Source organism: Denticeps clupeoides, chromosome 20 (assembly GCF_900700375.1).
Source record: "Denticeps clupeoides chromosome 20, fDenClu1.1, whole genome shotgun sequence".
NCBI lineage: Eukaryota > Metazoa > Chordata > Actinopteri > Clupeiformes > Denticipitidae > Denticeps > Denticeps clupeoides.
Window position 1 is genome coordinate 15563876 of NC_041726.1, and position 118057 is coordinate 15681932.

At 40.8% G+C, this 118057-nt stretch overlaps 2 protein-coding genes and 1 pseudogene across 4 annotated transcripts; 1 reads left to right on the forward strand and 2 right to left on the reverse strand.

Annotated features, from left to right (window-relative positions):
- Positions 1 to 32085: 32085 nt before the first annotated feature.
- fam135b (family with sequence similarity 135 member B) lies at positions 32086 to 75072 on the reverse strand. Its single transcript, XM_028964615.1, has 20 exons — positions 74938 to 75072; positions 68859 to 68950; positions 65385 to 65464; positions 61459 to 61598; positions 57408 to 57478; positions 56327 to 56500; positions 55330 to 55456; positions 50127 to 50280; positions 49667 to 49716; positions 47121 to 47276; positions 43871 to 43944; positions 43482 to 43636; positions 41545 to 43360; positions 41195 to 41361; positions 40947 to 41038; positions 40621 to 40718; positions 39096 to 39247; positions 37902 to 38012; positions 36628 to 36741; positions 32086 to 35061 (listed from the first exon to the last, which is right to left on the reverse strand). The coding sequence occupies exons 2-20, from the start codon at positions 68933 to 68935 to the stop codon at positions 34856 to 34858; spliced, it is 4014 nt and encodes a 1337-aa protein (XP_028820448.1). The 5' UTR covers positions 68936 to 68950; positions 74938 to 75072; the 3' UTR covers positions 32086 to 34855.
- LOC114770861 (uncharacterized) lies at positions 36096 to 36214 on the reverse strand (annotated as a pseudogene).
- Positions 75073 to 80029: 4957 nt separating the features above from the next.
- col9a1c (collagen, type IX, alpha 1c) lies at positions 80030 to 107424 on the forward strand. 3 transcript variants are annotated; one of them, XM_028963925.1, is made up of 38 exons: positions 80030 to 80220; positions 83372 to 83454; positions 85404 to 85475; positions 86058 to 86187; positions 88050 to 88446; positions 88582 to 88662; positions 90437 to 90454; positions 91125 to 91217; positions 91615 to 91650; positions 93201 to 93272; positions 93581 to 93625; positions 93846 to 93881; positions 94073 to 94096; positions 94182 to 94235; positions 94315 to 94386; positions 95449 to 95490; positions 95849 to 95908; positions 96269 to 96322; positions 96406 to 96459; positions 96576 to 96629; positions 97512 to 97565; positions 97716 to 97769; positions 97880 to 97933; positions 98554 to 98607; positions 98700 to 98753; positions 99212 to 99256; positions 100779 to 100832; positions 100932 to 100985; positions 101546 to 101599; positions 101743 to 101814; positions 101902 to 101937; positions 102340 to 102384; positions 102665 to 102697; positions 104657 to 104803; positions 105044 to 105098; positions 105213 to 105407; positions 106444 to 106521; positions 106655 to 107424. In XM_028963925.1, exons 1-38 carry the CDS (start codon positions 80192 to 80194, stop codon positions 106855 to 106857), a joined length of 2847 nt encoding a protein of 948 aa, XP_028819758.1. In that variant the 5' UTR covers positions 80030 to 80191; the 3' UTR covers positions 106858 to 107424. The 3 variants fall into 3 exon arrangements, with proteins under 3 accessions (XP_028819758.1, XP_028819760.1, XP_028819761.1); XM_028963927.1 differs by having other exon boundaries at positions 95852 to 95908; XM_028963928.1 differs by lacking the exon at positions 95449 to 95490.
- Positions 107425 to 118057: the final 10633 nt, after the last annotated feature.

Consider the following 118057-nt stretch of genomic DNA (forward strand, 5'->3'; position numbering starts at 1 on the left):
ACTGTCCCCACACACTGCTCCCTGGGTGCCAGTGATGGTTAAATACAGAGGACACATTTCGTTGTGTGCACCTGTGTTTGAGTGTTCTGCTTTGAACCTGGGACTTCTATGGGGTCAGTGGTGGCCTAGTGGTTAAGGAAGCGGCCCAGTAATCAGAAGTTCAAATACCGATCCTCCAAGGTGCCACTGAGGTGCCACTGAGCAAAGCACCGTCCCCATAGGCTGATCCCTGATTGCCTGAGTACCTTGTTAACAGACTACTGCCCAAAATGAGAATTACACTTGCAAGACACCGGGCTCTTTCTGGTACCGAACAAATTATGAACAAATTCTCAGTAGCCAATCATTGCATAACGGTTAAAACGTACATATATCATGACACTCATCTCACCAAGGCTGTCCAATGTAGACACCGAAGCCATTGTTGCACTCAATATGCACAGGATTCTTCCATAATAATCAACCATAAATCCCAACCACCCAAGTTTAATCTGTTTCTCTCTGAGTTGCTCTAGATGGCTCAGGCAATGAGCTCCTGACAAGATGACCCAGCATGAAAGCCACCACAGCCACCAACTCCGTTATGACTACAGCTTCAGGGGTCTTCAAATGGACCAGTAAGCGGGTAAGGAAACGGACCCATAATCTGAAGGTTGTCGGTTTGAATCCCGAGCCGCCAAGGTGCCACTGAAGCTCGTTACACCAGTGAGGATCGCTTTCCTAGGGAGGGAACATAAGAAGGACCCCACAACCTGTGTGTACGAGAGACGTAACACCACTGGTATTAACCAGGGTGTCACACAGACCCTAATACTCAGGGGAGGGGGTGAGTGTCGTGGGGGGTGGAGCCATCGCGGATGTAACAGATTGCAAGGACTAATAAACTTTTAGTACAATCCTTTATAATACAATAAGCAGATTCCTAATGGTCACAAAGTCAATTTATAGGTCAAATGACCCACAAAAATGATAAGAGGAACAGATGCTGCTCACTGAGTGCATTTAACCCTCCAGAGTAAGAGAACCAGTAAAAAGTGAAAGGAAGCAACTGCAGATTAGAGCACTACATGAAAAAATGCGCAACTGCAAAAAAAAAAAATTTATAAACACTCACTGGAGGTGCTATAAATTATTGCAAATACAATGAACATTGCACACACCAAAATCATAATCTGAACAGTTGGTATAGCCTGGGAACATTTACAGCAGGAACCAGACACCACATCAGACTCCAGCATAGACTAAGACATCATTGGCCCATTTATTCCAGATTATAAATGGGCTGTGTGTTCTTGTCAAACCTACCGGAATTCCCACAGTATTTAGAATAAATTGTTTATTCGACTGGAACCACTCCCTCAATTCCAAAATGATCTTGGCCAAACCGAAATATGCTCGCCCTCGCTCTCAATGCACAAATCAAATGGAACCTGTGCAATGCACATCTTGATCATTTCGTTCTCCCCAAGTCCCTAACTTTGTCCCAGACTCCCCAAAGGCATGTCTGGTATATTTGCCATATTCAGACTTGACACGGTGAACAAATTTTAAAAGCCTGTTGTTTGCTTGAGGCACATGTTGATGGGAGTTTAGAATATCTGGATAGTCTGGAATGAGTGAATGAATGAAGAAAGGAAGGACAGAAGGAATGAAGGATGAAAAACAGCCCTAAACATGAAGGGTCTCAGGATGCTTTAACCTTCCTTAAGAAGAAAAGTATCATTCACAAATTACTGCGTCCCGCCTGTGGAACCAGCTACCACATGACATTAAATTTGCCCCCACATTTATCCCTATTTGCTGCGTCTACCATCAATGTATTTTATGGTATTCTTCTTATTTATATATCTGTGTGCCCTTTTAAAGTGTGTAAGTGAAGTGAAGTGATTGTCACTTGTGATACACAGCAGCACAGCACATGCTGCACACAGTGAAATTTGTCCTCTGCATTTAACCATCACCCTGAGTCAGCAGTGGGCAGCCATGACAGGCGCCCGGGGAGCAGAGTGTGGGGACGGTGCTTTGCTCAGTGGCACCTCAGTGGCACCTTGGCGGTTCGGGTTTCGAACCGGCAACCTTCTGATTACGGGGCCGCTTCCTTAACCACTAGGCCACCACTTCCCCTAATTTTATGCCTGTACAGCACTTTGGTGCAGTGTAACTGCTGTTAAAGTGCTTTAGAACTAAAGTTGACTTGACTTTACTGTTGGCACGAGACAGGATTGATGGTAGCGCTCATTGTGCTCGTTCAACTCTCACACTTGTGTTATATTCATGGCAAAGAAGGGCATTTGCAATTCATCACTCTTAATGACATTCTAGAGATTTGTGAAAACCAGTATTTGTGTAATTCTCAGAACTTTTGGCCATGACTGTAGATGTACCTGTCAACTTGACCTAAACAAAGAGCTGTTTTTAAAAAATCTGTGACTCCTTTCTGATCTTCTCTTCTAAGACACGTTTCTAATGCCAAAGGAGCATAATAAATTTTTGTATGCACATCTCATTAATCTTGTTATACTCCTGGCCTCCTCCTCCTCCATGTCTTTAAATATGCTTTAAAAAATGCAGTCATTCAGTGCATTTGGCACATAAAGCATATAGGCTCATCATTAAGAAGCCGTGTAAGTCTTTTTAAAGGTAATGAAATGTGATTTCATGCTTGAATGCACGGTTTCAGAGGGTCTAAAAGTGGTAGCAGCATCCCATCCTGCATCTTCCCCACCCCATTACCACTTGAGAAGCGACTGTCCTTGGTTTGGCCTCTTCAGCTATTGCTGACTGGGAGGGTATGATTTTTAACTAATGGAGCAGTTCAAACATGAACAGTTTGCTGGAAGAAGCCGTGTTGCTCTTGGGTCCCTGTGGTTTTGCGTGGGTTCTACTGGTTACTTCTTATATCATCAAAGCACAGCATTTAAACACCCACAGTGCAGTTAAAGTTGCCCAACATATGCAAAATGTTTAACCCTAGGTCATGGAAGCAGAAAAGGCCAATTTGTCCTTGCTAGTTTTCGAAGGGATGCAGGAAACTGGAGAACCTACACAATTTATGATTGAGGCAAATTGCAAATAAAGGAGTTAAGTCTGACAGCTGTCCAAACAAGAATCTGACTAAAATGTATCTAGAGAGAGAAAATTCGGTGTATTTCAACTAGGCATGCAGAGGAGGCAGCTTTAAGGGCCTGAGCCGCTGCCCCTAAGGTTTATGTTATTATTTCATCTTGGAAAGCAAAAATAGTCACAGTTTCAGACTTCCAACGCTCACATAATATCTCAACTATCCAACCAATCTTACCAACTGAACCGCAGTGGTGGGGGCATAGCGGTTAATGAAGCGGCCCTGTAAGCTGAAGGTTGCTGGTTCAAATCCCGATCCGCCAAGGTGCCACTGAGGGGTCATGGCTGCCCAATGCTCACCAAAGGTGATGGTTAAAAACAGAGGACACATTTCGTTGTGTCACCGTGTTCTGTGCGTCAGTGTATCACAATGATAATCTCTTTACTTTCACACATTTAACCTCTTTCCACTCCCCGTATCCCCTGACTCCTTCTTTTCATCCCTCCATCGTCCCATTGAAGCCTGTTTATTTTACAATAGTCAAACTTTCAGTCTTCAATCCAAGTCAAATGACATGGCCCAAACTGACATGACATGTCTTTTGTGAAACAAATTTCTTGTGATGCATCGTGTCTTGTCCTATTAGCATTGTCCTATTAGCATCCTAACATGCTAATTTTTTAGCATGCCCAAATCTCACCAAATTTTACACGACTCATCATGACCACGGCCCGTTAGCATTTTTTGGATGTTATCATGCTACCACTAGCACGATAATATGCAAATTTGTCAACACCAAATTTCATGTGACACATTGTTAACCCGCCCCATTAGCATTGCACAATGATTCCACTCATCTCCTTTATCCTTCTTTCTCTCATCTCTTTCCTGTTTTACTGCTTTCCATGCCAAAATGTTCACAGACTTTCGAAACTTCCCTAGATTGTAGTACCATTTTTTGAAGGGTGTACTTGCAGTATTTTGTAGTTTTGAAATTATCAGACTAACAATGTTATCTCTTAAATCCATTGCCATAATGTTCAGAAAATACTCAGTTATTCATATCCAGTGTTACAGCATCCAATATGGATTCATTATAACTTTCCCTTTATCAATTTAATGATTAATTTAACATTGACTTCACTGTTGTTGTATAGTATATATATGTATAGTTCCATTGAGTTACTGTGGTGCAGTGGTGGCCTAGAAGTTAATGTACTGGCCCCGTAATCAGAAGGTTACCGGTTCGAATCCGCTGAGGTGCCACTGAGCAAAGCACCATCCCCACACACTGCTCTCCGGTCTCACAATGTATCACAATCATCTCACTTTCACTAAATCTGTATAATTTGCTATAAATAACATTGGCATATAGAGATTGCCAATCTTTTTCCATGAGTGTCTCCAAAGGTCTCTGCACAACTATACAACTCCAGCACTACATCCTCAAACAGGGATAATTGATGGTAGCCATGGCTCAAACAGCTCAGTCTACCAGCCAATTTTTTACCTAAGCATGTCTTTGCCCAGTCTGGATGTGCATTAATCCCTGGCTGGTACTGGGGAATGTCATGGCTAGAGTAAAAAAAATAGCAAGAGAGGCAGCAGGGGAAACTGCTGCAGATCTTTAGGGACCCATCCAAAAAAAGTGCTATGTCAAAAACATAAAGATGTAGTGAAGTTCCTTGCAGTTAATGGACTTCCTCTTGTTGCTGCACTGAAGAAAGGCACATGGTGATGATTTTAAAAAATGTTCTATGGAATGATTATCTGTAAATGCAAAATGTTAAAGCATTCAAAATAAACCCCTTGACACACTAGCTCATTTACATAAATACAAATATAATAATGTAGATCATAAAGGGATAAAAAATATGGAATATATATATATATATATATATATATATATATATATATATATATATATATATATATATATATATATATGTATGTATGTATGCATGTATGTATGTATGTATGTGTATATATATATATATATATATATATATGTATGTATGTATGTATGTATGTATGTGTGTGTGTGTGTGTGTGTGTGTGTGTGTGTGTGTGTGTGTGTGTGTGTGTGTATATATATATATATATATATATATATATATATATTTTTTTTTTTTTTTTTTTTTTTTTTAATGATGGAGAGGTCTTTTTCCTTTCTGTTGCCCTGTGCCATGCTGGTGAAGTAGTCAGTCCATCCTCTGAGAGAGATGTCTCATTGAAGGCATTAAGATTAATGGGGTTAAAGAGGAGCAAACTGTGGAGAGGTGCTGCTCAGACTCAAGTTGGGTTTTGATCAGCAATGACTGGCACCATGGGACAGGGTTTATAATGAAGACCTGAACCCATGTTGCTTTCTCATTGAGGAAGAACCTCAAACAGGAACAGATCCCCAGGGATACAACAGATTGGGAGAGGATGAGATCCCCAGACTAACAAACCTTCTGATTATGACCATTGCTAATGATCAAAGAACAACAAACAGAATGTGTCAGGGGCACAAAATGCAAGAACCTGCATTGCTTGAGGATCCATCTTCTTTGGTAATGCTCAGATCACATCAAAAGGCACGAGGCAGATTTCCCAGCAGCAAACAACTGGCATTTGATGGCTGACTTGGTGAGACAGTTTTGGTCCCCATAGTAACTGAGACCAGATGTTGTCCCAGTCGTCTCAGTCCACTGGGAAAACTGGTTGTAGGGAACACCTGGCCATCATAGGCTTCGACAAAAGTCAGGCCATCAAACAAAAAAACAATTGAGATCAGATTCTCCAAACAAAATCTTGATTGCTTGAGTCATCTGCCTCTTTTCTAGAAGATGAAGCCTTTCTAATGAAATCTATGTTGTACAAGTAAAGTTGATGTATCTATAGAAAGTCATTTTTCCATCCGCCCATTACATTAGCATTGGATCATTATATTGTTAATGCTGTGGGAAAGCATGTTATGTACAAGAATAATCTAGAAGCTGTATTAATCTTGTAAGACCCTTGTAAGACAAAACAGTACTTCTTAAGTGCATCAACCATATTTGCATAAAAGAAGCAGTTGTCTTCATCCAGTGTGCCTGTCACCACTGTGCTTTATATATTGCCAGGTAAAGCGTGACCTTGCCAATCACTGAATATATGGAGAAGTATGTTTCTCCACAAATAAATTTAATACATGGATACAAGGCTCACTGGGAGCATTTAGGACTTCAAAATGTGTATAATGGTAAGTAAATGTGTGCCCTTGAGTATTGCTAAATGCAGAGGCTCAATGGCTCATCTGTGTGGCATCATTGTGAGATGTTCAATATAGTATGCATGACTTAACCTTAATGAGTTTTTTTTTTTTTCCACTGGGAGGCCTGGGCTAGCTAATAAGAAGCCAGCTCGCATGGAACATGGTCTCCCCCACGGGTGGAAAAAAAACACTTGTTTGAGGGAAACCAGCAATGTCAGTGTAAAAATAAGTAAATAAAAAGTTATGATGGGCATATTCATAAACAAAGCATAACATAATGTTTTTTAAATGAATGCTTGAAATTGAAATCATGTCAGATTTGAAATGGATAATGTTGTTTAGAGTTAAAAATAAATAATATTAACTATGGAGTGGTCTGTGCCTTTATGTGGAGGGGTATATGAGGGGGGTTGAATGTAAATATCTGAAATTGGCTAAATTAGCATTTTACCGTAGTCCATCTCTTCCTCATTTTCAGTTTGCTAATTCCAGAGGATGCCTCCTGCAGTGCATGAGACACATGCTGGAGTTATCTGGAAATGAATTATGCTCTCCAACTATGCAGCTACACTTTTACATTTACATTTTACAGCATTTATCAGACGCCTTATCCAGAGCGACTTACAATCAGTAGTTACAGGGACAGTCCCCCCTGGAGCAATTTACGGTTAGGTGTCTTGCTCAGGGACACAATGGTAGTAAGTGGGATTTGGCTATGAGAACAGGATGTGGTCAGCACTGCAATCTTCAGAAATTACTCCTGAATGTTTTTTTTTCTGCCCATTTCGCAATTGTCTCTGGTCTGGCTGCACAGGTAATGAAAATTTCATGAAGCTCTTTGCCAAACAATGGAGGTTGTAAAAGCACTGGAGCAGGATGATCCAGCTTGAGATCCATCTGAGCTTTCTTCACCACATCCACATATTATTCCACATAATCTAACTAAAATGACTTTTCAGTTAAAGCAAAGAGTCATATAGAGTTCAGAGTTCAGCTTAAATGTTTTGCTTCCTTTTAAGGAATAAGTACGGCCCCAAACATTTTAAATGGCTAAAGACAATTTAATTACTTTTTTTTTTAGAGGTGCTGCTTTTCATTAATGCATAATGAATGGATTTTATAAATACAGGACAAATTATTTCAATCATATAAAATTTATTTTTCTTTTGCCCCATATTTCTGAAGCAATCTTTGTCATCATATGTAGTGCTTGACATCATTATATTTGATAATAAACAAAACTTTGTACAAATGTACATTTTCTACAAATGCATGCATTAATAATGTAATGGGTGTCATGACTGAGCTGCAAATCTTGTGATCTTATTGCACAAATCAAAAGAATACATTGAAATATTCTGGTTTTCTTTTTTTATTATTTCTTCAGGGTTTTGAGAAGCTATTAAGGCATTTTCATAAGGACATTTGAATCACTGGCCAGAGATTCATAAATGCGGTTTGCATGGTTCTGTTTACACAGAAAAGTGGACGGCTGTTGAATTAATTTGTTCCTCCAGCTGTGTGCATTAATTGAAACTCAAAGGTTATAAGGAATTATTATGATTATTCAACTTACCCGGCATTGTTCTTTCCTGTTTAATATGGGCTCCCGGCCACACTGAGACATGCAGGTGACTGTGGAAGGGCAAAGACGCTGACTCACATCTCCCACAAGATACTTGAGAGGTTGGGGTGGGTGAATTCATGGGTGAGATGTTCTGCCACAGCTGGACTTTTCGGGGTGCTCCGGTTTACCATGCTCTCTGCGTAGATGTCTAATTGCCCTGTTGCTATTAAAGACAGAGCTCAGTAGAAGTGACAGAAGCGAGCTAGGGATTTTGCTCCGTCCCCAGCTCAGCTATTTAACAGGCCACATGCTATGACCTTGGGGCAATCCCTGCTCTGTGCAATTACCCATGCTGAGAGTGCCAGTGTATGTAAAAGAATCACATTATTACTAATGACACTGACCTTGTCTAGCCAGTACTTCTTAGGAAGACAGTTTTTTCAGGGTTCCCCTAATGCCTGGTGTATTTTATTGTTATTATTTTTTAATGATTGAATCCCTCAGAGCCACTGTCCAATTGATGGTTTTAAACTTCTTTGTTAGCGTGGTATTAGACTAATGGGTGACACACTCGAAACAGAAGAGTACAAAGACCCAGATCCAAATCCCCATTGTGTACCCGAGCAAGACATTGTCTCCATAGGGACTATCCCCTTAACTTCTGGTTGAAAGTCGGAAGGGGGAAAAAGGGGGATAAATGCAATAAATTAAAAATGAAAAATTCTAGAACATTTAGGTTAATCATAAATTGGTGTTTGGGATAGCCATTGATGCTTTCACTACTGTAAGAGTCCTTGTGTCTTAGCGAGCTTTTAAAGACTTTTTAGCAATCTAGAAAAAAATAAAAGAAGAGCACTTTTGAAAAGGTTTTTGGCCTATCTTTTGACTCTGCCACCATACATCCTGCCGCATTTACAAAGCAATTTATTCCAGTTCCACTCCAACTCACTTTTTTACATGTCCCATGGTGTTTCCTGATTGTCATTTATGTTATTTTTGAGATCCCAGACCTGCAGTTAAATCAGCCGGATGACAGAATTTGACATTGTTGCAGTTTCTGGCAGCAGAAGTGCAAGGCAGGATGCATAGAAACACAATTTTCACCCAGACAAACACCAGATTGTTGTAATAGACAGGCCTGGTAATGTCAGTCATGGTGTTTACTGTCAGAGATGAATCTCAGAAAGCTGTGGTGCTATTATGAGCATCTTCTAATCTGCTCTCTGCAGCAATACACCACAATTATGACACTAGTCGAACAGAAAATGCATTAGGCAAAACGTTTTAAACAGTTTGAATGTAAAATTCCAATGGGGTAAGGTTTTTTTAACAGTTGTCTAAAATATCTCAAAACCGTAGGGGCTGGGGGAAGAACGCAAAATGGCTGTAAACTGTAGATAACTGACCTTTTCAAAATGGTCCAGATAATACAAGAGAACCTGAACTTTTCTCAGCAAGGACCTTTGCGAGGAGAGAATCTCAAACGAATTTCTCTGCAGCTTTTAACTCTGACAAGTCATCTTCTCAAGTTCACTATAAAAAGTTGTTCAGTCAAAAGCCTTAGTAAGGTTTTTTTTATTTTCTTCCAGCACATGAATGGATGAAGGTTTGACCATGCCATTGAGTCACCTGTTATTGACTAATTTCACAAGAGTTTCAAAAATTGTATTCCATTCCATGCAAATAATACAAGAACAGAAATATTCTATAGCTTGCATCATTTTTTGGTTCAAGTAACCTTTAACAGGGAAAAGAAATGTATCTCTACAAAAAATGTAAACTCCACGAAAGGTTGAGAATGTAGTGTGCATGAGTGATCAAAGTAAGAAAAGATTCAATTGGGGCATACCAGTCACAAATTTACCTACAAAGGTGTACATGTAGCTCATAACTTTTGGTGTAACAGACCTCTTTTGAAAAATATATAGTGAACTCCACAAGATAAGACATTTCTGCATTATGGTTTTCATTTGAATTATACAAGCACCATTTTAAAATTGTAGTCAAGCACAGACCAGGAAATCTCTATATATCATCAGCACATATTAATACTAAACATACTACGTACTACAGTAATACTGTGCTATTTACACTCTTGTCATTGACTCCATAATGTCTGAGTCTTGAGTTATTTGCCGGTTCAAGTTGTAACTGTATTCACATTTAAAGATTTGAAAGATGTCTCACGGTCATGAGGCTTCATCGATTTCCCCTCCAGTGAATGGATGGCTTTGTTTAGCCATAAAAAAGCGAACAATTTTCTCAACATACAGTACCTGTTTAACAGTCCCAAATCTATATTTCATTAAAATGATGACACGCAGGCCCCTCAGCTCTCACCTAACTCTTGTTCTTATTGATCCAAGTGCTCTAACACTTGTAGAGGATAATAAATTGGCACAAGGTGGGTGGCACTTTGTTTTAAAAAACGTCATCTTTTATTACAGACGTAATGAACCTACAGGCTCTTGCGGCGTCACAGGGGACAAAAAGGTGACCCCTCCATGAATCTCTTTGTGCTCCACATATGAGGTTCCCGGATTTCATTTTCAGCCACGTGGCCTGATGACAAATACAGGGACACATAAAACGTAGCTTGGAGCATTCCCATGCTCACAGCAAAATTGGCCGAGAAGCAGAAGAATCCATCTCACTTAGGCAGTTCATATTCTCCTCTATTTTTCACCGGCTGAGCGTATAACAAATAAAACGATCGATTGTGCACCTCGGAAAATAACACCCTCTTTGTGGTTGGATTAAACAGGTGTTTTGGACGTTTTTAAAATCAGCACTATTTCATTTTCTAAAGCATAGTACACAGTGTGGAACATCATGGGCACACAAATTGAGCACTGATGCAATTTATATGTACACGTTTCTTTTTCAGACCCCTTACTCTTCCACTGCTTCTTTTTTCCTCACACCCTAAAAAGACTACATGGAGTCGATAACCTGAAATGGGTAATGTGTGTCCCCTTCTTAACAATTAGTTGGATCTGACCACCGGACTGTGCCATGACATGCAACCAGTTAAGTACCATAAAGCTCTATTCTGTGACGTCTTCTTTTCTTCCTTCATGACACAAATGCTGGTCTTCACAAAGTTTGCTGCTTCAGTGTTTTAAGATCTTTTTTTGCTGTTTCTGTGGTGTATTGAAGTATTTACAAGCATTTTATAAATCTTTTACTGACAGTTACATCACGTTTATGCTAAGAGACAATATATGTAGTGTTGGCCTTTTTTTCAAGATCACTGAAATTCACCCTGGCATGCTGTCAATCCAATCCTGACTGATGGCGACCCATTCCTTCATACTCAGTGCTTGGAGTTTGTCAGAATTTGTGGGTTTTTGTTTGTCCACCCGCCCTTTGAGGATTGACCACAAGTTCTCAATTGGATTAAGATCCGGGGACTTTCCTGGCCGTGGAGCCAAAACTGCAGTGTTTTGTTCCTCCGAGCCACTTAGTTCTCACTTTGGCCTTGTGGCACAGTGCTCCATCATGCTGGAAAAGGCATCGTTCTTCACCAAACTGTTCTTGAATAGTTGGGAGAAGTTACTGTTGAAGGATGTTTTAATACCATTCTTTATTCATGGCTGTGTTCTTAGGGAAAATTGTGATTGTGCCGACTCCCTTGGATCAGTGTTGTTTTCGTCAACGATGACGATGACGAAATCATTTCGTTGACGTCACTTTTTTTGATGACGATAACGAGACGGTGAAGAGATAAACACTGCTCTTTGATGACTAAAACATGACGAGACTTGTGTGAGTTTTCGTTGACGAGACGAGAATGGACGAAAATGTTAGTGGGTGGTCTGTCAGACGTTTAAAATGCATGACATTTCTGCTTATTGTGCGTGTCAATTAAGGGTGTACTCACACTAGGCGGTTTGAACCGTGTCCGAGTGCGTTTGACCACCAAAGCGCGGCTTGTTTGGCTAGTGTGAGTGCTCCGAGCCGTGCCCGGGCGCGGTTCGTTTAGCCGGCCCTGGCCCGGTTGGAAGAGGTGCGGTTCAGTTGGACTCGGGCGCGGTTCGTATGAAGTGTGAGAGCTAACCGTGCTGAAGCACGGAACAGTACGCGTGATGTCACGTTTTTGCGACGTTCCAAAACAAACATGGCGGGGAAAGGGTCGCTTTGGTCTACTGCAGAGGTGCAATGTTTATTGGAAATTTGGGCAGATGAGAGCATACAACAACAGCTGGACAAAACGCATAAAACTCCGATATATTTCGCAAAATCCGGGATTATCTTCTTCATACGAGCAGCACGACTGCAAGAAAACTTTCGTGCCACAAAAGCGACAGACCTGTTTAGCAACAGACTGTGAGAGGGCTGTGAACCACCGCGGACCAAACGACTCAGTAGTAGCCACAAAGTGACCAGAGCGATGGACTCCATAGCGATCAGCGAGAGCGCCGCTTTCTGTTTATGCTGAAACCCCGCCCACCATAATGACGTAAGCGTGCTCCGGCACGAATGCTGAAAGCATATGTGAGTTCAGGCCAGAGTGGGGAGGGGGGGGGACAATCGTACTCGGGCCCGGTTCATGCCAAGAGTACACCCAAAAAGTATCTGATCACCTGGCATGCAGCGCACAACGTGCTCAACACGTCACACTGTTGTCACTCATCACAGACAATGGACCACAATGGCGGCAGTTTCAACACAGGGGCTTGGTGGTCGCAAACGTAGAGACGACATATGGGTGTATTTTAAATATAACCCAGCAGATAATAAAACAGAGTGTATTGTGAAGGAAGACGGTGACAAAAATACGACCAACCTTAAGCGGCACCTGAAGGCTCACCACAAGGATATTTTTTCGAAGGTAAGTTACTAGTTCTGTTAACATATCGTATAGCCTACGTAACGTTACAATGTTACTCGACAATCGGCTCGTGATAAATTTCATAGTAAGCTTATAAATTAGTACGTTTTCCACATACTCCTGCCGCAAATGGGCTGCTAACTTCAGGCTAAAGTTAGCTTTTGTTACGCTAACGTCAGTTCATTGTGTGTGTGTGTGTGTGTGTGTGTGTGTGTGTTACTTTAGCCATGTTTACATTCAGTGACGGTGTGGTCATCTCTTTGTGTGTCTATGTTCTGTCAGCGTGTAACTTGATATGTTAAACAGGTCGAGTTATTGTTATACGTAGAGTCTGCTAGCTTCAGTCTAAAAGCTACAAGTGACGCTCTACAGGCCTAACCATGACCTGTGCGCTCACAGTCAAGTTACACACACACACACACACACACACACAAAGTACAGATACAATATAATTTGGCTGCTGCTCGGAATGAAAGATCAGAAAGTTTTAGTACAGGGCCAGTTAATAAACTATGTATTTTTGTTTTGCTTGTTTGAGACTTAAGAGAGAGAGTGAGAGTTAAGACCATTCTATTTTCTTAACATGGTAGTATTTTGAGTATTTTTCATAGTATTTTAAGTATTTTTATGGTATACCTACATTTGATTGTTTTGTATTCACCTGTAAACCTTTACAGGACATGTACGTTGTATACAGAGATAGAGTAATTGTATCCCTTCTTTGTTTTTTCCTCAACCAGAGACCAGAACTCCTAAAGAGAAACCTGGTGGTCCAAAGAACAACAGGGCACAGTCATCTATCCCAGCAGCCTTCGCCGCAGCATCCAAATATAAGTCAGACTCCCTGGAACAACGTGCCAAAGAACAGGCGATCGCTCTTTGGAATCTTTAATTATTTTATTACATTGTTTGCACAAGTTAAAGATAGATGTATGATGTCTGTTTTTACAAATAATATGCATCTTAATTGCACTGGCAGACAAGGCCAAGTTGAGCATATGTGTTCCGCATCCATCACTCATATTTTGGGTATGTGTATATTCATTGTACTTTAGCCAATTCTGAGAAATAAAGCCACAATTGTTGAAGTAGAATGTTTTTGTTTTTGGCTTTTTTGGAGTAATGAACATTGATTCCACTGTTACCACTTTATCTGTGTGTAATGCACAATCATTAGATCAGAAAGTATTTGCAGTTGGGTGGAAACCTTATACCTCTAAAACCATTCCTTTATTATTGTAATTATTGGTGAAAATAGCTGATCTGCAAGCTCACAATGTGTTGAACTTATAGATCTGCTTCTATTTTCACAACTTATGTGTGACACTGCCCAGCAGAAATCCCCAATACTTATTAACCTTGAGCTAAATTAATTTGTTAAAAGACTATACTTTTTTCCTTTTTTTTTGACTAAAACTAGACTAAAACCTTTTTGAGTTTTTGTCGACTAAAACTGGACTAAAACTATCACATATAGAAGTGACTAAAATTTGACTAAAACTAATAAACATTTTAGTCCAAAAGACTAAGACTAAGACTAAATCTAGGATGGTTGTCAAAAACAACACTGCCTTGGATGCGAAAGGAAGTTTTTGATGATCCGATAAATGGTTGATTTCATTGCAATCGTAGCAGCAGCCTTTTTATGCAACGAATTGATGAATGCATGTGTTTTCTTACATGTGATGAATGCATTTCATCGGGGGAGTGGTAGCCTAGCGGTTAAGGAAGCGGCCCCGTAATCAGAAGGTTGCCGGTTCGAATCCTGATCTGCCAAGGTGCCACTGAGCAAAGCACCGTCCCCACACACTGCTCCCCAGGCACCTGTCATGGCTGCCCACTGCTCCCTCAGGGTGATGGGTTAAACGCAGAGGACACATTTCACTGTGTGCACCGTATGCTGTGCTGCTGTGTATCACGTGACAATCACTTCACTCCCTTCACTTCATTTGTTTTCCATGGTTAACAGAGGTTAACAATGATTTCATGCATCACCCTCCTTTTAAAGCATCCAGTCTGCTATTCTTACTCATTGCTCTTCTTTTCATCCTCCATTGGGGTTCTCAACACTTACATAACTGTCCCTTTACATTACTTTACTTTACTTTACTTTACTTGGCAGATGCTTTTATCCAAAGCGACTTAAAAGAGGACACCAGCAATTTCTCATTTGGTTTCTGAGTTACAAAACAAAGAGCCCCTAAAACTAAGAAGTTGTCAAGAATAGAACATGCTAGGGAATTGTTAAGTGCTAGACAATTATTTATTTATTTATTTTGTGAGTGTGTGTGAGTGTGTTAGACTCGTTTGAATTACATTTTAAACAAGAGGGTTTTCAACTGCTTCTTAAAGGTGGTAGTAGTCTCGGCTAGTCGAATGGAGCAGGGCAAGTTGTTCCACCAGCCAGGGACAAAAAAGAATAGTTTCGATGTTGCGTCCCGGTGGATAACTGTCCGGTAGCAGTTGCCTTTTGTTGGGCTCGCTAACCCATAAGTACCATAAGTAAATGTCATGATATTGATGCAATAATAAAAGACATGAACATCAAGCACAGATGTTTGTGATTGCTACCAACTCTACATTATCCTTCATTCAGGAAATGATGCAAATAAGCAAGAGGTAGGCAAGAGAATCCATGTTCAGAAGACCCATTCATGTCCTTCAATATTACATTCATATTCAGGGCAGTTTACGTTCAAAAGAACTCACTGAAGATCTGTTAGTAATGACGTTTGAGAAGCTTTTTTTGTGTGGAATACATTATTGTGTCATGCGGCCCCCAGCCAATTTGAGTTTCAGACCCTTGTGCTAGACAGTACACAATGAAACGAAACATTTACATTTTACATTTACGCCATTTGGCAGACGCCCTTATCCAGAGCGACTTACAACGTGCTTAAGTTACCATTGACTAAGAGATCAATTCCGGGTCACTAGGACCCCAACTATAAATATAATCTTTTTATTCACTCTGTTGTAGATTCTGTACACAAGTTCAACAATAAGAAAGTTAAAAGTTCATCTAAATATTCTTTGAAGAGGAAGGTCTTGAGCTGTCGTTTGAAGGTGCTCAGTGACTGATCTGTTCTGACCTCGAGGGGAAGTTCATTCCACCACCGAGGGGCCAAGACAGAGAAGAGTCTAGATGAATGTTTTCCTTGTACCTTCAGAGACAGAGGGACCAGGCGAGCAGTACTGGAGGCTTGGAGTATACGAGGTGCAGTGCGAGGTGTAATAAGTGCTGTGAGGTAGGATGGTGCTACTCCATGTTTGGCTTTGTAGGCCAGCATCAGTAACGTAGCAGAGGGGTGGTGTGGGAGAATTTGGGAAGGTTGAAGATCAGTCGTGCTGCTGCATTTTGTATTAGTTGTAGAGGTCGGATGGTACATAGTGGTAGACCAGCTAGAAGGGAGTTAAAATAGTCCAGTCTTGAGATTACTAAGGACTGACCAGTAGTTTGGTAGCCTGGGTTGACAGATAAGGGTGGATTCGTCTGATATTGTAGAGAAACAATGTTTGTGTTGAACCAGGTGCCACATGTAACAATTAAACAAATAGAAAAGTCCCTGAGTGGTCAGTTGTCTGATGGTCTGTAGAAGGTAGAAAATCCTGGGGTGATGGTTGACCACCGGCACCTACTATCACACCACTTTAGATTTCAAGACAGTATCTGCAATATCAGGCCCATCTTTTCCAAACATGATGCTGAATGCAATTGGCAGTTGTAAATACCTTACCCTTATGCCCCTCTTCTCCATCTCCGCACAATGCAAAAACATATTTATTACAAGGATTTGAGAAATGTTGCATATTATGGACATATGAATGGATGGCATTGATTAGTCATTAAAAAGGCATAATTTCAATAATAATTTGAGTTCATTTACCTGGTTTCTCATATTGAAAATTATTTTTTTTTGTTTTTGTTTCTGTTTGCTTTCATTTAACAGATTTTAACACCAAGTCTTTAAAGTTTAACAGAAAAAGTTCATGGTCAGTGTTTGTGAAAGTTTTAATCATTAATCTGACCTTTACCTCATATACACACCCACATATGTGCACATTGTTTGGAGCGGCATGCTTTATTATCCAGCCAATTAATACTGAGTTTGAGGGATCTCAGTGAAGAAAGGGAAAGCCTCACTCGTTTCATCTGTGTGAACCTGGTGTGTTTATGATAAATACCAATCTGTCTGCCCACTTGAGGGTAAACACATTTGGCATTTACAGTTGACCTTATCCTTTCCCTTATGTGAGGGCCGGGATCTGACATTGTGGGATAAGGGACCCCATTTTCCTTACTTCATCTGCAATGGCCCAACTAACGAGGGAGCCTTGTTGGTACACTGTCACATTTTATTAACACATTTAATTGAGGCGCTCTTAGCAGAAGGCAAAGAAAGAAGAACATAATAAGCTGCAGTATTCAATTTATATTTACATTTATGACATTTATCAGACACCATTATCCAGAGCGACTTACAATCAGTAGTTACAGGGACAGTCCCCCCCGGAGCAATTTAAGGTTAAGTGTCTTGCTCAGGGACACAATGGTAGTACGTGGGATTTGAACCTGGGTCTTCTGAGTGACCCACTAGGCTTCTTCAACTCTGGTAGTAAACAGCAGTGAAAAAACTTTTGGAAAAATTCCTAATCCCATATTTATTAACTATTGTATTTCCACACACTGGGGGCAGTGGTGGCCTAGCGGTTAAGGAAGCGGCCCCGTAATCAGAAGGTTGCTGGTTCAAATTCCGATCCACCAAGGTGCCACTGAGCAAAGTCCCCACACACTACTCCCCGAGCACCTGTCGTTGCTGCCCACTGCTGACTAAGGGTGATGGTTAAATACAGAGGACACATTTCATTGTATCACCGTGTGTTGTGCTCTGTATCACAATCACTTGTGATACAGAGTGTGATATTTTAAAGGCATTATTTGCCATGCTATGCTTGGCAATGAAGAATTGGTGCCATTGTAAAGGGACATCTTTACTGTCTGACATTGGCAGCCAACATTAGCTGCATTTGTTTCAGTAATCAGACTTGTAGAGCAGCCCCTGGCGTGTTGATTGAATCTGGTCTTCAGCCTGCTTCTGAATATGAAAACACGGCTGTCGCCCCATCCGTTCAGATTGCACCGCCATTCGGATATAACGACAGAAATGATTTCCTTTCTGATTAGCACTAGAAAATGACAGGCATTTTCATGGCCTCAGTATGGATTTAAGATGGTGTTCCTGAGGAGCTGGCTATGATCCATGTCATCCCCTGACTTCTCATCAAGTTTTTTCCCCCTCCAGCCCCCCAACCCAACCCCGCCATGAAAAAAAAAATAGAATATCTGCCAAATATCTGAAAGCAGACTCCATTCCGTTGAGTTCCATTAGATTCCACCAGCTTAACACTGGCCTCTGCATTGATTACAGATGAATGACTGGGCCCAGATTAAGCAGGTGCTACATGACAGCCTGGCCAGAATAAATGCATTTTGATTATGAGCAAACACTGCGCTCCCTCCTCTCCATCTGCCTGGTGTGGTGGAAATGAGGGCTTATTTTATTCTTTTTTTTTTCAGTGTGTGTGTGTGTGTGTGTGTAGGAGGGTCGGTGTGTCAACGTTGGCCAGAATTTGGGGGTAGGTAGGGTGGGGTTGTTTGTTGGAGGGATACTGCGCTGCCTGGCACTCATATGCTGTTGATTACCCCACTAATGGATAGCCAGCCGTCGAGGTGAAGTAATTTCATACCAATCACTACTCATTACCTAATGCATGATGATGACACAAGGCTTTCACAGGCCTTGGAATAAAAAAATATATATTTAGGCATATTATTTACCTCTTAAAAGATAACCAGGCACAAGAGCACAATTAAGTGAGCTTTAGGTTAAAGGCATAGAGGTTTATCATCAGTATTATTAATATTATTATTTTTTTTAAAGCAGATAAATTATTCACAAAGCCATAATTGTTTATTTAACAGCATTGTAGGCCATCTTAAAAGACTTTTGATTGCTATTCAGTGAGCAAGCAATCTCCTCAGTGTGTGAAATGAATTGAAATTAAGTTGTACCATTCTGTTTGTTGGCCATGCAAAGGGAAACAATGATAGGCTGAGAGTTGATGTGCAGCAGAAATCAGGGAAATCATCAGATAGATGAACAAATGCAAAAAAATGAATACTGATTAATGATCAAATAATAAGTGTCTCAAATATTGCCCATTATCTGTTGTCATGCCAGAATAAATGCAAAAGGCACAAAATGTAGAACACAAAGTAAATGGCCATACAGAAAGTCCCAGTCAGGAGGTTGGTTCCCCAGCCACTTCCATTGTCTCTTCCATGGTCTCAGGTCGTGAACCCACCAAGATTCAAGATTCAAGATTAGGTTACTGTCAGTACCAGAGTATACACAGTATACCGTGTATTGAAATAATGTTTCACACAGACCCCCCCATAGTGCAATCATAAAAGAAAAAAATATGTATGTATAAACACACTTAACTATACTAAATCAAACAGAAGCTTAAATACTGTACAGATTATCTCTATAGGAGGAAAGTAAAACTTAAGACATAACTGGACAACATCATGTAGGATGCTTGTAGTGCCTTCTCCAGGCTCCTGGATGTTGACCCCACTGTACTCTCCTCCATGATCACCCCTTTGTCCCTCATATATCAGGAGTTGGGGATGGAACCCTAAGCTTTTTTAGCACCCCCCAAAAATTACCAGGCTTGGACAGGGGGACCCAGTGGTACATTCGGACAGTTTTTGTCATTGTGATTCCCATCACGCACAGCACACGGTGACACAACAAAATGTGTCCTCTGCATTTAACCATCACCCTTAATGAGCATTGGGCAGCCTTTTAAGGTTCTTGTGAAGCAGAGTGTGGGGACACTACCTTGTTCAAGGAGACCTTGGAAGGTCAGAGCTGGCCCATCCATGCCCAGTAAAACCATCCCAAAATTATAATATTTATCTCATAATCTGTTCTTTTTTCATTTCAAAATCAAAAATTGAAAACGTTCAACTCTGCAGGCAAAATTTGCTGTGTTAAAATAGCAAGAGATCATTGTAGCATTCGCGTTCATCTCATTGCACAGGTGATCGCCATCAGCATATTTTCCTGTATTTTTCTAAAATGTCATAGCACTCCCCACATCACTATGCATCAGATACATCAGATCTTCAGAATGACAGTGATGCATGTCAATATCTCTATTCATTATAGTACAATAACACACATTTCAAGAACAGTAGAGTTTCCATCACTGTGTTCCTAAAATGGACAGGAACACAATTACAGAAATGGTTTTAGTAAATGGTTTTAGAGCTATTCTGGTAGCTTTTTGATGCTTTTGGTCTGTGAGGTCATTCTATAAAGAAAGGTATTCTTAAAGTGCGTATATTTTTCTATTTGTGCATTGGCATTTTTCTCTTTTTATTTTTGAAATGATAAAGATCAGAACTTCAGACTGAGGAATCATCTGCATCAAGGGTACACTCTGTTTGTCAGGCTTCAGGACCGAAATAGACAATCCAGCAGTCGTTACTAATTGAAATTCATCGAAACCCTGTGTCCATCTCACCGCCTCCACCGACTCCCAGAATGCCACAGTTGCTAAAAGCTGGTACCTGCAGCTCACTCAACTGGTGGTCCACCCCCGAACGGGAGGAGATCACAGTGGCGTAACACACAGACCGCTCGCCCCCCTCCATCTCTTACCGTTCTGATCTTTAACCGGCTATAGCTGCCTTTCTCCATGTGCGCTTTCTTACAACAGATATTCTTCACTGACTCCTCCTCCCACTTTGTGGGAGAGCCGAGCTGGGACTGTGGGAGTCCTGGCTAATGGCACTGCACTATGCCGCCTTGTCTGGGGCTGTAGTGAGATTCACTGGTTGAGCCGGGGGTGTTGAGAAGATGAAAGGAGGAAAGGGAGGAACACGAGGGGAGAAAAAGGTTTAAATGTTTTGAGGGTGGGAGTCAATGCATCTGCTAACATGGATTCAAAAGACCAGCATATGGTGAGCAAAGTCTTCAACATATGGCAAATTGTGCGTTTGGAACATTTCCATTTAACTTCTGCTCTGCTCTGGGAGCATTTATTCTTTCCAGTGTTTTGTAATGTGGAGACAATTAATAACATGACAAGAAAACTAGATTTTAAAGTTAAAATTCATTAGATTGTTAAAGTTTAGCCTTCTTATAAAATGATATAAACTCAAGAATAAAGATGCGCGCCGTCTTCACCAGTTTCCATTGGAGGATCTACTGAGCAGCAGTGTCTATTCTAGGTTCTTCTATCAGCTCTCCTCAGTAGTGGAGTTGTAAAAGCAATTATCAGACATGTTTTGTGCTGACGACAGTGCACAGGGTGGGATACCTACTTTGTACCATTTTCATTGTTGTTTAATCAAAAATATAATTCATATATTCTACGATCCTAAAGCAACATGCATGGTGTGGATGTTACGCGTCAGATACTCTGATTTACTCCCAAAGTAGTCAGGTTTTGAGGGCATGTTCAGAATGCGCACTTGAACACGAACGCTAAACGACATTTTACCCCTAAGCGGCGTTGCCTTACAGGAAACTTACGTATCATTACTATTACTACTACTTAATGGCCATTTGCTATACAGGTAAATTCATGGGGTCTTGTTCTTTTCATATCAAGACACATAAATATCATCGGTCAGGTGCACCTAGCACAACAGGTGGCACTTATCACAGTCTGGCTTCCCTATTTCTCCCATATGCTTCCCATTTCATGTGTATTTAGTGTACCCTTTATATAGGCCTTGCCTTCCCTCATTCTTTTGTCTCTCGTCTGCATTGTGTTTTGTCCCTACAGCTTGCTCCTCGTGCTCTTTTTTTGGGTTCTCCTTATTAAATATAAACATGTCGTGCACTTGTGACTCCGGTGTTCTTCTTCTTGGCGTGACATTAATACAGACTAAATTTAAGAATTTTTTTTTTTCTTTCTTTCTTTGTAGCGCCCTCTGGATGGATAGCACTCTTAGCATTTGCCCATATTGCCTATGCCACGGGCCGACCCTGTTGTCACCTGCTCTGCCACTAACTGGGGTATACATTTTTTTTTTTTATTTGCACGTGCATTACTCGCATCTGCCCTCTTGCTCGTGATATTTTACTCAATAGACCTATGCATTCATTGATAAAATAGCACAAGGGATGGAACGGAGGGATGTTCGCTTTATTTCAGGGGGATCTCATCCCCCCTTAACTCGAGTACTGGCTCTCCTCACTGAGAGCAATATTTCAATATCTCAATAAAAATGTACTAAATCCGAATGATGCAGACAACTGACAATCATGGTGGGAGAACAACATTTTAGGTTTTAGCCTGATGGCACTGATGACCGTGACTTATTTTTTCCCAGTACATCAGCAACAAAATATGAGGCGAAAACGTCCCTTCTCATAAAAACCTGTACAGAACCATGCTGAATGAGTGTCACATGACGTGCAGGTCTGTAGAAAAACAGATGAAATTGAATGACTGGCAAAAAACATAACAAACACGGTAGAGTGGTCACTCACTTCAGTACACAAGACACCATAAACTGCCCAATGACCTGGTAGGGACAGGACACCTCAGACGCCTGAGAGACTTCAGACTGCCCTCCAAGGTGCTCAGGAACTTCTACTCCTGCACCATAGAGAGCATCCTGGCGGGAAACATCTCAACCTGGTTCGGGAACAGCACCATGCAGGACAAGTGAGCCCTACAGAGGGTGGTTCGATCAGCCGAATGCATCATCCATACCAAGCTCCCTGACCCAAGCTCCCAGCAAACGGAGCTGGACCAGGCCCAGGAAGATAGTGAAGGACCTCAGCCACCCCAACAATGGACTCTTCTCTCTGCTGCGATCAGGGAAGCGCTTTCGCTCCCTGAAGTCCAACACAGAGAGAATGAGGAGGAGCTTCTTCCCGCAAGCTATTTGAGCTCTCAACAACAACACTACATAGAACTCCAATACATTCCAGAACTTTCACTTTCAACCACTTTGGACTCTTTGCACAAACTCACTTTGCACAAAATCACTTTGCACAATACCTCTGCTCTTTTTTCTCTTTGCACAAAATCTCTGCTCTGCTTTTTTTTTATACATTGACTCATTTGCACACCTTCACCCTACCTGTTACACATATTTTATGTTAAAGAAATAAAAGTGTAATGTTTGGTTATGCTTGCAATATTTGCATATTGGTTTTCATTGTATACTTGCAACATTCGCAATACTGTGGTCTGTAGCAGTTGCTAAAAGCATTTTACTGCATATCATACAGTGTATGACAATGAATGTGACAAATAAAATTTGAATTTGAATTTGCCATACAAAGGATCCATTTATGCTAAACATAAGAGGTGAACACGATCAGGTAATTAGGAACATGCACACTGAATGTGAAACTCCAGCCTGAAACATGGAGCCAGACCACCTAAAAAAGTCCGATTCGTGACAGCACCCTCCTTCTCAAGGCCCGTCTCCGGCATACATCAAACCTTTACAGGAGCTGCTAGTAGACAGTACTACAGAGTAGTCCTCCTCTGGTCAGGAAGAGCCAGAGCTCAGGTACAGAGAGATTAAACCCAACCGCCCACTTTACTTTAAATGATTTTAACACCCACTTATCTTGTACTAATTTATACATTTATTTGGAAACGTGTCTGCATTAATACCATAAAATCACGCGTAGGGCTGTAAATTGAATTCACACCTCATATGGTTTAAAGGCATGCTACGTGGTTTAAAGGAAATATACAGAATAATTGGATGCTTCATGGGCTGTTCCCTTGTGTGGGCATAAATCTATATCCAGACGGTCAAGCCTGCCAAGGGCTGCTGTTGCTAGTTCTGTTAACCTTTAAAGGGGGATTTTGCTTGTAAAAACATGCAGTTCGAGGCTATGCTGTGTGCGTTCTTCTTGGAGTATTCAGCCTTGTTCAGGGAATTATGGGCGATTGTTTAGTTTTTTCGCCCTGAAGATAAACTGGAAGAAAAGCTAGATGTTGAATTTAAAACATGCCATGGTGTCTTTTTTTCTGGCCTGGTCTGTTACACGTTCTTGGTTCTTATTCATAAAAGGATGAACCCTTGTGGTTTCTAACAAAAAATCACCACAATTCTGTTCTGGCAAATCCAAAACGATCATTTTGTGTAGCGTTTTTAATCATTTTAATCTGTCTCACAACATGTTCTGCACATTATTATCGGCTGAAGCCATCCTGTGCATTGTCTACATCAAGCGCAGCAATGGAAGAAAATGAACACTGACCACTGCAGAGCAGCACAGGACGCCAACTTTGATCTAAGCCCAAAATATTTCAAATGTTGTGCGGCCTCTGCAAATCATGCCTTCCCTTTGATTTCCGTCCAAAGCCCCGGTCGAGTAGCTTAGCGCTTTATTTATTAATCATCTGTGCTCCCGCTGCAAGGAATCCACCACGGAGTTTCCGGCCATCGAGGTCTTTTCCTCAATTAAAGGCGAATGCCTGTGTCTTTCCCCGCCAGAACCTGAACCGATCCGCCGCTCCGCCACGCCTTTTCATCACGCCACGACACTTACGCTTTGTTCCCCGTCTCTCTCATGTCTTCATTACCTCACCACGCAAGGACCTTACCGGCCAACTCCTTCATTATTACATGTCTGCTTGTCCGCTTGTTTGAATACCCCCTGCGAGACAACGTAGCGGTGGATTTCACGCCGTACTTGCAGATGTGACAGGTGGGAACTTTCTTGCTTCTAACTTTTCTCTTTTCCGAAACGTGGCACATTTCATTCCCTTTTGTTTGCAAAAAATGATGTCTTGTATCAAGTGAAACATGGAAAGATGGAGGCCGTCCCAGGGTGCTGCTGTTCACAGCGAGATGGGAAGCCGGTGGTTGGTGATTCGCTTTTCTGGGTTTAGTTTCAAACTTCTTCACGTTGCTAATTGCACCGGGCGCAAGTCGGGATACAGGCGTAATTTAAACATCTTTTATACATCATTGATTTACTTTCCTTTTTTTTTTAACCCACTGGAGAGCTGTTATATCTCTTCTGCTTAATGGCTTTGAAGAACAACCCACTGAGATATTAATTTCCAAAAGTTGACTAAGTTTGGTAATAAGGAGATGAAATAGCCATTTAAAATGATCAAAATTCCCTAGATATTGCACTTAATTAAAAGGTTCATTAATTGGGTTCAAATGACGTCACTGAACATCCAAAGTTGAAGATGAATGTAAATCTACATGGAATCCATGTCCATTTGGTGTGTGGAGAATGTGGAGCCCACGTCGGTCCTGGGGCTTTCCTGAAATGCCTGTGGGGACACAGAGCCTGGGCCTGGGCGCAGTTGTCTGCGGTGACATGCTCCAGTGCGTTTACACCAGCCTGTGGTCCCAGCTGCTGGAAGCGAAACATCAGAGGACGCGAGTGAATCCAGGCGGCAACTGCGGGGAGGAAGTGCACACGTCAGATGCTACAGCTTACTCGGCTCGCGTCAGCAGATGTAATGTTTGCATGTTTCCCCGAGCCCTAAAGTGCTTGACTGAATAATCCTTTTGTGTTGTTTGTGACAATTTTTTTTTGTTGTTGTTTTTTTTGTTTGTCTCTGCCCCCGTTGTTTCTTTGAACGTCATGTCCTCGCTTGCCTGTACGAGCGCGAGGGCCCGTGCCGTTTCTGAGGAACGAGATGGATGTTTGCTGGAGGATGAGGTTGAAAAACACACCATGTGCACTTGTCAGTGAGTGGCTAATCCCCGCAGATCCAGGATCAAGGTTAATCTGCTGTAAAATGAGGAACCATTCTGCCAAATGTCTTTGCCCATGGAGAAAGCGAGCGAGAGTATGAGAACGAGAGAGTTTCGTTAGCCTTTGGTGTCTGCGGGATGGAAATGCACATTTCTCACTGGTTCCAGACTTGATGTATTTTTAATGACGGGACATTGGTTTCAGTGTGGATCAGCAATCGTTACACCGGATTACTGCTCCTTCGCATGCTCCGGTTTACCAGGATTAGCAGAGATTATGCGACTTCATATTTAAAATCACTCAAGCAGATTGTCAAATTCAGATACTCCTCTTCTGTATGAAGGGAGTCAGAGTGCGGAAGTAAGAGCCATTACTGTGAGGACGGGAGTCAAAAAGACAGCAAGCACATCGTCACTATAATGAATACACCTACAGAGTTTGGCATGTTTACATTTTTTTGTTAAATTTGATTTTTCTGGATTTGTAAAGCCAGTGTAAAACATAAAAAAAAATCTATTAAGTGAAAATGATCAGTCCACCCCTCTTGCTATTGAGAATAAATCACAATCATCAAGTACGCTGGCTGAAACTATAATTTACAGCTGCTGAATGAAGCTGCAATCTGAACCCATAGGAAATCCTGGTAGCGAATAGATGATATATATGCTGTTAATACACTGATGAAAATGATCCATATCTTCTACATGGAGGTAAATTACATTAACTAGCTGCCGGTTGTCCCGTCTGTGTCCAAAGACCTCTGAGAAAGATTGGAAAAGCTTAATTACATTAAGTTTTAATTTGAAACGTATTTTTTTTGTGTTATGAACACTGGCATCGGGATCTGTACTGGGTTTAAATGGTGTCTCAGTGCATTACATGGAGTCCATTACAACGTCCAGTGACGTTGATGTGTTACTGTGGCAAGGGACAACATGTAGCTTTTACTGGCAAGTGACATGGTGCAGAACACAGACAGTCTAGTTCCAACACCTGAACTCTCGGGGACTATTTACACTAGACGGCCACTGACACCACTCTCACACCTCCCGCTAAACTGTTTTGTACCGCATGCAACATTGTGGTGGAACACAAACAAAAATTGTCAATTAAAAAGCATTTTTCTACCGCCAACGCATGTTACTGACAATCATGACCAGCCAGAGGAAATGACCCTGATCGAGTCTCACTTAGTTTCACTGCAACGTTCCCCAGAAAAAAAGCACAGCAACTTTTGTCGCACTTTTTTACTAAAGGGACCACAAATTCAGGCATTTTAGATCTCAACAACCACAAAATTTTATCGCAGAAATCCTGGAGGGTCTTGCCAGTTCGAGATCCAGTACAGACATTCCAAAGATGTTTTCTGAATGAACAAAACAAGCTGTGGAATAGATCTGTTCACCAGATCTTTGACACACATGGGCAAGATGCTTTGCCTTCGGGAGTTCCAAGCATTAGCTAAGATCGGCCATCTCACTGAAGCAGAAGTTAGCTCCAGATGGAGTCGGCAGAACTTAGCACCAGACATATTTCTTTGACTGGCAGGAAACTTCAGTCTCATTGTGGATGTCAACACTGGGTTGTTGCCGTCATTGGCAACACAGTGGTAGCAAATGGTGAAGGGAGTTGTGCTGCTGTAATGCAAAAAAATAAAAAAATAAACTCAACACAAGAGTAAAAAAGTCCAAACATGTCGAAAGGACGTGACCTTTCCCATTACACACGGACTTATCAGCAAGCATTCAGATTGGTGTGTCCATGTAAACAGATCAATGTGGATGATCAGGTCAGCTCTGAATGAGCCTGACCATTGTTTGAATTTTTGGATTTAAAGTGACTGAATTCAGGCTCTTGAGACACTTAAGGACAATGAACTGCTCAATCTTAATCATGGATGTAGCCGCTGGACCCCCAACCAAGACTCACCCAGGGCGGGGCACTGCCCTCTGCAGACACATGAATGCATATCACAGTATCTGTTATAATGTGGATCCTCTGAAGGTTTTCCTTGGATCTTTTGCCTCTCAAGAAAGTCTCACTTTCTTAATTCACACATACTTGTAATGTTTATGTTATTTACTCTAATGGCCTGAATATTCAGTGACCTTGAATATAAGAAAACCATGTTTTTTCCAAAACAAATTATACACACACACACACACACACACGCACACACACACACACACACACACATAGAATTCTGGGATGTCCTGAACTAAACAATAATGGATAGAGTGAGTGAGTTAAATAAAATTTGGGGGAAAATTAATTAATTAATGAAAAATGAAAATGTTTCTTTTTACAATTTATGATATTTTATTATTCATTTTGGTTTATTCTATTTACAGTGAGCCAATATTTGTCATACTAGTCACATTTGTATAAAGATAAGACCAAAAAATTCCATATATGATCAATTTAAGTGATTTTTTCAATTCTACAAAGATGTACTTTCTTGATCGTTTATGAGAAAAGCCTTGATCCTTTATGTTTCAGACACAATTTTGAAAGGAAAATAATTATACTTTTTTCTTACTTTCTGTTTGTCTTTTGTAATATCTAGTATTATTTTGAGGAATTCCTGTGTGTGTTAATTCAGTGATTTGGTGTGAATGACTCAAAGAAATGTGATTAACTGATGAGTTTTTCTATCTCTCTCTCCTTCTGACCTTCTCAGTCAATATCTCTGTCATAAACACCATGTCCTTCAGACCACCTGAAGCATGAGGACTGAGGCAGAAGCATTGACCTCTGCGTTCACTCCTGTGAGAGACCCGGTGATTATGGAAGTAGCCAGATCCACTGCTGACCGGTGGGTGTTGGAGGGCTGATGGAGGAGGAAGGGGAGCAGTTAACCTTGGGAATTCTGTAGAGGTCTGATTTGCCAGAAAAGCTCAGCAGTGTCTGTTAAGGTTTCGGGCAGCATTTAGCATCCCGTTAACACCCCCTTCCCAAGTCATTTATCGAATTTGAAGGAGAACACAGTTTTTTAAGGGCTATTAAGAACTTACATACTTACATACGTTCCACAATCTGCTGCCATCATTTCACAGCCTAAACCCCTCTATCCAGTCAGGGCTCATTCATTCTCTGTTTCTCTACACTCTCCACTTTCTGCAGGAGAAAGATCTGCTGGAGGGCAAGAGGTGTCCAAGCTAAAAAGCAGAGACATGACCGCCACCTGCTGGCCGAAGAACATTTTTGAATAAGAGGCTGTAATACGAACTGTAATTTTTCCATATAATAATAATCAGTAAGGTCTTTTGTCGCTTTTCACTGTAATCAACATAAACATTGCCATTAAATAACCTGTAATATAGCCATATATTTACATTTGTAAATCTACTGAAATATTGGGACCATTAAATCAATAAAGTTTTGCAGTATTTTAGTGAAAGTGAAATTGACACACGGTGACACAACGAAATGTGTCCTCTGCAGCCCGGGGAGCAGTGTGTGGGGACGTTGCTTTGCTCAGTGGCACCTCATTGGCAACTTGGCGGATCGGGATTCGAACCAGGGCCGCTTCCTTAACTCTTAGGCCCCCACCGCACCTCAATTTTAGAAATTAGTATAGATTATACCACAGAAAACCATATATGTACTTTATAGCATAAATGTACATAAATGTCTTTGCAGGTTTCACATGCATTTAACTCCTATTTTAAAGATGTCAAGGTGGTGACAGGTGACGGGAATATCCTATCACACACCGGTCACCTCCAGAATCCTTAGCATCCTTTCAACATGCAAGAAGTGGGGGGTCGACAATGTGAAACAAGATGAGAAGATATGTAAATTATTACATAAATAGGTTCAGCATACCATCAAGATGTTGGCACCTCCTTAACTGAAAAAAAATCTGCAAAAAAAAAAAATTGCAGATTACTATTTAGTGCAGGGAAATGCTTAAAAAAAACGCGTGTTGCAAATGTTGCAAGCAATGTTAGTAAAGAAATCCAAAATGCATTGAAGTGACCTCACCCACAGTTAACTGCAAATAATAGCAAGAATCACTGCGGGGACTGGTCGGAAAGCGAGCTTTTGCTGCCATATCCGTGGGGAACCTGGCTGTATAGAGCGCAGTATTCAGTTCTTGTGGACGAAGGGCATGTAGGCGTCTGTGATTTATTTATTTATTTACTCTTCTTTATTGAGCAGAAAAAATAAAGACATCCAGCACAGCCCGATATGAAGCAGGGGACAGGGGACAGGGGATGATTGTGGACCAAGTATGTTTTATAATAGCTTTCTGCCACAAATTGTAGCCCCTAGCCTCACAGTAAAATATGCAAATTTGTTAAAAACGGATACATTGGTGGTAAGCTACTTTGTTGGATTCATACACGCTGTTTGTTCCTCCTCATCTAAGGATAGATGATGCTGCAGTTGATAACAGAAAGCCATCTGGTGACAAATGCTGGATATAAAATTGGAGCTGTTTTCTGATGAAGGTGTGTGTGTGTGTGTGTGTGTTTGTATGAGTGTTATTTAATTTGCTTTAGGTGTCTGGATAAGTCATAAGCATACACACAGGGACATGTGTAATCATATTAAACCTACTTATTTTGCTGGGATCGTACCCAAGCCGTAGCATAGGGCTACTGTGCCTGAAAGATGTTTGCTTGAATTGCTCATATAGGCATCTTCCATAATGCATCGCCACCGAATGGCGTCCCTTTAAAAGCCCCCAAAGGAATGAGGCCGTTTTAACACATGCATGATTTATAAAGGGAAATATATTTTCTCTTGTTGCTTTAATTTGCTAGATTACTCTTGCCTGTTGTCTGGAAAGCCAGCCCGGGGCGCATATGGGTGCGAGGTATGCTGCATGTCATAGAACAGCACAGAACACCAACATATCCTGCTGCATCGGAAAAGAAAAGATGTCTCTCGTTTAATTATTATTGGAAGGCTGAATTTGCATATTAACTAGCAAGGGTGTGGGAAAGGGCCGCCGTGCAGCAAAGGCCTAAAGAAGAAGACAGTGTCTACTAAAAAAAGGCACATAGTACAGGATATTTCGATTCACAGGCATCGTAGCGTAATCGGACTGAAACAGATTCTAGAATCAACAAAATCATACTTTATGGTTTCCTGGGGCCATGTTGAAATGTGAGTGTTAAGAAGCCACATTAATATATCAGCATTGAAATATATTATTACATTTACGCCCGTATCCAGATCGACTTAAAATCAATAGTCACATAGACAGTCCCCCTGGGGACACTCAGGGTTAAGTGTCTTGCTCAGGGACACAATGGTAGTAAGTGGGGTTTGAACCTAGGACTTTAAAAAGTAAACAGGGTGTGTTGAGCCATTAAAGGACCTCTGTTCAAATAACACGGTCATTTTAAATGAGACGAGCTGCAACTTTTCTCAGGATTAATTAGAATCAAAAATGTTTGCATCCATCTACCAGTATTCTGTATTTAATATTATAAATATTATAATTTTTTTATATTATAAAAAAAGACCATAAAGGCAGGCATATCTGTGCAGGAGCCTGTTTAAAATGTATGGCTACCCTAGTGTAAAAACATACCACAGCTACTTCCACACTACACGTGGTGGTAGTAGCCTAGTGGGTTAGACACTCGCCTCTGAACCAGAAGACCCAGGTTCAAATCCCACTTACTACCATTGTGTCCCTGAGCAAGACACTTAACCCTAAATTGCTCCGGGGGGGGGACTGTCCCTGTAACTACTGATTGTAAGTTGCTCTGGATAAGGGCGTCTGATAAATGCTGTAAATGTAAATGTACACGTTGCTACCTACACAATGCTACACATTATGGCTAATTAATAATTGCTGTTCTTATAATTGAACTTAATTGAACTTAATCAAGCCGGCAGACCCACCCTGCTGGCGACAAGTCTTACTGTCACCTTTGTTTCACCTCAACAGTGTCTTGCAAGATGCGGTAATGATTCTGAGAGGCTGAAGCCATGGGTGATTACTCCCAGGGGCTTGAGTCTTATTGACGGTCCTAGCTTCTCAGTTTTTTATCCAAAACAAAAGCAAAGCAAGGGCTCCTCTGCTGTGATAGATTTCGTGACTGCTAATGGTCGAAAGAGAAATGACACGGACAACAATGACAGTAGGAATTCCTCAGAAGGAAGCGGCAGATTTCGTTGAACAAGGGGTAAACCGATTTGCCGGGTGCAATGCGGCTCTTCTCTCATTTGGACAGTAAGTGAACGAGACTCGAGGACACCCGCAAAGGCACAGCGATGCGACAGGGGTTCCCTCAGAGACGACGAGCTAACTGCAACTGGGCAAAGCTCCATCACAAATCAATGACATTTGGGCCATCCAGTCTCTTGATTGAATTGAGCCCTGGGAGTCGTTTTAGAGGGGTGGTAAGTGGGTGCTGTTGGATTTAGCAGGGAAAGGGAGGCACTTCAGGTGAAATCTTCAGGTGCTTTACACGCAGGCGGTCCTGGAATTAGCAGTGGGAATCTGGATATCAGCCCTGCTGGATTCTACCTGCCTGTACATAACTCCACATGTGTGATTCCTTCAGTGAGACACATTGAATGAGAAGGTGTGTCCAAACTTTAGGCCTGTACTGTATATATCTTGGGAGAAAAAGACCAAAGAAAAATTTATTGGATTTATTGGAATAGTTGATTCTAACATATGGCCATATATGCATATACTGCATGTATACTTTATGGAACACAGGCTACTACAGGGGACACATACAGAAAGAAAACATAGAAAAATATAGTATTGGCACAGATGGAATTCTCCAAGACCATAAATTAAATAGTTAAACCAATAAATAAATAAATAGATAAATATAAGGTTACAAAGTCACAGTGACTTATTTTTTTACATTTACATGACTTTCTGTAGGCATCAGGCAGCAAAACAATACTTAATGACAGACATATGATGTCAAATCAAGATAAAATCTCACTCCATCAAGAGTGCCTGTCAGTTAAGATAAGAATATGCCTGAGGAGACATTTCAACATGAAAAATTGAACAAACAAGGGAAAAAAAAACTACTCTATAACTGCTACAAACAGCTCAGCACCTATAAAAAATCTAAAGAAAAAGTTAACAAAGGACAGAAAAAACATAACTTTATGGAGATATACAGTTTGCATCTGAGCATGTTCATATGCTTCAGGACACGTTAAATCAGTATGAGTACGAGGGCAAATTAAAGCAACTCCTCTTTTTGTACACCTTGAAACCGGAGAAACGAAAAATAAAAAACTTTACTGCTCTCTGAGGTAAAGACACACTTTGATCTCAGAGTCTGAAGGCTGGATGCACTATGAAACCTCGCAGCCTGTGTGCCGGATTGCCCTTGGCGAGTCTGCCCACGGCTCGGCAAAAGGATGCCTCGTCACGGCAGATCTTTGGCCCACCCCCAGCAAAGCAAACACTCCCCAAGGAGACACGGGGTCTCGAACAGTGAGGGAGGGAGAGCGAGAGCGAGAGAGAAAGGGCTTGATGTATGTAGGGGTCACAGAGAAGATGTTGAGATTGCTTACACAGCTCTGACATCCCAAAAGAGGGCTGTTTAATTACAGTCAATCACAGTGACACGCTGCTAACGACAGGGTGTCACAGCAAACAACAAACAGCAAGGGGGGGAGGGCCCGAAAAAGGACACTTGCACGTGTTACTCCTTTCCTATTTCAAGGACAACGAGAGGCGGCCATAACTTTGTAAGTCCTAAAATGATGACTGAGATTGTTAGGTCAAATTCAAAAATTGATGTTATAGCAGAAAACCAGATTTATAAATGAAAAAAAAAAAACACTTTTTGTATCATTGATTCTCCAAGCACCCTCAAAAATGTGACGTGACAACAGACAAGCTGGTGGCAATGGCTGGTGTAATATAAAAACCTGTAAACCGTGTTAGTTCAGTAAGCTGACAAGATGGGGTGACCCAGGCAGGTAGAAAATAGATATTTGTGGACATCATTGCAAGACATGACACCATGAAATGGTGAATTCATTTGATGAAATAAACTAAAGTGTGACAACCATTCAATTTCTGCTGGGTTTCTCAACAACAAAAAAAAGGCATAATTTCAGTGCTGAGATCTGCATGCATTCAAAGACCAGCAATTGAGATAGTTTGAAGATCCACATATTGGAAATCCAATATTGAAAACGCATATACAGAGTAATTTACAGATATACTTTTCAGCAGAAGATATGTACTGATTAATCAGTCATGATTGTGGTATGGTAGCTCTTGTCTAATTAGATGTAACTGATAAAACAGGCACAATTTTTGACACCAAGCCCCCATATTTAGCACATAGTGCTATGCTTAGTGCCAGTTTGAAAATAGTGGCCTGTTTCTATTAGCAATCAATAATGAAAAATCAATCCCACACTAATGACTTCAAAATGAATTTCTGAAATCAGAGCTCAAATGAATATAAATTCAACATTTACCATGATTCTCAAATAATCAAAATAACACTACATTAAGCCTTTTTCACAATTAAGGCAAAACAATGGTCAGTGTTTGAAACTAACCTAGTTGAAAAACTATTCATTCATGTACACACTGTAACATATGCAATCTGGGATTCTATAAGATGGATCACAGGGCAACAGAATGTACTTCAGTCCAAGCTAACAGTGTAACCTGCCGTTACCTGTGGTCTCAAAGTTGCTCGATTGCATTATGTACATAACACGTTCAATACATGAGTCAATAAAAATAAAATATTCATGTTTCTTCTCAGAGAGAGAAGTACTTTTCTTATACAGTAAAATATTCCCACAAATCCATGTGGGCTTTTGTTAATGTTACTATATATATTATATATACGTATACATAAAAAAAAATGTGTAATCTTGAATACAGCTTAGGTCAAACTTCACAATTAAAAGCTCAAATCTGAATTCTGCAACCATCCGAAGCAAATCAACAGTAGATCGGCGATCACCAACAACTGTGTGGACATGCCAAAAGAATCTTTGTAGCATGCTAAATATCTGGTCCAAAGAAGCAAGAACCTTACAGAGCGTACCGCCCATGTGTGTCAATACATACTGTATCTTGACCTATAGACTTTCGCAGAATATTTCACTGTGGAAACGGATAATTTTGTTGGTCATACAGTTTTATGTTATTGTGGAGACTCAAAAGACCAGACATATGTATACACCCAGGTAACCCGGGGTAAAAAAAAAAACACTGATATGATTCACATTAATATCTACCAGACTTCAATCATGAATAATGATTGAAGGCCCTTTACACAAGTTACATATCTAGAATTTAAAATATATTCTGTATACACATTTGATTCACTGGACACTGGGTATATATTCCCAAAAGCAAGCCCTTCACTTCCGTCACAGTAGCCTGAAGTGTAGGAGGGGTCTACTTAAAATAGTTGAGTCCTGTGACCAGGAAAAACTTCTCAAGGAAAAGCTCAGAGTCAAGCACAGCGATGTGAGCAGCACGGCCGATGAGTGTGTTTGCGGTATTTGGCAGGGCGTGGAAAACATTGTGACGAATCAGGCGGCAGTCCTTTGCCCCAACCAGTGGCTGTAGAATGTTGTTGATCATCTCTGTGTAGACCGGACCTGTGTATAAGGAGAAACAAACACGTACAAAAAAAAAAAAAAAATGCATCAATTATTAATTCAAATCTTTTTTTGCTTGCAAACAGATTCCAAGGCTAGTGGGTGACAGGTCAGATCCCGTCAGATACTGATGCGCGATCAGTGAAACAGTCTTAACATCTTCATCCCTGCCAAAGTGGCTCTTACAGTAGTTGCCCCCATGGTGCAGCGCTGCCCTAACAGCGCTGTTCCTAATTGAGTTTGAAGGTCTGTGGTGTGGAGAGAAATGTGAGTCGCCTCAAAGTAAACTTCCATCGAGATCATGCTGCGATGCAAGAGTCGGGGCAGATTCAGTCCATCAGCCTTCTTGCCAGTTGTCACAGTTGTCACAAACTGTTTTTTTTTTTTTTTGTTAATCTTAAACTTTATATCAGATGTACGCAGTTTTTCACTCATATGCACTAGCCCAACAGCTATTTAGTTAAGTGAGAGTGAAAGTGAAGTGATTGTCATTGTGATACATTGTGCAGCACAGCACATGGTGACACAACGAAATGTGTCCTCTGCTTTTAACCATCACCCTGAGTGAGCAGTGGGCAACCATGACAGGCGCCCGGGGAGCAGTGTGTGGGGACGGTGCTTTGCTCAGTGGCACCTCAGTGGTACCTTGGCGGATCGGGATTCGAACCGGCAACCTTCTGATTACGGGGCTGCTTCCTTAACCGCTAGGCCACCACTGCCATATCATGTCATAATGTGTCATTAATATGTCTTATGTTGTAATATATATCTTATATTGTCATATTTGTCGTAAATATGTAAAATGTTACATGAAAGTGAAGTGATCGTCATTGTGATACACTACAGAACAGCACATGGTGACACAACAAAATGTGTCCTCTGCTTTTAGCCATCACTCTTGGTGAGCAGTGGACAGCCATGACAGGCACCCGGTGAGCAGTGTGTGGGGACAGTACTTTGCTCAGTGGCACCTTGGCAACCTTCTGATTACGGGGCTGCTTCCTTAACCGCTATTCCAACACTGCCCTAGTTAAAGCTTACAGCACCTGATATTCCCAGACAGTCTCCCATCCAAGTACTAACCAGGCCCAACCCTCCTTAGCTTCCGAGATCAGACAAGATTGGGCGTTCCTCGGCTGGTACGGCTATAAGCATTTTTGCGATCCCGGACATGTACACACAAACTGAGCACGGCGCCCTACAATGAACCAGATCAAGCAGCCACACAAATGGCTCATATTTACACAAATTACTCTATTACTGATAATCATTTTTACTGGAACAAGTTGCCTTTTTCTACGTTTTCCATTTAACATTCTCCAGTTTCATCTGTTCAACAGTTATAAAAAGATGCACCGCAATCGCACAAAAAGTCAACATTATTTAGCAGGAAGTGACATGCACTACAGGACGTACTTTCCTTTCTTTTGCGCAACATGAGAAGATCTCTAACTGATATTAGTTATACCATTGTGGTGGCGGAGGATCTGAATTTATTTACACTATTTTAAGTGGTTGAAAAAAAACGAAACGTTTTTGCCATGAATGTGGATGAGCAGTGCTGACCGGTGGCACGGTCCCTGAGCGCAGTCCTGCACATCTCGATACGGGCTGAGTGGAACGGGACGTAGCGGTCTTGTGGGGAGGCAACCAACACCACGTTCTTAAAGAACTGGAGGCCTGCATTAGAAAAACACAAAGGTACCATGATGTTTGTATGGGTAGGAGAGATGTTACAATTAGAAATACTTCCGTGTTTCATTTGCCTCAAAAGTTGGAACTCCAATACAAGTCAAAACAACCATTTTTTAAATAGTAAAACCAGTTCTTGTAATGTAATATTAAGAACAGGGGTCTTTCAACAGTTAGTTCACTCAAACACACCTGTGTTGTCTTTATTTTCATGACCATTTTACGTTGGTAGATTCTCACTTTGAAGGCATCAAAACTATGAATGAACACATGTGGAGTTCTGTACTTAACAAAAAAAGGTGAAATAACTGAAAACATGTTTTATATTCTAGTTTCTTTGCTCTGATTACGGCTTTGCACACTCTTGGCATTCTCTCGATGAGCTTCAAGAGGTCATCACCTGAAATGGTTTTCCGACAGTCTTGAAGGAGTTCCCAGAGGTGTTTAGCACTTGTTGGTCCAGCTCACCCCAAACCATCTGGATTGGGTTCAGGTCCGGTGACTGTGGAGACCAGGTCTCCACTTTTTGTTGCGTACATAACTCCACATGTGTTCATTTATAGTTTTGATGCCTTCAGTGAGAATCTACCAACGTAAATGGTCATGAAAATAAAGAAAACACATTGAATGAGAAGGTGTGTCCAACCTTTTTGCCTGTAATGTATATATCATTAGCCTTATTTCAATGACTGATATACTAAGAACAAATAAGACATTAGTGGCAATAAAAGTATTACTACAGGTTCACATTCAGATCAGCATTCTTGAATTTCAAGGTCAGATTGGTAATGCTTGTCCAGGAAACCTTCAAGTTGAGATTGGTGACCATTATATTGTGCATGAGTATTTTTGGGATTGGTAGTGAATATGTTTATTGGTGTGTATTATGAATCTCTTGAGTCTGAGAGTGTCGAAAATTGACAGGTTTTTGGATAATTTTGTGAAAAGGGGAGAAAACATCTTCAGCAGTTTCTCTGGTTTATCTTCCCTGAGCTTTGTTGTACTGACACAGCCAGCCAGTTGAGTCACAAAGCAAAAGCAGACGGTACAAACTCGCCTTTAACGCCTGATCTGATGGCCTCACTCGGAGCTATTGTGACTTTAATGGTGGCACAGATTACTGGCTGCTTTTTATCCCTTTTACACACCTGGTTTCTGGCTGAGCGTGTAGAGAAAGGTTTTGCGTGGATCTGTGTGATCTCGGAAGGTGAGCTGGAGTAATGAACCAGACTTCTTGAGCTTCTGCATGAGCCAGAGGCCTGAAAAAGATGATATACACGCACTGTCTCAGTTGAGCGTTACATGGTAAGTAAATCAAAAAAGTTTAACATCCACTTTATGGTAGGTACTATATTACCATTAAGCATTTACTGCATAACTAGAGGTCTGTTATGTTGATTCTTGAGGCTCTGCTGGGGGGTAGATTTACATGTATGGCATTTACAAGTTGACCTTTTGCAGAGCAACTTATAATCAGTAGTTAGAGGGACAGTCCCCCTCTGAACTGACCAAATTGCTGTACATTAAAATGAAAAATATAAAAATCTAAATGAAATTACCAGCAACAGGGCAGACATGGACAAACGTTAATTAAAAATAAAGAATAAAAAGAAAGCAGAATGAAATAAAATAAGAGAAAACACGCAATTTGAATGAAAGAAGGGGTCGAATAAAACAGTAAAATGTAAAACAACATAAAAAAAGAGTTAAGAAAGTACTGCATAAGAAGCCACATAAAACTCTGCAGAAGAACACCGTACAAGAATCACGTCACACCGGGTTAAAAGCCAGGGTGTAAAAGTGAGTTTTTAAACGAGATTTAAACGCAGTGATTAGACACTGATTGGCAGGCCATTCCATAGACGTGGGGCGGCCACTGCAAAGGCCCTGTCACCTCTGTGCTTGTAATGTGACAATAGTCTCTGGTCTGAAGACCTGAGAGAACGGGGTGGAGGGTAAGAATGGAGTAGGTCTGACAAATAGGTTGGAGCTGAGCCGTTCAGTGATTTAAAACCAAATAAAATAATTTCAAAACCGACAGGGAGCCAGTGTAGTGAGGCTGAGATCAGGACCATTTCAGCTCGCCTTTTTTGTACCAGTGAGAAAACATGCAGTTACATTTGGTTTTAATTGAAGGCAAGCTAGAGATGTCTGACTGATCCCAAAAAGCACTGAATTACAGAAGTCAATTTGGAAAGGACTATAATAAATGAAAATTGAGTGGTTTCAGATATAGAATTCGTTGCAAGATCACCATACTTAAGGTAACTTCTTTGACCCACTTTTGAAATGAGTTATTAGTTATTACTACGGTGAGTGCAGGTCTGAATGCTAGGACATACCTGTGCTGACCAACGTGCTGTTATTGTACAGGGTTCCCAGATGAGGTCCCGACAGTGAGAGGAAAGTGTGGAGCTTGCACAGGTAACATCTGAACCGTGGTCGAGTCAGGACTGAACGAATGATCACATTCCCCAAGGAGTGGCCAATAAAACTGGAAAATTTTGACATTAATCAATTTTGGTGAAATTATATACAGCCTGTGGTTCAGCAATTTCATTTTCATTCTACAATCAAATCAAATACAATCAAAAAGCAATCAAATACAGACTGACTATTTACAACCTTTACATAAACCGAGTGTCACCTCTTGTGGCAATTTTACTGGTTTATGTTTTATCATGGTCACATCACTTTTGCAATATTTCCTGTCACATTTTACAGTGAGAAAAGAAATAGAACTTGATTACCATGGTGATAGTGTTTAATTTAAAGACCAAACACTGACTTGAAAAAAATATAGATGAATCCTCAACAGGGTCTATTACAACAACTGATGTTGTAATGTTTTGTGCTCATTCTGTGTACATGTGTGTGCCTAAAGCAGAGTGGTGGTGCATGTAATGCACTAATTAATGACACACTGCAGATTAAGTGATGCACAGAAGTCAGTGTAGGTTCACCGACTTTTCTTATTCACTTGCGGAAATCATTTTTCATTACGTGATTCTGAGAACTCAGCAGTTCTGCACCGACAGGCAGAACAAGTACGTTGAACTCTTGGCCTAGATAACATTGCCCTCTTGTGGCTGTGGACCATATACAGAAGCAATTGTCCATTGAGCTATGAGGGCAACACTTGCAGCAGAGACATTGAGATGCTAAACAGTCTGTGTGATTCATTTACTCTTATTATGAAGAAACCGTATCGCAGGCAAAGCACAACACATAATGCATTAGCAATTCTGCTGACATGTCAGGACTATTCCTTACACAGAATTGTACTGAATGTGCAGAAATGTTGCAACAATGTAATGAAGAGCAGTCCATTTCACTATGGAAATCACAGGTATTTCCTGAAATCCTTGATAAGAATATACCAGTTATATCTGTTCGCGGGCTGGCCTAAGCAAAGTAGAGCGAAAACATTCATGCCATCCATGGGGTGTGTATAGAATCAAGGTCAAATATGGAAAATGTAATTCGAAAATGTAATTTGTTTTAACTTTAAAATGTAAAAGACGTGTAAATATTTCATTTAACTAAATACATTTGATTACTTTTGTAAATTAATGGAGTCCAGCATATAAGTAAGTTGACTAAAGACAATAAAGTGGGAATTCAGGTTCATTTATGTACTGTCTCCCACATGCTTTCCATAATTTTCCCATGATCCTTTGCCTTGCCCCTACATTACAGAAGCTGCATATTGTGTATAACAGGGTGCTTTTGTGACTTTTATTTACTTAAAATAAAGGTGGATGTGCACCTTTCCTTAACTTTCACATTAAAGGGAATATTAAGCAATGCATTTGAGTGGATTTGGTGAATCATGAAAGAAGCTAAGGATACTGTAATTATCTTTACCTGATCCTGCCAATTGTGAGGTTGTACAGCTGGATGTGCTGAATGATCTCATCCAGCAGCCTGTCTGTCATTGTGTCAAAATCAGCAAATGTGTCCACCTGTGCATATAAAGTAAAAAAGAAGTGAAGAGAACAAAAAACTAAATTCATTTTGCTTATGTGTGAACAGGATATTTTATCAATCTTGCTGGCTAGGGGAAACTAGTAGTATAATTAGCACCAGTTTACCAATGTACAGTACCAAACCAGCTGGTTGTTGGGTAACTGGGACATTTTGGTCCCAATATGATGGACTGTCACAAGAGTAACTGTTTTAAGGTCACATACCTGATTGCGTTCTGACATCAAAAAGTCTAATCTTGATCCTGGCAGTCCTAACTCTATGAAGGTCTTGACCAACCTGAGGTCTGCACTGTTACCTAGGAGATAACCCAGAATACAGAAGAACATGACATTTAAAGAAAAGTCCAGAAAATGTGGTCTCATAACTGTTGTGAAGTTTACAATTTACAAGTGTTAATATGAGTTGAGTTGCAGTGGATGGTGGAAGTGGATGTAACCATAATAAATTTTACCATCAAGACCATGGACACAGACAACAAGATGAATCCCGTCCTCAAACTCCTCATCGTCCTCTTCTGGAGAGAAGTAGGGCAGGTCGGAGGCCAGTTGAGGGATGTTGCTATACAGAGTAGCCTGGAAATTCAGCTCCTTCAGTACTTCATCTTTGGCCTTATAGAAACTTGTAGAAAGTGCAGTATATTATGATAAAACAATCAAAGAAATAGATAAAGTGTTTTAACACTGACCTATACATTATTGTCCTTATTAGACATGGATTTTTTTATTCAACCCTTCTGATCATGACATACAATGACAGTAATATGAGTTTTAGTGTTAAGAGTAAACTGAGAACCCCACTAACTTGAGCATCCTCTCATTGGTCTTCTCCTCAACCCCAAGGGTGGAAGGAGAGATGGAGATGATTCCAAAAGAACCCAGAGGTTGACGGGTGATGGGGGACGTGGCCTGCCGTGCAGAAATCCCACTGATGGAAGATGATTCTCGGAGGACCGAGGAGAATGGAAGGCAGGTGGGGGCACAGGAGACGGACATGTTCACAACCTCTACTACTTTTTTGTTCATGAAGGACAGACCAGAGCTGGGGGTTTTTGCAGGCTTTGCCCCATGACTCTCTTCAGATTGCTGCTCTTGATCATTGGCTGCCAACCTTATGAGGTTTTTGCAGCCAATTTTTTCACTGGTTGTGAGCCCTATGATATCATTATAAGCTGATGTTTGGCTGGGGTTTTTCTGTTGATCGATATGCTCTTCCAAACATGCCACTTGGGATCTTGGTGAAGCGTTTAACTCCAGAATCACTTTGTTCTCACAGGCTTCAGTCTCACATTTGCAAAGCCGGCCACCATTTTGGGAGCCCTCAGCTTGCATTTCAGAGCACTGCTCTGACAGAAACTGCTGAAACATCTGCACTTCTGGCACACTGCTGAACACTGATCGATCATGAAGTTCCATCTGTTGATGTGATTGCTCAAGATTTTCATCAGAACCAGCCTCCCACAATGAGCAGAGTTGTGTTTTTTTGTACCGAATAGAATCTTCGGCTGTGTCAGTGTTCCACCCTGTACTGTCTTCTTCATCAAATCGAATGATCTCCTTTTTTTCCTCGTGCAGTACAATCTCAACTTCTGGAGGTTTTGGAAGGTTCTGGAGGTTCTGGTCCTCCTCTGTGCTGTCAGGACTGCTGATGTGCGGTGCCGATGCTGATTTGGTGAGTGTGCTAAGGAGGCGTCTCTCGTCCTCCTCATAGGGCAGCGAGCTAATGGAGGTGAGTGAGGCCTGAGTGCCACTGGGCAGGCTGCCATGACTCTCAGTTTGCAGGCCTTCCAGGGAGCCACGGTGGGTTGTCCGATGCTGTCCAACCTCCACCTGTTGGAGCAGAAGAACCTCTCCAACCCGACTTCCTCTAGCCTCTGAGGGCCAAGCCATAGAGCTAGGCTCACTCTCAATGCCAGAATCGGAAATCACTGAGGAGGAGCGTTTCATGAACTTGGAGCTGCTCAGCTGGAATCTATCCTCACCCCTCTGTTTATCAGGATGAAATGGAGGAGTGATTGGCTGGGCTGGAGTAGGTGCTTGAGTGATGAACGTGCCTGGTTGGTTGGGCAGTGTTTCCATCTCACTGCTTTGGTTTCCATATTCCTCAGAGTGTATCTCAGATGACCTTCCATCATTTCTGGCCAGATTGGAGGTTTCATTCACGTTCTTCCTCATTTTCTGCTGAATGTGTGAGCGGTCTTCACTGCCTGGAGTGGTAGCCTGTGAATGATCTGGCTGAACAATCCAATCGGATTCTCCTCTGTAAGGGAGTAGTTCACTGAACCCAACATTGATGTAGCTCAGCCCTGTCTGCTTCTCCGTTTCTGTCTCACCCGATGAGTCCTCTGTCTGTGACAATGACGCTGTGGTTTCTTCGCAAAAATCTTTATCCAGGCCACAACTTAAATTACATTCATCAGTGTCCCTCTGCTGTCCAACCAGGGACATGTATGTGGGCAAGGCTACATGGCCATCACCCTCTAGCTGCTCCAGGGGCGTGCTGGAAAGGCAGCTATTCTGTTGGACGTGACTTTCTTCTACAATGGCATCAGTGGCGACAGCATCCGTGGTTGTAAGAGACTCGTTGGAGGCAGGTGGTGTTGGCACTTGTGATTTCCACTCTGAAGAAGAAATGTGGAAAGAAATAGTCTGGCATCAGCTACATGTCTAGAATAACTAGACTCCTGAATGTGCATTCAAACTGTAGAAATACAGTAAGAAGACATTAACAAGGTCACGCACCCACTTGAGGTGAGTCCACGTATCTGTCCTCAAAGATGATAGGCAGGCTGTTCCAGTCTCCATCGATGTCAAGACATTCCACGGGCAACGGGGGCATCCTGGTCAGGTATTCAGAGTTTCGTACCTCACCTGCTATTTGTCCATGTCTGTTTATCCTGCAGCCAATGTCAGAGGGTTCTTTTAGCCAAGCATTGTTAATGCAGTGAGCAAGACATTTTAGCTGACTGAGATCATGATTAAACTATTTTTGTTGCCCCAGAATTCTACACACAACACCCCATAATAACAAGAATAAAAAGTTAACTTTTATTAAAAATAAAAAAAAATATCAACTGAGAGTTCAGATTCATTATGTCTACCAAGTAGAGAAAGTTACTGGCAGTACTCACAGCTCTTCTTGGAAGGTCAGAGACACCTCCTTTGGATGTTCAGTGAAGAAGTATGCCTCAGAAAAGCGCCTCACCTGTGTATGAGACAAGAACAGATACAAGTGTGGCTCCCAGTTACCACAATCTTATAGGAGCAATGCGTAAAACACAGCCTCTAATAGTACTAGAATAAACTGGACTCACAAGTCAAATAAATATCAAATATCAAAATCTAGCTGCACTTACCTGAAACAAGACAATTTCTCACTATTTCCTTATTTAATAGACAAATAACAGAACATTTTTCACTTTATTCAGTAATGAAAAATTAGAGAAGAACAAGTCGAGCCTTAAGATGTATTGGAGATGTGTTCTTTTTTTTACCCATCCCACCCACCAGACTAAGCAGGCAGAATCATGGTCAGTGTCTTTTACTGTGCCAAACATTTATTTTGCCAAGAAGACTACTATAGAATCTTTTTAGGCTTTTGTTACCCTGAAATAGAGAGTAGGTCTATAGTATCTATACTTTCCGTATTATTTGCTGCTCGTACATTTGTTTCTGTGATTGGTAAAAAAGATTCAATGTAATTTATTTTAATAAAATTATTGTGAGAGAGATGCAAAAATGAATGCTGAAAGAGGTGAAGCTGAGGCTAGCATCTGGCGATTGGGTTTTAAACCCGCTCATTTCTCCTCACATTTCCTTTACCTCTCGTCTAGCGCTAGTAGTGCACGCAAAGAAAGCCAGGCCTTTAAAAAGCTGTACTTGTTCAGTCAGATTCTCTCAGGCTCGGCCCAAACTCTGTAGGGCTCAGGCCAAGTTGGGTCTAACTTTTATACGCCCCATTACAGCTCTTGCCCACATCGACAACATCCCGGAGCACCATCAAACCCAAAAAGCTGCATCGACCGCAGACGGCAGGCCAGAAGCAGACAGGGGGAGGGGGAAGAGGGGTATGGGGAAAAAAACACGGAAGACTCCAGAATAAGGGGTGAAACTCACAGAAGTTAATGTAAAGAAATGGATTCGAAGAAAAAGCATGCAAAATGAAAAACTGTAGGGTGAAAAATAGATGTGTAATTAAAAAAAACTAAAAGTACTGTCATGATCCGGACCGGCAGGGGTTACTCCGGATCCGGAGTCCGGACCGGAGTTTCATGTTCGTCCTGTGTAATGTTCCCTGATCGTGTTCACCTGGTGTCTATTTATATAATTGTATAAAGCTATCCTGTTCGTGTCTGTTCGCCGTTGGGTCATTGTGTGTGTTCATGTTCCCTTGTCTTGTGTAGTCTGTATTAAACCCCTGTCCTGTGAAATCGTGCGAATGCGTCCTCCTTCACCGCCATGTCCAGTCCACCCGTGACAAGTACATTATGGAGTGATTTAATTCATTTGAAGGTGATTTGATTAAATCCTGTTTAAAAAAAAACAGCTTCTTTGACCATAGTACCTCAGTGTACCTCAACGTACCTCAATGGCCGTATCATTTTGATTCATCTTTTATCACTCACAAGAGAAAATTCCCTTTTATTATTTAAAGAAAGTGTGGATTTAACAAACATCATTGATGAAATAGAGGATATGAAAATGCAGGTTAATTGGAATACGTGTTAAATAGTCATTTGATTTTATTAAGCACTATGGATGGTATTTTTGTGACCTTTACCCAATAAGGACCTGCACTCCACTCCACACTCACACCACATCTGCACAACACAACACCTCAACACCAACAACACACACACCAGGACACTGAGACACTGAGTTTCCCAAACTCAGACTATGACTCTTTAAACCATCTGTTATCAACCACACCAGGTCTGTCCTTTGGCCACACAGCAGGATACCACGCCAGCCCATGAACACACACCTTACACATCAGCAACCCGACAAGCTCACTCACACACTGAGATTTGCCTGACCGGACCGGGAACTCTGGTGCAGGCCCTTCCTTAGAAGAGGAAAAACAGATGTAGGGAATCAGCAAGGGGTGGGGCCCTGGACGCTGGATGCAAGGGAGTATCGTTACAGTTACGTCTGTAATTAACAGATGTGGCAGTTACTTCTTGTGCTACAGAAAGTAAAGTAAGCAGGGCTACTACACTGTCATCTAGTGGTGGTCATCAAAAATAACCAACGTTTCGTCTTTTTTGCTTTCACATCTCTTGTTGCAAATCCTGAGCTATTCTCTTACATGCACATACCCCCCACCCCCCCTTACAACTAGAGCAATATCAATATTAATGTTTATTAGCATTGAATATCTGTATGCAGCTCAATAACATTATTCTCAACGTCCAACATTCACTACACACCACGTGTTCATTATTACTGTGAATACTAAATGTGCAATAATTCTAATGTACAATAACATGTAAGCCACACACACTATATATAGTATACACTGTATAAAAAACCATACTCAGTATTTATTCTTTCCATATGTACATAACGCTGACACGTCACTTGTAGCTCCTGCCTCTTATTGTATTGTGTTTATTTGTATTTTCTGCACTATTTTCTGAAGGAGCTGCTTTTAATGTCATTGTACATGCGTATAGTGACAATAAAAGACATTCTAATCTATAAATTCTGAAAAAAGGGTAATAGACCCTAGGGATTTGCGTAAAAAGTAACAATGCATTCTAATGTTTCTTAAAACTATAACAGAAAAATACAATGGCAAATACAACATGGGAACCTCCTTCAGTTAACTTTTTTTAATCTGGAATATTTTGTGTTTGGCCACAATTTCTAATGATCTTCAGACCAAAAACAATTTCTCTTTTTTTATGAGATTCATGTCATTCATTTTTTGCAGCGAGTCGTTCTGCCTGCTGCTGGCTTTGTGGTGGTGGTTGTGGTGGGAAACTGGATAGCCTAATATCTAAAGACTCCAGCATTTCCATCCTGTCAGTGGGATGTGGAGCAGCCGCTTTCGGGGAGTCCTCAGGACGGCTTCTCTTGACAGATAAAGCACATTTGCTACACGGCAGAGTTGATTTACCGATTGCAATTCGATCAAAACACTCATCAATATAGGTTTGCAAGCTTTCCAAATCCTCCTCAGCATAGCCTCACACCTCACAGCAGTCTGATTTCTGAGGTTTCTACAGCATTGAGCTATCTACGTATCCAGTTAAAATCCATCTCTGCGCTGTGTAATAGGTATGTCCGAACAGTACGCAAGCTGGGTGTGTTTGTGAGACTGTCTATATGGGTGTGGATGTATTTGTGTGACTGTACAGTACACGTGTGTGAACTCACCCGAAGTGTATGATGTTCCTGTGCCAGCTGAAGCCGCACCAGGCCATTCAGCAACACTCCCTCCAGGAACTGTGACCAGAGTGCTGTCAACTGGGCACACAGCTGGGCCAAATCTCTGCTGATCTGCTCAGCAACCTTCTCATGCCCACCCTGAAGCTGGCACACACAGCAGACATAAAATAGCCATGAAATAGCAGTGTTAATTGATTTACTGAAATGTTCTTTTTATCTTGTAGTTTTCTGAATGTAGCTCCCAGAAACCAGTTCTGCTCTCCCAGACAGTTGCCTACAGACATGCAAGTAAGGGGCTGAACCATCGGTTTTGAATGGCAGTGGGTGTGATAGAGTTGGTGGTGGTAGATTTAGGCTCAGGCACATGTGCTAAATTACATTTTCTGCGTATAATTATGCCAAATTTCAACATATGGTTATGAGACAATAACACAAAAACACCTTGCATGTATACAGTCCCTGACAAAAGGCTTATATATTTTGAAGAAACACCTGCTATTAACCTGACTTTTAATTCATCAATTGGTGTTAGAAATAGCTCATATGAAAAGTTACCAAATTATGTTTAATGCATTGAAATGAATTAGTTTCACTGAAAAAAGATTTATCATTTAATCAAGACAGCAAGGTTAAATTTTGGCAAGACAAAAGTTTAGTCGCCTATATAGAAATTGAACAAATTTACTGCAAACACAAAAATATGTCAGCAGATTAAGTAGTGGTGCTGAGAGATCTAAATGTAATATCCTGTATGACTTCCATGAGCTTGAAGGACTGCATCCATGCGGTTTGGCAAGGATTCAAACTATTTATTGATGAAGTCATCAGGAATAGCAAAGAAGGCAGTCTTGCATGCCTCCCAGAGTTCATCTATATTCTTTGGTTTCGTCTTCCATGCTTCCTCTTTCATCCTACCCCACACATGCTCAATGATGTTCATGTCTGGTGACTGGGCTGGACAATCCTGGAGCATCTTGATCTTCTTCGCCTTGAGGAACTTTGATGTGGAGATTGAGGTATGTGATGGAGCACCATCCTGCTGCAGAATTTGGCCTCTTTTATGGTTGGGAATATAAAAGGTAATTAAGATTTCTTGGTATTTCAGACTATTGATGTTTCCTTCTACCCTGCAGATCTCTCGCACACCCCCATACTGGATGTAACGCAAGACCATGATTTTCCCGCCTCCAAACTTCACTGTTTTCTGGGTTAATTTCAGATCCATGCGGGCTCCAGTAGGTCTCCTGCAATATTTGTGGTGACTGTGGTGTAATTCAACAGAAGATTCATCTGAAAAATCCATCTTCTGACACTTTTCCAGCGTCCATCCTTTTAGTAGGCTGTGGGCCTTGGGCAAATGCCACATGTTTTTTCAATTGTCTTTTGTTTAGTGCTGACTTCTGGGCACTGATTCAACCATGGAGGCCATTTTGAGACAGAATCCGACAATCTTGACACAGGGACTTCAGGTGACCCGGTCTCGTGGAGCTCTGCTGCAGTGGAAAGTGGGCTGGCCTTGGATTTTCGTGCCAACAAACGGTCCTCTCGAGCAGTTGTCTTGCGGGTTCTGCCTGACCTGAGACTGTCAAAACGTCTCCAGTCTCTTCAAATCTTTTTTTTATCCTCTGTACTTGACCCTGAGACACATTGAAGGTGTCTGTCACATCAGCAATGGATCTGGTCTTCAGCCTCTTGATAATCAACACTTTAGTCTCAGGGTGAATGTTAGGCATGTTTGCAGAGGTCTAGTTGCAGTTGATGTGAAGGTCTAGTGTTCTGGGGGTCTTTTTATAGACATGACACCTAATTGATCCCTTATTAGTCACAGATGAAGCAAATATGACAAGGCGACAACACTTATGTCTTTGCACAAATTGACTCAATGGGCTTTACCAAGCTTTAAATATTAGAATACTTTTTGACAGTTTCGTTTTGCACTGAAACATTATTACAAAAGCTGTTGGGAATAAAATGAGCTATTTCTTGTAAAAAAAATCTTGATTACAAATATATTTCAGCAACACTTGAGGTCAATTTGTACACAAACGACAAGACTTTTGTCAGGGTCTGTATGTGCATAAAAATGTACATGTGCACAAAAATACCTTGCATGTATATGTTAACACTAACGACAGCTACACCATTGAAATGAAAGTCCCTTGAACTTTTAAAGCAAAAACTCAAACTAGCACTAAGCAGATGATGGTCATGCATAAACATGAAGAAGATAAAGTAACTGCCCTTTTTGTTGTGTGTACTTATTTAATTGAGTTGCACACAACCACTAACCACCCATCAATACATCACATGCTCAAAAATTCTTGTTTCATGCATTCTTTTAATCCAGCCACTAGGTACTGACAAAGCCCGGCTAAATTGTGCCAGGCTGATTTATCCGCTATGGTGGCCCGGCCCCTAAAAGGAGCAGCCGAAGGGAGAGGATGATGCATTCATTTATGTAAATCCTGAGAATGCCTTTGACCTTACTAGCAAATGAGCACCACACTTTTAAATAGGTGTAAATTGTCACTTACCTGCAATTCTATGGAGAGCTGATTCAGTGTCTCTTCAATATGCAGTTCCTCTATGGAAGAAAAGCAGTAGTGAAATGTCATGGGCTTAACAGAAAATAGCAATGTGAAGAAATGAATTTCACGGAAGGGGGTAACACAAAGTTCAGATTACAGGTAGTTAAATGTATATATTTTATATAACACAACAACAAACCTAAACTATATATATATATGTGTGTGTGTGTGTGTATATATGTATATATAAATAAATTAAAATACTTTAACTGTTTCAAAGCTATATATATATATATAAAAAGCACACAAAATACATACATACATACACACACACACACACACACACACACACACGGCTTCGAAACAGTTAAAGTATTTAAATTAATTTTAAAGTTCAATAGTTTCTATACACACAAAACGGGACTACGTGGCTCCTGTTTATTGGTCAGGGTGGGGTCGTGCTTACCTAACTCTTCATGTTTGAGCTCAGGAATGGTCTTCATGAGAGAGCTGTAGTACAGTCGCAAACCCCTATGGGTGACCAGAAGGAGGCGACAGAGCTTCCGGTGCCACATGTGAGCCCGCTGTAGACAGTTCTCAGAAGGTACATAAAAACTCCCCTGCAGACAGCAATGAGACGCAATTGTGATCACGCTAGGCCATCATTAAACAGGAAAGGTTTTTTTGTATAGTTTGTATAGTTTTTAAGTCTGCTGCCATACCACCACATAAACCTATTCATATAATGTCCAATAAGGGTGAAACCTTCTTTAGCGATACATTATCTAGACAATAATTCCTATTTCCTATTATTTTCTCATTTCTGATTCTGATAAAAACCAGAAAACAGAACCATGCTTTAAAAAGGAATGTAGTCAATAGAGAAACTGACTTTGATGCATGAGGTGTGTTCTAAGCTGCAGTTTATGCAGTGCTTCAACAAAACAGCTGCTATGGACAACACCCCCTTATTAAAAAGCACACAAAATCACAAAAGCAACCCAGCTCCATGTGAGTTACAGCGCATTTACACATCCCGTGTCAGTGAGTTTGTCACTGAAGTTATGGCAGAGGAACTTGGTTTCAGGGCACAGCTGGGAGCTGGTTAACGTTAGACCCCTTGGAGCCTTGATAATTAAAACCTGGATCAAACAGGAAGCTTTGCTCTGGCGTCCCCTAAACACAGCTTGCTACCAGGCTATAAAACCCCAAAAGTGTGTGGACGTGGCTCTCTGTTATGCAAGAGTCCAACGTTCCTTAATTCTGCCCTGTGAAATTTAATTATGAACACATTAGCGGATGGTCGTGTTCCTACCTGTGGAACATCTAAAGGAGCAATTAAAATTGGTCTAATACAGCACTTTACAAGCCACATTATGAGGATGCAAAAAACAAAAAAATATATAATGGTACCTAAGTGCTTGCATACTGTCAACTGAGCAATCATTATAGCAACAAGAAGTATAATAATGGTGAATTAAACATCAGGCTGAATATAGTTACATTTTTCTTCTACATATTCATTACATTGAATGGTTACATTTTCCCAGTTTTAGGTGATTTTTTTTAGAATTGGCACAAAACATGTTCTAGAATGTCCAAAAAGTACTAGAATTCCACATATTATTTAGGTATTTATATATAAAACAAGAATATATAACGTTTGTTATATATTCAACACCCTTGACCCAGATAGGATAAACAGAAATGAATATATAAATGAATGTATATTTTCCCTTTTTTATTTTTTAATAATATTGTTTTCTTAAAAAAGCAGTTGATATCATTTCCTGATATTTTTTTATTGTGTATGTGTCTCAATTAGTACAGGTGGACTCCATAGACCTTCTAAAAACAAACTAAGAATTATAGCTGAAAAAATGTTTTTTTTTTTAATGTTCATTTTAAGAGAGTAAATAAATGTCTGTCCACTACAACCGCTGTAATAAAAACTATTCTGATGGAGGTTAAATAATAATGTTTAATTATTGAATAATGAATTTTTACGTTATTTAAAAACATGTAGTAACTTTACCTACATTAATGGCATTTAGCATCCTTATCAAAATCGATTTACAGACAGAAGTTACATTGACAGTTCCCCTGTGTGCGGTTTGAACCTGTCAGGATTGGCCGCAGGTGGAGACATCACCTGTGACATCAGGACAGTGGCTAAAAGGCCCTGTGGTTCCGCCCAGCAGGTGCTGTGACATTTTGTGGACTGACATTCTCTCTAGACCTTGCAAAATGTCTGGAGTGTTGTGTGTTGAGTTCTGGCAATCGCCGCACGCCTGCGGGCTAGTTTGTGTTTTTCTCCTTCTGTTTCCCCAGTTTTCGGCCATCGTGCCTGCTTTCCTTTATTGTTTAATAAATCATTGTTTCACATTATGTCCCGCCTCTGCACTTACTTTCCCCGTCAGCTCGCCGACATGACAGAACATGTGACTTTGAGGTACGTAGTTGCGTGTTTCCCACTAGGCTACTACCACCCCTGTACGTAGTTGCGTGTTGCCCACTAGGCTATTACCACCCCTGTACATTAAACCAGTGTTTTAACGAGTGCACTTTTATTACCTTTTCACTGTTTTTGTGGATTCTGTGAAAATCAGGATATGAAAGTGGAATTCCTGAATTCCCAAGAACTCAACATGGCAGAAGAGATGAAGGCTTTTGCCCTGCTGAATGTGGTTTAACTGCACCAAAAAAGACAGGTCAAACAAACAGGGCTCCAGATATAAGGGACTTCATAGAAGGTTAACTCATCAGAAGGCATTCCTGTAATCTACCATGTACACTGCCACTGAAAACGTTCTGGAGAATAGGTTTCACAGAGGTTTGCTGTCTTACACTATGGGCATCATCACCAGCTTCATGAGATGATCATTAACACGAGGTGAGGTAAAGCAACTAACAAGTGTTCAACAGCCAGAAAAAGAAAGAGTGTGCATTGAAACTTTTGACAGATAGAGTACAAAAGTGCTATTTCTGTCACTGTGATATTCAGCATAGGATGGCACATGGTGCACACAATGAAACTGTGAGCAGTGGGCAGCCATGAATGGCGCCCGGGGAGAAGTGTGTGGGGGCGGTACCTTGCTCGAGGGTCTCTAATCTCTCTCTGATCATTAAAAGTACTGCATCGAGCACAGCATGTGTGCTGAGAAGGCGAACCTCATTCCATCTGCACATACCAGCACTCGCTTACTGGTCTGGTCGTACCGAATTGACCAGTTTGAGGGGCGAGCGATGCCGTTTCAGAGTGTAATGTGCTGTAATTTGCTGTGCAGCTGTAAAACAGACCCTGTCATCATATCCCCGTGCGCTCTGTAATTGCAGCTGTGCTGCACCATTGCAGCAGGAAACACCTGGATGTGTATTTCTCACCTTTCAACATGAAGGACTACAGGCTGTTGTGAACTTGTCATTATCTTTGAAACTATGAAGGAAAAAAAAATGACCAGAAAAAAAAAAGTGTGAGAACCAGCACTGTCACTGATGCATTCGGCGGCAGCGTGTAAAAAACAACACTGGAGTTTTGTATCACCTATGTACTTTGGTGTTGGGGTTAAACACTCTCAAAAGAGTGTGAGTCCATGCTCGATGTCACAGTTCTGTCACCAACTGCATGGGGACTAGCTGCACTGCGCCATGGGAGATGGCAGAGAGGCCATCTGGTCGCCGTGGTAACGGCTGTGTTGTATTTAGCCCACTAACGTCATCATGTTGAAACATCAATCTCACTCTTCTCTATTCAAGTCTGATTCTCTCTCCCTCATCTCCATTTGTCACTTTTATTTCCAATGTTTTTTTTTTTTTCCTCTTTCACCACACTTCACACTGTGTACTATCTTCAGCATATTTTTCACCATCACTTTTCATTTTTCCACCCACTCACTCTCCCTCTTTCTTCAGTACTCTGTGTTCCTTTTTCCATAATTGTTCTATTCATTTTTTTTTTTTTTTTGCTTCATCTGCAGAAATGAGTGATATTGGCCATTTACTTCCTTTAGTAACCACATTTCTGCCCTGGTTAATCTTTTAAAAATGAGCAAAGTGAGAAAACCATTTAAAAACATTTAAACCAAAGTAATCAGGCAAGAAGTGCCTTGACCAGAGATGTGACCAAGAAGCCAATGGTCATGAAGGTGGAGCTCCAGTGTTCCCTTGTGGAGAAGGGAGTAGAGCTGTAATCTGGCCTGAAAAGTTAGGCCCAAAACAAGTACAGCTTTTTCAAAGCTCGGCTTTCTTCGCATACACCATGAAGAAACTACGAACAAACCGGCTTCAGGAGCAGTCTGTGAATGTCCTTGACTGTCCAAGGCAGACTCATTTACAAACATCTCTTGAAAGACCTGGAATTGGCTGTCTATCGTCAATGGCCATCCAACCTTACTGATCTTGAGAGGCTCTGCAGGAAAGAATGGGAAAAAAATCCCAAAAAACCAGGTGGGCCAAACTTGTAGAGACATTCCCAAGGTGTGAATACCTATGAAGTGTTTGGCAATAAAAAAATGTGCACATCTTTCCAAAAAGTTGTGTTTGCCTTGTCTTTATGGGGTACTGTGTGTAGATTTTTAAGGAACAAAATCAAAGTTAGGCTGTAACATAACATTATGTGGAAAAAGCCAAAGGGTTTGAATTTCTCGCAGGACACTGAGATACAGTGACCCTGACCTTTGACCTTAATTTTTTTTTTTTTGGGACTGAAGTGATTCTCTTAAGGTGTTCTTCAGATATTATGTTCATGCAACTGGGACAGACAGACAACTTGCTAGTGCAGAGGCTGAAACAAAACTGTACCTTCTTACTCTCTCCTTGTTTACACAGATTAAAAGTGTGGGACTCCAACCAAACGAACAGTGAAATCCCTGTGCTGATGGCCTATATGCCAGACATAATCCATCTTTCTTTTGTGCAGGCACAGCAGAGAGCAGAGGCATTTAATAGCCACAGAATAAGGACTATCCGTGTAGTTGAGGCTGAGACCAGTGGGTTAATTGGATAGACACATGATAGGATATCATGAGAGGATTGTTCTCTGGTGGTTATTTCAGCTACCTTCAGAGTAGCACACTGATCCTCTATACCATAGAACTTCCACATCTCCTTTTTCTTCACATGGAGTCTGGCTACTGGACAATATGAAGACCATTTAAGTCTGCATGACTTCATGCTTGACATTCATTTATGAAAAGTGATCACAAGCTACAGAATATATTGGGGTCTCATCACATTCCACTGCAATGTAATTACACTGTGTATATACATGTCATTAACATAAATGTATCGCTAATGAATATTCATCATTTAAATATCCACATCAATTGCATCTTGTATGAGGATGTATGTGGTAAATAGATGTGGGTGGTAGAAGCCTATTAGACACTCGCTTATGGACCACAAAAGTCAAACCCCACCTACTACCTTTGTGTCCCTGAGCAAGACACTTATCCCTGAGTGTCTCCAGGGAGACTGTCCTTGTAACTACTGTAAATCACTCTGGATAAAGACATCTGTTAAATACATTTCAAAGAACGCTTTCATTTTCCCTACTATCTTACTTCCGAGCTCAAGAACCATATTCCATTATTTATTCATACATGTATTCTACAAGGAGAAACGTAAGATGTAGCATCTCTATTTCTGACGGATTTGTTTTCCCTACTTACCTCAGTAAGAACTGGTCTGCAGTATCCGCCTCCAAACATCAGGCTTTCTACAGATATGGTAGATGGATCACTGTTGCCTTCAGGTGAGGCCTTCCCCATCCAGGCTCCTCTTCCTGAGCATGCAAAGCTGCAACACATGCAAGGAACGTTCACAAATATTAATCTGACATCTATCGAGGGAGTCCACCGCAGTGTTTCCCACTGCCGTTTTTTTACGCCCCACCCCAAGCTAATGCTAAGCTAGCACTAGCTAAACCGCACGACGTGATAACCATCAAAACTCTCTTCCCTGCAATCATGCAATCACTGGATACACCCTGGATCATGTGCCCAGCAACATTGCAAAGCCATACAGATGCTGTTATCACATTTCCCATCATCCAGGCCCCTCATTACCAGGACAAAGCCCACAACACAGACAATAAGAGTCTGGCCAGACGGTGCGGACAATCACGGACTACAAATGCAGCAACAACTGTCCATCCAGCTCAGCAGACTCTGCTCTCCGTGATGATCTTCTTCGCACAGTTCGACAAGGACTGCCAGGGGGGGTCAGATAGTAGGCCCCACCCTGGCAGCTCCTCCTGCCCCCTTCTGCTCCTTTCTGGCCAAGGATAGGTGAGCCAAGCTGGTGGCATCATATTCAAAAAGAATTACTGCTAAAGGTACATCCACAAAGTATTGAGCAAAGGCTGTGAATACTTATGTACTTGTTCTTTTTATAAGTCAGTTTAATACATTTGCCAAAACATATTCACATTGTTCACATTGTCTTTATGTGGTGTCTTATGTAGAAAATTCTGAGGTAAAAAATTCAATCAATTTTGGAATAAGGCTGTAAAATGTGGTAGTGAATCCTTTTTACTTCTATTGGATATCACAATTAGAGATCAGAGTTGATTGAAAAATCTACTAATCTATTAATCAATACATTTATTTCAAGGGAAGATATCAGAACAGCTAAATGAAAACTGCCCAGTTGACTGATGGGTCTTACCTGATGAGTGGCTGGTGCAGGGCGACCAGCGAGGCGTGGATGGACACGGAAATGACGGACAGGTGGAAGTAGTCGAACATGACTGGAATGTGGTGATGGAGGCCACTTCGGGGCTGGAAGTGTAGACCCAGGGTCCGGCTGCTAATCAGGGGTACATTGGCGATCTCTGCCAGCCTGAGAATTCCAGGACAGGGTAGAGGGCTGAATTCAGTATTTTTACCACAGTAACTTTTACAAAATATTACATAAAAATAGATTTTAGACAATATGCTTGTTTTTGTGATGCTTATTTTGTATTATTTAATCATTGGTTCCCAAACCTTGGTATGCAAGCTATAATTAGTGGATGATGCTCATGCTCATATTAATGGTGATATGCATGAAATTTACCACCCAGAAAAGAAAGAAAATTGATAAAACATAATGACGCAATATTTCTATACATTATGAATCTATTACATTTCATCTTGTTTTTCTCTACCCCGCTCACTGTCCTTGTGTGTATTTGTGTTTTGTTGATTTTTTCAGGATTTTTTTTTCTATATTTAGTTCATTTTTGTTAATAAAGTACTTGTTTGATTGCTTCATTTTCTGTCTTTTCTTTTTCTTTGTTCATGTTCTCTATGCCTAAACTGGCACAAAATATTTGGGTTGGGTGCACTAAGAGACTGGGTGGAAACAGGAGCATGTGGAAATTTCACACTGGTGGTTAATATGCTCACTATCGTGAGTGTCAACAGAGGAGGTCACATTTAAACAGGTGACTGCTGCCTTTTTCTGACTGCCATTGCTGTCCCCTTATCTCTCTCTCTTCCCTATACAGCATAGCACATTTATAAATGACAATTAGGGCTCTTAATCAATTTTTTTTTCACACAATTTGCAATGCATTAATCAATTGTAAATAATCATTATGACTACAGCTGACTATAATGCTTATTGAGAACCTTTAAAGAGAAAAGGGTTTCATCACCTGGGTTCATCACCTTCTGTTGTTAGTGGCATAAAGTTAAAAATAATCGAACATTTCAGGTGAGGATAAGACGCCATCCAATCAAATCCATTCATGCAAATTCCTTACTGTTGCTCATTGTCGGTGAAGTGCAGGTCGAGCTTCAGCTGAAAGTCAACTTCGCTCAGGGCCTCCTCTACCTGTGGAACATATTGTATATATCTGTCACCTTTTGTAGACCCCGTACAGACCCTATAATTTCACTGTAGTTTGAGCAGGGGCTCGTTTGCAGACCGGGCGAGGCCATTGCAGTCAATGCACCCAAAAAGTTAATGACTGTGCAGCTCAAAACTATTTATGAGCATTCATAATTAAAAATAATTTATGACAACCAACTGGCAAGTATACACACAAGCACACGCACTTGAATTTTTTTGTTTTGAGTCAGATTTCATATTTATAACTAAAGTGAAGTGATTGTCACATGTGATACACAGCAGCACAGCACACGGTGCACACAGTGAAATTTGTCCTCTGCATTTAACCCATCACCCTGAGTGAGCAGTGGGCAGCCATGACAGGCGCCCGGGGAGCAGTGTGTGGGGACGGTGCTTTGCTCAGTGGCACCTTGGTGGATCGAGATTTGAACCGGCAACCTTCTGATTACGGGGCCGCTTCCTTAACCGCTAGGCCACCACTGCCCCCCCCCCCCCCCCCCCCCCCCCCAAAAAAAAAAAAATAATAAAAGCAAGAGGTGTCCAGTATAACAGTCTAGTATAACGAAGTCCTGTGTATGCAAAAAGTATGGAAAATATTGGTGGCCTACCAAACAAGGGTTGGCCTTCTACAGCTATGCTAATTAACTGTGTTTTCGGAACAGTTTACATTTACATTACATTTACATTTACAGCATTTATCAGACGCCATTATCCAGAGCGACTTATGTAGCGGTTCTTCTTCTGCGTTGTGTAATTTTTTGATTTCTTTTCTTGAACCGTAATGACGAGCCGACACCCACGAGATTTTCCGTGCAAACTGTATTCTGTACAAAAGCAAGGTCACATTATCGCATCACAAATCGCGTCTCTCTGCACCTCTCTCTCTCACAGCTCATGCCATGTGTCTAAGAGAACGAACAATAACATAAAGTATTTACAATTTAAAATATTGCATACCTGTACAAAAGCAAGGTCAGAATATCGCGTCACAAATCGCGTCTCTCTGCACCTCTCTCTACAATATACAGTAATAACAGAACATAAAAAAATATTCACAAAATAACACACATGCAAAATATTCCGAATATGTACATAAATTAAAATAGAAGCAATATTTTTTTACACACAAACCCCACGCACCTCTCACACATCATGCCATGTGTCTAAGAGAACTAAACCGGGTCTCCAACCCACTAACCCAAGGGCACGGCCGCATCCAACCACTATTCGGGGGGTGATCAAAGTTTTAGAACCCACATAACTTTTTATAATAATCATAAATTGAACAAACAAAAATACAGAAACATATTTGACATAACCAGAAACATTAACACATTTTAACATTCTACAATTAAACAAACTCCCGGATTGTCATTATAATTCCCTTACCCACATCAGAATACAGATAAAAAAAATAAAAGTCTTTAGAAAATAAGAAAATAAAAGACACAAGAAAGAAGAAATACACTTATAAATCTAGTGTAACCATTTAACTCTGGCACACTTACAATCAGTAGTTACAGGGACAGTCTACCTTGAGCAACTTAGGGTTAAGTGTTTTGCTCAGGGACACAATAGTAGTAAGCGGGATTTGAACCTGGGTCTTCTGGATCATAGGCGAGTGTGTTACCCACTAGGCTACTACCACCCTACCACCCTAGATTCTAACTTAGAATTTGGCTTGCACTTTAATTCTCTGCATAAAACGCAATTCAATCATCTTTCAGCCACACAGAGATCAGTCGACTGAACATCAATCAATATAACAGGAAAATGAAAAGTAACATAAATATGTTTCCATATGTAACAGCTGAACTGAAGTACTAGAAATCTTTTGTTTTTATTTATATTTTATTTTTATCACATCTTGTTATGACAGCATTAAAGCTACACCCCCCACCCCAGCAGACAGAACACACATATATTCATACAAAGACGCACAGCCATGCAGACCCATTTACTGAGTTAAGTTTTTGGCCTTGCTATCTGGCGAGGTTAGCTGGACAGACGGAGACGACCCAGCCAAGGTTAATGAGACAGGTGACTTGCCTTTAAACCTACAGGCTGCAACGTCTCTCACATAAAAATCTAATGTCTGCACTGACATCTCTAAAATTAGTAGAGCCTGACACAATGACACACTCCCAGACGGCAGAGACATCCAACAATGATTGAATCCAGAAATAGCGCAGGTGAAGTGCAGACATCCACACGTACACACAGAAAGAAGAATACTGTCTGTGGATGTGAATGTGAGCAGGTCTCGGCCTAATGCCACGATCCGAAGAGTCTCCAATGTAGTAATTACAGCTGCAGGATCTAGGCTTAGTACTGGCATTTTTCATGCAACGATAATCAGAAAATATTTTTGATAGTTATCAATGTATGTCAGCATTTATGATAAATATAAATGCTGAAATAAATGACCACGATTTTGCTAGTTCAGTAAATTTATTGGTATTTAGTGTCATGTATGAAAACACCACTAGAAGGAGCTGCATGATTATGCACATGCAAAAATGTTAGTTTGATGAATAATTTATTTCAGTCATCTGCAATTACAAAAAAAATGTCCATTGTCATCTAAAAGCAATTATTCAGGATTGGAAAAAATAAAAAATAGTCACAAATGATGCAGTCAGATCCACATTACCAGTTATATCACTTCTTTAATCAGTGCAATTGTTTTCAGCAATACTAAGATTCTAATAAAGATTTGCATTAGTGAGCACACATTTGAACTTATTGTGGACATATATTCCATTCATGAACTGCCATTTCTTGCTACCAAAGTCATTTACTACATTAATAATATCTGGAGAGAATTTTTGATCAAGATTGATATAGTCCTACGTTTTAATGGTAAACTAAATATTGATGGTAAAATAAAACACATCTGTTACACATCTGTTTCGCTCTATACTGAATATCTAAACAGCATAGTCATATCCAACTGCTACAGTTATAGTTACAGTTACAGTCATATAGGTAAAAATCCTTTTCCCTTTTAGCCATAAATATTTTCCTTAAATCTTTAAGGAGGATTTTTAGGAATGAATTATACACGCAACCCGAGAACTGTAATGAGACTCAGATTAAGCAAATGGACTCATGAACTCTATCTTCCTGGAATGCAAAAGAATTGCAGTCATCCATCAGTGACAATGAAACAGGCGGGTGAGGAATGAGCGCCCTGGCCATGCAGCATATCTGTCCAATGCTTTGTGCCATGTTTGTCACAAGCGATAAATCTAGACCCGGCTGCACAGTGTCAAAAGCACACCCTGGACATTTTAGGGGTCAAGCACAAGACAATAAATCAATACAGCTAAACAAATTGGTATGTCGTAATTCCACACACACACACGCACACACACACACACGCAGACATGCACACACACAAACATAACACAATTTAACACATCAGACAATTTTATAACACATATCTATATCGTCAGTATTCTATATATCAAACAGAATTCCCTCAGCATGAATAAAGTATCTATGTACAAATTCTTACCAAAAACCCTTGCAGTAATAAACGTTTTAACTCTAACAATTCATGTCTGAGTTATACTTATTTTATCTTAAGATGCGCATTTGCTGTAGTTTATTTGTCTTAAACTGGCCAATATGGTTCACAAGTTGAGGTGAAAGACTTCAAGCCAACCAGGAGCCTTTTTAAAGGTGTTTACACATATTTTTTTCATCTTAAAAACCCTGATAGATTTTTTTTCAGATTTTGTCTACATACATCGCAAGACATTTATTGATTTTACTTCCAGACCAGGTCTACTCATGCTCTTTTCATACCACTTAAAAACAGACAGACACACCAAAGCGATTGTGTGCATGAGCGGAAATAAATGGGATTAGAATGAAAATGTGAGAAATAACTGCATATCAATTCCCGTCCCCATCCCTGTATATTCATTAGTCAAAGCCTGCAATTGCACACTCACCCTCTCTCCATCCAGCAGCAGGTGGACTCTAAAGTTCATGACATCATTGAGGCAGATCTCCTCGTTTCTGTAGAGGATTTGGAATATTCTGCTATACACACTGCCGTCGTGCACACCCGCTGAACTGAAGCTGCATCCACCTGCACACACACAGCAAAATGAAACACAATGAAAAGAAAAATCACTTGCGCAACAGATACTCTGCGCATACACACTGCAGCATGCTGCTCTGGATCAAAATTCAAACCCTGACACCTTCACCTTTAACTCAGCAGAGGTTTTGGTGAAAGCTTGGCTAAAGCAGAAGCAAGAAAAGAAAGGATACGTAACGTATAGAGCTCCCCATTCCAGTTAATCATTACACAAGGATGGAAACATCATTACTGACATCAGCGTAAACATAAAATCCATGTACGCCTGTTGCCATGCCGGCAAGGTTGATTAATATATTGATCTGAATGACATATTTGCATCAGATAGGAAGTGTTTTAGCTGAGGTTGATTGCACAACCTGTCTGAACGAAGGCTTTTATGATGGTCTGGATTTGACCATCATAAAATTGGTGTGACTAAAGCCAAATCTGAAGGCCTTAAGGGAGATGTTTTTTTTTATTATTATTTCTAGCCTAGTGTATTGCACATGATCAAAGGTGCATTTCATGAAAGTCTGCATGTTCAAAATATGTCACCATAAGTATTCACCTTTCCGTCTGGGAGTGTGTCAAACGTCAATTAACAAAAGAGGACCCAAGTGCTGATCTGTGCTAAATTGCCCTCTTATGTTCTCCTAGAAGAATACAAGGAAGCAGCAAAAAAGACAAATGTCCAATTTGAACTGGATACAGCTTAGATAGGAACAAAAAAGTTATTACTTCTGCTTCCGCAGGTGCAAATAAGCCCTCGAAGGCAGAATAAAACTCTAATGTCCATCTTTATTGGGTAACATAACAGGCAAAAACTCCTCAGACCACTCAGTTTGACGGGTGAGCAGTTAGATATTTTGATTCTGCACAATTTTCCTTCACCTAAACTTACTCATTTTACATTTTGCTGAGTGGCACATCCTCAATGTGCCAATATATTATAATTTTTTTCACATTTAATTGTATTTTGACTGCAGCATTTTTTTTTTAGTAAAAGAGGTTTATAGTGTCTGAATCTGCAGGAGAGGCACAGTGAAAAGCCTTTGAAGAAAGTATCCTGCTGAGTTCCGTGTGTCCCTTTCTAGTCCTGAGCCACAGTGAGTACTCCTGCTTTTAGAAACACGTACTGTACTCACTCAGGCGTTATTGGGATTCTGCTGCACAGACACTGTGCAGCAGTGCTCATATTAGCAAGAAGAAAACAATCAATCAAATAACTCTTTGCTTTTTAGTTTAGACACTAATGCAATTATTTTGTTCTTGTGTTTATCACATCATGGTGAAAAAAAAAATGCTGATTTAAATCTTAATCTTCCACTTTCAGCATTTTTAATGGACAACAGATAAACATTGCATCAAAATAACATGATCCTCGGTTGGTTCTGTCAATAATAGTCAATAAATTAATAATAGAAATATCTGCTTTATAACAAGCTTTATAGAAAGTGGACTGTTTTTTTTTATTCAGAGAGATAAAATATGACAATTAACCTTTTCTTTGTGACCTATGATTAAAAAACTGTCTAAACAGAAATTCTTATCTTGAGACCATAGGACATCATCACATTTACTCAACTATAGTCCATGGTTCTTTTGAAGTTTAAATCCGTAAAATGAACAAGATCAGTGAGAACATGAGAACCTGCTACACACAACACGTAATTACCTGAACATAAAGATACATTTGTGCACTCACGCTTACATTTTATTATTTCACAATCACCAAGGAATAAATGCAAACAGGATGTTTGCCAGCCACGTTGGCAATCTTGTTCTCCGCCCTCACTTCCTACAATTCCACAATAACATGGCAGGCCGCTTTTAAAAAATAAAGCGAAAAAAGGCAGCCATGAAAAGCACCCGGGGAACATCAATTGTTAACCCGCAGTACAGCACATTCTAGCGTCCTGGCGTTCCACTACATACATCAGGTGGCTTCTTGTTTATGAGTGAGTATACTGGTGAAAAAGAGAACGAGGAAGGGGGGTGGGATTGGCAGATCAGTTTCATCAGCTGGAATGGACCAGACGACTATCTATCTATCTTTCTCCTTCCCTCTCTCCCTCTCTATAAATGCATTCGCAAGTCTGTGTCTTGTGTTCACAGGAGACACGATGCAGTCTAGTCTGCATTCTGGTATTTACCTCACGGTGCCAGTGTTCCAACAAGGACATGAGGTTGCGATGCCAGATGAAGAAGAAGCGGTTATGGGAAGTGAGTGAGTGGGAGAGCGAGTTATGGATGGTGAATGTGTGAGTGATGTTCCAAAAATAATCACCAGCACATATCAATCAACATATATGCAAGGATCAGATATAACATTATGGCCTAACATCTCAACATCTAACAAAATCCCACTTGTTATCACATCCACTGAAAAATATGCTTTTCCCTTGTTGTTATGGGATAAAAATATATAGAACATACTATTTCATTGTGTCATCAATCATCAATCACTGATCCATGCTTCACATTCACACAACATGTCATTTCCTAAAACCATAAGACTTCAAAGTGCTGGAACTCTACTTATATGTTACATCTGTAAACCTCAGATGGACACACGTGCTTAAAAGAATCCCATTTAAAAATCTACAAAAATACTACTTGTGGAAAATGTGGGGGGGTCATGTGCTACTCAAGCAGTTAGCAGATAAGGTCTGCGACACAGACAACATTCAACTGCCGTGCTGAATGCAGTAAAAAAAAAAAAAGCAGACAGCACAGAACGATTACTGTCTTTACCTCACTCGTAAGCCCTTTAAAGAATGCCTGCGGTCCCCTCCAGAGCAGGGCAGAGGACGACCCAACGGAGGATCGCTCCGGTCAGGGGCAAATTACTGGGACAAGCATTGTGTCGGCGAAGGTGATGTCCTCACACTGCTAAATTTGAAAGTCTAGTGGTACAGCAGTCTGTATTGTCAGAAGGATTCCCGTGATCTGCCAGACTGTCCACAAATGCACTGATGTTTAATACCTCCTTTCACATCAAATACCTAGTATACTCTAGTAAGGGTAAACTATTGCTATTCCACAAAATTTTTTCTTTTAGAAAATATGTATGCAAGCCACTAGTCACCACAACTGACAACTTTATGTATCTGAACCGTTCAGGTTGAGAAAATAAATTTGCATAATATTTGATGGATTATATTATTTGATGGAAAATCTTACACATTGCACCTTTAATGCAGCCTGGAAGTGCTTTCTTCCATGACACTGAAGTTCGATTTGCACCTATCTACTGTATGCTGACATTTATCAATAATCACTAGGAAATGTTTCTAATTATGGATGCATGAGATATGCATCAATACCATCAGTCACCCTGAAGAAGCCAAAGGTTCAACGTGCTGCTGTAAGACAAAATGGTACTAGGGCAGCTTTATCTTCCCTTGGTAGAACTACTCTTGGCCATTATGATCAAATGTACATAAAGTACAGGCCAAAAGTTTGGACACACCTTCTTATTCAATGTGTTTTCTTTATTTTCATGACCATTTACGTTGGTAGATTCTCACTGAAGGCATCAAAACTATGAATGAACACATGTGGAGTTATGTACCTAACAAAAAGTGGAGACCTGACCTCCACAGTCACGGGACCTGAACCCAATCCAGATGGTTTGGGGTGAGCTGGACTGCAGAGCAAAGGGCGGCTATTTTGAAGAAACTAAAATATATATTTTTTTTTTTCCAGAGAGACTTACATAATGCTCCTGAGGGTTAGTAGGTGGCTCCAACTGCAATAAAAAGTGGTTCTGGTGTTGACCACAGTCCTCACCTGTGTTTCCAGGTGTCACAGCTAATGACCGATGTGGCACCCGTGGGGATACCTTCAGCGTGGCCCTCACCTGGTAGAATCTGTGCATAGAAAACAAAAAGTAGTGTCATAAGCCAATTTCAGGCATGCATGTATTGCATTATATGTGGAATACCTATTGTTGTCTTCATCAACAAAATTGATGACAAAATATTTTCGAAATCGAAACTTTTTCAGATGACAAAGACAAGACGAGACGCAATGCTGGTCATGTGATGATAACTATGAAATGAAATATATCATGTTATATTATTGATGAATAAAAACAGGACTAAATATTCCTTTTGTTTAATCATGTTATGCAGTATTATTTTTATGCAGTATTTCACACAGATGGCGTCACTCCCGCAATGCACAATCTTGGAGAAGGGTCTGGCTGTAGCCGCTGTAAGGTGTGGAGGTCCACAGTAGCCTGAAACATGTGACTTCCACAACTAACCCTAACCTGACCCCTAAATCTCACCACTAACCTAACTCTAATCATGAATAAAGTCCGCCCTATTTACGGTGGAGCTCCACACCTCACAGCAGCTGCAGCCAGATGCTCTTGCAATCGCGGCATTAATTTGATTTCAGGATACTTGGGATCGGTGAGCGGATGCCGATAACAGAATGTGTGGTCAGAGAACATGGAACAAATCAGAGGATCTTGCATGTCTGGAATGGATGTAGTGATTTCTTGAGTCTATAATGTGACAATAATATAATAATAAGATAACCTTGTTTTAATTATGAAGAGGGTTTGACTGAAATAAAATGTTGTTTGAGTGAAGCAGCATCACACAGTTTACAAAGGTCACATTGGCTTGACTGGATTGAGCGTGGTTGCGCTCAGCAGTGTAAAAAGCATCGCAGTTCTCCCGGGGCAGGCAAAGATACACCCCACTGCAGCCCTACAGCCCAACACCAACAATAAACTATGGCCTGTGTCCAGTGCTCCTTCTAGTGGGCCAGTACGGAGCAAAACAGATGGCCCCCTGATGGTTAAGATCTGGTCTATCAGAGAACTGAAGTGTTTGAGTGATTTTAAACTTGGACAAAGACTGCAATCAATGTGAGCAAATGGAGAGATATGAGTCACAGTGAATGACCGTGAAATGAGCAGTGGTGCGGCAGTGGTTGCCTGCCGGGTAAGGAGACGGACCCGTAAACAGAAGGTTGTTCAAATCCGAGCCACCAAGGTGCCACTGAGGTGCCACTGAGCAAACCGAGGGTGACGGGTTAAATGCAGAGAACATATTTGTTGTGTTCTGTGCTGTGTTTCACAATGACAGTGACAGCGAACTGATTCGGGGTCCATTGCAGAAAACTGACAGGCCAAAGACATCCTTATCAACAACTGTGGCTACTGAGACAACAATGGTCAAGAGATGTCTGCCCATGGATTCTCTTTGTATCGGCATCAATGTGTACAATCTACTTCTGAGATCTTTGTGTTTTATAACAGGCTTTTATATAAGTGAAGTGATTGTCACATGTGATACACAGCAGCACAGCACACGATGCACACAGTGAAATTTGTCCTCTGCATTTAACCCATCACCCTGAGTGAGCAGTGGGCAGCCACGACAGGCGCCCGGGGAGCAGTGTGTGGGGACGGTGCTTTGCTCAGTGGCACCTCAGTGGTACCTTGGCGGATCGGGATTCGAACCGGCAACCTTCTGATTACGGGGCTGCTTCCTTAACCGCTAGGCCACCACTGCCTCGGCAGTTCTCTTGGCATCTGCATGAAGTCACAATGATTGCAAAATAATAATAATAATAAAGGAGTAATAATAATAATAATAATAATATAAATGATAACACTCAGCTGAAGGGATTATATGATGGAGTATAGTGGGCAGGGATGAAAACTCAAATCTCCACAAATCTGATATTTCAGCTGACAAGTCAGAACCTGGCCAGATGCCCATGCTATAATCTCCCTGGAAACGTCAGACTGCAGCCTTGGCATCACAGATGACCTTCTATTCCTGAACATTTTGAAACATTATTACATTTATTTCAGTTGGCAGAAACAGCTAACACATTTTGTTTCGTGATTTTTTTATGCATACGTCCCTTGAGGTTAAGAATAAAGTTTATGCTCAGTATGCTCTGTATTACAATTGTAACTGGACAACATCATGTAGGATGCTTGTAAGTTGATAAGATGGATATTTCAAACAGGACACACAAGACCAACATGTGCAAAATGTGTAGGAATGTACAAAAAGAGATGAGATGTTCAAGGATCAGGTGTATAAGGCTGGAAGTGTATTGTTGTTGAGTGTTTAACAGTGTTCTGGTGATGGCGGTGCATTGAGAGCTCGGACTGCTTGTGGGAAGAAGCTCTTGCAGTGTCGTGCAGATACAGTTCTGATGCTGTGGAACCGTCTGTCAGGGAGAACAGGGAGTTTGAGGGGTGGTGAGAGATCTTCATTATGTTCTGAGCTCGACGGATGAGGTGTTTCTCTTAAAGCTGGGAGATGGTGGAAGTGGAACCCTGATGATGTGCTCTGCTGTCTTCACTATGCACTGCAGGGCCTTCTGCTCAGTGGCAGTGCAGTTCCCATACCAGACAGTGATGTAGCAGCAGAGAACACTCTCAATAGTCCCTCGGTAGAACGATGTGAGGATGGGAGGAGGGAGGTTGGCCTTCTTCAGCTTCCTGAGGAAGTGTAGACGTTGCTGGGCTTTCTTGGTGGTGGAGGTGGTGTTGAGGCTCCAGGAGAGCTCGTCTGTCATGTGCACACCCAGGAATTTCAAGCTGCTGCTGATCTCAACAGCAGATCCTTTGATGTGCAGTGGGGTGGGGACAGTAAGTTTCTTCCTGAAGTTGACAACCATCTCTTTGGTCTTGGTGACATTGAGAGTCATGTTGTTGCTCCAGCACCAATCCACCAGATGTTTTATCTCCTCTCTGTAGGCAGATTCATTGTTGTTGGTGATGAGCCCCACTACTGTTGTGTCATCTGCGAACTTGATGTGGTTCGAACAGTCGTATGTCAGCAGAGTGAACAGCAGCGGGCTGAGCAGCATCTCTGTGGGGAACCTGTGCTCAGGCTGAGGACCTTGGAGGTGTTATTTCCTGTAGACACAGACTGAGGCCTGTCTGTTAGGAAGTCCAAGATTTAGCTGCAGAGTGGAGAGCTTATTCCCAGCAGGTGCTATTATTTTATTGTATTTCATCCTCATTAAGAGCATAAAAAAATCCTGGTCACATTTCTGAAACCTCACATGCATGGAAAAAGGACAAAATGTGTAATACAGACAGACAGACAGACAGACAGACAGACAGACAGACAGAGAGAGAGAGAGAGAGAGAGAGAGAGAGAGAGAGAGAGATAGATAGATAGATAGATAGATAGATAGATAGATAGATAGATAGATAGATAGATAGATAGATAGATAGATAGATAGATAGATAGATAGATAGATAGATAGATAACTCACCCTCGCTGAAAAAGATCCACATTGTGAAATTTGTGGAGTTCCACAGAAAACTCCACTGTTCCCTGAACTTCAGACATGATCTATTCCATCACCTGTGCAAATATTACAGAAAAAAGAAATATCTTTACTACTCACATTATGCAGCAAACCTGTCTGGCTCCTTTCTAACCCCAGTGTAATGCACTAATGCACTGGGCAATACAGGCCTCTGGCTAGGCAGAGGACAGCGTCTACAGGAAGAAACCAAGCTCAGAGGACGAAGCCTCTAATTAGACAAACACTGAGTCATCTGAAGAAACATTTGCCCTGATGGCCTACTGCTCCCGTCTTCTCTCCAGGGCGCAACATGCAACAGCACAACAGCAAGGGTGCTTCATTGGGCTACAGACACCATATTGTGCAAAAGACACACACGGAGCACTTAAAACACACAGCATAATGCAGCACCGGACATCATAGCAAAAAAGCTGATGAATACAGTTCCTAATATATATACAGCACATAAGAGTTGACTTGGATGGCACTAGTATTTAAAAAGTGCAAATAGAATTCTTAAAATTAATACACAAAATTAAGCAACTTCTGTATGTGTAAAATATAACCTGTTCTTTATATTAATCCATACATCACTGACTGATCACATTTGAATTAAATGGCCATCAAAAATATTAATTTGCTGAAAACAGTCAAACTGAGATGGAAAAAAAGGTTATGTGGACAGCAAATCTGCTCAAACCTTTGCTTGTTTGGTGAGATCAGGTTGAGCTGATAATTTAATCTCCAGATCATCATGTTGAAGAATGTTGAAAGAATAAGGCTGGTAGTAGCCTAGTGGGTAACATCCTCGCCTATGAACCAGAAGACCCAGGTTCAAATCTCGCTTACTACCATTGTGACCCTGAGCAAGACACTTAAGCCTAAGTTGCTCCAGGGGGGGACTGTCCCTGTACCTACTGACTGTAAGTTGCTCTGGATAAGGGCATCTGATAAAGGCTATAAATGTAAATAAGTCAAAGAGTCCTACTGAAAATCTGTGGTGGGTGATCAAAGTGAGTATCCATGCTCGGATACCATGCAATTTGGACCAGCTAGAACAATTTGCAATGGAAGAATGGGTCAAAACACCACAGGAGATCTGTGCCAACCTAGGAAAGAACTACTCTAAGAGATTGGTGTTAGATGTGGCTCCAGAAGGGTTCAATATTGACTATTAATGGTCATCATTTTGGATCTCGTTTTTGCCTTATTTCAACTTGGTGTATGAATTAAACAATTGGACATTGTTATTTACAGTATCTGTTTTTAATGGTCATTTTCAAGGAGAAAATAAAAGTGTGTATATAACTCTAATTTCATAGGGAGGGAGGCTAATAATTTTAGCCTCAACTGTAGTCAGCCTTCTTTATGATCTTTATGGTTAAATATACAGTGGGTACATAAAAGTATTCACACCCCCTTATATATTTCACTCTTTGCAGCCATTTGCATACAAGGTTATTTTTTCTCATTAATGTATACAGAATCCCATATTGACATAATGTTCAAACTATTCACCTTCAGAGACACAGATCTTCTAACGCAAGTTAATTCATGCGCTGTACACTATGGCAACATCTTCATATGCATTCTCTTCTTCACATTATTCAGGCGGTTGAAGCGAAGTGATTGTCACATGTGATACACAGCAGCACAGCACACAGTGCACACAGTGAAATTTGTCCTCTGCATTTAACCCATCACCCTGAGTGAGCAGTGGGCAGCCATGACAGTGTGTGGGGTCGGTGCTTTGCTCAGTGACACCTCAGTGGCACCTTGGCAGATTGGGATTCGAACCTGCAACCTTCTGATTATGGGGCCGCTTCCTTAATCGCTAGGCCACCACTGCCCCTTAAGTAGGTACACATTCCACTTGTGAATGAGACTTTAGCAGTGTGTTCAGAGAGTGGACCGTTAAGAGTGTAAAGAATTCTGTTTTCATTCACTCTTCATTTCTATTTTGGAATAATAATTATAAAGTTAGTAAAGGGTATGATTTTTTTTTATTTATTTTTGGTCTTGTTCTGGTCATCTCAACATAACCAGATTGTTTTTTTTAGAGATCTAAAAATTATTAAATATTACACACCACTATTTCAGTCCATTGAACCATGCTGAAAAGTTAATGCAAACTGTATTTTGAACATAACTATCATAACAGCATGTTTTTTCTGATCTCAAGAAAACAGAAATTGTCAATTCAAGATCTAAATAACATATCTTGTGATCTTATAAAAACTCTTGAGATCTCAAGATAATAACAATATGAACAATTCTGTATGAAACAGAAGAAGATCTGAAGAATATGATAATGGTAATGGACACGGTGGTTGATGGTGTGCTGCTGCATGCAAGCTTGTCACAGGTCTTGTAAAATTATCATTTCATGAACGGTATGCAAAGTTATTATTGCATTTCTCAGCTCTTCAGTCTCTGGAAGTATTCAGTCACTTTTCCCCTGTTTTCTGTGTAGTTTTCCCTTGTGTGCAAAACAGCCAAAGCTTGCTGGTCAACCGGTAGGGCCTGTCAATGCCCATTAAGACATACAGCTTGTGGTTTTTGTCCAAATTACAAAACATTAAAAGTTGGGTTTTTAGGAAATGCTTCTAAACCTCTCAGTACGGTGATATTGAAATAATGGGGTCATCCACTACTGCACAAATTAAGAGAACTGTGTCTGTAGACACAAAATAATGTAGAACCTACATTGCCTACTGAGCACAAGGCAACTTCATTTTCTGTGCTGAGAACACTCCCTACCCAATAGCATCTTAGAAAAAGACCTCCGAGCCACATCTGCTTAACTTGATTTGTATGCAATTACAGATTTTTTTTTTTTTTAGTTAAAAAAAACAGACAAATGTAAGCTGATGCAGCTCTGGTATCCTGAGAGGCAACACGGGCCCTGACATGTCATTTCATTAATGCTAGCACACTGATGGCTTTTTAAATCAGTTATTCACAAACTGTAAGTCCTGAGGAGCGGCAGAAAATGAAATAGTCACGGATGGAGGGAAAACTAAGCTGGCCTGGGGCTATCCAGGCAGCATAATTGGTGCTAATGTAGCAAGTTTCACAGGACAGGTCGTAGAATTTTGGTGCAGTGCACCAGCTAATCGGTTCTGATAAAAAAATAAAAAAAAAAATAAAAACATTGACAGCAGCCAATGGGCTGAGGGCTGGTTTATCGACATCTGCAATCTGCATGGCTGCCTGCCCTACCCTTCGATAAGGGTTAATATTCCCCATTAAATGTCTATTGATTTGTTCTCTGGACTGTAACTATCACAAACTATCTATAACTATGCAAGCTATCACACTATTACCACAAATACATTCCAGGTTCCAGAATATTCATCCATTTTTATTAACACGGATTATGCAAATACTTATCCAATCACTAGTCATCACCAAATTGGACTACTCTAACAAATTAGACTACACCAACTCATGATGTGTGATTGTGTTAATATTGAGCCACTGTACATTTTAACCATATTTGTTTGGCTTAACCCTTTAACTGCATATGAAATAAACAGTTCAGACTGCCTATTGTTCAATAACAGGCTTTGCATTGTTAGAAAAGATCTTTTCCTCCCAAGTGACTTCACAGATCTGGTTTGCAGTTCAAATTGCCATTACTGAAAGCCCACGCAATGAGGAGACACAAGCTGCTTAAAGCCATTGACCCTGGTGAACTCCTGGGGTTTGGAAACACTGAAACCTTTGAAGAAGAGCAGATTATGAGGATCACACGAGGCCATGTCTCATCAAAGTGATCAAGCATACAGAAATGGAGAAAAAAGGCGAACAAAAGGTTGTTATTCTATTTCTTCTTCTGTCTTAACGTGGCCATACACAGCCATCCATCTGTTTAGACAGCGTGTGGGGACGGTGCTTTGCTCAGTGGTACCTTAGTGGCACCTTGGCGGTTCGGGATTCAGGCAACCTTACGATTACGGATCTGTTTCCTTACCCGCTGGGCCACCACTGCCCCAAGCACCAACCACAAAGTCTGCAGTAAAAGTAGTCATTAAATCAGACCTAAGCCCCAATAAAAACATAAACCACGTCTACGTTTGCAAGAAGTAGTTTCTTTGGAGGGATTTTAGAGTGTTTCCTCAAACCATCATAACTACAACTACATAAAAATAATCATGATTAACAAGCAGTAAAGACCAGTCTTAAACGGCTTTAAAGCGCACTTTATCATCAGCTGGAAATTATGTCACATTCTACATATAGAACATAAAACTTAAAGTGCTTCATATATTCATTCATACTTATAACTGTTACAGATCAATTTATTGGAAAACACAGCCCACAGCCCCTCTTCTCATCAGATATGATGGCGATGTCATAAAGACCTACATATCTACATATTGATTTTCCTTTAGTATACTGTCTCATGAAGAGGTACTATTTTGCCCCAAATGTGGAATGCTTTTGTCACACACATATTTCTACAGCATTGTATTATGTATGCAGGATCCAAAACAGGTTTTTTTGGCATAATTCTCGCTCAGGGAGAATAATCTGTCAGGCAAAGTCAGACATTAGATCATTAGATCCATGCAGCAAAATAAGCTTTTTTTGGCACATGAACTGCCTTCTGCATAATTTCAGTTCAGTGCTGACTGTACAAAAGCAGGGCACAAGTCTTCTCCAAGAAAAGAACTGAGTTGCACGTCGTAGCACCAAACGTAAGAGTGAAATGAGTGAAATGAAGTGAAAGTGACTGTTTTTGTCATTGAGATACACAACACAGCACAGCACACAGTGACACAATCAAAACGTGTCCTCTACTTTAGACCATCACCCTTGAAAGGCGCCCGGGGAGCAGTGTGTTGGGGACGCTACCTTGATCAAGGTTACGAGTCCACTTCTTTAGCCTCCCCACCTTATTAAACAAAACAGATTTCATAAGACTTCCTAGACCTGTCTGGCATACAAATGTATTGAGTTGGTGCAAATGTGAAGGACAGGGATGTCAAAGCATGCTGGGTAATCTGGTTGAGGGCCTTTTAGGTCATTGTGCAGTAAACGACTACCACTGACCAGAGAAACACGTCTTGCCTTCTGCGTTCGGCGGACATGGACCGTTTCACAAAGCTGTCAGCCATATGCCATCCTTGTGCGTGACGTTTGGGGCAAAGTGGTCCCCATGTGCCTATTACAGGAGGCCAGACCCAGACGTCTCACACACTGGACAAAACTTCTTTTTAATTTAAACAAGTCCACAGAACTAAAGCGTATGCAGCTTTCAGCCCACTGAGCAGCCATTGCCCTACAGCTCCACCAGAGGCCAACAATCATTTCTTGGATGACTGTGATTGTGAGTGAACGCAGTCCCAAGAAGTGAAGGTCACATATATTATGGCGCAGCCTTGTGAGTGCCTGCACTGCATGCTAAAGACTAACAGCACACAAACCCCTGGCTCCATCGCAGTTCTCCAGGATCTGTGAACATCTCACAAATGTTATATTGTGTCCCATGTCCTATAGTAAAGGGATTTTAGAAGATTTATAGGAACACCCTCAAAGGAAAAAACAAACAGCATTCAGCACAGGATAACGTCCAACTCCTGCCTCGTAGACCGTGGCGTGGCGCACGGAAATGCTGCTCTCTCGGCGGTCGAGGCATTGATGCTGGTTTTAATCCCATCCAAAGCAATCGCTCATACCGTACACACCGTACCATTAACATTGCTTTTCCACAATTCAAAAAGGCAGACCAATTCAAAGTTTTTTAACAGAAACTATTAATACATTCATAAAGCATATGAAGCATTTGCGTTGTATAACTGAACACTGCATTGTGTGCGATGCAACGTATCTGAAGGATACGTGTGCACATATATGTAAACGTTGTAGGTCGCTGCTGGGTTTTAGTGCGGACAGGTCCATGTTCTGGCTCTGTCCACTGTCCTCTGCGGTTGCAGCCAGATGGCCCGGGCGGGACATTAATCCAACGCGCGCATTAATATTTCCACGCGTCGTGCGGACAGAGACAACGGGCGACGTCGCGCGTCGGGGGGCTCACCTGCCACTCTCCGTCCCCCCCCCACCCCGGTCACCGCGGAGTCGAGTTCACGTCGTAAAATGAAAGCTGGCGCGGATGCGCGGCGCTCGGCGTTTATAGCGGCTCCGGGGCTCGCGCTGCCTCTGCTGCTGCTGATGCTGATGCTGCTGTTGCCATGGTTATTCATTCAGAGCGCGCATCCCGCGTCGCTCCGTACCTCCGCGTGTCTGTGTTTTTTTAACCCGTGACACTAACGGAAAGGCTGACGTCACAGATGCTCGAGACATACATGCTCAACGATTCCTTTTGTTAGGACGTGGTGTGACTGCGGGAGATGACCGTAACATCACATTACAGTAAATTAAGAAATACCACACATCACGTGGTTAAGTTTGGTCATGCAGACTTTGGAACAACCAGCCAGTGTGTAACATTTACAATGGGGTTACACTGCAGGCAGCAAATGAACATTTTCTCCTTGATGTGTTGGATGCAGCAAAAATTTGCAATTGTAAGAACCAAATTGTGATGCCTGTGCATCTGGGGTAGAGCAACTCTAGAGCTGCAGGTCTTGTGGAAGGTTCCTGTTCTGCAATGGCCACGACCTCCCAAAAGCAGTCCAAGGAACGAGAACCGAAGGACCAGCGTGGCGGCCGTGGGCAAATAATGCTCATACACCTGAGGAGTAACTTTAACTTTTTCCACAATTTAAGCTATAATGGTTGGTATCATAAGCTGCTAAAATGTACAATGCATCACAGTTTGTTGGGTGCTGCACAGTTGCAGACTGCTCATACAGACCTGTGTTCACTACCAAAAGTGTCTACAATGGGCCCATGTGCAGCAATGTTCTGGTGTGTGTGTGTGTGTGTGTGTGTGTGTGCATTGTGAAATGAAGACAAGCCAGCTTTGGTGTGATCCTTTGTTCACTGTTCAGATGGGTGACCTTGGGTCCTGCATGTATGTGGACCACCTACATTATGCCTGACCGAGTGTTGACAGTGTCCTCTTTCAGCAGGATAATGTGCCAGGCCACACTGAACAAAAATGAGGGAAGAACACAACAGCAAGTTTGAGGTGTTGACTTAAACTTCAAATTGAAGTATATACACTACTAATCAAACAGTTTTTAGTTTTTAGAACAAAACTAAAGACACGGGACTATGAACATAGATGATGAAATTATGTAGAAGGCCAGAAAAAAATAGAAAACAAGGCAATAAGATTTGTGTCTCTCCAAAACCGGGAGCTTATGCTGTGATGGCAGCATTTCACACTCTTGTCTTCTCTCCACAGCCTTAAACTGAACAACGGAGATGGTTTCCATCAGTTCTGAAGGATTATACTGAACACTTACTTATCATTCACTCATGTTAATCAGCATCTCATCAAGTGGCTTTTGATTTTTACATTAGTGAATAAAGCTGCCATGAAGGTAAAAAGAGTCGACTCTTTTATCAGCATTCATTCATACTTCACTTTCTCCTGATATGACAAATACTAGATATGTTTCTTGCATTGGACTCTTCAAAATTGCTCCATTTCCATTTTAATTTCACCACAAAGTAGGTGTGTTTAAGCTTTTGACTAGTACTGTATTTGGAATGAGCTGGAATTGTATAAATGAGTGCTGCAAGATGACTAACTGCATGTGTGCTTCCAAGACAATTATCACCCATAATAATTAATTGCATTAAATTTGAACACTTTTCATGTCTGAACTCATTGTCAAGATATTTATAGGCCCTCTCAAAAGGCTATTTTGGCCCAAGCCCCTAAGCCAACCACCTCTGCACGTCTATTGCCTATTGTCTATCTGTCTGTTGGGGTTTGGTTTCCTGAGGTGAACCAGAAGCGTTCGGAAGCCATCCCTGTTTTATTTTTTGAGGGTACAAGAAGGACAGCTGGAGACGGAGGAGAAAAAATGCAAAGTTGATGGCTGGGATTTCATATGTGCACATGACGTCATGCTGACGTGTCCCCTTGACTTTGGCTTTACTGAATGATAAGTCGATCTGAAAAAATCTGAATGCCATAGTTTGAACTTTTATCTGCATTTCTAATTTTCAAATTTTTCTAATAAAATATCAAATGTAATTTAATGCTTTTAAACCATTTTTTTGCCTCCCTCACTTCCCCTCACAGTATCAAAATCTTGCTGTCCAGAGCTACTGGGATCATAGGCAGATGTGACACTGGAGAGCAGAACTCATAGAAACACATTCAGCACCAGATGAACGTTCGGTCTTTTTTACCCACAAATCACAAGTGTTGACTGTGAACCAACCCTACAGGCAGCCTGACGTGGGCCAGGAGGTCACAACACAAGCCATTTCAATAACTTTATATAGTGGGTGTATCAATATGTAATATTTATAACCGGGTGTCTCTTTCATTTGTCATTTGTTGCTGTCCATCAAAAACACCGGCATGCCATCATGTCTTACTGTCCCCTGAGCTAAAACCACCTTTCAGGTAGGACACAAAACATAGCCATGAAAAATGTCATTGATTTTCACTCAGACCAGCTCATGGTGACCCAGATGCTCATACTGTTGAAGGAGCAATTTCAGAGATTCCAATACTATAACGTCTGCAGGGAAAGTAAAACACACACCAGTACACACTAACAAATGACTTCTCTGGGGGCAATTTTTTCTACCCATTCAGTCATGCAAAACAAGCACAAAAGCATCAAGGGGCCTTGAGCACTGTAACAATGTGAGGCGCTTTGTGCCAATGTACATTGTAAAAAGCAATGTGTAAATAAAATGTAAAAAAATGATTGATTGAATTGTAGTAATTTATTTTTAAAACTGCATTCAGTTCAAATGTACATGAATTACATTTTTAAAAACCTGAAAGCTTTGTTGTTCAGAGCTCCACTTCAAAGTCATTTTTGGATGCAATGCAGGAAAAATCCTGCATTGTGCCAACCCTCTCACACCAATACAAGGTTTATAGAAAAGCATAAATGTTACCTCCTATCCTCCTATTATGTTGAACAAAAGTTAGTTGCAATTCAGTGTAAATTGACATGCACATTTTACATCTGTGCAATGCTCTTAGAATGGTGACACTAACATTGTGTGTGCAAAATCAATACAGAATTTTGCATCAGTGCAACCAGGTTTTATAAAAAATTGATACCGGTGCATAAATGAGGTAAAGTTAAAGTATCTAAACATGGTGAGAAAACCTGTCAAACTGATTTCTCAGTTATTTTATTTATAATAAATGTATCAAAACCTCAAGTAAACTTTTTATATTGTCATATGTTGTTTCTAGATTTCTGGAAAAATTATGAATAAGGCTGTAACATAACAAAATGTGGAAAAAGTGATGCGCTGTGAATACTTTCCCAATGTACTGTATTCAGAGAAATGGAATAAGCTAACCCCCTTTTCACAACAGCAATAATTTATTTTTGTATAGCCAAATATCACAAACAGAATGTCTCAATGGACATTACAGTCTGGAAAAAAGGTCTGTGGAAAACTCAAATGGGGAAATATTTAAGAAACCTTGGGAACAGTATAAAATTGCATAATTTATATAATAAGAGTAGAAAAGAATGGCAGAATCTCCCCGCATCTCCAATTTCCAATACCCAAAAGAGCTGATGAACAAACATGTTTGTTTGCATTGTACCTTAATTTGAACTTGGAATTTTCTATCAGTTGTCATGGGACCTAATAAATAAAGAAGTTGCTTTCTGCTCCATCCCTTTCAGATATGCTCCTATTTCTTGTTGTATACCCTTGAAAGCACACTTTCTCAATTTTCACACCCAGGTACCCACACCCTCACACAGATCTGAGAGGAGTCCTCTTGCAGACACATTTCTTGCACATGTTACTCCTTCAAAAAGAGCTTAAGCATTAAATATGTATGGGAAGCTGTATGTTTCATCATAAAAGAGGCCGTTTTCTAGCGCTTTTCTCAGTAATGTCAGGATGATGAATGTAACATAGCTTCCAAACTCGTCCGTTCGTGTCTGTAATTATGTGTTTTAAAGATCAGAATGTAACAAGTGTACATATATATATTTAAATCTACACACACAAACACACACACACTTATACAGCCTGAAAGCAGATGTCAGCCAAGATACCATGAACTGTTTTCATAAAAATTTTATGAAGTATGTTTGTTAGATAAACTGTAAATTACATCCCATTTGATGCAAATGACATCCAATGGCACTTTAACAAGGCAGGAGAACTTTAGATCTTTACCAATAAGAAGACCTGCCTCTCTGCAGAAATAGCATGTGAATAATGGTGATAATTTGTGTCAGCACTGACCAGCAAGCACATATGTCTTCATTGTTTAAGGCTCCAGCCAGTTGTTTGATTTAGAGTCTCAATTTTACAGAAAAATACTATTAAAAACTGTAGCACAAGTATCATTAGGAATCATTAGAAATGTAACAAATTATTTTAAGAAACAGACCACTTATAATATATAATGTTGCATTAAAATGATGAAAATGATGTGTTGCAGATGAATTAAAAGGGTAAACAATATTAAATGACAACACTTACTTATATTTAACATACTTTTAATAATTATAACGATTCATTTTTTGTCCATGTCCATTGAGTGCTTTGTGCACTTTTTAGAATTTTAGTAAGTGCAGGCTGTGCATTCAGAAATACTATTAATGTAAAAAAGTTCAAATCTGGATACTGTGATCTTTATTTTATTTAAACTCTCAGTCAATGCATACCCCAGGATTCAACCCAGACATCTTCCCAACTGAGCGGCACTCAAGCTGATGTCCTCGGGTGTGCTACAGCTTCACCCCATTCATGCACCCATGTCCTGACGAGGTGTTTGATGAACACGCACTCTGGAGTGCACTCCATGCAGAGAAGCAGGCCTACCCTGCAGCGAAGCCAGCCATTAGCGGAATTACTCTCCACAGAACACGTCATTAGGGAGCTCGACAGCTGAGCAGAAAGAGCAGGAGCCACCGTGCCCACAGGGCCCCGAATCCCTTAAGTAGCAGTAATAAAACGTTCCCAAACACCTCCTCCACAAGGACCTGGCCAATACGGAGCTAACCAGCCAGACAGGTCCTCACCCCCCTCCTCCACGGGCATCCTGTGAAAGAGGTGTGAGCCTCCTGCACGGGTTGTCACCTTCAGTCCAGGACATGAGCCCTCCTTAGGACGGACTAAGGGGCGCACAGAGCATCCTTGGACCCTGTGCCATTGGTCTGTCACAGCTCTGCATCTGTCTGTCTACTCAACTGGCATAGCTGTAGGTTATGGGGTCCCACCCATTTCTCAGCACCAGGTAAGGATTTTGACCAGGTAGATGTTCCTTTCTGAATTCAAGCTAATTGATTCTTCACATAATTCCAATTCGATTCCCTGTAATGAACTCTATGTTATGCATTAAGTTCTTTTAATTGCTTCTGGAGCCGTATGGGACTTACTGTAACCATAAATTCAGCAGCCGTACATCCTTTTTTTTAAGTAATTACTAGATTCATGCAGGTTAGAATTTGGTACACAGACCAACATGGGGAACATTGTAATGATTGTTGTTGGAAGGCTCGAGGTCTGCACTTGTAAGCCAGTGTAAACCAGCAGATGGAACATGGGGCACTAAAATGTTTCATGCAGCGTAAAGGACGATAAATAAATAAATAATCCGTCCATAAATAAATCTTCATGTGGCCATGATTTTACTAATGGTTCTAAACAGGGTGTTTCTCGGTCTGTGTGGCCCTGGTTGGTTGCAGCATGGCAGAGATTACAAGAGCTGGCAGATATCCCAGATTTAGAAAACTCCCATAATCTGCCCCTCAGCTTTTCCGCCTGCGTGGGTGGCAGTGAGAACAGAAGGAGAGAAACCGAAACAGGGAGAAAGATACTGTGTTAGCTCCAAAGGGCAGGTTGGAGCTTACCTTTTGTGGAAACAGGTGGTGTGTGTGTGTGTGTGTGTGTGTGTGTATCTGTTAATGTATTCCTATATAAGTAGAGAATAAATGTCCTCTGGAAAATTTGTCATTTCAGTACAAATGAGAACACTTACACTGGTTCTTGAAGCAGTGAGGCAGTGCATTTAGTTACATACCTTGTAACTAAATGTTTTAGCCCTACTATTGTACACTTGGGTTATACATGCGCATGCCATTATGTTCAAGTTATTTCAGTTTAATATAAATGCCCTTGTCAATATCAGTAATCAGTAACAGTAATATAAAAATAATCATTTGTAGGCATAGGAAAAAAATGTAAACGCTAAATGATGTAAAAAAGTAAACCATTCATCCAAATTCCTCAGATGGACTGTCATGACCCTGATTAGAAAAAAGCGGTTCTGGATAGCGAGTCAGTGAAAGTTTAAGCATATTAGTTGTTACTGAATTGCTAAAATTGGTATTATGCAATTGGAAAGATTATTGTCTTATTGCATTTGGTACAAGGCTGCAGGTCATTCTTTTATTCCTTGTTCTACAACACCGGAACCCTCTCCCCAATGGTTACAATCCCAATGGAGCAATGTTTGACTGGTCTTATAGATTTAAGGTTAGGTTTTAGGTTAAGGTTGGGATTGTAGGTGGATAACACACAGATATATGTAACAAGGGCACTGTGCTATAAAGTCTGTACAGGCTACATACAAGAGCTCAGCCAACAGACCTGGCTTTTTGGACCAGACCGAGGGACATATGTGTGATGGACACAGCACAGTTTCCACCTCACAGAGGCAGCATGACTTAGACTAAAGGCTGAGGCACACATTTCCCTTTTACTAAAACATATAAGAGAAAGCATAAACATACTAGCACTTACATCCCTAAATTAATAATGATATCTGAATACCAAATAATGCATTGATTATACTGAAAAGATAACATGGCATCAAGTATTTTTTGATGCATAAATAAGTTAAAATGTGTTTGCAATTAAATTGTAGTAAAAATACACTTTTCAGTTATGCACAGTCTAGAATACATTAATTTATGATACCAGAACGAAGCAATATGATTTCTACATGCCTCATAGAGATGCATGAAACCAGACACTAATCAGGTTTTGCATCCATTCATTTATGACTGTAAACTGACATCAATCTGACATTCAGTACTGTCCAAAGACTTGAGCTACCCTTAATTTGTAATATTTTGCTTTTTAAAAAAGCCATTCTTAAGGAAGGGGAGCAGAGTGGGTAGGGTAGAACAGTGAAACCAGGTCTTATGGAAAACTTTCTAGACCCAGTCATCATTAATCAGTACCCCGCTTCAACAACCATGTATAAAACATGGTGGATGCTCTGAGATATTGAACTGATCAATATTCAATATCAGAGATGGACTTGTTTGATAATATAAATGATCTCTGCCATGACATTGAACACCATTCGGCTATATCTAGGTATATTTACAGCATTTATCAGACGCCCTTGTCCCAAGCTGATAACAATCAATAGTTACAGGGACAGTTCCTCTGGGTTACGTGTCTTGCTCAGGGACACAATGGTAGTAAGTGGGGTTTGAAGTAAGTGGGCTTGAAGGTGGGTCGGTTAGCCACTAGACAACTGCCACCCTGAAGGCATATGAAGGCAGGCACTTCTGGGATTAGAAACCAGAATCTCCGGTTTACTAGACAAGTGCTTTAACCAACTAAATGAAGGTGCCAAACAACTGGTATACTGATTATATGAAAGTATCATACCAGAATGAGTTTGCATGAAAGGTTGCATCACATATTTTGTGCTTCAGTGTGAGTGTCCAGGAGAGCTGCTTACCTGTTGCATTCAGACAGCTTGAATTTGGATTTGAGAAAAGCTGCATGAATTCTTGACACCATGTGAGCTCCAGTCCACTCGTGAACATGGAAGAGTAGACAAATCTGTAACCCCACCTTTCCCTGCTAAGTGATTAAGACGTGTTCTGCATGCATGTCCTTTCTCTTCACTCCAGGACCTGTCAGTACCTGACAGACAGCCTGACAGCCGGGTTGGTTGCAAAAGACGAATGTGTCACGTTTAGGGCTCTGCTGTGAAGGCTGTCTGTTCGTGGCCTGTGCTTTGGGGTGTCCTGCCCATGTATTTGTCATCTGTTAGACATCTGGGTCCTCTCTCCTCTCTCCACTGAGGTGCCACTGAGCAAAGCACCGTCCCCACACACTGCTCCCCGGGCACCTGTCATGGCTGCCCACTGCTCACTCAGGGTGATGGGTTACATGCAGAGGACAAATTTCACTGTGTGGACCGTGTGCTGTGCTGCTGTGTATCACAAGTGACAATCACTTCACTTTTACTTTCAAAAAGAAATGAGGAAATATTGAAAAATACAATGGCTCCTCCAAGGATGCTGATAGATTGAATGCAGTCACTGGAAAATGTTGTGTTTGAATATGAGTTCCAATGCATGTATGTACTAACTTGATATGAAGGAGGCTGATAGTGATTCTTTCTCACTTGCTGTTTCCAGGTGGGGTTCACGTAACTATGCGACTATGTCGCTATCTGACGCCATCATCCTGCTTTCCTTGCTCTCGTCAACGTCCCTGGCACGTAAGTGAACTCAAATACAGACTGAGATGTCTATACACACAAAAAATATTGTCCTTATATCTAAGGCTGCTCAAACTTAAACATGCTTATAATGGACATATGAAAAAGCCATTAGTTATTACAAAGAATACAGAATGTGCTGTTCATACATGTTCATACACATTACACTTTACAAGGCAGAATACTGCTGCAGTATTCAAGAAATAAAGTGAAAATAATATTTGTGTTGATGCTGATACTATACTAGTACAGGATGTCCTGGTGAGGCTCACATGGAACTTCCCTTACTGTGTATTTTGACTTTGACTCTAATATTGCATTTAACTAGACTGAAAACCCACATCACCATGATCATCATGAACCTACTCTGTGATATTATAGTTCATTAAACAACTTAAATGCTCTGCATTTAACACTTAAAACAGGTAAAACATCAGCAGACCGTTCAAATATTTATTCAAATTGTGCAGCCCCACAACCATGAAATTAATAAAGTGTTTCATGTTGTTGCATATAGCAGAACACACCCTCACACTGGAGTGCATGCAGAACCTGGCAACCACTCACAACGTGCTAGCTAGCGATGTACAGGACAGAAATAGCAGGGGTGGCGTGCTGCATTATAAGATTATGTCTGATAATCTCAGGGGTTTGGGCTTGATGATGACTCTCTTCCTTAATCTAAAGCACTCCCACCAAGCAATCCGGTGGCATGTTAACACGCAGACTCTGACCCCCGATACATGAATCATTTCCAACATAAAAATGAATAATGCATTTATTGTTATTTTAAGAAAAGACGTGTGGTCCATGCGCAGGAGCAATCCCCTGGGAACAGGCATCTCTGCAGGCTGCACACACATGGCTTTGTGGTTACTTCCTCATTTGCACTAATGAGCAGCTTTTTAAGTGGATTTGCCAACGGGCATGGCGGTTTTAACAGTGAAAGTCTTATAAGTTAATGGGAGTCCTATAGAATGCGTGCAGTCAGGGAAAAAGAGGTGCCATCTGTAGCCACTGGAGTGCACAGAAGACAAAGCAGATCCAGATGTGCCTTTTTGCGAATATGCTGACTCAGGTTATCCATGGCTGAACTAAATAAATAGAAAGTAACCTTCCAAAATTTTGGAAAAAACATGAACATGATTAAATTATTTTATCCCCAGCAGAGATTGTGATCTGATTTCTGGACATTGATTGCTGCAGTTTTGTGGGAAGTGATTTTCATTTCCAAAAAGTATGAATTTCATTGTAATATAATATTAATCATATTTAAGGCAACACAATAATCCTACTCTGAGCACTGGACCCGACACTGGCAGGAATGAAAATGGAACCCCGTGATTGATTGCTTGTTGTTTTTTGACTTCCCAGCATACACTGTGTCACGATAAATCCCAGGCGGATTAGTATACCGAGAGGTTTACCTGCTATCCTGCCCCCACCCCTAAATGTTATCCAGCGCACAGTGAGGTTAGGCCGAGCTATAAGAAAGTATGATAAACGGCCAGTAAAATCATCGGCACTGGTCTTTAACTTTAGTATATTAAAATTATTCAAATATGATCCATATTCACAGTTTAAAGTTTAATATATAGACAATTGTGTAAAACACCTGATACACGAATATCTGATTATTGCCTAAATTATTGCCAATATCTTATTTTTGTGTCCTAGCCACATCCCTAGGCAGACTAAGACAGTAAAATGAATTGCAGTGCTTCATGAAAGATTAATTATTATTATTGATAAATATTGTAAATCTTTATTCAATTATGTTTTTGTTGAATCCAACATCTGTAATAAAACAATGTTACTGTAAAACATGATGAGATAGGAATAATTTGGCAGATAACCATCATTATCATGACATGGAGGCATCATTGATTGATTGATTGATTGATTGATTGATTGATTTAAAGACATTACTTTGCTTTTTCCTTTGCCAGAATTGGATCTCAACAGATTAGATGGAGACACAGTTTGTCCCACCATGAGAAACGGACAGGATGACCTTCCAGGTAAAACTAAACAGCCCACATCTCACCACATTGAAGTTTCTAGTCCTCATGCATAATATTAAGAGCATGACATGGCAATAAGGCATCTGTCTATAACCCAACTTTAATTGCAATTTCTGCAATATTTTACAGTCTTTTTGTATAATACAGTACGATAAAATACTTTTATTTTATTATCAGATTTTCATCTGTTTTATCACTATGTACAAACAGCAGAACATGAGTAAAGTTAGCCAGATATTAATCAAAACACATGATATTTCTAGCTAAATTGATGGAGGACACTTTGATAACTGTTTTGATAAAGCAATGGCAGTGGGCTGCTTAGTAACCATGTTTTGAGACACGCCCGTGATGGCAAATGAGGCAAATAAAAAAGCGTTCCACTTTAGCTAAGCTATTTTTTTTTCAGCAGGAACTATTTGAGCACAGCAAGCTATTAATTTTCTTGAGTGTTGAGGCGCTAAAACTACTTACGGGTGCTTCGTAAGCATGTTTTTTATAGTCAAGGAAGTTATGCTCTTTAGGTGTGCATAAAATGACTGCACAGATAAAGGTATACCTTTTGATTTCTTCTGGAAGGTTTTGATCTCATCTCCCAGTTCCAACTGGATGTTATCCCCCTGAAGGGAGTGAGAAAAGTGGATGGTTCCACAGCACACCAGGTGGCATACCGACTGGACAGGGAGGCCAATTTCCAGATTCCAACACGGTAAGCACAGAGCAAAGGCAGCAAAAATGAAAATAAAAAAGCAGAGCTGAAATGGAGCGGATGTCTTCCACGGTGCAGGTGTTTTGTTATTATAGACTTGCCACAGGTGTCATGACACATGAGGAGCAGCTACTAATCTGTTGAAGAAAGAAAGGGAATGAAGACATGCCCGAACGTATTTGGCATCTAAACTGGAGGACAAGTCAGGCTCTTATATCATTTGCAGACAGTAAAGAACATATTTCATTTTTTTTTCTACCGATGTAAATGTCAGGTTAGGAAGGCTTGCTTCCTGTGAGATCAGCCAATCAGATTTGACCAGTGTAAAACAATGAGTCTCGGTCAGCAGCAAAGGAATCAGTTCACATCCAGGTTTAAGAAGCTTGCAAATGTCTGATACTGGGGTGTGATATTTTTGATCTATGAGTAAGCGCATCAACGTTCCTTGCATGATGAAGGATGTGTAATGATTGGATCTTGGATGCTGTGAGCTGTGAGTAAGCGTTATGTAAACCGGCCAAAGTGCCATGATAAAATAACACTCTGCAAAAAGCACAACTTTGAGATGACCAGAAGACACTAAAAATGTTCCCCAGATCAAACAAGCACTACCATGGAGGACCAATGGTGACTTCGACTGGACCGCTTCATGAGATAGTGAAGGAAAACGGTCAGCGTTTTACAGGGCAGGCAGGAAACTCCCTCTTTATGGCCATGCCTTGATCCATTTACAAGCAGCGCTGCTGCCGGCGGCACCCACCTATAAACACACAGCCCGCTGAGGCCGCCTCTTGTTAAGCGCACCGAGGGGGGTGGAGGGCCAAGGGAAGAGTCCCTGCAGTGAGGGGCGGTTTCTGGTTGATGTGCTGATCAGAGACAGCGGGTCTGGGCTCTCACCTTCTGATTTACAGCCACGGTGAATGAAAGACCATCTCTTTTAGAAGAACCCCAAGTGTTATGTGTGGACAAATGGAATGGGGTGGAGGAGAATTGGCAAAGGGGGTTCAATTTTTCAGCATGGTCTGTACCTGGATTTTTATGTGAACTACAGGTTTGGAGTATTATGTTAAAGATTCTTCACAAGGATTTTGGTGACCCTGACCATCTGTCAGTATGCAGATAACTATTATGAGGTGCTTGTATAACCAAAATAGACCAAATATGAATAGGATGGAAAGTGAGATACGTTTAATAAAAAAAAGGTTTTAAAACTATAGCTTTTGACAGCACAATACAGGTTACATTAACACTAGAATAAGTGTTACAATAAAATGCATAATACACAAGTTACATATTTATTGCTCTCATAAAGCCACTTATGTAAGTTTTTCTGTAAACACATTTAAGTATTATAGCTATTTCTTCTGAATTCTAGAAAGAAACAATCTTACAAATTATACTGTCACAATGGCATGAGTCAATCACATGACTGACAAAAACAGGGCATTTTCTTCAAACATGACACATAGACATCTACACACTGGACAAGGTAAAATACATGGACCCAATGAGGACTAGACACAATGATGTTACATTTATACACTTAACATGATATGCACACAGTCAGGGCATCATGAACACACACGGCCAATACCAAAACTTCCCGCAAAGTCAGGCAACAACAGATATATTTAAGTTACAATGAGCAATGTTCAGTTAGCATAATGTGTAACACTTCAAATTATATTCCATTTTGATAATGAAGGGTTTTGCTTTTTTCATTGAAATATATTGGAACTGTGTGAAATATGGTCATATCCTTTGGGGCAATCTTTATAATAGATCAATATATCAATATATTTCTAAGCATATATTTATATAAGAAAATTATTAAGAAAGTGTACGTGTTTGTCTGTCTGCAGAGACAACTTCCCCCGGGGCTTCCCAGAGGAATATTCTTTCATGACCACTTTTCGCATGATCAAAAATACAGTAAATAAGGTGTGGAACCTATGGCAGATTGTGGATGAGTCTGGTCAGAAGCAAGTTGGCCTGCGCCTCAATGGAGATCAGCAAGCCCTGGAGTTCTTCCTGACCACCCTGAATGGCGATCTACAGACAGTGACCTTCCCTGGCCTCTCTGTTCTCTTTAATACCAAGTGGCATAAAGTAATGGTGGGTGTAGATCAGGACCAGGTCACCCTCTATGTGGACTGCCAGCCTGTGGACCAGAAACCTATAAAGAGCAAGGGCTACGTGGACATTGAAGGTGACACTCTCATTGGCCGACTGGATGCTGACTCTAGCACCTCTGTAGTGGTAAGTATGTTTATTCTGGCCTCATCGAAACAAATAATCTAATCTAGAAATAATTTTACTGTAACAATCTTGCCATTAATGACGTTTGGATTGAATAGTTCAATTGCAGCACTGTCATCATGTTTTCATCTTCAGTTTGAGCTTCAGTGGATGCTGATTCACTGTGACCCCAAGAGACCCCAGAGAGAAACCTGCACTGAGCTTCCTGTGACTGAGGTAATGTCTATCCACCACATTCGTTGTGCTAAATAATACTTTACAGATAACGTTAAATGGTGCGACTTGCCGGTCATAGCTGGTCTTGTGAAAACATACCTTAAACATACCTCAAACTAGTTCGCCGACCATCTTGACCAAGATTACCATATTTAACATGTAATTTTAATTCTTTTCATGTATTTCTTTTTCGGACAAGTGAAGAACTAGACAGAGATCTTTAAAAATGCAAAATATAAACTTTAAAGTATTTTAAAGTCTCACAATCATGGTAAACATAGAATGCTTAATTTGTATTTCTTTTTTTTTTAATGTGTGGCTGTTTCTATAGAATTAACCATCCTGTAAAAGGGATTTTTTTTTAATTGCTTGTAATCATGGAATGTGTCTTAACATAATCCTATAGTGTATTTTGGGGGTGAAAAATCGATTCTCTGGATGACATTTCAATGTAAAGATGTTCCTGCTCCTGCTTGAACAAGAGGTGACATGTTCATGTTTGAAAAAAATGATAGCATAGTGATAGCAAGACATAACCATCATCATCATCATCATAAAGTTAGAAATGAGTGAAATTAAAGAGGCTAGATGCAAGTGAAACTGCTATGCTAACTGCTATGCAATTTTCACCGACTTTGCTTCAGCTTTTCCAGTTTTATGGGTTCCTTTTTTTTTTGCTGGTACTCACAATCTCCAAAACCGTGTCTTGGTGACGTCACAGATCATAAATCCCTCTTTCAAGACAAAAAACTACCGAACCGTCAGAAAACAGGGTGCACGGGGAGGTGTAGGTGCGTTAGTAATGGCGGCTCCCCGCACATTGTATAACACATGAGAACACGCACACTCTGTGTATAACTGGCATAAAAGGGATATATAGTGTTCTGGCTACCATGGTAATTAACATAAGGGCAGTTAAACCCATATTCCACATAGACCTCAAGGGGACGATTTAGTCTTTAGGTTTCAAGTTAGCATTAGCACTGCTTTTGAGCGCTATGATTTTCACGCTGCCTTCCCAGCTACAGTTGTGTATAAGATTGCTTTCTGACTTGCATTCATCATTTCATTTCTACTGCCTTTCAGCGCTGACACATCCACCACAACCTGGTTCTTCAGGGCTACAGATAGGACATATTTGTCCACAAACGATGTGTTTTCTTTGAGCATTCATTCTTTCATTGGATTTTGTGATTAAATGCCGGATTAATGGGTTGAACCAGAAGACGTGGGTGGTACTAGTCTGGTGGGTAAGAAACTAGTCTATGAACCAGAAGACCGCAAACCCCACTTACTACCATTGTGTCCCTCAGCAAGACACTTAACCCTGAGTGTTAAGTAGCTACTGATTGTAAAGCCGCTCTGCCGTAAAACCGTCTACAGAATGTGATATTGCCTGTGTTTCGTACTTATTCATAGTATTTATGGCTAGCTCCAACTTCAACATTTCATCCAGAGTTTTGGCATTTTAAAACTCATCAAACAAGATTTTAAACCGTTTATTAATCCTTTCTAAGAAAGAATGTAGTCTGAGCTGTCATTTGGGCTGTTTTCAGTAAATGAGTACACCAATCATGGTAAAAGCTCATTGGAACAAGTGTCTGCTGTGAGCAATGTTTCACACTTTCTCACCTCTTACGCATTTCATGGCACCCGATCGCTTACACGTGCTGTTTAACCCAGGTACTCCATGATGCTTTCTTTGGTGAGGTGGAGGGTGATGTTTTCACTAACTCTACATTGATCTGATTTCTCTCTCTCACTTCTCCTTCAGATGTATGCCAATGCTGAGGTATTTACTTTTTTAATTCTCAGTTTTTTTGTTTTTTTTTTTCTTTAAGGCAAATAATCAAGCCTACTTTATTGCTTTGTTGCTTAGTGGCCTTTATTGCTCCATGCTAACGATATTCTGCCATTACCAAGCAGTGCAATGAGAAAGATTGAGATAGGACAAGAGAGATATGATATGAGATATGAGAACATTTTTCCATCTTCATATTCCTAAATGTATAATAATATGTACTGTGATATTTGTTTATGAGAGACAATTAAAATATTCATGACCCAAAAAATAGGGTTTCGCTTTTGCAGACTTTTGAGGTGGCCCAAAATGTACTATAAAGAAGGGACAAAAGCTACTAACAAAAAGTTCCATAGTATACTTACACCCATTAAAATGACAGTGAGTTTCTCAGATAATACTTGTTTGAATCTGGACATTCATCGTTAAAGTAAAAAATTTGTAAAGTAAAAAAGTATACGGTATATCTTTCACATATATACATACATACACACATAAACATACAAATAAGCTTAATTCATTTATTTTAAAAAATATGTAATATGCTATATGATATATAAGGATATTTGTTGTTTCTTGCAAGATTTGGCAACCACAGAATGGATTTTCTGTGAATTGATTTTTCTTTCTCATACTCATTGTGCTTCTGCTTTCTCTATAGCCCGATCCCAAACCAGTCCCAGGGCCTCCTGGTCTGCCAGGACCTGAGGGCCCTCGGGGGCCTACAGGAGAGGATGGCAGAGATGGCAGAGATGTAAGGTTTATTGATTCACCAATGATGCCAAATAACTAAGTGTAACACAATTTCTGAAATGGTCAATAATGATTTTTTAAGCTATAGTAGATGTTCGTGTACTGCAATCAATGCTCACCAATTCTGCCATGTTCTAAGTGCATACTGTAAAAAATCTTGTTAATTAGATTAGGTTAGATAGATAGATGCTTTGTTCTGGTATCATTCTACACATTTTTTATTTTATTATTTATTCAAATATGCCATCATTAAGTGTGTGTCTTGTTTTTATCTGATTAAATTCTAACGTTTGAAATACTTAAATAGCGGAATTAAATATGCAATGTGACAAATTAAGCAATCCATCACCAAGGTTTTAAGAAGAGCTGAACATTTGCATTTCCTCTTTTCTTCCCAGGGTGTGCCTGGCACCCCTGGAACACCAGGTCCACCTGTAAGTATGAGCTGGTTTCAAACAATCAAAGATCCCTAATCTTCCAAAGCAGACCTGTAACATCCAAGGCTCATTTGAATGCTGCAACACCAAGCATTGTTAACCCAGGCATGCAGGCATGAATAAGAGTGACCATTTTATTTACAAGTTCCCACAGGACAAACCAACACAGGTACAGGCTTTGGGACAGGGGGTTGGAGACAGGAAAGGCTCTCTCACACGGGTGACACATCACACATGCACACCACCTGACACACATTTACAGAACACCATCTGAAACAAACCAAGACACCTCACAGTTACACATAAACAAGAATCAAACCAACTCAGACCATGGCCATGACCAAATTCAGAAATACGAGAAAAGGCCAAAAGAGTGAATGAGCGCAAATCTTATCTCCCATTCTCTGGTCCATACTGGAACACTACCGCAGGCATAACTAAATAGGGATGACTTTAGGTGCAGGGAATCAAGAGGGGTGTGACCTGCAATCAGTTCCGGGATCCACTGTTACACTTGGCCTTGTTACCATGTTGGAGGTATTTTTGGCAGCATCTTGTCAGGTTCCTAGGTCTAGCGGTCTTAGAAACACATCAAGGGTGTGGAGAGCAGGACGTCCACTGTTACACACACAAACAAACCAAGCATACAAACAGTGCTTTTATTTAAAGAGTGCTAACAGGTACAATAATACAGCGGACTCAGGACAGCTAACCAACCGCAAAAAAGCCGAAAGGAAGGGATGGTCCAGCGGGGACAACTCAAACACGCACAAGTTAACAAAAAAGGCACATAAAGCTAACAGGCTAACAACAAACGGTCTATCACACAAAGCAACAAGAAACACGAATGCAGATCTCCATGGACCCTGGGGACCTCCCGAAAGAGTAAGAGCCTAGCAGACCCTGGGGACCTTCCGAACGGCATCTGAAGTCTCTTTATATAGGTGGAGGTGACCAATAGGCAGATAGTAGGTGGAGCTGGAAGGCTTCAACTCCTCCCACAAAGTCAACCTAAAAGAGACAGGATGCAAAAACACAGGCAGACACACGGAACACGTGGGAGCATACGTCCAGGGACCTCACAATCTTCATGAAGACCACATATGGCCAGACTCCTCCACAACTGGTGCTGTTTCATGTGAAATTGATGATTCTTAACATCTGGTGTATTTGAACGATCACCTGAATATAATCCTACAGAATGTAATGATTTGATTTATATTTTCCTTTTATTTGCCCAGTTTTAGAAATTGTTAAAAAAAACATTGAAAATATCTCCTAGATTTTTGTAATACATTCTCAGTTCACAGCATTTTTTTTTTTTTACAGCTGCATAAAATGTTTGCACAGTATTGTAGCTGTCATGTAGGCATTAGTCTCATAATGGGCATGGTTATACTCTCTAATAACAATGCCTGGACCCATCTGCCCACTGATGGGAAAGAATTTGGTGGGAAATAACTGGTCCATAATTGGTTTAGCTTCACGTGGTGCTGGAGTGATGTATCTAGGTAACCGGAAAACCTTTTTGCCTTTCTGTCGTGCAGGGAAGTAAAGGAGAGAGGGGAGAGATAGGTCTTCCAGGACAGAGAGGCCTGCCTGGATTGCCTGGGCAGCCTGTAAGTAACTGTAAAAGTATTTCTGACTTTGTGAATATGACGCCAATTTATTTCCATATGTCAGTTGAAACCAAGTGTCACAATAAATAAAAAAGGTGGATACGATTTACTAGTAATCATTACAAAAATGTGTCTTGTACGTAAACCTAACTGTATAATATGCAGATCCACTGCAACAACACCCCATAAAATCCATATGTTGCACATTAGTTGCCTCATAAAGATATACAAAGAGCGTATTACAAAAATGACTTGCAGAACAATGATTTTCCTTTATGTGTATTTGATTATTTCTTTCTCCTTCAAAGGGCCCGATAGGTCCGATGGGACCCCGGGGATCTGTGGGAGAGAGAGTGAGTTGCTCTCCTCATTACCTGCCTCCCTGTCCCTGCCTCATCTCTGATTAATATCCCCATTCAATCCCAGCGCTCGTGGCATCCTGGAGTGATTGCTGCAGACTAATCTGTCTCTCGCTATTTGGAAAAGTGCTTTTAGAAGCGCAACTGATGTTGAGAAATGATTTTTATAATTGTGCTCATGTTTTCTTTATCCATCTTTGCTGCTTGAATGCAGGGACTTCAAGGGTTTCCTGGCCCAGCTGGACCACCAGTGAGTAGAGTCGTTCATGCTCATGAATCCTAGCCTATGTTTTAGACATTAAAAACACTTACACTGAGAGCATGCAGGATTATTGTGGCCCTGCAGTTTGATTAAACTGAGGGATTCTCATAGCCTTGTACATGGCAAATCAGATACTGGTGCTAAGTACTACCTGGTGTCTTTATTGCTTCTTTTTGCAGGGACCTGAGAAGCCTGGACCTCCTGTGCGTACATCCATTTTATTTGATAATAATGAATATTGTCAGCTATCACTAATGGAGTGTAATAAGCATTTTGTTTTTGCCACAGGGGCTTCCAGGGAAGCCAGGTACCCCAGGAGATGAAGGAAACATCGGACCAGAGGTTAATGTCACATAACGGTCTTTTAATTGAATTAAAAGTTCCTGCAGATTATTTTAGTTTTTGTTTCTGCTTTTGCCAGGGTCCTCCAGGACCTAGAGGAAGCAATGGTATGCCAGGACCGCCAGGACCCCCTGGACCACCAGGACCAACAGTAAGGACCTTGGTCCCCTTCAGAATATTTTATCCAGGTCTCCTCTATGCTCTTGTTCTAGTGGTGAGGACAATCTCATTCTCTGATCCATTTTGATTGGTTCTGTCCATGCCAAAATCCATTTGTGGAACAGAGAAGACAAATTAAATACTGTTTTCCTCATCTTCTCAGCATTGCAGAGCTTTCTGCAGAGAAACAGCACAGTTGCTTGCCCCTTAAGAAAGTATTAAATGACACATGAGCACATTATAATTCATTACAAATACCAAAAAAGGCTAATAAACTGTGATTTGGCATAGCCAAACTTACCATACTCAACTTTTAAATGTAATGTCCCTCCTTCTGTTGAAAACCATGATGCGCCTTTGGTAACTGATGGATTAAAAACAAAGAACCAGCCTTGCTGATTTGGTTCTGCAGGTTACATTTAACAGCAATGCAACAAACTAGATCAGCATTAATTCAGCTTTATTTGTCTTTCCTCGGCTTCCATCATTAATTCAACAGACTTGCTAGGGCTTGTGGTTTTATTTCTAACATTGGACAGAACATTTTGAACTAGTCCAGATTTGATTGGTCAATTTTACTCAGCCTCTCTTTGAACAATTTGCTGTGCCCTGTGCAAAATTACAACAAATTTACAAAGCATCAGTTAGAGGCAGAATACTCTAAGCCAAATTATATTCATTGGTCCAAAATGACATCAATAAATAGACATCAGTAGGGGTTATATCCTCAGAAACATTTTGGTTACTTATCTTGAGGGTCACCAATAAGGAGACATTGTTTCCAGGCACAGCCTGTTTTCCTCCTGCCCACGAAATTCCTCAACATACTTTACTGATCTGCACCTCCTGGGTTGTTAGATAGTGTGAAAAAAATCGTTGTTGTTGCTGTGAGAAAGCAGCTCTGTGGACCTGCTGGTTTCTGGCGGTTTCTTAAAATGGGAAGATGCAAGTGGCTGTGGTTGCGGGCTGCTCTTGGGCTTGGGCTCTGCTCCTGTGTGTGTGGGTGGGTGGCTGTGGGATTAGCTGACTCAGATGTTGCCCTCCTGTCTTTTAGGGACCACCCGGTGCAGGCAACCCTGAGGGAAGTGGGGAGCCTGTGAGTGTCTGACTTTTTCTTCCTTCCTTCCCTTTTCCTTTCTATCTGCATGGAGTGTGTGTCCCTGTTTTAAAGGAACAGGATTGATTGGTTGCGTGGGTGTGTGTTTGTATCTGTGCATGAATATTTGTGTGAGATGGTAGATCAGGGTGCTAACAGGTTTTTGGTACTTTTGCAAATGTCATTTTGTCATATTATGTTCCCATTTTGTTTGAGTTAGCATGTGGTTAGTTTTGTTATTTTCACATTTTACATATTATGCATGAAGTGATTGAATGTGTGTGTGTGTGTGTGTGTGTGCGCGCGCGCACAGGTAAAGTCTGTTTGCTGATTTCTCCTGTCTGTATGAATTTGTTAGCAGTGTCAGGCTGCCTGTCCAGCTGGACCCCAAGGGAACCCAGGACTTCCAGGGATGAAGGTAAAGTAAGATACTCATAAAGTATGAATCAGCACTTATTCAGACTTTTCAGCATACAAGAGTATTTGCATATTTGTGAAATGCATACATATTACATAATATAAATGGTACATATGGTTATGAATGGATATGCGGGAGAGGCATGTTTATTCACAAATGATGGAAACGATATGCACAGAAACAAGAAGTGAACACAGTTATGATCTTCAGTGAGACAACATAGGGGTCATATGGGTGTGACATATTTATTATCTTGATCTCCATTAATACCATAAACTATAACTAAAGTGTTGGTGAATGTGTTTTTTCAATATCCTGACATGTTAATTGACATTTTAATTGCCTGTGATTGATCACCAGGGACATAAAGGTCTTGTTGGCCTTCCTGGAATACCAGGAGAACCTGGCCAAAAGGTAAAAAGTGAATTGAAACCATAATTACAAACGGTCTTCTGTCTCATTAAACCTGATTCATGGTTGTTGATATAAAAACACAGGGAGAATCAGGACCTGCCGGAATACAGGGATCTCCTGGACGAATGGGCAATGATGTCAGTAAAAATTCACTTCATGCCCAAGCTGCTTATACACATTTTGCATTTCTTATCAATTTCTCATAAATGCTCGTTTTTGTCAGTCCTTTAAAAGTTATTTTAAATTTGTTTAGGGCCAAAGGGGGCCTATTGGATTTTCTGGCACTCCTGGGGACAAGGGAGACAGGGTAAGTGCTGGAGCTGCTTCTTTATACAAAGTTCCCCTTACGGGATATGCAGTGATTAATCACCTGGTGATTATGGCTGGTAAAGCAATATTCCACAACATCTTATTAGCAGAGCACAACGACTCTGTTTTTTCAGCTAAAGGAGCTGCCTGATAACTGCTGAGGGTCACTTGCTAATTCTGGGGAATGTCTCTATCAGAACTTTAAGGACTTTCACAGGACAGGGGTTTTACTTTCACAACAATTTACAGCATACAGGAGAGGGTACAAAGACAAACAAACAATGACTAGACACAATAAAGCTGCATTTATATATGTAATGTCAGACATATACAATCGGAAATCAAGACGACGACATAGCTGCCACGAAACTCCGGAGCCAGAGAACTTCCAGGAGTCAAAACCGTGACAGTATCCTTCCTTCATCTTCCCAGCCTGGTTGAAAGAGTTATGGTAGTAGCCCCGCTATGGATTTGGCGTTTAGGTGTTTGTTTTGTTTTTTTTGTTGTTGTCATCTGAACATCCACTCTGTCAATCGTTTTTCACTTTAAGTGTTGACCAGAAAGCATAAATGTCCTTAAAGGCAATGTCTGGCAGGTTGAATTTAAACTGTAATGATGGTGTAAATGTCCCTGTGTGCAATGAACCATTAAATTGGGTAGTGGTTGCCTAGTGGTTAAGGAAGCGGTCTCATAATCAGATGGTTGCCGGTTCGGTTACTGCTCACTAAGAGTGATGGGTTAAAGTCGTTGGGTGCACCGTGTGCTGTGCTGCAGTGTTTCACAATGACTTTCACTTTTTCACTTTGACTAAATTCCATTGGTTTGGGGTGGGGGTAAGGATGTGACAGCAGAGTGAAGATGAATGTGTGTTCCTCAACAGGGACCACCTGGATATAATGGGATCCCTGGGCCCACCGGACCACCTGGATCTCCAGTAAGATCACTGCAATCAAACAGTAGAATCAAATAGAACATGCAATATACAAACATCTATAATTACATTGTGTAATTATAGTGTTTAGGAAATGCTCATGACCAATATATATTTATACAACAATGGGTGTGTTACTATGTGTTCTTAAAGGGGGTTGAGGGTATCAGAGGTCGTGAAGGTCATCCTGGGCCTAAAGGTGATGAGGTTGGTCTTCTTTGCCACAGATTTATTCTATGTATCCTGAAGGTGAGGTACTGTAATATGACATAATATTGTTCTGATTTTGTGTGGATTGGTGTACATGTGGTTTCTAGGGAGCAATAGGTCCTCAAGGATCACCAGGCCTTCTTGGACCAAAGGGTGATGTTGTGAGTATTGTTTATCGTTAAATTGGCCTATTTTGAAATGAGTATGCCTTGAACACATTCTTTCTATATGATGGTTTTAGAGTATGATTCTGTTTGTACATATTATGATAAGTCTCACAAGATCCTTCGCTCGGTTTTACTTGCTAGGCCCCCACTGCCCCACACTCTCTCTACACCACATGAATACATGGTGCCATCTACAGCTAGCCCTGATGGGATAAAATACATTCAATACACACTTTGTGTCTCTTTATAGAATACATTACATGTCTGTTACACTTATATACAAAAACTCATTATAGGACACAGGTGAAACTGCTAATCACACACACAAGGGAAACAGTCCAATAGCGGACCCTAGTGGCCAAGGTCTATCGTATACCGTACAAAGAAATTATAATGTCCAAGCAACGTTTAGATTTTATTTTAATTTAATATTACAGAGCCACCATCAGAACACATTAATATAATTTTTTTTTCATTAGGGCTGCGCAATTCCTGTGTTTTGCACAATTTCAATGCAATATTTTCTGGTAGAAATATTGTGTAATTAAACATCATGACTTATATGTTGTTGTTAAGGGATTGGGATTCTTTTTTTTAATTGTTTTCTCCTTCAGGGGGACCCAGGTATAGATGGTCTGGATGGAATCCCAGGTCTGAATGGAACCAAAGTAGGTGTTTACAATTGACCACACATTCAGTTTAAATATGTCTCACAATAAATTTGTGTCTCATGACAAAGCTGATTTTTTTTTTTCTACAGGGAGAGCCTGGTCTGTCTGGGCCTTCTGGTGTCAGGGGCATTGTTGGAATTCCAGTAAGTATGGCATGACCAACTAGGAATTTGATCTCAATAATCATTATACAAAATGTGATATGTTAACAATGTTATGCTAACAAAGAGATTAACACTATTTAGTCAGAATTTCAGTTCAGAACAAAAATAGATGTAAATCAATAAACTGCTTCAGATGTCATTTGACAGTAAAGAGCTCTAGAAAAAAAATCAGTGTCATAAAACTTTTGACAGCAAAGACATCCATCTCTCTGCATGGCAGTCTCGTCTGCAGCATTTGCAATTAAATACCAATTAAAACATTAAATATAATGAGGAAAAAAAAATTTCTTACCATGGTAAAAATCTTGTCAAATTTTGTCTCATATATAATGTTTTAATTATAATTCTAACTGATGTATTCAGATGTATTAACTTGGCAAAATTCATTCATTTTTGAAGCACATACAGCAAGTAGTTTGTCTATGTAATGTCCACAGGGATTACCTGGAAAACCAGGACCACTGGGAGCTGCAGGGCAAAAGGTATTTTGTTTGTTTAATCAAATTCATGTTTATTTATTTGTGGCCATAGACCTGAATATTAGGAATTTTATTGAGCTTTTAAATGATGAACCAAAACCTTGCTCAAACAAGTTCTGTGTACACAACAGCACAGTCCAGAAGTTTGGTTCAGCTGTTGGAAATTTTGGAAGAATAAACAGAATGCTGCTCAAAATGTCATCATAGAAAGCATTGGTGCAATTTAATGGATATAGGAGTATTATTATAAATAAAAACCCTTGCCCTCATATGTACAGAATTTTGTTCAAATAACATGAACCTAAACATCCTTCTCAGCAACCTTTCAGGCCTGCAAAGCCAATGGCAATGCACTAAAGACAGATTACAGTGGTGGCCTAGCGGGTAAGGAAGCAGACCCTTAACCGAAGGTTTGCTGGTTCAAATCCTGAACCGCCAAGGTGCCACTGAGGTCACTCTCTTCCTGAGGTTGCTTCCATTGACTGCTTACTAATGTATTAAATGTCCTGTGCTTGTTGTGTATCACATTGACAAAAACTCACTTTCACTTCATATGTATAAAAACTCACATCATATTTATATTTTTACTATGATAATCCACTTTTTCAACCACAAACATGCTAATAAACCATGCTATGTTAGCCTTCAGGTATGTTACTTCTCAATGTATAGGTTGAGAATTAGACATCCTTCCATTTAAAATTGTATTTGCTTTCAAATGTACTTAAGTATCAAAAGTTAAATTTTTTTGTAACAAAGATATTGTCTAATCAACTAATTTTAGGTAAAACGACTGTAACTCTTGTTATAACAGTCTTTATTAGAATGTCTTTAGTTTGTGTAATATGCACTAAAGTGATTGTAAAAACAAATCATTAAAAGCAACGAATTCCATTAGATGAAACACAGTGACTACTGATTGACAAACCAAGTCAGATTTACTATAATAATCACTGGTGTTGGTATAAATTCAGGAGAGATATGATCATCAGATTGTAATAGTCTCTACCAACTGCAAGAATATTTCCAAACTAGACATATAAGTGCATAATATTAGATACAATTACAAAAAATAATCTTATTCATAATAAGCTGTTGGCTTATTCCTTATAAATATGTTTTATGTTATAGGTAGGGGTGATAACAGCAGCTTTATATTTGACCTTCACATGTTGCTGCTATGTGATGATCCATGCACACTATGGCATTTTCTGAATTTTATAAAAATTCTTTAATCTTTATTCAGTCAGTCAGACATTCCATTCCAAAATCTGAGTTAGGACAAAGCTGTACACAGCTGTACAAAACAATTCATTATAATGATAGGAAACAGTGGAACATTTATGTCACATTTTACATAATGTGGTAGAATAGAAATTTTACATTGAAATGTATTTACTTTGTGTGAATGGAAATCTTAAGTTCAGGTGCATGAAAAAAACTACTTAAGGCCGTTAGCAAATTAAATGTACTTCATTATAATCCTCTTCTGGCACTATCATTGTCATTCACATTGCTACACTAGGGTGAGACAGGAGGACAAGGGGACGTCGGACCCATCGGCCTGCCGGGTAAAACAGTGAGTGGCACGTCTTCTGTTTTCACTGCAAATAATGCTCTGGAAAGTGTTTGAACGGATCCTTTTGTGCAATTGACTGGAAAATATTGATTTTTTTAGGGTGAATCTGGTGTGCCAGGCAAAGATGGGATTCCTGGATTGAAGGGTGTTACAGTGTGTATACATTTTACAAATGTTACATGTTTAAATATTTAAGTTTGCTTCTGTTTGTATCTATTTTACATCCCGAGGTCAGTGCCGAGAAATGTTCATTATTTAATTATTATGATTAGGCCTACGTGTAGTTGATGCAGTCAAAACATTTACACCTTTTGATCAGGTTTTTTATGCCTCCCATAACACCACATAAAGTTGACAAAGTTGCACTTATTGCATTTGTGAATACAATAAATTATTTTACAAAACTGAATTTGACTTACACCTGTGCTTATCATGATGAAGGTGCATTGAGGCACAGAGTGACGTGAGTTCAAGCTGGAGTAAAAAAAATGTAAATAAAAATTGTCACTGTTCTCATAGTTACTGCTCTCTCAACAACAGCAAACATAATAATTTATTACGGCCATAATCAATGTCTCAATGGACTTTGACAGGCCTAAAATTGAAGTCAGTCAACATAGAACAGGCATGCCTATGGTTTTTAAATTATGGAGGTTTTCTAATCTTAGATTTATGGATTATGATAACACATCTCTGATGTATGTGTCTTCTAGGGTGAGACAGGCAAGCAGGGGCCAGTAGGAGCTACCGGCCTTCCAGGAGTGCAGGTGAGATTTCCAGCAGCAACAGCAATTCATGCTGATCTTCATGACCAGTCGGATTATCTTCGCTGTCAGAGCCTCAGCAAGGCATGGCGGGTAAAAGGCAATCTTGTCACTGAGCATTTCCTGACTATAGCTGGCATTTGCAGGGTGAGAAAGGAGACAGAGGACTGGTGGGCCCACGAGGCATCAAAGGTCACACTGGGCACAAAGGAGATCAGGTACACTAGTCTCGTGTCACAGTACACAAATGATTTTGCACCATTAAAAAATGTCATATGGTAATTTCTTTTTTTCCATTTGTATAGGGTGCTTTTGGACCTGTTGGGGCCAAAGGAAGTGTGGTAAGTACAGTGCATCATAATCAGTCAACCGTTGTTGATTGCTACTGTCGATTAATGTTGATTAACACTATAGATCAGCACCATAGACAGTTCACATTCAGATTTCAGTTTTCTGAAAAAATGCATTCGCTGGTTGGCTTTGGTACACGCCACATTCTTATTTACAACAAAGGTCAGGATGTTGTCAAGTGCCAGGCTTATACTTCTTTCTAAAATGAATCATATACCACTGTCTTTACAAAATGTATGTGTAAGAATGAGTGCTCAGTTACTATGTAGTTTTCTAAAGGCAGGAATTGCTTTTGGGTCTGTCAAGATGTCTTAATGACAAATGCACACAGGGGCATTCATGTTAACTTAATGAACCTCCCTTGCTCAGTGGACCATTTTTCTATCCAACAGGGTGACACAGGAGCAACTGGTCCAGCAGGAGTCAAAGGCGACCAGGTAACCTTTTTCAATGAGTCATAATTAAATATTTGCTAAAGTAATGGAAATTAGAGGTTAAGTAAGAGCATGCAACTACGTACTGGTGCCCAGCGTCCCAGGACGGGAATAGGACTAAGTGATAATGGACCCCCCAGGCGCCTTTCGTGTCTGCCCACTGCTCATTAAAGGTGATGGGTTAAATTTAGAGGAGACATTTTGTTGTGTGACTGTTTGCTGTACAGTTTTTCACAATGACAGTTTTTTGTCACTTTCACTTTGTTATACGTTCTTTTGACAGGGTCCTCCAGGAGTCCCTGGAATCAAAGGAGAGGTAATGTGATCATTCTGCATGTAACCACAGTGCAGCACAGCTTCACACAGACCTCACCTCCAAACACCACTACACATCACTCTTTTACAGCACGGCTTCATACAGACCTGACCTCCAAACACCACTACACATCACTCTATTTTACAGCACAGCTTCACACAGACCTCACCTCCAAACACCACTACACATCACTCTTTTTTACAGCACAGCTTCACACAGACCTCACCTCCAAACACCACTACACATCACTCTATTACAGCACAGCTTCACACAGACCTCATCTCCAAAAACCACTACACATCACTCTTTTCCAGCACAGCTTCACACAGACCTCATGTCCAAATATTACTACACGTACCTTTTTTCCAGCACAGTACACGCTTCAGACAGACCTCACCTCCAAACACCACTGCACGTCACTCTTTTCCAGCACAGCTTCACATAGACCTCATCTCCAAACATTACTACACGTTACTCTTTTCCAGCACAGCTTAACATAGACCTCACCTCCAAACATTACTACACGTTACTCTTTTCCAGCACAGCTTAACATAGACCTCATCTCCAAACATTACTACACGTCACTCTTTTCCAGCACAGCTTCACATAGGCCTCATCTCCAAACATTACTACACGTTACTCTTTTCCAGCACAGTTTCACATAGGCCTCATCTCCAAACATTACTACACGTCACTCTTTTCCAGCACAGTTTCACATAGGCCTCATCTCCAAACATTACTACACGTCACTCTTTTCCAGCACAGTTTCACATAGGCCTCATCTCCAAACATTACTACACGTTACTCTTTTCCAGCACAGTTTCACATAGGCCTCATCTCCAAACATTACTACACGTTACTCTTTTCCAGCACAGTTTCACATAGGCCTCATCTCCAAACATTACTACACGTTACTCTTTTCCAGCACAGTTTCACATAGGCCTCATCTCCAAACATTACTACACGTTACTCTTTTCCAGCACAGCTTCACATTGACTTCACCTCCAAACATTACTACACGTCACTCTTTTCCAGCACAGCTTCACATAGACCTCATCTCCAAACATTACTACACGTTACTCTTTTCCAGCACAGCTTTACACAGATCTCACCTTCAAACATTACTACACGTTACTCTTTTCCAGCACAGCTTCACATTGACCTCACCTCCAAACATTACTACACGTTACTCTTTTTCAGCACAGCTTCACATAGACCTCACCTTCAAACACCACTACACATAACTCTTTTCCAGCACAGCTTTACACAGATCTCACCTTCAAACATTACTACACGTTACTCTTTTCCAGCACAGCTTCACATTGACCTCACCTCCAAACATTACTACACGTTACTCTTTTTCAGCACAGCTTCACATAGACCTCACCTTCAAACACCACTACACATAACTCTTTTCCAGTACAGCTTCACATAGACCTCACCTCCAAACACCACTACACGTCACTCTTTTACAGCACAGCTTCACACAGACCTCATGTCCAAATATTACTACACGTCACTTTTTTACAGCACAGTACACGCTTCAGACAGACCTCACCTCCAAACACCACTACATGTCACTCTTTTCCAGCACAGCTTAACATAGACCTCACCTCCAAACATTACTACACGTCACTCTTTTCCAGCACAGCTTAACATAGACCTCATCTCCAAACATTATTATACGTCACTCTTTTCCAGCACAGCTTAACATAGACCTCACCTCCAAACATTACTACACGTAACTCTTTTCCAGCACAGCTTCACATTGACCTCACCTCCAAACATTACTACACGTAACTCTTTTCCAGCATAGCTTTACACAGACCTCACCTCCAAAAATCACAGCACATCACACTTTTCCTGCAGTTTCACACAAACCTCACCTCCGAACACCACTACACATAACTCCAGCACAGATTAATTGATCAATTGATTAATTTCTTTCCTGGTGTCCAGATTGGAGAGAAGGGACAGCATGGAGCCACAGGGACTGATGGACGTCCAGGACAACCAGGTCACGAGGGCCTCACTGGACCACAGGGGCCACGGGGCCTTGAGGGAGAACGAGGGATTTCTGGACCCCCAGGACCACGAGGTCTCCCAGTAAGTGTTTCTCAAATCTGCTAATGTTCAAACTGTTACATATTACAATATATTTCAGAATCAGAAAAACTGTATTTATCCCGGAGGAAATTGTGTGGTGAATTGTTTGTGAGAGACACAATGACAAACCTTTATGACAAATGTATACACAGACTTCATATTAATTGAATGTCATTAAAATGTCTTTTATTGGCATCAGGGAAAGGTTTTGTAAGCTGAATATATGAATATTTTCTACAGGGCCCTAAGTTGAATGATGTTCAAATTCGGGAAATCTGTGCAGCTGTGGTTGAAGGTGGTTGAGTCTCAAAATCTTTTTTTTTTAAACTTTGTTTAGAGTTTCTAGATCTTAACTATTAATAATTTTCAACTAAACTACAATTGTTCTTTTGTTTACAAATAACTAAAGAACATCTGGACGCGTACAAAAAGGAGCTCAGCAAGAAGCCACTGCCCCTTGGAGCTCCAGGCATCCCAGGACCTGCTGGGCCCCCTGGACTTCCAGGTCTACCTGGCAATGATGGACAGGCTGGTCCCATGGGGCCCAAGGGACCCAAAGGGCCTCAAGGATATTATGGCTTACCTGGTTCACCTGGATCAAAAGGTACGGAGTGTGGCTCTTATTTCCAGAGACATTTACTCGCTGTAGGCGGTCTGTCCCTGGAGATGAGCCAGGTCAGGCATTTGCTCGTGTCAGCCAACAGGCAAAAGCAAGAGCCAATCAGCTAATGCATTTCATTAGCATTTCAGAGCTGGCCAAAGAGCATTTCACATTTCAAGAGTCATGAATACACACACAGTGGTGGGGCAGTGGTGGCCTAGCGGGGCAGTGGTGGCCTAGCGGTTAAGGAAGCGGCCCCATAATCAGAAGGTTGCCGGTTCAAATCCCGATTCGCCATGGAGCCACTGAGGTGCCACTGAGCAAAGCACCGTCCCCACACACTGTAATGGCTGCCCACTGCTCACTCAGGGTGATGGGTTAAATGCAGAGGACAAATTTCACTGTGTGCACTGTGTGCTGTGCTGCTTTGTATCACATGTGACAATCACTTCACTTTATTGTTATTATTATTACACACAACAGTACTTTATTGATTTGTTCACTTGATAAGGAGAATCCATAGGTATGTTTCAAAGTAAAAGAAAAGTTTGTCAAGTAGGTATTTTTTTATTTTTAGATGATTTATAGGAGATGGCAGAAAAATCTCAGACCTTAAATTTAATGTAAATAGTCATGGTTATAAAAGTGTTATTTTCTATACTAAAAAGGTTCCCACACAATGTGCAGAATGATTTAAATGCTACATGAAAACATTTCAATACTGCGCTGGCCAAGGTGATTTGTACTATTTATTATTAAGATGATGCTGAGCAGAACATTTATTTCCATGTGAACTGTTTGATAAGTTAATATTTCATATCATTTTTCCCCACTTTTCCCCACTAGTATTACACACACCCAAACAATGTGAATCTATTCAAATGGAACAGTCCTCTGAGAACAGCTTCTGTCTGCACTTGCTTTCTTTAAAGGAAGGATTTTAGGAAGGATCAGAGGATTTAAAATTAATTATAAAGTCGCTTTCTATGATCTTGGCCAGGATGAGAGTCATTGAGTGTGTTTCTTCTTGTGGATGTAGGTGGACCTGGTGCGAAAGGAGACAGGGGTGAAGATGGAGTGGGCATCAAAGGAAGTGCAGGACTCCCAGGTCTCCCAGGTATAGTTCTTTTGTTGTAAATGCATTACAACACCTATGCATTGACACCACCTACTGGTATTGTAAATGAAAAACATTCTGTTGAGCCGATTCCTGATGGATTAACTTTTTTGTATGTACTCAATTACGGCAGGTCCATCTGGGGTCCCCGGCATTGGTAAGGATGGCAAAGATGGTGCTCGAGGAGAGGCTGGAACACCAGGTCTCCCAGGACCACCAGGGAGTAGGGGTCCAACAGGTTCTCCTGGCCTTTGTGACCCTTCAGACTGTTTGGGGAGGCCTCAGCCTCTTTATCTGTTAGGCGGAAAGAAGTCAACAAGCGTAAAGGGACCATGAACACTCCTGACCCTTAGTTAACACCACCCTCATCATGCAGCCATCTATGCCATCTACGGTGACTTTGGAAGAGAAAAAATTGCAAGCTCATTGGTGCTAAAGCCACAGTGATCCTTATGTGCATGTGCATAACACGGATATCATGTTCTGTACACAGTGTAGATCAGATGGTGATTATTTCAACCAGCTTAACATAATATGCAAAAGAAAGAATGACTTTGGATATTGTATTGAATGAATTGCTATTGGGTTCAAATGACACAATTGAAAGTGACTTGTATGGAAAATAATAATTCTATGATTAATTATTTTTCTACATGTGAAAATAAAATGTTTTTATACCGGAGATGAGGACATTTCTGATGTCACCTGCACTACTGTTCTGCACAGCATCTAAACTGATCAGGCCATTACTGGTAGCCATTAAGTCTTCTAATGTAAAGTCAGCCCTGCCTGTAATTGCATTTCCAAATATGTGTATTTTGTAAAGGTTCAGAAATGAAACAATTGGTCTGCTCATTTCTATGATCTGTCTTTCCTAAAATAAAAATATAGTTTTTGCCACAATTATGATTAAACTCATATGCACATACTTAGATATTTGAAAACATCCATGTGTCTTAGAACACTTTTCGCTTTGGGCATCTCGGGGTTCCCTGGGGTGGGATTCCTGAGATGGTTTGGCGCTGGAGCTGCAGTCCTGGCCGGGATGGGGCTCTGGCGGCTCTTGGAGGTGGTGGGAGGTTGTACCGGCAGTTGAATGCAGTGCTGCTGGGGGATCCTGTATCGGTGGACGTAATGGCTGTGCCACTCAGAGGCAGGATCCAGGGTAAGCTTTGGGGTCAGGGGTGCTCTGCCTCTGGACCTGGATACTGGCAGGGTGTGTGGGGCTTGGGTCCTGATTGGTGTGTCTCTGCTGTTGCGCGCTTGTGTATACATCGGGGCCCGGTCCTGGTGTGGGGGCATTCAGCGCGCCTGTGGAACTTGGGGCCAAGCAAGCAGTGAGATTACACATCCACCCTACAAGAGGGTGAACTCCATCAGGGGTGGAGGATGAACCCAACCTTCGTGTCTATTGTTTTATGTAGTCTGGGAGTTGACTGAATTTTGGGTGTAGTTTGTCCTTGTCCTCTGTGGTGGGGCCCGGAGAACTGCCCTGGGCCCAGCGGTGGGGGCCGCAATTGTTCCTGCGGGGGCCCTCTTACCTCTCCCGTTCCCTGTTGGAGTCTCTGGATGTCTATTGCCTAGACCTTCTACATGTTGGCTTCATGTCCTGGGGTCGGACGGGGCTGTGGCTTCCACACAAACACCACTTACTCACTTGATTGGTTAATCACTTACATGGAGAAAGCTTGAGGGCACGGGCTACACCCAGGGCTACACATATTACATGTACGCACATACACGTCTGGAGCAAATGAACATATCTTGTATTATTAGTACAGCTGTTAAGAAACGTTTAATAGTCACTATTTACTGTGATTTATGCTTGTTTCTGCTGTTTCTTTTTTTGTCTGTTTAAGCCGCTACAGAAGCTACAGGTAAGTTCCGGATTCTTCTCCACCAGTTTTCCCTTTTCCTCTGTCCCCAGTCATGTCTGTCATGATTGTAGCAAGTTAAATAAGAAAAATAAACTAAAAACAAAAAAGCTGTAAATGATGACAGCACATATACGCTTTCATGTTACCGACAGGCCAAAAATATAAAGATCACTTCAATGATAAACTGGTTAAAAAATGATGTTTATTATGTCTACATCAGTAAAACAGAAACCAACTTGTGCCACAGACAAAGGAAAATTTAACAAGAAATGCCAAGCCTCGAGTGAACTGAAAATCACAAGAATAAGAAATTGAAACCCAGATATGGACATCTAAACCTGCAGAGTGTGAAATCATTTTATGGACTTAAAAATGAAAATTGCATTGTTTTCATCGTCAAAAACCCCAGGCCCACAGTCACCATCTCATATTAGCATACTATATTTCTCAGTCAAGCTCACAGACATCCCAACCTGCAAAGACTCATTTCAGGGTTCTCTCCCTCTGGAATGATGATCCACTGACCCAATAACAGTTATAATTTTTTGAAACTATAATAACTTAGGTCATACAGTATACTGTCAAAAAGTATTCTAATATTCAAAGCTCGGTAAAGCCCATTGAGTCAATTTTTGCAAAGACGTAAGTGTTGTCGCCTTGTCATATGAGCGTCACCTGTGACTAATAATGGATCAATTAGGTGTCAGTCAGGTGTATAAAAGACCCCCAGTACACTAGACCTTCACATCCTTTACATTACATTTTTACATTTAAAGCATTTATCAGACGCCCTTATCCAGAGCCACTTACAATCAGTAGTTACAGGGACAGTCCCCCTGGAGCAATTTAGGATTAAGTGTTTTGCTCAGGGACACAATGGTAGAAAGTGGGATTTGAACCTGGATCTTCTGGTTCATAGGCGAGCGTGTTACCCACTAGGCTACTACCACCCTGATTGATGTCATCAATCACAGACGGATGCCTTTTTTCGACGTGGCAGACACTAAGCTGAGCATGTTCAGGAACGCAAAATTGGACTGGTTTGCACACTGTTTTCTGGACTGAAGCTCAGGCAGTTTTTGATTCCTTTTTTGTATATATCTTTTGTGCATTGTGTCCACATTAGGATGTATGTGTGGAGTTTTTTTTTCGCTGTTTTGGGTGAAATTAAGAAATCGGGTTTTTTTTATAAACCACCAACAATTTGTGTTATTTAACAGGCCACAAATTTTGATACTAAGAGTGGGGTACTTCCAAGTACTTTTAGAGGTCCCCAATTATGGGAACAGGAATGTTTTGCACATTTGGAAGCTATGACAGTCAGTGGAGTTACTTTTTTAGGGGAGGGGTGGGAAATTCTCTGGGCGGACAAAGCATAAAAACAGGGGCTTAACCTTTCCCCTTATGATGACATAAGGGGACAAATTCCAGATCTGACCGTCTGAGCTGCCGCTCTCTAAACGGCGAAGTAAAATGGCCAAAGCACTCTTTCACCTATCAACATTTCTAGCCATTGGAGGACCACAGACAGGCTGGGGAACTTGTATTAATCTCAAATAAAACAAAGGGAAATTTTAACAATAGGGGACCTTTAATAAAAGACACATGGAAGCCTGCCTGGAGTTTGCCAAAAGCTACCTGAAAGACTCTCAGACCATGAGAAACAAAATTGGTATAAATGCAAGGTGTCATGTTTGGAGGAAACCAGGCACCGCTCATCATCACCAATACCATCCCTACAATAAAGCATGGTGGTGGCAGCATCATGCTGTGGGGATGTTTTTCAGCTGCAGCAAAATGTGACCTCTGCTTTTAACCGATCACCCTTGGTGAGCAGTGGGCAGCCTTGACAGGTGCCCGGGGGGCAGTGTGTGGGGACGGTACTTTACTCCGTGGCACCTCAGTGGCACCTTGGCAACTCGGGTTTCGAACCAGCAACTACTAGACCACCAATGCACCAGGATAGATGAAAATTGACTGCAGCAATGTACATACAGAGACATCCTGGATGAAAACCTGTTCCAGTACGCTCTTGAACTCAGACTGAGGCGACAGTTCATCTTTCAGCACACAGGCAAGATGTCAAAGGAGTGGCTTCAGGACAACTCTGTGAATGTTCTTAAGTGGCCCAGTCAGAGCCCAGACCTAAATCCGATTGAACAACTTTGGAGAGATCTTAAAATGGCTGCACCAATGCTTCCCATGCGATTTGATAGAGTTTGAGAGGTGGTGCAAGAGAAATGGGCCACACTGGCCAAGGATAATGTTGTGTTGTTCTGCCTGGGCTGAGCCTGGCATTCAAACCATAGAGTTCAATCTTTGTCTCATCGGACCAGAGAGATTTGTTTCTCATTATGTCCTTCAGCATATCAGGCTCTCATATCGGATCTCCAGCGTTCCAACGCAGCACAGACACAGGCAGGGGGAGCTTCGGCGAAAAATGGGTGCTCTAAAGGGTGGGAGCGCAGTCTATGGTTCAGGTTCTGGTAATGTCTTGGACATCCAAAGACAAACAGGTTCTTCAGTTAGTGTGTGAACAAGGCACTCATTTCTGCACTTACAGTGGGGAGATTATTAGATCCCCTGATTTTTTTTTTTATTTGCCCACTAACAAAGAAATTATCAGTCTATAATTTCAACTGTACAGTGAGAGAGTAATAAAAACCCCAGAAAAAATGCAAGGAATAGCTGTCGTTAACGGTCCATCCTGAAGATTGCTGTTTCAGAACAACATTGCAGAACATTGCAAATAAATATTATTCAACTTATTTGGCTAATATTGTTGAGATACGTGTAATTGAATAATATTTAATTAGTATGCATTTATTAGTATAATATACTACAGTTTCTGCTTTTAAGAAGTGATCTTTACATCCGTTCAGTTATTTTGTTTCAGATCAAGCCTGAATCAAACATCTGACTCTGTTCTGTTAGTTCTCGACAGACTCTTATCTTGCTGATCTAAAATGTGCAATAATATGTGATGCTGTGATGGCAGAAAGCGGTTCAGGCAAGTCGACCGTCATCAATGCCATAAGATTACTAAGTGATGATGATGAAGAAGCTGCACAAACTGGTGTTACTGAAATAACAATGAAACCAGAAATGCATCCCACACTGGCCAATGTGAAGATATGAAACCTGCCCAAAATCTGTCAATTTCCACGCTTACAACTTCTTCATTTTCTTCATGGCTTACAACACTTCTTCATCATTTCAGCTACCAGATTCAGAGGCTGAAATAGTGTGAGAATAAAAACATTTACTTTGTTTCGCTCAAAGATTGATAATGGACATCCTGCAATCTGCCATTTCTCTTTATGTCCAGACTCAGACTGAGTTTAATACAGTGTGTGCGTCTGTTTTACAGTGGCCCCTGTGTCCTGACAGGGCGAGTGCTCCCCCAGTAGGGAGTGGGGGTAATGGAGAGACATTTAAAACTCCCCACAGTTATTTCCTATTAATAAAGAACGTCATCTTTTAAAACAAGCAAATTGTTTGTTCTTTAGGAAAAACTGTTCTGGAGCCGTAAAGTCTTTTTGCATTCCAAGCACATCTATTTAAACAATTAACCAAAAGAAAAAAATTAAAATGAATGTTAATATAAATCTCCAATTTTATGAAGCTTTGAAAAAGAAAGCGCGTTTGGAGCTACTTGATGGTTTATGCAGAAGTTTACGTTATCATCCCTTTCAGGCCGCGTTGGCAGCAATGACTTACGGACACGTTGAATACTGCCTGCATTTGCTGGTCGATGTTATACACAATCATTTAGATAGTTCTTATTAGTTGCCTCTAAATGATAAGGACCTGCAACTAACTATGACGAAAGTCATAAAAAAGATACGACATTTAGATTTAGCTATGTTGGATGATTATAGTAAATGCAAAGAATACTTATTGGTACTTGATCGATTTTTTTAAATGTTGTGCTCGATGAAGGTACCGGGTCAGATCAAGCTGTTTTATGATGGTTGTTGCCCGTTTTGGATTTTGTAATTAATTCTGGGATTTATGTGGCAGCAGCATATGTTTCTCATAAACACTTCTCCCGGCCTTCGTTCATTCGTTCCATGTATTTTCTTAGACGTTTTGCTCATTTTCACTGGCCAGTCACGCTTACCCGCGCTGAAGAATCTGAAAAAGCATCAGGACATCTGGATACAGATATTGGGAAAGGACAGGTTCCTGTACCTCACAGGGAAGAGTCCTGGGCCACCAAAACTCATCACCATGCAGAAAATTATTAAGTGCCCTCACTACAGGGAATTTATCGAGAACCTGGGTGGTCAACAAGCGATCATTTTAAATAATATAGAACATGTCTCCTTTTTCCCTCATTAATCATTGGCTCAGATGAGGTTGAACATGCAAGGCGGTGTTGTTCCGAATCCTCTGACTTGTCAAATTCCGTGATTCTAGATGCCGCTGTGCCGCGAAAGGCAGTTAACAACATAAAATAACAAGACGAAGAAGACAAGCAGCTGGAAAAAAACATTTACCGGCTTAATGTAGTCTGAGGCTGAGAATTTATGTAAAGAATTATTGAGGGTTAATACTCTGCTGTGTCAAGCATCTCTTCTCTTCCCATTACGGAGCCCGTTCTCTACAATATATTTTTTATTATGATCAGCACCTTCATCAGAAAAAGAAGCTGTAAAATATCTAGGTGGACTGCTGGTACACTCCCATACAGTCAAGAAGAAGGAGCTTCAAGCTGACTTTTTGTCCTGAAGTTTATGTTTGTGTCTTTCAATTCTGTTAGAGAAGTTCCAACTTTGTAGAGGAGACATTTTGGTATGTTCAAAATGATAGTATGATAGTATGTAAAATAAAATTAATATTTCTGTTTTAAATATTGGGGTATGCAAGCACTGGATATATGGTTGGCTTGAACAGCCCACAACGAAATGCAGTGACTACAATCATTGATTTAGAAAACTAGACTAGTAGTGCATCTGAGAAAAAGTGCATGGTACTGTTTATTAGTTGATAGTTGATAAATGTGATAGTTACAGGTATAAGTGAATAAACAGATGTTACCTGAAATGGTTTTGTTGTGTGTTGCATTTCTATTTAACCTTGTTAGAGCACTCCTAGATAATAACAAGGCTTCATGTTTCAACTTTACTAAACAGACACTCAAAGTAGAACACTTGACGGACAGTGCAGGACTGTAGAACCATTTTTTGTGACGATCTCATACTTCAAAATAAAAGTTTCTTCCTGCTACTACTATTACTTCTCTAATAACAGCATGTTACAAAATAAAAGTATAGCGAACTAGAAATACATGCATGTAGCAATGCTGGCATACAGAACAATATAAACAAAGTCCTTTTCCCCTTAAAGGGTCTTTCCGTGGTGAACCCATGTACGGAGGCACCACACAACTGCGGTCCAGCTCACCCCAAACCATCTCGATTGGGTTCAGGTCTGGTGACTGTGGAGGTCAGGTCTCCACTTATTGTTAAGTCCATACAGTGGGATGCAAAAGTATTTGCCCCCCTTGAACTTTTCACATTACAGCCACAAACATGAATCTATTTTATTGGAATTCCACGTGAAAGACCAATACAAAGTGATGTACACTTGAGAAGTGGAACGAAAATCCTACATGATTACAAACATTTTTTACAGATAAATAACTGAAGTGGGGTGTGCATATTTATGAGACTGACATTCTTGCCCATTCTACTTTGCAAAAGATTAGATGGACAGCGTTTTTGAACAGCAGTTTTCAGATCCTGCCACAGATTCTCATTTGGATTTAGATCTGGACTTTGACTGGGCCATTCTAACATGTGGATATGTTTTGTTTTAAACCATTCCATTGTTGCCCTGGATTTATGTTTAGGGTCATTGTCCTGCTGGAAGGTGAACCTTCTCAAGTCTCAAGTCTTTTGCAGACTCCAAGAGGTTTTCTTCCAAGATTGGCCTGTATTTGGCTCCACCCACCTTCCTTTCAACTCTGACCAGCTTCCCTGTCCCTGCTGAAGAGAGCACCCCCAGAGCATGATGCTGCCACCACCATATTTGACAGTGGGGATGGTGTGTTCAGAGTGATGTACAGTATTAGTTTTCCGCCACACATAGCATTTTGCATTTTGGCCAAAAACTTCCATTTTGGTCTCATCTGACCAGAGCACCTTCTTCCACATGTTTGCTGTGTCCCCCACATGGCTTGTCGCAAACTGCAAACAGGGCTTCTTATGGTTTTCTTTTAACAATGGCTTGCCGCTCTTCCATGAAGGCCAACTTTGTGCAGTTCACGACTAATAGTTGTCCTATGGGCAGATTCCCCCACCTCAGCTGTAGATCTCATACCATGCACCTTTGTGAACTTGATGAATGTCATTGGGCTCTATACCACATACCTGATATTGACATACCAGTAAACAAGTGTCATTTTTTTGAAGGCAGACATTTAGACTAGATTAGATTATATTAAATTAGATTCAACTTTATTGTCATTACACATGTACAAGTACAGGACAATGCAGTTTAGGTCTAACCAGAAGTGCAATAAGCTGCAAATGCAGGATAAAGGTATACATAAGGTGATATGTACAGGAAGAGACTGGATAATATTGGACAATATTTACAGATGGATAAATATGAACATATTTATAAAAAAAGTGTATAATCAGAATTCTATGTACAGTGTAGTGCAATGATTATGTGCAAGATTAGGTAGTACAGTGGTTATCAGGAGTGTATGGGGGGGCAGAGGAGTTCAGCAAGGAGACAGCTCTGGGAAAAAAGCTGTTCCAAAGTCTGCTGGTTGTTGTCCGTGGTAGCCTAAAGCGTCTGCCCGAAGGCAGGAGAGAAAAATGTCCATGGGCAGGGAAGAATACTGTGAGCTCGACACAGACAGTGCTTCCTCTGGATGTCCTAAAAGGATGAAAGTAGAGTCTCTGTGATGCACTGGGCAGTTTTCACCACCCGCTGCATCGCCTTATGCTCAGCAACAGTGCAGCTTCCAAACCACACTGTGAGACAGCTTGTTAGGATGCTCTCTATTGTAGAGCGGTAGAAGTTCACCAGGATGGTTGTGGATAGCTGGTCCTTCTTTAATGTTCTCAAGAAGAAGAGGCGCCGGTGAGACTTCTTGACCAGGTTGAAGGTGTTAATGATCCAGGACAGGTCCTCTTGAGATGTGGGTCCCCATGTCCAGTCCTCCCCATGAACTTGAAGGATGAAACAGGCTCCACAGCCATCCCGTTAATGTGGATGGGATCATGCGAGTCTCTTCTCTACCTCCGGAAGTCCACAATGAGCTCCTTGGTCTTGGTGGTTTACATTTACATTTACATTACATTTACGGCATTTAGCAGACGCCCTTATCCAGAGCGACTTACAACGTGCTTTCAAGTTACCATTGGTGGTGTTAAAGAGAAGATTATTGTTGGTGCACCAATTGGCCAGCTGCTGGACCTCCTCCCTGTAAAGTGAAGTGATTGTCACATGTGATACACAGACAGTCTCATCGTTGTTGTCGATGAGACCTATCACCGTGGTGTCATCCGCAAACCTGATAACGGAGTTTGATCCATACACAGGTTGGCAGTCGTGAGTGAAGAGGGAGTAGAGGAAGGGGCTCAGCACACAGCCCTGTGGTACACCAGTGCTGAGCGTGACGGTAGTGCAGCAGTTCTGTTACTTGTCCAGGTGTGTGAGTACAGAGTGCAGCGCTATGGAGGCTGCATCCTCGTGCTCCTGTTGCTACGGCACTTTGTCTAGTGCTCAACTCATTGGTTGAAACAAGACACTTCTTTTCCAGTCTGTATTGCTCCACTCATGCACATGTACATTATAAATGGGATATGGGACATAAACCCCCACACACACAAAACGTCAATTAAAAATGACCAGTAATCCTTAAATCTAGAGTTGAAAGGTCTTAAAAAATACTGCAGACCCAATGAAACAAGCCTTCAATCTGTCAGTCAGGCCCAGGTTCTCAAGAGCTCTGGTGCTCTGCACACAGATGCTACTGAAATTACAGGCTTATACTGGGTTTGTTCATCTCGTGTCTGAATGCTGGCCATTTATTTTCACAAAATTCATCAGAATCTATTATTTAAGGGTCTACTTTAAAAAACAATTCTCATAGGGGAGCATACCCGTGCTTGACAATAAAGATCACTGTTACTATATATCAGGCTGTTTATATATCTGGGCCCAGGGGCCGACAAGTTATGTGTTAAAAGTGTGTGGCTGCTCACTTTCTGAGCATGAAAAAAAGGTCAGGCTCAGAATTTTTTTTTTACGATCAGCCCTGAGCGATGAGCGATGCCCATGATACCGCCCATGTCACCCATATCAAAAATGCCAGAAATGACTCACAAATAACAAACCAAAAATATTGCAGTTGCTCCACCGGTCGCTGCGCACCTCCGGGTTTGCTAAGAGCAGCGTGCACAAAATAAAATCTTGGAAACCTGGAGGGTTTAAACTTTGAACAAGCATAGAGTTATTTAAATATTTTCGGACAATATTTGTAATGTAAACTCTATAGCTGAATACAGAAAACCAAAAAAATGTATATAATCACTCGCATCATGCAAATACCTGGTATTTCACTGGCCTTACGAGTGTGACAGAAAGTAGAATTGCCCAGATATTGTTTTATCTGGAATACGTTTATGCTGTATGGTAATGTTTCTGTAAATTTTACATTATTATATGTCTTTCTGTGGCAGTGCCTTTTCTATGGACACATGTTACCCTTTCAAAACCAGTTTGAATTGTTGCATAGCCCTATATGAGACTGTTTACATTGGCAAAAGCTAAAAAAAATTACACAAATTGAATATGAATATTAAAAATAGTATATTAAAATATATATTAATTATAGTATTTTATTATAAAATATATAAATATTTTAGATCATATATTGTATTTTAGAAGAACACCTGGCCCTCAGAGTGACTGCCGAGAAAAACGTAGTTGAAAAATGTAATTGATGACCCCAATGCAGGATCTTAAATTTGATGAAAGTGGCCATAAAAAGGTCTTTTAAAGTCTTAGCCGACCTGAAACCTCCAGAAACCCTGGACTAGAGAATAGACCACAGCACCTTAGCAGCACATTGTCCCTCATTAGCTGGATCCCAGCCATAAAAATGAGGCACATTCACCACAACAGGGGTGGAAAAAAGGAATCTGTAAACACTTTCCTTCCCAGCAGTTTAGCCGCCAGCAGAGGGAAATGTGCTAACTCATGTTCATCCATTTCCTTTTTTAATTCTTTCCTTCTTGGAGTCTGGGGGGCGCCAAAGACCCCCACGCCAGGACCGGGCCCCAACGTACATACCAATCAGGATCCATGCTCCCCAGACTGGAAGCGGGGCAGCCCCCAAGCTGGTAACCTACGTCCACCGGCAACGACTTCCCCAGCAGCGCAGCATGCAACATTCCAGCCAGTTTTCAGAACCAAAGATAGTGGAGGTCGTTTTTAGCTGTTAGTACACATAAAACTCATCCTGAGCAAGATGGCGGTGCACATAGACGCAGCGGTGCTTGGTGCATCTGGCTGTGTCTGTTATGTGCAGAGGTGGGTTGTAAAAAAATTACTTTTAAGAGTAGACAGACATAGCAGAGTTATCCATGCAGCCACATGGCCACACGCAAACTGAGCGATGACGTAACACGTGT

Bases quoted from the DNA above. Each gene is read 5' to 3' on its own strand.
- col9a1c (XM_028963925.1), top strand. From the start codon at position 80,192: ATGGGGTCCCACCCATTTCTCAGCACCAG. The intron at 88,447-88,581 runs GTAAGTATGTTT...TTTCATCTTCAG, and splicing joins ACTCTAGCACCTCTGTAGTG to TTTGAGCTTCAGTGGATGCT. The intron at 99,257-100,778 runs GTATTTTGTTTG...TTGCTACACTAG, and splicing joins TGGGAGCTGCAGGGCAAAAG to GGTGAGACAGGAGGACAAGG.
- fam135b (XM_028964615.1), bottom strand. From the start codon at position 68,935: ATGTCTGAAGTTCAGGGAACAGTGGAGTTTTCTGTGGAACTCCACAAA. The intron at 57,479-61,458 runs GTGAGTGTGCAA...TATGTTCCACAG, and splicing joins TGCTGCTGGATGGAGAGAGG to GTAGAGGAGGCCCTGAGCGA. The intron at 43,361-43,481 runs GTGCGTGACCTT...TTTCTTCTTCAG, and splicing joins CGTGGACTCACCTCAAGTGG to AGTGGAAATCACAAGTGCCA.